This window comes from Clarias gariepinus, chromosome 3 (assembly GCF_024256425.1).
Source record: "Clarias gariepinus isolate MV-2021 ecotype Netherlands chromosome 3, CGAR_prim_01v2, whole genome shotgun sequence".
NCBI classification, from domain to species: Eukaryota; Metazoa; Chordata; class Actinopteri; order Siluriformes; family Clariidae; genus Clarias; species Clarias gariepinus.
Genome location: NC_071102.1, coordinates 29,413,716 through 29,535,611, shown reverse-complemented (window position 1 = coordinate 29,535,611; position 121,896 = coordinate 29,413,716). Strand labels below are relative to the sequence as shown.

Genomic DNA, 121,896 nt, shown 5'->3' with positions numbered 1-121,896 from the left:
AATTACACTACATACTGTATAAATGAGCAATTCAACCACTGGGCAAATTCAGCTAGTTTCTATTAAGTTCCCATCATCAAACAAAAAAGAAAAAACTCTTATTGGTGCCTATAGTAGTAATAGAAATGACATATTTGCACTTACCATCACTAACACCACACAAAGTTATGTTTGTTTGCCATTTTAGATGCCGTAGAAGCATATTATTTTCATCAATAGCATTTTATTTTTATAAAATGACAAACGTACATGCATTATTTAAACTAAGCAAAATGGCAGTCACCTGAAATACATCCTGAATATAACAGATTTAAAAGAATGGCTTGGGTAAATATCAAGTTTTCAACTTTGGATTTTTTGCTACTGAGCCAATATACTGTATTGGGCCAAAATTCTGCACTGGAGTTACAATGCTAATGTCATTAACAAGAACTACACTATTAAATATTAACAACAAAAAGCTAAAATTTTGCAACCTACAGTAGTGTGCAAAAGCCTTGAGCCACACTTTATTTCTTTACATGAAACATAATTATGTATATTAATTTAAAATGCGAACAAATGTTTTACTGTGACAAGCTGAAAAGTGCCTAAAAATACGATTTAAAAACTAGTATGTTACAACCTCAGCAGCAACCTCATTTCCCCTCTCGTCTGTTCCAACCACTCAGCATGACAAGTATACTAATCACCGACCTGATCATCCGCCATCACCGGCATCTGTTTTCCTACCGTAACTGGTTCATGCCTTAAGTTAGATGGTTTTTACGATTGAGTTAAAAAAAAAACTGGAGACCTATCACTGGCTCTGTGGAAGCAAAATATAAAGAAATGAGGGATGGCTCATGTTTGCACAGTACTTTACATTCCACAACAATCACAATTTTCTGAAACTCTGTCAATCAAGGCTAAACTTCCTTGCTATCTCAGTTGAGATAAGTAAGACATACAGTAGTATACTTTCCTGTCCAATCATCTTTAACCACTGAAAGAGGAATGAAGTTAATAAATAATTAGATACAACACAAGACATTATGGTACATGTCCAAAAAAAAAAAAAAAAAACCTGGAGATGTTGAGCAACAGCCATTTAAAAAATATATATATTATTTGTTCCACCCTAATTACATTAATTTTGGATTCATTGAATTAACTTTCTTCACATCTAGACCACGACTAACCAATTTGGCAACACCCTTCTTTGCTTTGCCCTCAAACACTGTATGATTCTGTTATTGTGTTATGCAAAAATGAATAAGTGCACATCCCATTATTAAATAAAAGAAGCCATTATGAACATTAGATAAATTTCCTTTATAGCAAATAAATCATTAAACCCATGCAGTGAACATAAACACTGAATCACAGAAGATAAATCCATGTGGAAACATCAAGCAACAGAAGATAAATCCATGTGGAAACATCAAGCAACATTTCATGTAGTTAAACATTAAGACATTAATTATCGTTCATAAGTGTCTATGACATTAGCTAACAAGTAGCTCCAGTGCAAAAGTAACATTTGGACACCGTTTGCTTACTGAGCTTAAGTTGAAAACAGATACATTTGATTCATTCAAACATCTCATACATCCATTTCATTAATTATTCACCTTAAGGATGAACATATTTTTGGATGTTAAAATGAACAGTCTCTCATTGGTAGCCCTGAAGCCCAGAACAGGATCGTTAGACTCCAGACTGGCTACCTGCTGCTTGGCGATCTGGCCAATCTGGCGGCCTTGTTTGCGATTGAAGAGCACCGTGTCCACATTGGATGGCTGCCGGTAGATGAAAACACGCCTTACACACTCTGACAGAGCTGCATATGAAAAATTGGGGGCGCATGTCGCGAACTTTCTATCCGTCTTTGAAGCCTGAACATAACCTGAGAAGAGCAGAACAAAGGATAGAGGTTGCTAACAATACACATCAGTTAATTATGCTAAACAATGAAGCACAATTTACTGCGCTTAACCATGGTCCTTTTTGACAAACCTGAAGTTGATTTATAAATTAATTACTGTCAATAACGAAGAAAAAATATTTGTTGCTTCACTATATTAAATAATGAGAGAATTATCTTCCCCAACATACATGCTGTTATTTTATGACAGATAGACAAGAGGCATCAAAAACGGTCCTTTCTCCTTGCCATAGTCTGTTATTATATTGCCATCGCAAACACCGCCTTTGAGTGTAAAAGTTTGCACCCCCATAATTTTAAATGGCAACAATAAGGAAATTGTACCACTGTTACAATTTATCTTAAAAAACAAACAAAAAAGACAACATAGTGCACCAAAACACGAGACAATATGAACAGAAAAACAGCTGAAAAATAATTTGAGTGTCTTAAGAACAGAGACACCACCAGAAATGTGGTGCCAAGAGTCCACAAGCTGTTCAGCAACACGAAAGAGGACACAGGCAGTACTAAAAGCAAAGGGTGTGAAAACAAGTTCATTTATTTATTCACGTTTAGTAACTCGTTAATTCTGGTTAGAGGCTACCCCAGCAACACTGAACATTGAACAGTTTAGTCTAATCTATTAGACTGTGATTTCTTTGACTAAGGGTGTGCAAATATCTACACGCATGTTTCATTTGCATGTCTTACAAGCTCTTTATTATTGTTGTGTAATTCGAAGAAGTACTGAGAAAGTAAAGAGAAAAATAAAATTCTAATTAGTTTAAGCTGTACATACTGTATAGTGGAAGAGATCTGATGATTTCTGTAAGTCCATAAAATGAAGCATACTGTATTTGAAATCCGATAAAAATAGGATGTATTAATGATGCGTGAGCGTCACACTGGCATGTAATTTCTCACAGACGGGCCCTGCTGCATTTAGAAAAGTGCCAGATTTCACAGTGGCACAACTCACAAGTACTACAATTCCTGCAGAAGATTAAGCTTAATATACACATTTTATCCACTTCAAATAAATTCTTTTAGGCAATTTCATGATTGGGCTGCTTTTTATCTCTTGCAACTCTTACAACTTAAACTAGTTCAACATACTCAAAAAATCCAAAAAGTTATGTAACTGTTTTTAATTAATGTTTAAAGATCTTTATCTGAAACAGGCTGCTGCAAAGTCTGTTCACCTTAACTAATTTAAAGTTAGGTAAATGTAGTCAGAGGCACACACGCAATTGGTACCTTAGTCATGAAATCACCCTGTTTAGACATTTAGATCAGGCAGCAGATAAGGAAGCAAGAGAAGAAAAAAAAAAAAGGAATGTTTATGTTGGGACTCACCTAGTGCATTGAAGGTGGCGACGTGTTCCCACAAGGCTTCAGGCTGCTCAGGACGTGGCTGCCACAGCAAGGCGTCAACATCATGCCGCAGACAAAAAGCCGGCATATCAGACGGATTTATGTCTACTGTGAAAAGGTACTGGTGGCTTCCAAGGTTTACCTATTGAAACAGAGGTAAGAATTTTGCAATAAAAATTGTTTAATTTTAGAATTTTAGAATTAAAATTATGGAATTTTAAAACAAAAATCACTAATTGTAACCGCTCATTAAGGTCAAAGTATGGATTTGTTGAAAATTCATCCAGACCAAATTTCCTTCTCAACTGGGTGCTTTAGTGATGTTTATTGAGAAACTGTTTTTATAGATTACTGAGATAAACAAATCATTTCAAACTGTAAAGTATGTTTGGCACTGTGAGTGACATTAATTTAAGTCACCTTTGTGCTTTCCTATTCAAACAATATAAAATCTAAATTATTATTTAAAAAAAAAACACTTTTGGGAATTTGATTTCTAACCTGTGTATATAAAAGAGAACATGAAAAATACATTGACATTAATCCACAAATACATCATAGTACTTGTTACAACCTTGCAAATTTTGACAGACATTCATCTTAGAGGATTTACCCAGATCACAATCATGCTCCTCTATACAAAACCTCAAAATTGAGGATCAGCATGCAAATACTCAACCCGGAAAAAAAAGAACAAACATGTTTGGGTTTTTTCCCCTACCAATTACACAGGCAGGTTGATAAGTATTTGGACAAGGACGAAATTTTCACATTCTCTGTACACAACTACAGCGGATGCTTAATGATTAAAGTGTAGATTTCAGGGGATTTACCAAAATCATTAACTATTTTCACAGGTTTAAAAGTGATTATACATATTATCATAATTCATAAATATCAGGATTATTTTTAATACTTGGATGCAAAATACTTGCAGTCAATGACTGCCAAAAGTCTGGAACTCATGGACATCACCAAATGCTGCATTTCCTCCCTTGAGCTGTTGTGCCAGGCCTTTACTCCAACCTCCAACTGCCTTCTGTTGCTGCTTGTTTTGGGTTCTTGTTAAAAGCTGAAAAGTTGAACTTTTTGGAATGTGTGTGTCCTTCCAAAACTAACACTGTGTTTTTTTTAAAAAAAGGGATATCATGATGGTGGTAGTGTGATGGATTGGGGCTGATTAGCAAATCAGGACCAGAACGACTGGCCATAATTGATGAAACCATGAATTCTGCCCTTTACAAGATAATCCTTAAGAAAAATGTCTGGCCATCAGTTCATTACCTCAGGTTAAGCTGCAGGACATTGATCCGGAACACAATAGTAAGTCCACCACTGAACGTCTCAAAAAAACAAAAAACAAAAAAAGGAAGCAATTAAATTGAATTATGTTTTTGGCATGGCCTCGTAAAATCCCAACTGAAATTACCTTTACCAGGCCATTCGTACTACGTAATCTAATGTAGCTTAATTAAACAACTCTGAGAAAGAGAGTGGGCCAGAATTCCTCCACTAAAATATTTACTTAAGTTACCTTTGTGCATTATTAAAATTTGTTTGATGATCTAATTCCTTTAAGTGTGACAAAAAAAATCAGGAAGGTTCAAATGCTTCTTTTTTAACTGCACTATAGATAGTAGAAAACATCTAAATGTTAAGAGAAAATGCTTAAAAAGTGAAGAGGTTACAGGCGTTGGCATGACTTTACTTCTTGCACCATACCATGCCTTTGAAAGGATGTTTTAAATATGTGTATTATACTCTATTATACTCTCTTCAATCATGGTATTAGCAGTAGGGTTGTGGATGTTTTCAGCAGGTTTGGATGTTACTGGTTACTTCCACCAAAGTGGAAATTGACAAATGTTCATCAAATGTAGTTAGCAAGAGATATATGTTATTCCGTAATATTAAAATACCTTGCCGTTTCAAATGAGAACAAAAGGGCAGCTTCTATTCATGGTTTAATTATGTAGATTGGCTGTACAGTAGGTGTGGATGGGACTAACTGTTCTGAAAGCCAGTATCCATGGTGTCAGCTCCAACTTAAAAAAAGCGCTTAAAATAAAAGATCCGTCTACATAAATAAAGTTTTTGATGTTTGTGTCAATAGGTTCTTTTTAACACCTTATAAGTTTTCCTTATTAAGTAGTTATGAAACAGCACTGTTATCATCTACATGCCACCACTTTTTCTCAGTCTTGGAGGCTGTTTTGCTCTAGATAACATTCTAATCACTTCACTAAAAGCTCATTAAATAGAAATAGAAGAGATCGATCCTCTTCCTAACAGACACGCAATCAGCATGTAATGAAACATCCTTCACCTTTATCAAAAACTTTTAATACCTAATTTTACGAAGACTGATGCTAAATGTCAAGCCTTTTACCTAACTTGGAGCTACCTTCTCTACATCCAAGAGGCCAGGTGTAAGTCATAAAGATGACACACTGTTCTCAAAAGGGGTTTAAATGGAGAATATGAAGACCTTTTAGCTATGTACCTGTACTCAGCTGAGGGGTACAAATATGCAATCGGAGCACTTGAGAAAATGCCCCAGCGGCAGCTTTTCTACTGCCACCAAGGATGTTTTTAAGGCTTAATATGTGAGCGAGTGCACTCATGAAAAGGTCAGCATGTTTCCTTCATGCATCAAAGTGCGCAATTTAGTTGGTTAGAGGGATGATAGCTGTGAAAAGAAAAAAAAAACAAAGGGAAAAAAACTACTCCTTCTACAGGAAATGGAATACAAGAGGCTCTGACAGACATGTTGTGCACAAAAGGTGCATTAAGCACATAAAAATAAAATAAAATAAAAAAATTTTGTAACACTGATTTAAAAATAACTTCCAAAAAGCTTAAAAATACACATTTATACATAAATGTATGGATCTTTCATAATGTAATGTTAAAGTGTTTATGTCAAAACACACAATTCTTGCAAGAACTATTATGGCTATTATGGAGTCCATCCCAGGACAACAATATCAAAACTTACCTCTGCTGCAGAGTTCATTTGGAGGTATCAGCCTTAGAAATCACCAACTAACAAATAGGATCTCAAATTAGAACCGTAGCAGACACATCTCAATATCAACCATTCAGAGGAGATATTGCACATCTGGCTGCCTTCAGTAATGTTTTACAGTGTAGAAAGAAATAAAAGACTATGCAATTAGGTTTGTCCAAATTTATACAAATAAATGTATGCATACTGTACATACATACGTACAGCACTAAGTTCAGTTCACCTGTTAGTGGTCATGATAGTTTATGTGTACTGTATACACCGCAAGGTGTTTCATTCCACTGATACCAAAGCTAAAGTGGTTAGGCAATGATAGCATTATGTCATACCATTAACCATTTATATAAATAAACAGCTACAAAACAACACTCTTTAGGCTAGTAAAACTGCAGTTTTCATGTTACTGATATCAGTCATCTATCCTTAAGACTTTCTCATAGGAAAAAAAAAATCCAGCTTCACCTCTCACGGTTACAAAGTGCCGACTGTAATGATCTTGCTAAAATTCATATCAACATGCTTTTCTTTTTTTTTCAACATATGGACATATCCATGTGTGACTATTGTTACTATAGAAACAGCAACTTAGTGAAGACATTATTATAAACCTGTGGTTTGCCTTGGAAATATAGCACAGTAATCAATATCTTCTGACTAAACAGTTTTGCGAATTTATTTTTGCTGAAATGGATGTCAACGTCTACAAACAAAAGGATCTTCTCTTCCTCCATTGACACATTTATTCCCTTATTTTCCACTCCTGGAACTTTTCCACATTTTCTGCGATCCTGGCTCCCTGTTATTACTCGCAGGAGATCTCTATGTGCAACAGAAGTAGCTTTTAGTCAGAAAGTACCCTACTGTTTTCTGACCATGTGAGAGTTTGGACATGAACTTCAATCTCGTTTTAGACAGGAACCACTAATGGAGCCCTTTTTAAAGTCTAGTCACTCAGAGAAAAAATAGTTTTATGAAACCCCAGGATGTAATTGGACAGAGTTAGAAATATCTTATTGTGAGCAACTTAAAGCTAAAAACTTGATACTTAAAAGTTGTTCTTACTCATTTACTGATGGGTTCTAAAGATTCTCTTTAAAAAAAAAACTAAAAACTAACAAACAAAAAACAGGGTGTATCAGTTTTGTGAGTTAATGAACATCTGGGCAGTTATTGCACTTACTCACTTGGTACTGTAGCTACAATGCAATTAATTAGGCTTAGTTTACATATTTCTTTCTTTCCATTTTTTCATGTGATGTAATGCCGGGAATTCTTCTTTTCAAATACCAACATCAAACTTGTTAATGATTTGCGCAATTTATCAAAGTCCACACCCCTTAGTATTAATAGCTATATGGGATCTTAGTAATTCAGAGCCTCTCTGTGCTGATTCATTTCTTCTTGCAATAAAATCTAAAGAATGTCCAACATTCACTGCATTCCATTACCAATGAATGTTGAATTATGAGCATACCCAGCCATGTCACTGAGTTTAATTTTATGTAATGGGTATGATTGTGTTTTAAGTGTAGATGAGTCATAGCAGTTAAAAATCAAAGTGCATCTCTCATAAAAAATCCCACAACTCCTGGTATATGAAAAGTGCAATTATGTTCAAATTGCTGTGATGTTGCCAGTTACACGAGTTGCAATAATAATGTAAATCTCTGACATTAACTTTTAATATTTGTTTTTAGTCACATCATTAACATCTTAATATTTTCTTCTTATTTCTGATCATATAGGCTACAGGCCATTTAAAAATGTGTTAATTATTTTGGGGCAAAATATTTGACTTTAAAAAAATCTAAATAGAAATATTTTTTTAGAGGTTTCAAGCAGTGTAAAGTCATTCTTTTCTTCGAGAAACAGCACATATATGCATATTTCACTAAACAAATTTTCAGCATTAAATGGTATATTATTTGCTTAAGATGTAGTTTTTTTAAAACAAAGCTTATAAATTAATTTTATGCACAAGGCCCACTTGGACCAACACCACTTTTGTGTTTGCTATGGGATCTAAATAGTCCTCATAGTGCTAGAAGTGACTTGGACGAAATGAAATTAAATTCACATATGATTGGTCTAGAGAAAAACATAAATAAAAAAAGTTACACAAACAGGACTAAATTCATCAAAGTGTTCTTGGATTATTACGCCTACTAGTTGTTAAATAGCAGACTTTGACAGCCTGAGAATTAATTTTAAGAGGTGTGGGAAATGTACTTAAATCTGAAAAGAATTTCTGAGTTATAAATAATCCAATTATGTATTCATTTAGATATTGTGTAATTGTGTCCCACAGTAATAAACTGTCCTGAGGAAATAAGAACCCAGTGGTAGTCAGTATGACTATCACACAATTTAGTTCTTAACACACCCAAACGTATACCTACACATTTATACCGATAAGGCATAACATTTAAAAAACTAAATATTAACTCCAATACTATTGGTTCCCCCAATGCCACATGGGCAGCTCTGGGGCACGATTTCACAAGATCCCTGTAAATATACTGTGGTGTCTGACAATGGGATGCCTTCATGGATTGAAATTGTTTGTCCGTTGAATCCCATGTCAACAACCCTGAACTCTTCGAGAACTAAACCCCCTACGTAAAAATTCTGTGATGGCTTTTCTTTTGTTGATAACATTGACCTTTTCTGCAATTTGTGCTACATGGGTTTTTCTGTGGTATCAGACCAGACAGGCTGACCTCTGGCCCCCTCAGGAATAGATGAGCTTCTTCTTCTTTGTCTTTCGGCTGTTCCCTTTTCAGGGGTCGCCACAGCGATCATCTGCCTCCATCTAACCCTATCCTCTGCATCCTCTTCTCTCACACCAACTAACTTCATGTCCTCTCTCACTGCATCCATAAATCTCCTCTTTGGTCTTCCTCTAGACCTCCTGTCTGGCAGTTCCAAACTCAGCATCCTTCTACCGATATATTCACCATCTCTCCTCTGAACAGGTCCAAACCCCCTCAGTCTGGCCTCTCTGACTTTATCTCCAAAACATTTAACATGGGTTGTCACTCTGATGAACTTATTCTTAACCTAAGGAATAGATGAGCCTTAGGTGCATAAGATCCGGTCACCAGTTTACTTTATATAACTGATTATCGATGCTATTTAATTCACCTGTTCATGTTGTGGCTGATTAGTGTAGTGTAAAATTTTTTAATTGTTATAAAAAAAAAAAAAAATACAAGAACAAATAATCGACTAGATGTTCTGATGCATCTCAGCCAGGAGTGAACTTACCAATACCACCCTAAACTCCAATATTTTCAAATTATAGCGCACAAATGTAGTGTTTTATTTCACTTATACAACAAGATTTGCCAAAATTTATAAAACAAATTCATTCCTGTGTTATGAAATTTTCATCGACTCTTAACAATTGTTTTCCCCACAAATCACTTTTTTTACTTATCTCTTCAACTTAATAAGACAAATAATAAATAATCTAATGAAGACTCTTGGTATTATGGTAGTAAAACATACTGATTGTTCAATATCACAGGTACGAAAGACTCCCTCCATACTGTAACATAAAACTTAGGTTCTTCAACAATAAGGTGTTTTTCCATTTTCTATTTCTTTGTTAATCTTAGACCGTGTAGTCTTAAACTGCCATACAAGACCCTGTGAAAGAACTGCTCCTATAAAAAACAATCATGTGTTAATGAGTGCATTGTAGGTACTTGTTTGAAATGCGCTAGGCCAACAAGGATAAGGTATTACCTACGCTAGGAGAACTTGAACCTTGAACTAGAACAAAGGAACAGTATTCTGCAGTTCTCTGAGTGTATATCCATCAGTACAACTCATCAAGTGTAACCTTGAGACTACTTACCTACCATTATGTGAGCTTTGAAATTAAAAAGGTCCCTCTTAAGGCTGTTTTTACTAGTCTTAAAACACAATTGGGTAACTAGGACAACAGGGAACACTTACACAACCAGTAATGAAAGAGACAGTTCTTCCTTTGCTTAAACATTTAAACCAGCAATTCGTTTTTAATGGATTTTATATTAAGCTTTTTATATATATATAATTGCTTTATTTGAGCCACATAAAGCTCAGTTTATCGTGTGTGACGTCCATGTGCTGACTTACCACATGGGTGGGCTTCAAGGTAGCACCATCAAACCGCATTAGTGTCGATCGATCATCCGGAAAACCATCACAGTCCTCCAGTTCCTGAACGTTACATGAAGGCTTAACTTTCTCCGGGTTAGCATCCTGAAAAGATAGTATGGAATATAAGAAGAAGAATGATGGCATGTACAACTTCCAAAAAGAAGTTTTTAGCCCCTTTTAAGTTTTCCACATTTTGTTGTTTCACACCCATGTTAAGTCAACAAAACACTTCAAACACCCGTGTTCACTTCGTCATTGTGGATTATTGTTTTGCAGAACTATGAGGAAAAAAGAATTTAAATCTATTTGAAGTTAAGTGTGAAACATAAAATGTGTAAAACTTAAAAGGGTTTGAAAAATTCCTGTTGGCACTGTGTGTATAAAGAAATAAAATGAGAAAGTGGAAATGTAAAGAAGCAAATAATGAGAGAAAATTCTATGGTATTATATTTGCCTTTTTTTTGAATTATAAAGCAGGGATCAAATTTGTATCGATAATGGGCTGAGGCAGCTTTATTTTAAAACTCCTTTGAGTGGAGGTTTAATGATAAGAGTGGAAAAAAGAAAGAGAACAAGACTGACCATTTCTTCAGCAGTAAGGTAAGCAAGTCTCTGATGGATTTGTGCTGCCTGTTCCTCATCCACAATGTACTGTCCTCTCTTATCACCCAGAACCACCTCAGACCAGAGTGGCCCCTCACTGCGCTTCTGCAGATTTACCTCCAGACTGTATACACACACATACACACAGTGCATGTCACGACGCATAAACAAGCACACATTTGCAGTGCAATTTCTACTACATGTGCATAATTACTCTTCCAGAAGAAGAGAAAATCATTGTATTAATTAGAATGAGATGTGATCATTCACTAAAAATCTTGAACGCTGTGTACGTGTTTTATTTCTTGTAATAAGTTCTTTTGTGATTCAAACTTTGTTCATATTTTTCATACAGACAGCTTTAAAGTTTTCTTTTTTAAAGATTAAAACACACAAGTTTGCTATTATTAAAACCTAAAGTTTTTCACTTGTCTCAGACAGCTTATACCTTTTTTCTATCATTTTGTTGGTCATTTTACACTTTAAACACTGATCCACTTCCAAACGTGTTTAGGTTTAAAACATGACTTTAAAAAACAAGCCATCAAAACTAACTCTAGACACAAAACCTTCTTCGTTTGTCATCCTCTATATAAATAAAAGTAAGGTTTTGCCTGTACATTGGTCAGAACTTACTCTTTTAATGATATCTTTACATTTCTTACATTGGAGGACCTGGAACCAAAATGCCTGCCTGTCTGTATACAGTATTTAATCATTCTTTTTTTTTTCTTTCTTTAGCAGCAGCTTAAATAGTAGTTCTGGCTTTAGAGAAAGTCTCCAACATAACAGCTTTGTAGCAGTACGTTTTTTTTTTCCACCACAGGAAAGTCCTCGAAACAGATGTAAGCTACATTTCTTAATGACTACAGTAGAAAAGACAAATGTAATAAAAGTAACTGCATGTAGATAATAAATACAATGTGTCAGTGGCAGCCCATCGGCACCAGTGCTCAAACCCAGGATCTCCTTAACAGCAGTCCAACACCATAACCACCAAGCCACCCCTGCCCCCCATTACATGGTGTACATGTCAAAATTAACACTAATGGGCTTAACAGCCAGACTCGACAGCTCTGTTTTTTTTTTTTAGATCTTTAATGTCCAACAGAAAATCTCCCACCTCTTGTCATCTTTAATGGTCCAGACACTGGCTTCAGGATCCACAGGAGCAAAAAGCTGACCCTGCAACAGGGGTGCGTATTCTTTCACACCCACATACACACTGTCCACCGACAGCTTGAAGCAGATGTCATCTTTTGTAGTGCCCTCAGGTAAACGGACGCACACTGTAACGTCTTCTTCCGTCTGCTGCCAAAAGTAAATGGGCTCTACAAGAAAAAAATAAAAAAGGTTTATGAAAATGACTTTTGTTAATTTCACTAATCAATGAAAGGGTCATAGACTTAGCAGAGTGCTTCAAGATAAAGAATTAGAAGAAATAAAAAAAACTAAAGATTTCATCATGAAGCTTTACATTGCTGTAGCCTGGTGATATGTCTTTTTTTTAATATATATATATGTATAATATAATATAATATTATAATGAACCTATTTGCATGTTTCTTATTACACAATCAAGCACATACTTCCATTTCATTTTCATGACCACAAAGTGGCCCTGGCAGATCCATGATTTCACATCTGTTTCATTCATTTACAAATTCTCATTCAATGCCAAGGTACAATATGCAATCTTTTTGTTCCACAACACAACAATACAGCATTATTCAGAGAATGAAAATGTTTTAGCGATATATGCACCTATGAGCATTAGTTGTGTACTGTATGAACCAGGTGGAGTAAAAAAAGACATCTCTTGGTTACTGTTCTTTATTTCCTTTCAGAAAACTCTGGTTCTTTCATTTCTACCAAAAACACAGAAGATCTGTGTAATGTTACAGAAAAAGGAGCAAGTAATAAAGAATTGAAAGAAAGAGCCACTGAAGGTTGACTCACAAACACACAGTTTACAATTTCAGACAAAACCATAATACTGAAATTAGAATGAATTTTCCCCATAGAGAACATGATGACTTAGCCTTTCACAGAAATACCGGGCTTCATTATGCTCCTTTGTTGATGAGCTAGTTAACCAAGGCATGATCTCTGTCTCACATTGAATAGGGTGACTAAGAAATAGAAAAGGCTAGTGCTCTTCCTGTACATTAGATATGTGCGTGTAGTAGTGGCTGCACATGTGCACGTGTCCTTTTCTCCCAATACGTTGCTCTCTCTCTCTCTCTCCATGTGCCCTAAATGATCTTCCCCTCTCCAGTGTGTGTGCGAATATGAAAATAAGCAGTCTTTTGTTACTATCGCTGGTTACTCTAACACGAGTTGCCTAATGCATCTCAGAGACATCCTCAGAGACTCCGGAGTCTTTTCATAAAACTAAAAAATAACAAACTCATGCTGCGAATTTTGAATGATCCATTAGTCTCAGCACATCAAAGAACATGTTTACATGTTCAGCAGCAGAACACAGAGACTGGTCTTAGATGGGTTTCTATTCATCATGCAGCAGATTTGGATGGAGCAATGAAAGATGACAGAAAGTAAAGCATTATGTCATGCAACAAATTTCTGCATTTACGTCACTGCACCATTTCCATTCCTAAATTTATTAACGGCGGCTTTGATAAGCATGCATCATCAATGACCCTTTCTACCATAGGAATGATCCAGAAAACCTAAAAATTAATTATGACTAGATTTTTTTTTTTAAAGCTAACAGTATAACAAATAAAATTTACGAGAGTTTACAAAAACTCTCTGAGGCACCTTTATGGTATATAAATACCTTTAAGCCCTTTTCCTATAAAGGAAATCTAAGTCTTGCAAATACACCCTTAGATTAGATTAAGGTAGACTAGATTCTTCTTTTTCTTTGGACAGAGAGTGTTGGCATGTCAACAGTGGGAAGAGAGTTAGAAATACTGTATATTACTGATGTGTCTATTCTACTGTAATGCAAGATATATGATAAAAAACTACTTTAACAGTTGGCTCAGCCAGTGACATACAGTAAAGGCTTGATGCAGTATATACTCAGTAATACCCAAGGAGTGGGGGAGTGTAAGCACCACAACCAAATGGATATACTAGGCTAAAGTGCCCCTATGGCAAAATTAGGTTCTTCCCTTCCTACCTCCAGATTAAAAAAAAAATTTGCAGCCCTAATTTAGTCATAGTTATTGATCACCCCAATCAAGGCTACAACCACCAGATGAGAGGTCACTTTTTTCCTCCAAGACTGAATTGCTTGCTTACGCACCAAAGGGAATGCCCTAACACACTCTAAGAAACGTGCTATCCACTCCTTCCGCTTGCGTGAGCTCACAGATGCTCATGAGGGCCTAGCATCACGATTGATGTGAGAGATCTAGAGTGCCACCCACCCCTACCATCTGAAGAGCCCTCCCTAGGCTCCAAAGCTGCGAGAGGCTACATCATTACCTGTGATTCAAACTTGTGATCACTAGATGATAGGGCAAGCTCGTTACCGCTATGGCGTTGAAAGCAAAATAGGATTCTTGCATAACAGTTCATTTAAATCAGGTGTGGAATCAACCAATGAAGTCCAGAGCCTCCAGGCACCACAAACTCCACATGACAGCGGCAACCCAGAACACCACCAGTCTTATGTGGTTTGCAGCTAACAAGTCGAAAGAGCTGCACCAGTGTGATGAAGATATAAATGAAATACATATGGAGTCCACAGGGGGTAGACTAAAAGCTACACATAAAAACGAACAACACAGAAGAAAAAGTGGAAGGAAGGCCATGAAGCATATAGCATTTATTGGTCATATGGTTTCACCAGGAAACTTTGCAAGCAAAAGACAGTGTTGCTACTTTATATATTTCAGGGAAGAGGTCAACCAGCACCTCTAAGACACATATAGCAACAGGAAAGGAAGAAAAGAGCTGGATGACTGAAAGTGAGGTCTTTAGGACCTTGCTATCTGCCCCAAAAATCACGAAAATTTGCAGAAGATGTGTGGATCCAAAAGGAGAAATCCAGCAACCCTGATATACACAGATCAGCCATAAGATTAAAACCACCAGCACAGTAACGGGTAGGTCCCCCTTGTACCACCAAAACAGCTCTGAACCTTTGACACATGGACTCCATAAGATCTCTGAAGGCGTGCTGTGTTATCCGTCTCCAAGACCTTTTTAGCAGATCCTTTAAATCTTGTACAGTAAGTTGCAAGGTGGGGGCTCTGCGGATTGAACTTTTTAGGCAAGCACATTCCTCAGACACTTGAAGGAAATGCAATCTGCAGAAACTTGCCAAATGAATCTTGGCTCATTGTTTCTGCCCTTGAATTAACATACATTTAGTCCTCCATACTTGTTCCCTCGGTTTTTCAGTGTTCTCCGGCATTAGTATGGGTTATTATATCAAGCCCAGGCACAAAAAGTACATGAATAATCGTTAGATTAAACACAGCTTAGCTGAACATCCGATTGCTCCTACTGAGCAAATTAGTACCTTTTACAGGTGCTAGTGTTATACATATTACACAGTATGATATTAACTACAGTGCTCTGAATACCCGACTGAGTAAAAAAAAAGTGCAGACATGCCTATCCCTTCTTTTTTTTTTGTTACTTTAAAAAGCTCAAAGTTAAAAAGTGCTCCCCAATACTAATATGATACTGTTGTCCTCTTGGTAACTCTTGGATCTCCTTAATCATTACATTACAAGTATGTTAAATCTAACACTGCGTCTCTTTTATAGCATTAATTATAACATTTATGGTAATGATATGGAAGAAATAAAATGTTGTGCAGTATATGGAAAATAATCAGTGATGAGATTAATACTATTTTTAGTTAGTATTAGGAAACATCTGCAAAAATATATATGTTGTATTAGTTATTGATATTCCAATACATTCTTCTGAAGTAAAAAAAAAATATTTGATTCTTTTATTCTTTCTAAACTATCTTGTTACCAAGAAACCATAAACAGCAACATCATCTGTCCATAGACCTAAGCATGACCAAACATTTTACCTCTGACTTTTACAAAATACTGATGCTAATGCCTCCCTTAAATTCTAAACAGTGTTTTTACAAAAAGGTTTTTACAGAAACCGTCACCCAATAAATTAGTAAATACATAGAAATAAATAAATCTATGTGGCAATTTATGTTTTACCACACTGACTATAAAATGTTTGTATATGAATTGTTAATTGATACGTTTGCATTTAAGATGATACAATGATAAAATGAATACAAACCTATTACTCACACCATATTTATTATTATGCTTGGGTTACACAGATCAATAATGTACGAGAACAAGCATATTAATGTAAACGTGTCATTTATATTAAAGCCAGAACTACTTACAAAGGCGCTGTTATAGAAAATGAATAATTTGATTAGAGAAAACACCCATGCTGTGGCATGTTTTAATGACTGTATTTCAACAGTAGTCCTTTCATGCATCAACTTTTCTATTCTAAGCATTAATTTGTTAATTATGTCATATTTCAAAACATTCTGCTTTTAATTACAAATACATAGTGATTGCTCATAAAAAAAAACTATATACACTGAGCTACTTACACATCACACATGAAATTAAATTACTACCTGAAGCAGGAATTTCAAATCACTTTTTCCAACCCCTTAAAAGAAGCCACCAATGCAAAGTGTACTATGGATTATTGTACTATGTTAGATCTGGTCATTATTATCTTTAAGCAAAATCTGCGTTGTTTAATGCATGCTGAAAATGCATGTATTTTAACACACATACACACACACACGTACACACACACACACACACGTACACCCCAACACGTACACACACACACACATATGTACACACACACACACACACACACATATGTACACACACACACACATACGTACACACACACACACATACGTACACACACACACACATACGTACACACACACACACATACGTACACACACACACATACGTACACACACACACACACACATATATGTACACACACACACACACATATGTACACACACATATATGTACACACACATATATGTACACACACATATATGTACACACACATATATGTACACACACATATATGTACACACACATATATGTACACACACACATATATACACACACACATATATACACACACACATATATACACACACACATATATACACACACACATATATACACACACACACACACACACACACACACATACACATACACACACTGTGCTGAAAGTACTGTTACTGCTTCCAGGCTGTAGGTGTTAATTTAAAATTATAGGTGTTCATTTAGCTCTGGGGAATTTATCTTGCTTTACAGAAATAAATTCTCTGTCTAATAATTCCCCTCTGCTCATTTGGGACACATGTACAGTACTATGCAAAAGCCTAAGGCACCCTACGTTTTTTTTGTTTTGTTTTTTAGTACAAACTTTATGTTTAATTAATATGCATCACTTTGATTTTATTAATCAAATAAATAAGGAGTCATGTGTGCAGTCATGTTGGAACAGGAAGGGGACATCCCCAAACTGTTCCCACAAAGTTGGAAGCATGAAATTATCCAAAATGTCTTGGTATGCTGAAGCATTAAGAGTTCCTTTCACTGGAACTTAGGAGCCGAGCCCAACTCCTGAAAAACAACCCCACACCAGTTCCAACATAACTGCACACCAGTGCACAAATTAAGGTCCATAAAAACATGGATGAGCGAGTTTGGTGTAGAAGCACTTGACTGGCCTGCACAGAGTCCTGACTTCAACCTTTGGGTTAAATTACAAGACTGCGAGCCTGGCCTTCTCTTCAAACATCAGTGGCTGACCTTACAAACGTCGTTCGGGAAGAATGGTCAAAAACTATCATAAACACACTCCTAAACCTTGTGGAAAGCCTTCCCAGAAGAGTTGAAGCTGTTCTAGCTGCAAAGGGTAAGCAAACATTATATTAAGAACCGTATGTTACTGAAGTTCATATGCATGTGGCAGGTGAGAGAAACATTTGGCAATACAGTGTGTGTATCTGATAGGAAAATATATCTGTAGATGTATGCTTGTATATCAAAGCACTCATATATCAAAGCAATGCACACACACACACACACACACACACACACACACCAGTTTACCGAATAGAGACTGTTCACCGAATAGAGACACAAGCAAATACACACATACAAAATGTGCTTTAAAAATAAAAAAAAGATGCTTTATGCACACACACATGGTCACAGTGTTATGGTAAACACTGGATGTACCGGATATTGACTATACGAGTGACGCACACGCATTGAGAGAGAGCAGGGGAGACGATTACCCACAATTCTACAGTGTGAGAGAGAGAGCAGGGGAGACGATTACCCACAATTCTACAGTGCAAGAACCATTGGCTTAGTTGACGCTCATGTGACGCTCATTATTCGATACTATGGTTATCAAGTCAAAATTTATTACAAAATTTTACTCGTTTTGTGTAGCGCTCGCAATCCGAGGTTCCACTGTATTTTAAGCAATCACCCAAATGATTGACTTTGTTTTATTAATTATTATCTACTGTTTTTTAAATAGTGGAAACACTGGCCCTGTAGCAGTACCTAAGACTTGCACATCAATATATTTTAATAATGATCTGACATACTGCCTATATATCTTGAACAACTTTATGCTTTATGTTTAATACAGAGGGATGCTTTATACAGAATCCCAAGAAAGAACAAGTAGATGTACCTGGAACCCTAAATGCTTTTTTTTTTTTATTTAGACATGGTCTATAGGGAATGGAGAATGATATTTATAGAAGTTTCATTAGAAGAATGAAGGTTAAATAAAGGTAAAAACCAAACGATCCTCGCACATGCATTTTTTCCTAATTTGTGTAGTGTTTTGTCTTGCATCATGTCATGATTTCATCTCCTGTTTCTATGGAGACCAACTCAAGGGCACTGCACACATCTGTTTTTCCCAAGGTTCGATTTTAGTCTTATAAAATCGAAAAACTGGTCTTAATGGTTCACTCAACTTTTAAAAGAAATAAAGAAATTCAATTTTAGTTTTACCTTAAGTCTCGAGTCATTGTTTGGTGTGCCCAAATAAACAAGTTTGGAAATGCTAATGCAATTTCTCGCTGAACTTGACTGTACACTCAAAAATGGGTTGTCTGATGAAAAAGTGGAGTCTTGATGGTTAAGAGGATCTTGCAAACTGATTTGAGAGCAGCTTTGCATCTTGTCTACCCTTAATTAAAGTCCTTTGATGAATGAGTGCCCAGCTGTAAAAGTACATGAGGGGTAATTAGTGTAAAGTGTAAAGAGGGTAATGCTGTACATAGCAAGCTTTGCTCTACAAAGAGATAAATCTTGGTTTTCAATAAGAACAATACTTTCCTTGGTTTCCAAATATTGCATAAGATATGATTAATCAATTAAACTACTCAATGTCACGACTCAATGTGTTTTTTGTATAGATGAGGAAAGTGCTCAAAATACATGTATAACAAATATCCCCAGAAAGTATTCATCTCCCAGTGATTATTGCGCTTTTGCAGAGCGGTGTTCAGCCACAGCACAGCCACAAGACTGACGGATTTACAGAGATCGCTGGATAAAATAAGAAAATCTACACTGAACCTCAACAAGATCATTATTTTTTCACAGATTTTGCTTCCATAAAAGCATGACCAGCACTTTAGTGAAGGACTATGCTGGAAAATATTAAAGCTTTTGGGGACAGATTTTTGATTGGATGGGACAAAGGTTTAGGTACATCTGACCTTAAGCCAAAACAAAATAATTACTAAGCAAACACAACACAATGGTGGTAGCATCATTCTCTAGGGTTGCTTATGCAAGAGGAATTGAAAATACAGTATAATTGCTATCATAGGAAACATGGCCGGAGGCAATTATAAGCAAATTGTTCAGGAGAAACTGTTCCAGCCAGCTGGACTTCTGCATTCAGTGTGAAAGTATATGTTCTAACAAGACAACGTGTCAAACCGCGGGGCAGAACCTACAAAGAAATGGTCTAAAAAATAAAGGTTTGTGGTTTAAAAGGGATAAATCCAATTTAAAATCTCTAGCATGACCAAAGTTCTTCATCTCATTTAAGAGAAAATTGATGAGAAAGGCAAAATCAAAATGTGCAAAGCTCACAGAGACACATCTAAGACCACTCACATTTGCAACTGCTGCAGAAAACGTTTTTTATTTATTTATTTATTTATTTATTTATTATTTACAGTTGAGGTGAATATTAAAAAAAAAAAAATCCATCCAATTCCAAGGATATCTAAATAAGTAAGTTAGAAAGTAATAGCTCGAGATCACAAGGATCAACACACATTCTACAGTAGGTTATATGTTTAGACAACCTTAACTTATCTATTTCAGTAGCTTTCAAAGAACACCAGCTTTGAGCTGCTGCAATCTACAGTGACCAGGCTGCAGGTCGTAGGTGTTTTCATGCACACCTACACTTTTATGTTTATGTTTTCATTTCTGGACCATTCCACAAGACACTTTAATAAGTCACTTTAATAAGACACCTTTTATGCATATTTGCATAAATGTTTTACTAATTTATTTATTTATTGCTACATTTTGCTATATTGTAAATGTTCTTATTTGTACAGTATATTTCTATTTTGATCCTAGTTAAATTTATTTTCTATCGAATTTCTTTTTATTCATATCTTATCTATATGCTATAATTTAATTTTTTTTTAAGGTCACTGGCAGTCGTATAAGCATTTCACTGCACATCGTTCTGTGTATGACTGTGTATGTGACAAATAAAATTTTAATTTGATTTGAGAAGTGAGCATTTTATTTTATTTATTTATCCCCTTAATATGTACAAGGGGAGTGTGTATAGAAAGTCCCTTTTTTCCCTCTCTCTCCCTGTCTGTCTGTCTATTCATTCACGCACACACACACACAAACACACACACACACTTGCACACACATGCATACAAACACCTCCACTGTTATACTTCTTATTGGTATTTACTACCAATATTATTTTTTATCAAAACACTTATTGTACTTAGATGTTTATTCTTTCTCTTGCACTTGGTTTGTATGTTTGTGATACTTTGCATGCAATATATTAATGTATTTACATAAATATTTCTCCTGGTTAAAATGCCCCCTTATGCTCATTATGTTCTAATCGATAATTTCTACCTCTAAAATTAAAGACTTGGATTTCAATCATATATTTGGGACAATTTATAATGTGCTCGTGAAAACGTACTGTATTTATCAAACTTTAAAATATTGTTACTATGTAATACGTTTTGTTTAAAATATTTATAACAATTAAAATGTATTTAGAGTTATACACAAACCTATTTTTATTCCAAAAAAATAACTTTTTTTTTTTTTTATCAGTATCATGAAGCAAAACAAAATGTGACTGAAGTGCATTGTTATACACTTATTCTGCTCCACAACTATCAAAATGTAAGCCAAAAATAATCCGCACTCTGGCTGCAACTTTTAGAAAAAGAACAAATTATTTTTCTACATAATCTTTTTGCTTTTTAATGCTTATGTTTTTTTTTTTCATTAATCTGTCAATAAGCTTGCATGTTTTAGTCTAAGCTGCAAGCCACTGTCTTCACCTCAGAAGTGACTACTCATCGTTGTAAGGCAGCTTTCAGGGGACCAAACAGGGGAAAATCTGATGGAGCAGGATTAGGACTATAGGGAGGATTCACCTCAAAAAATTTGCAGTGTGCAGACGTGTCACATGTCAACATTACAGTACAAGCACTGTTGATTGTTAAACATTTCTGCTGATAATGTTGAGAATCCCAGAAAACTAAGCATTAATTTTCCAGCTGATGCTTGCCTTTTAGTAACAAATGATCTAATGACACATTCATACCTTCACAGCAGTGACTGGGAGACAAAATGCACTTATAAGACCAACAGAAGTACCCGGAGTGTGGATCATTTTTTTTACTCACCCTCATAGTACGTCATCCATGTTAACTACTCACAGCATCATCATGGTAACACAATACATGTAAAGAATCAAATTTACTATATATACCGGATGGATTTATTTTTACTGACCGGTGTTTTCTACTTCCATGTCTTCAGGTGGTGTGTCCTCCAAAGGAACGCCATCCACCTGTGTAAAGATGAAGGGTTTTTCTGATGCCACCATCACCCCTCTTCCCTGAGGCTCCACAGCAGCATAGTGAGGCACTGACTTGCCCTTCATCAACCGCCTTTTCCTCACTTCATACTTATTTTGTTCACCTGCACAGATCAGGTTGAGTTTTGTTTAAACCTGATTATGAGTTGCTTCGGATTAAAATATAGGCAAACACTTTATGAAGTGAAGTGTGATAGTTTGATAAATATGTGCAGTATTTTTTTGTATAATCATATAATCTATTATTTCTTTATATCTTTCATTACTAACATTATACCAAGTTGTATGTAAACTCCGCCCACCCTGGAACACAGTCATGCTCACCAGCAGAATTGTCAACAGTCACCCACTCCAGCGTGGTGAAAAAGCCGCTGCCTTTAGTATCATCTGGATCTTTTTGCATCCGTAGCAGCAGAAGCTCGGTGGTATGAACCCCTGCTTGAACGTGGGAAACACTGTTCAGGATGGTAAACGGCTCCCCGAGAGACTCGCTGAACAGAGGCTGAAGGGTGAAATCGTCAGATGATTAGAATGACACAATTCCATGTCTAAAGAATTTTTTTCTAAAAATAACACCTGGATTTAAAAAAAATGGACAGGAAATACCATAACTTTTTAACACATCCCATGAGGTTTTAATCACGCACTCATCATCTATACCGCTTTATCCTGTATTCAGGGTTGCCGGGGCCTGGAGCCTATCCCAGGAGGCTTAAGGTATGAGGCTTAAGGTACTACTCTAAGTAAAGACACTCTGGGAGAGGGTACACCCTGGACAGGGTGCCAATCCATTGCAGAGCACACACACACATAAACACATGGGCAATTTGGGAACACCAATTAGTCTGATCTGCATGTCTTTGGACTGTGGGAGAAACCCGGAGTACCCGGAGAAACCCACCAAGCACAGGAAGACCATGCAAACTCCATGCACACCGAGAGGGGACGCTGGAGGCGTTTTTTTTTTTTTTTTTTTAACCACAAGGCCAGGTTTTAATCAAGTGAAACATAAAATGACAAAATACACAATACACTTGTCTCTAGCCTAACATTTAGCTAGGTCACTACTCTAAGAAAAGACACTCTGGGAGAGATAAACATAGGGTTATATCTGTCCCTATTAAATCTCTTTTTATTTCAATTGTATCATTAATCTATTTTTTAAATAATAAGAAATAGTGGAATAAGGAGTGATGCTATTTTAAAAAATATTCATATTGTAGAAGTGTCAGATTTTAGACGGTGGTAGATTACAACAGATACATTTTACCATATAAAACAGATAAACCGTGGTCATTTTCGTTATGTTAATGTATTTTAAAATTCAATTGGGTTCTTGTGAAAGGTTTGAGCTGAGGTCACTAGCAGAGTCATTTTACTGACATATATTTATTTAGATATAATGAAATGTAAACTTCCTATACATTGATTCAGAATAAAAGAAGTCAGATCAGTACTATCCATATTCAATGAGTAAGAAGATGACTGGTCTAAAATCCAATCCATTTTTATTTCATGTTGTTTTGCTGTTTTCTGTTCTGGCACCTAGGTGGTAAAATGAACGTCCTCTATGGCTAAAGACCTATCTGTCTCTTCAATATTTGGGTAAATAAACATTAAATATTAAATCCCAAAATTAAACCTCCCTTCAATTAAACAAAATTAATTCAAAAAATATTCAACATTGTTTGACTGATGGTACTTAGTTAGCAACCTAGTAGTCCAGTGTAAGGATCTATCCAATGATGGACAATTCAAAGCACTTTTGTAAATCTCAATGGATAAGGGCATCTTCCAAATGCCTAAATGTAAATGTTTAGCCAACCAGCTCAAAAGTCTGATATAAGCTGAAAGCTGATTGCAGATTACTAAAATACCTGTTTTAGATATTTCCTAATCCACTCCAGTTCACACTTACAGAAAGTCAATGAGTTAAATGTTAATGCTAAGATTATCATCATTAAAGTTGTTTAATTAGAACCTTTTTACATTAATGAAGTAAGAACCAAAAACAAAGTAATTAAAGATAGGAAATAAACATGAAAGGAATACAAGTCAAACAAGGAATTTTGATTATGCAGAATAGGAGAACACTGTTATCTCTCTATCTCTCTACATGTATATAATTCCCTGCTCCACAAATGCAATTATCCCAGCGTCTCACTAGTGCTTGGATACCATCAACGCAGAAAGTTTTCTCAGTATGCCAGAATCATGATTGGACCACCTGCTGCATTTCTGAAACACAGGTCTCCCAGAAACTACTTTAATGGTTCGCAAACATACTGTATTGATCGAGGCCAGGACTGTATGGGGGTTGCGGCAATCACTCTTAGACGAGTTCCTGTAATATGTAAGGCAGTATGAGGTTGTGCATTGTTCTGCATTTTCTGATCCTGGGAGCCCAGTGTTTCAGCAGAGACAATGACCTGAACAGGCAGTCTGATCATGGCTCTGATGTATTGAGAAAACATTCCTTATGGTAGTCAAGGAAGAGTGCATTACTGCGGGGGAGAATATAGGGAAATAAAGGTAGTTTTTTTACTCTCACAGCTGTGGTCTGTTATTCTGCACAATCAAAAGTCCAAGTTTGACTTGAACACCTCTTACAAAATAGTGGGAATTATGTATAATAATAGCAATGACAGTAAAAGTCAAATAATAACAATATGAAAAAAATAATGCCATGTTTTAAAAATAAATATGAGACAGGATATAGTACATGACACTACAAAAATATTTTCATGGTCAGAGGACCATGTTAGAAATATCATATCTTAAGGTGCTTTTGTCTCTTCTAGAACAAACTATGTTTTAGTAACAGGAAGCAAACTACAGGGGCAGATCCACTGATATATTATCAAAGGTTTCTCTCTTACTTCCCACTTTAGGTGAGAGCCCTCTCCTCTATTGCTGGTGCGTAACAGGGTCAGCGATCCGGCGCCATCTGAAAGGGCGGCCCAGGTAGCAGAGGTCAGACTCAGAGAAGCACAAAGCCTTTCGCCATCAAGTGCGCCAGGGTCAAGGGTCATACGAAACACTTCTCGAGGTTTCCCCAGTGCCGTGTCCTAGGGAGAGAGTTGTTTACATTACCATTCTTTCTCAAGGGATGAGTTTCAGACTGGATGTTAGCTGAGACTTTCTTAAACCACAACTGGAGGAGCGCATAACCTGCACTAATCTCTGTCTACTATGCATCAGACTCCCACTGCTCAGTGTGAGAGAGGATTATAATGGTGTCAGTAACAAACACTACCAGCTCTTCCTCACATGCTTGCAGATTTGAATCTGGAGGAAATCAAGAATTATTTGTTTCATGTTACATAAATTTTGTTTCATGTAGTGCTGTCCTGTTGCTAGGCATCACAACAGCCAATCATGCTTCTAGGCTGCATGACTCACTGTGGTACTCAGTGTGTTCATTTGTATTAAAAAAAATATATATATACACCACACACACACACAAAAAAAGTGCTCCTACAGATTTGAAGCACAGCATCGCAGAACACTGGAGAGGGCAAACAGAGCTTTCACAGTAGTTGTTTACTTTAACCATGGCTGACAATAAAGTGTCAAATATTTCTAGACTACAACTGATTAATTAACTCACAATGAGCAAACATTTCCAGTCTATTCAGTTCAGATTTTTTTTCAAGTCTTTCTTTAATCAACATTAGTACATTTAAATAGAACTTTGTCATTATGAATTTTCCTGCTCTGCAATTTGGCGCATGTAAACCAAATTGCTTCTTCACTGCTTTAAATTCGAATTGTTAAATATGCTTAAAAGATGCGTAAAACTATCTAATAAATTACAAACTGCATGTAGTGTTGTAAAAGATAACAGATTACAATACGGTGACCGGATCATGGACTATTTAAATAGCTAATATTTGCATATTTTTAATGGATTCATTTATGGATAAAAGGTTTACACGTCCGTGATTCTGATTGAGCCGGAGCGGGACACAATGTTTCAATCAAGGTGTATACATGATGCATTTTTTATTCTGATTAGTTTTAGAATGTTCGGTCTATGTAAATGCACCTTGTAAGTGCAAAGTGCCTCCAAGACAGGGAATTTTGCATCAACCATGGCATGAGGTTGTTAGTGTATTGTATAGATAAGTTTTTATATTTCTTTTATATTTTTTTTAAGTTTTTTATATTTTGTTCTTTTTTTTTCTTAACTGTTTTTTTTTTACATTTTTAAGTGCCTATCATACTGTGTATGACTGTGTATATGACAAATAAAATTTATATTTGAATTTAGTGTGACATTGTAAACTTACAATACATGACAGCACATGCATAGTAATATACAAAGATCTGCTCACTGGGTCCCTGGCTGAGGAAGGGGCACTGATTTGCTATACAATATACCATACAATATAAAATATAATACATCTATTCAATCACAGATGAGACTAAATTCTTGTAACCAATAACAAAGCACAAAAAGGTGGAATTTATTAAAGAATATGGGAAGCCTAACCCAACCTCCAAGTTGGAGAACTTAATTTTTACTTCTGTTATGAAGAGATTAAAAACAGAGCAGTTTGTACATTGTCAACCACAGAGCCGTGTGACATTTCCGATTCATTATTGTTTTTTCTTTATTTGAAAAAAATAAGTTTACCTTGGGGGGAAATCGCTGAATTCAACTGATAATCATTAATAACACAGTGATCATAGCATAGTAACCGTTTGAAGAGGTGCCTGAAGGCTGGCATAAAGCTTTAGTCAACAAAAAGTTTCCTACAATATCTAAGCACCACATTTCTCTTTTCACCTTTTTGTTCAGTTTTCTTTAATCAGTGACTGCTCACTGTGTAACTACGACCTGCTTAAAACTTCTGATCCATTCAAAGTGAACACAAACCCAGCTCTAAAGAGATAATTAGTGTATAATTACAGTGTTCACTGCACATGCATGATAATTTCACACTGTGGGCATCATAGCATGAAAAATTCACAGGAAAAAAAATCCATGTTATTAAATATAGAGATTAGCTCTGAACTGGACTGCTGTTTTTAAAGATTTATTCAGCTTGTATTTTAAGAATTACAATAAGCGTAAAATCATCTTAATGGTTGAATAAAAATTATTTTAGTAACTTTTATATGTCAGGATCCCTTTCATTTCCTACTTTTAGAGTTTCAAAGAGTATTTTTCTGTGTTTTAATTTACATATATATGTGAAAATACTTAAAGGTAAAACATTTGTTAAGATAAGTCAAATACATCATTACAAATGGATTATTAATAGTTATAAATGTGTTTGCAAAATACTCAGATGAAACCATACATTATTCTTAAGATGCTGTTCTTATAGCACTAATCTTTCCAACTTACAGGAACAGACAGTTTTATTGACAAAGTAAACAGATGTACAAATATCTGACTGCTCAATTCAGTTCAAATTAATCAACAACTAAATTTAAACTCATCTTGTGCACCTATAAAGTGGTTGCTTTTATGAGAGAAACTGTCCATATGAGCTCAACAGACAAGTGTTTGTGCGCCACCTAGTGACAGCAAGAAATAACAAACATGATTTCAACAATAAATGTTATAAAACAAATATTATTGACAAATATTATTGAAACAATAAATTTCAATGAATAAAATCATTTTTATTTCTCCTAAACAGGAGATGCTCAAGCTATGTACCTATTTAGCAAGTGTACAAAAAGAATGTAAAAAAAATCTACAAAAAGTTTAAAGAGTGCATTTAATTATTAAGCAGGAAACAGCATAAATCAATATTTTTAGTTCTGGCATTTGGCTTTAGAAATGTTAATTACACACATACACACACACACACACACAGTATGTCATAAAGAATTTAAATATTATGAAAAAGCTATTTATAAATTAAATAACATTATTTATTTAAATATGTGAAACTCAATTTATGAAATTATAACATGTAATGTTATGTGAAATATTGACACTAGGAATGCAAAAGTTGTAGTCCGTTTCCTAAAGATGTCTAAACTAGACTGAGAGATACATGGTATTTATACCGTATGAACAAAAATGTACTCAAGCTTGAAATTAAATATTTAACATTTTTAAGGTACTGGATTTTTGATTTTCATAAGCTGTAAGCTGTAATCTTTGAATTAAAACCAAAAATTAGAAAATGTAAATATTACACTTTACATATAATCAACCTACAATATATGAGAGGTTAACTTTTTGACTTAAATTACATTATAGATAGATAGATAGATAGATAGATAGATAGATAGATAGATAGATAGATTTTTATAGTAATTCATATTGACATTACACCACAACATGACTGTCTTAAAAACACCAGTTACACTTTTTTCCCTTTATTCTTTCTCCAAACATCCATCCCATCCATCTATCCATCTATCCATGCACTCATCATTCAATAAACCAAGCAATCATTAAAAACAATGATTTTGTATGACTGGACTATTTGCTGAAGTTACCCACATATTTTAAGCTAAGTATTTTTTATAAACTTCTGGGGGAAAGCCATTAGTAAATAACTTCTGAAATTTTGTTTACTTATCATAATAATTTACAAAGTGTTTAAAAGACTCACCAATGTGACCTTTAAATTGAGCACTCTTCCCTTGCAGTCAATAAAGTAAACACTCTCCTCATACCAGGGATCAGCATGGAGGTAATTGTACATGCCGAATGCCTTCATGTGGTTCAGAGTGTACTGACTGTCTTTCAGTTTCACCTCAGCCACAACTTAAGAAAGACACAGAAAGCATCTTAACATTATAATGACATCTATGATGACACAATGAGCGACATTTTTTTACGCGTCAAAAAAAAGCACGAAAAGAAAATGTGTTGATTCAGACTTAAGAAGCATTTACATGTATGGCATTTGACACCCTTATCCTGAGCGACTGGCATAATCGCTCAAAATAATATAATCCAATCTGTCAGATGTGTTTTTTATTTTAATTTTGAGGATTACAGCTAAAAAATCCAGTATCTCAAAAATATTAGTCTAGTTCAGTACATGCATGGGGAAGAATGCTGACTTAACAGTGGTCCAAAAGATGATCATCGACAGCAGCCACACAAGGTGCTGTATTGATTCAAATTCATGGAAAGTTGACTGGAAGTGACTAATGTGACATGAAAATGTGCACAAGCACAAAAGGGATGATCGCTGAAAATTGCCAAGCAAAGTTGATGCAAGACCTTGGGTGAGATTCATAAGGAGTGGAGTGAGGCTGGAGTTATAAAAAGCTGCCACACACAAACGCTTTCAGGAAAAAGGCTACAGCTGTTGCATACCTAGTATCAAGCTAAACTTTTGAACCAGAAACAACATCCAGCGAGACTTAGCACCTACTCAGAGTGTCAAGACTACTACTAACTGGTTTCCTGACCATGACATTACTGTGCTTGACAGGCCAGCCAAAATGGACTGACCTAAGCCCTATAGAAAACCAATGGGTTATTATCATATTATCAATCCATACAAGCAGAGGGCTGCTATTAAAGCAACCTGGCCTTAAAAAATTTCAAAGCAGTTCCACAGACTGATCGCCTGTAGAAGTCCTGAGTGCATAAATGAACATCATTTTTTAGAATTTGTGTGTTGTAATTCTTTGATTGCTTGATCTGAGGACATATTTAAATATATTGAGATTCTGGATTTTTTTTATTTTCATGAGCTGTAAGCTGCAGTCAGAAATCAACAAAGTAGACGGCTTAAAATATTTCACTTTACATGTGACAAATGTAGAACTTATATAGAATGTACAACATATTTAACATTTTAAATAAAATTCTGAAAGAAAATTAAGTTTTTGCATGGTATTAGAACTTTTTGAGATGCACTTCAATGTAAGCAATGCAATAAAATAGAAGAGGAAAATTAGAAAAAAAATGGTGTGGGATTTTTTTATTTAGACATTGTTGTCAATGCTGTTGGTCAATAATTTTTTGAAATAATGAATAAAAATTCATACCATGATATCAAAATCTGTTGTGTTTTATTAAAACTGCCTGTCCCGTTTCCAAGACCCCAAAGACTCTGCAGTGGTGTAAAACAAAGTTCGGACACTAAAAACTCCTTCCACAATTATTCAGAGCCCACTGTAAGGTTTCATCATTCTGTTTGATGTTATACTCACTCTATTGTTTCAGTTAATGCTCATTAAAACCATGCACAGGCTTGTAATTCCAGGCTGTTCTACCTGGAATAACTTGACAATGTAAATTTAAATAACACGCACAATGTGCACACAATGAAAAAATTAAGCAGCAACAAACACAACAGATGATCTAATGCTAATCACATTATCTATTTGACTCTGATATCTGATTGACGGCAAAAAGATCCATTTCATCTCTCACCTGCATCCAGTTCTACATTATAGCACGGGATCGAGTCTAGGGAGAGTCTGTAACTGTCAAAGTTGGGATCCAGGAGCTCTCGGTTCACTTTTAGAGAACAGTTAGGAAACGCCATGTTCCTTAGAGTGCGCCAATAATGTGGTAACAGAAGAAAAAAATTATTACTGCTCTAACTTAACTGTGGAATGAGGTACTCCTGAAACTCATGCTTCCTGTAGGAGTTTTTTAGACGAACCGCTAGATGAACCGCTGTGAATCCTGGGAAATGATGTAACGCTACTGTCAGTATTCATTAAAACTCGTGTATTTAAAGTTTATTCAATACCAGCTATGTCTGGTAACGATTAAATGTAGTGATAATGATTTTTTAAAATGATAAAATCACGAAAATAATTCTATACTTTATAAAAGACATCGATAGTTTTTATCATGGAAACTCAATTCCCCATAACACTCCAGAACTGAACCGGAACATTAAATCAAGTGTTTCCCTCCGGTTAACATATGACGATGCACTGAATTTAGGCTGCGTTCCATTCCGAAGTGTAGTTCACAGGGTGGTTCCTACTCCCTGCTCTGTTTGCAGGGAATGTCGGTGAGGGGAATTTCCCTCGACAAAACTCCACCATTCGGAACACCCTGCAACGTCACCAGCACAAACGTTAATTCCCCCGTGCGTTACCATGGTAGCATAAGCACCTCGAATACCTGGCGCTGCTGCCGTAAAAATTTAACATTACGGACATTAAATATTGAATATTTACTAAAACAAAACCTGATACCAATATAATATAATATAATATAATATAATATAATATAATATAATATAATATAAACGTGTATAACCGGTGAATAAGTTATTGATAAATAATAATAATTGTTTAAAGATTTACGGAGATTTTTTAAATAACATATAAAAATATATATATATAATACTAATGATTTCTTGAAAATAATATGATGTCGTCCTCTATAATAATGATAATAATTTTTTTTTTTCGAGCTCTATTTTTCACGCTCTAGCGAGCCTCAATGACTTGTGGGAAATATTTCATTCCCTTTCCGGTGAAGTAAAGCCCTGTTGTTCACTCGTTCCCTACACCGTTCATAATTCCCTTTAAACTGAACATTTTTGCTCCCTGCGGTTTGGAATCACGCTTAACATGACTGAAGTATACTTCGCAGGGTAATTCAGGACGTAACGCACCTTTATTTTGACAGCCACGTAAATGAATCGGTATACAAATAAAAATAATTAAAATTAGGTTTAATGTATTTTTAAATGGTAAACGTCAAGTATACAAGTAAACAGTTACACAAAAATCTTAATGCTCAGTGTAGCTCAACTACAGTACACTTGGTGTGTGTGTGTGTGTGTGTGTAACGTGTACAGTTTTATATAGAAACCAGTTTCCATCATTTCAGAAGACATACTTTGTGTCTGCCCCCTCGTGATATAAAAAAGTAATAACACGATTTGGTCAATGAAATAGCAGGTCATGAAAATATACTGCCAGGCCAAAAAAGTCACACACTCCAAGATTTCCTTGATGGCCTTCAGCTGTGATTACAGTGCACAATGTGTTGGCGAATTCATATGTGAAAATGATTCATTATGCCTCCAGAACCACTATTTCACAGTTTAAGTCTTAGAATATGCCTGTGCCAACAGGGAATAAAAACTTCATAGATGTGATCCCCTGGTCATTCAGTACATTCACATTTAGGTCATCAACTGACTTCATTTTATTGTCTCATAACATTGGTGAGCCTAGACCTGACCAACTTTCCTCCTGAGGCTTGTACATTGGGCACTATGCATGATGGGTGCATTGCTTTCTTATGCTGACACACACATCGCTCTGGAATGGGGTCAATCTGGACTCATCCGACCACATGACCCTTCTCTTGCTCCAAAATCCAATTTTTATGATCCCCAGCAAATGTAAGGTTTTTTTTAAAAAAAATGGGAGGGTTGCACCAGGAAGGGCATCCAGCATAAAAAAAAAAAACCTGAGGCAAGCTGTGTGCGGGTAGTCCGCTGTGGCAACCCCCTCGAACCCTTGTTAGTGTTTCGAGCAGCTGAAAAACTACTAACAATCGTTCATTTTTACTGAGTGTTTGTCATCTTTATTCACAATTTTTTTCCTGCCCACATTTTTTTTCACTAAGTTGAAGGTTCAGCACAGTCCTTATAGGGTTTAATAAGGTCCTGAAAAGTTCATAACCCAATTCAAGTAATTTAAATTCTCCTATATAGTTTCATCCAGGCCAATAATTTGACACTTCTGAAATGGTGAATTTTTTTTGTTGATGTTTGTTTTGTTTTTCTTTTTATTATTATTCTTTTTGTCTGTAAAAGGGCCATGGAGGTTGGTTCACTGAAAATAATAATTAAAAAAAAGTAATAATTTACTGTTGTACCACCCAATAAGCTTTTAATAAGTTTTATTACTTCTTAACTCTTAACCACAATGGTAGTGTTAACTAATTATTAAAATAATTATATCTAGATAAAAAAAAAAAAAAAAGTGAACTAGGGCTGCCATCAGGGGTGTAGCAAGCTTTTCAAAAGTGTGGGGGATGAATGTGGTTTGTTTGTTAACAATAAAAAGGAAGAATACAATGACAGAAGGGTACAAAAGGTATTAACATACAATATATAAAAAGCTTTAAATTTAAATGAGTGATAGTGATACTAGAGTGATACTAAAAACACACTCAGAACACACTTGCTAGACTTAGAAGATTTAGAATCAGAAAAGCTTTAATAATCTCAGGGAGAAATTGTTTTGTTACTCCAAATATACAGACAACATTTCATACAAACAACATACTGTATATTCAGAACAAAAATATAAACAACTATGTACATATATAAATGCAACCAACAACAACAACTGACAAAAAAAAAGTCCTCACAAAAAGCTTTTTCTAAATAATAATAATATAAACAAAAGTATAATAATATAAATAATAATATAAATAACAGTATAAATAATTTAAAAAATTCCTGTTTTTAAACATTAAAATAATATACACATTAAAATAATATTCTTCCATAGTCAACAGGTATGCAAACTGACATTATTTCTCACTTTTTTCTCCTCAACAGATGCACTCAAACACAACAGGCAAGTCAGCTAATGAACAAACAATGCTCAAAATATCAAAATCAATTGGACTGGCAATAAATCCATGAATACATTGCTTAACATTGTCAATTTGTCCCTCCTCATCAATTTCCTGCCTTCTTCATCACAGTTACTTTATGCATGCCACACACATAACCGAATTTAGCTAAGTTAGCTACTGAACACTATCCCAATTAGCAATTGCCATTAGTCTAAAAAACGAAATATAATACAGAAAACATTCGACATGTCAACAAAACATAAACAGAACATCTTCCCAAACATATATCAAGCTTATTTAAAAACCTCAAAAGCATAAACATTCAAAGTAGCTGGAAAACGGAGATGTAAATAATCATAACAACCATAAGTTCCCGCCTCCTCTGCACGAGCTGACCGATCTAACACACCACGAGAGGCGGAACTTAAGGCAGAACAGCCAATCATCAGCCGGTGTCATGTTTGAGAGGGAGGGGAGAGGAGAGCTGAAGCGAGTGTAGACACAGAGCGGCCAGAGAAACGGAGAAGCGAATGCCAAGGCGTTTGTTCAAAACTGCAGGAAAACTTTAGAAAAAGTCTGGGTGTTGAACCCTCTCACCGGGAAACGACGACCCTGGCTGCCATACAGACTATTTAAGTTCAGATGGGTGTTTTTTAATCCATTTATAATAATTTATATCCATTTATCCATGATGAATCCGTTCAAAAAAAAAAATAATAATAATAAACTATTAGTTAATAATACGAAGGAAAAAAAAGAAATTTGTCTATTATTTCTGGCCTTTTTCATGAAATAGATATAGCATAACAAATATAAAGATATAGAGATAAAAATATAGAATTATAAGATATAGCATAATAAAAGTTTCTAACCTTACTCTAAAGTAGGATTGGTTGTAGGAGTCTGAGTCACAAAAAAATTCACTAAGGATTTTACTACAACCCAGAAAAAAAAATGCACTGGAAAGTACAATTAAATAAAATAAAAGTTAACACAAATTTAGGTTTTAATATACAAATGTACAAAAGCTACAGAATAGAATTCAACTAAACTGTAAGGTATAACAATGTTAAAATATAGAAGGGTAAAATATTGTCTGTGGATATGACGATTGCAATATAATAACAACATGAAATGTGAAATGAAATGTGTGTCAGTAGACTATTAATAGCAGTTTTTCTTTTTTATAAGACATTGTAATTTATAAAATATGGTTGTGAAAGTTGATTCTGTGTTAGTTTTTTCAGAAGTTGACAGTCAACTCTACATGTTCTTAAAGACAGAAGAAGCAGTTGTTATGCCTTCACATCTTCTCTGTGACAATAAAAAGCCTTTGTTTTTAACAGCGCTCATTGCTTGACCAAGAAACACTTCTAGAGGAAAGTCTAAGGAGCTAGAAAAAGTTGTGGATTATGCTTAAAATTTAACACAACAAATTCTGCCAAGAAGAGTAGTTAAAAACTCCGGATGATCAAAACCAGGCCCGAAACATAACTGAAAACTAAAGGTGTTAACTTTGGTGAGATACCAGTTACACAGCCACTATTGTTTTCTCGTCTTCCCTTAGAAACCTTTCTAAAACTTCATCCTGTAAGCAGTCTGTATTGTTTTAATGCTGATGTGATGGCCCAGGAGCATCTCAGAAATTTTGACAGCCTGTATACTGTACTGTATATTCCCTAGTGGTAATTTGACATTTAAGTATGTATAAACACTATGAGGTGTTAATTCAGCATTAGGAATTTTGCTGTGGATCTTATTACAAACTGAAATAATAGGGCTTAATCCTTTCGGTTTGTGTCCAACTATCCAAAAACTTGATCAAAGCCTTACATTGACCATGTGAGTAAATTACACTCAACTAAAGTTTTATCATCTTTAGACAATCTGACAGGTTTTACCTGTTTAACTGTTTTTATATACTGGTTGAACTCAACTTTGCTTAAATTTTTGTCATCTTTGTTTAGAGGTGACATATTCTAGATTTCTGGAATTCAGTGTGGCAGGTTTTCCTAGACTCATGATGTATTTGTGCTTGGCTTACTTTCATCAGGCTGTCTGACAGGTTTTCACACAAAAATAGATGACTGACAGTGTACGGACCAAATCTGATACAGGTGTACTTAGCATTGTTAAATGTACCCAAACTGACACACGCAATGCTGCTAGGTTTCGGCAATATAAAGGCCCCCTTGTGCACTGTTGGACATGAACAGACAGCGTGGCTGAGAGTGCAACCTGTACAGGTATGTGCCATAAAAAATCATAAAAAAGATATTTAAAAAGTTATAAATATATAAAGATATATAAATATATATAATAAGTGATGTGTTTATACATTTATATAATTTTATTAATTTGTATTTACTTCAGTGCTAACAATCAGAAGAGTCATTATTTGCTTGTACTACAGTACACCTCAAGTAAAATAAAAGCAACTATAAACATTTAATTTTGTGCATTATTATTTTTGCTAATGCACATGTAAAGCCCTGCAAAATTTAGGCAACCTTTCATCCATGAATGAATACCATACTTTCTGGTGAGTGCAATTCATGACTTTAACTTAATAAACAGTGAATGTCACAAAAACCTAAATGTGTTACATATTTTAAAATAGAATTTTAAAGACTAAAGGTCTATCATAAATAGCTAATTCTAATAAAATTCAAATTTAATCTATTCATTTATGCCTAATTGTTTTCATTTTTTAAATAACAATCCAATTACATAGCGAAAAACATTGTTATGAATAATGATTAAATAGTAAATATGTATTTGACAACTGTCTGATCTTCACTTTATTAAACAAATGCACAGCTATAATTAACTCTTTATATGTTTTTCTTAAATAAAGTATTATTATTTTAGTATACAAATGAACAGGCTATAGATTATTCACATATACACAGGATAAAATGCTGACACTTTTTTAAATAAACAATTGTAAAGAAATAATCTTACAACAATCTAGTGATAGGAGGGTTTATTTATAAGCATCTAAAAGAAATGATATTGAGCTGTCAGAGAATATAAACAAAATTGATGCAAGTCAAGGTTTTCTTAATTGTGATGAAACAAAAAGTCCCAATACTGGGAAAAGGAATGTTCGCTATAAACATGATGCCAACCAACAAAAACACAACAGACATGAGACAAAGACATAGAGACAGACAGACTTTGAATGCACAGACAGATTCAGAGAAAACTCTGAAAAGATGGATGTTAGTATTTATAGTTTTCAAAGTAAAAAATGTACCTTGGGTTTTGAAAGGCAAAATTTCATGCTAAATTTAAACATAATAATTATGTACTTATGGTGGCTTAGTGGTTAGCATGGACACTTCACACCTCAAGGGTGTGTTTGATCCCCAGCCAGACTTACTACTTACAAAGCCAACTACTGACCTACTTCCTTCTACCTGTTTACGCTCCTTAATTCCTGCTAACATGATTAATTTCTTTGTTGCTGATTACTTATGTATTACATTACTATTACTTTGATGTTTTTTTTCTTTTATTTTTTAAATGATTTTTCTTTTTTATGTTCTTATTTTTTACTCGTTTTACCTTGTGTGATTTTCTGTTAAATACATTTTATTGTTGTTCATTAGTTATTGCACAGAAATCACAAAAAGGCTTTATTATTATTATTATTATTATTATTATTATTATTATTATTATGAATAATCATCCTAAGAAGAATATTGTCCTGCAAAAATACATGTATGTATAAATGTCTAAAAGTAAATATTAAATGGTTAATAAATAATGGTAAATAAATAAAGGTCATGTACGATAATTTTTCTATTGTGAATGATATAATTAAAAATAAGTAGTGAATGGCCCTTTGGTTAAAAGAAAATGGCTTTTTTACAATACTATAAGCTATTTATATACTTTCTTACTTATTTATTTATTTACTTACTTACTTTTTTTTAAGGAAAGATGTAATATAATGATATTATCACCAGGTAAATGCTGAAATGAATTATTCAGGCTTGGATGAAATGTTTTTGCAAGAGATAGAAAGTAACCACATTTTTACATGACCCAGACATTATTAAAATATGTCTAATTTTTGCCTATTTCACCAATACACACCAATTAGTTGTGATATCACATTAACACCTCATTTAACTCTATGTTGTAAAGTTCACTTACTAGCAATTATTTTGGTTTTTTTAAATACACAGAACCACAGCCTGTTTTATATTGAATGTCCTTCTGCATGTGACCAGAACACCAGAAGTGTGCGTCCCGATCCATCAACATGCAAATCACAGCAGTGCACAAGTACCTGTGCCTTGTGATCTGGGTTCTACAAATACATTTTTTAGGCAAGATATAAAAACATTCTTGATAATCAGTACAGTATTGGTAATAAACATACCATGTACTTACATCAGCCACAACACATTCAGTTAAGAAAATTTTGAATTTTCCAACCATTTTCTAGGAGCCCAAATTGTCCAGAGAGTAACCCCAAAACTTGGTAGTACGAATGGAGCAACACGGCTGACCATTGAGGGAAATGGTAGGTATTGTATTATTACAAACATTAACATTTCTCTTACTTTAAAAGACCACTGAGGATAGATGAACATTACATATATTACAGTACATATACTGAACATTACTGAACCTACATTACATATACTTAAATAAAAATATTTTATAAATATATTTTAACAAAGTATTGGTGCATTTCTTTTTTTTTTAAGGTTTTGCTCAGCAGAGTCAGTTCAGTTTTGATTCCAGCAACCCAGACATCGGCAACACTGTGACTTTGGTGTCCACCACCAGATCATTTCCATGTGATGTAGAGAAAGATGCCACACTTTCTACCAAAATCACATGCTATACTAGGTACCAACAATACAGCTACTGTAACAATTAATTAATAACTGTGAGCTGATATAAATGAGTTACCAGGGCTAAGTCTAGAGCCCATAATGCATTATCTATCTATCTATCTATCTATCTATCTATCTATCTATCTATCTATCTATCTATCTATACTAAAATGATAATTATACCAAAAAGTAAAATAAATAAGTAATTAAAAAAGGTTTTAAAAAAGTAAAAATATGTACATACATTAAAATAACAAAAACAATACAAAAACAAAGTTTTTTTCCATCCCTGTCCAGTTAGATACATGCAATTTGTTGAAGTGCTAAAAGAGCTGGTTGTCTTTTTCAGATCAATGCCACAAGATGACTACATGCTTGTTGTCAAAGTGGATGGTGTTCCTATTCCTACTAAGGGAATGTGCAATGGAAACCCATGGAATTATTGGTGTATGTTTTATGTAAGGTTCTTTTACGCATTTCTTACATTCTTGGTTTCCTTTATAACTGTGGCTTATTGTTTTGTTTTATTATTTATAGCACACCGACCCTAGTGCCATACATATTTGCAACTGTTTGTTGTGCCTTCACAGACTCGTTGGTACAGAACACCTTCTATCCAATACATCACCCCACTAACTGGTCTTCCAGGTGCAACGTTTCTCCTTGCCTTATTTGTAATCATATAAAGGTAAAACTGTTTTTTTTTAATGTTTTTTTTATTTTTTACTCTGTCACATAATCCAGGTTCTGTAGTTACTTTGCGTGGGAGAATTTTTACTGATGTCTACGGCAGCAACACAGCAACAAGCTCCAATGGGCAGAATGTAAGATTTCTAAGGTAAAGAAATATAAATGTACTAATCAAACTCTCTCTCTCTCTCTATCTCTCTCTCTCTCTCTCTTTATATAGTATATGTAATATTTTTATTTGTATTTCTATATCTTTTTAAATGCAGAGCATATATGGGTGGAATGCCATGTAATCTTTTGAGACCTAACTCAGACACGCTGTGAGTACATGTCCTTTAAGTTTAAATTCTAATTATGATATTATTTCAGTACTCATCACACATTCATCATTCTTCTTTAGGTATGGCTTGACTTTGGATTCTAACACCAGTGACTGGGGATACATGAGCTGTAAAGTAACTGGAACATATGTGGGTAGGGGACATATTGCTCATTTTGTATGCACTAAAATATTTCTATTGCAACTTGCTCTAATATTGAAGTGGACTTAAACAATGCTGGTTTCTTTCCTAATAGGACATCACAACCTCAGTTACATTCTTGATAGTGAATATGGAAGGTCAGTGAAATGCAAATAACTTACTGCATATCTTTGATATTGAAAGACAGAAATGTGTATTGTATATTAAAAATCCCAATTGAAATATATGTTTCAGGAGCTTGCCAGACTTTGGGGTCTACCATGTGTCAGCATTGAATAAACTTTCAATGTTTCAAACATATGCAGGTAAATAAGTGACTGTGGTGATATAGGAGAATGAATCTGTGTACAGAGTAAGCAAGAAAAAATAGCCACAGCTTGTTTAATTCAACTTTTATTTGTATAGCATTTTAACAATAGGCATTGTTAAAAAAGACCTGTCCCAAAACAACTGTACAAAAGATGTAGATTTAAATAACTCAATTGCAAGAAGCAGCTGACAGTGGCAAGGAAAAACTTTCCAAGGAGATGTAAGAAAGAAGCTTTGAGAGGAACACTTGTACTGCACATCTGGTTGACACTAGCAAACTACAACTTACTAGCACTATAAAGTCAAACAGTACTAAGTGTTCATTATGACAATATTGTGAATCCTGGCATGAAATCTTCATAATTACATCAGCAGATCCTAAGATACAAATATACAAACCAAATCATTAGTGCTTGGGGAATAATAATAGTAATATTAATAATTTGGTGTTTTGAAAGAACTCCAACCTTCCTATAACAAGTCATACTAATATTCAATCAGATGAGTTCACAGAGCTAGCTTGTTTTCAGTGCATCTGAACAAACACAAATTTAAAAGTCTTAAAGCTTTAATTCAATCTATAATATGGTTGTAATATCACTTACTGTAATAACCAGGATTCTTTCTTGCAGAGGTTACTGGAGTGTACCCTTCCACGGGTAGTATGCTGGGAGGCACTTTGCTCACAATTCAGGGGAACTATTTTGATCAGACAGACAGTCCGGTGATGGTTTTAGTGGGAGGTATTAATTGGCTTTTTTATGCTTTTTTCCCTATAAGACATTGTGGATGCATTAGACTTACAATGAATGTTTGTTTTTCTCAAGGTTCGGAGTGCAGTGTACAGAATGTAACGGATGAGACAATAGTCTGTGCAACACCAAAGTATGAATGGAATAACATGACAGTGTTTCCAGGTAAAAATTTTGCTTAATCACTGTCCTTGCATTCTTGTTGCAGTCTTTGTTTAAGCAGTACAAAATGCAGTTCTTAAGGAACAACTTTTTACAATGGCTCTGCGACAGCAGTGTTGTCTCATGTTTCACCTTGCAGACACTTATGTTTGAAGTTTAATAGCAGTCTGTCAGTCAAGTGATAACAATCATAAGCCTTTCACTTGTCACACACAAGGCACAAGAATACAAAAATTCTTTCATTACTTGTGATCATTTGCCAACAAACCATAGACTATTTGTTTTAATATTAATATAGTTTTAATTTGTTATTAGTAAAAAAAAATAAACAGATTTTAAAATAAAAATAAAAAGATTTATCTCTATTAGAAAAGGTATTTTCTAATTACTGTAACTAATATCTAGGGATTAGTTGTTTTCATGATCCTCCTAGCTAGTCGTTGATTTTAATAATTACTTTTTATATAAGTATTATTTGTATCGGCACATTTACATTTGTATTTGTATTACCAGTTAGTACCATAAGTATAATAATTTATACCACATGTTTGAATTGGTCAGAGGGCTTTGATGAGTTTTCTAGGACAGCAACCCTGACAGTACAGCCTTTTTTGCTGTAATTCAAATCACAGGTTTAGATTAATGTACACCTCGCCCAGGGCACAAAAAGTGACATCACGGAAAAATGCTAAATAAAAAAGCAAATGATTGTTTCATTTTGCATATACCTGTATTTAATTTAATATTGAATAATAAAGTATGCACTTCTTTATGATTCTAATTATATTGCCATCTATTTTACGTATACTATTGCCATACAGTATGTGTTGTATCAATGAAATATATTTCCAAACCTAGCTGAATATAGATCAAGTGTGTGTTTTCCTAACATATACTAAAACATGTAGCTGTTCCAATCTAAAAGCTTTAAGCATTAATTTTGTAAATATACATGTAATTCATATACACCAAATGCTATACACCTTCTGCATTAATGAATGTGGTTATAGGAAGAACAATCTTTAAATTTAGAATGTGCTATGTCTAAATTGTCCTGTTTAAAATTAATTAACCTTTATTAATTTTAATTATTTGTATTTGAGTAAAATTTGAGTAAATTTTGAACTTATTTATAACTTTGTTTATTTGCAGGTGGCAGGGGGTTAAAAATGGAGATGTGGAATAAAAGTATACCCCAGCGTTTAGAAGACGTTCTTTACTATAACTCTAGTCGTCCAGGATACTCGGTCCAGTGGGTGGACTCTTTGTCCTATGTCTGGCCCTTAGAATTGGACTATTTTGTGGCTCGATTCAGTGGCTTTTTTGTTCCCATGGAGACTGACAACTACTATTTTATAGTTAAAGCAGATGACCGAGCTCAGCTGTATTTCAGTAAAACTGGCAAGCCAGAAGATAAGGTACTACAGCAACTTTTTGGTTCTTTATAAGGTGTTTATGTTATTACATCTTATATCATAATGACAATATTGGTTCTGCTGGTTTTGAAGTTGTTTGTATTTTTGATTAATATATAGTAAATCATGATTTATATAAATTATTAAATTCATATTATTATTGAAAATATTGGAGTATTCCAGCTTTTAATTTTATTTAATCCTTTATCATAATTTACATATGGCAGTTTATATGAATAAAGTATTATAAATCATACGATTTCATAATTAAGTTGCTCTTCCATTTCTTCCAAAAGGTCCTGATCGCATATAATGCACAGTGGGCCACTGATTTCTTCCGTAGTCCAACTCAGAGATCTGCGGTCATGAGGCTGGAGAGCGGAAAGCCGTAAGTGAGAGTTAATGTATTTTTCTTACCATTCTTGCATACTGTGTCCATGTACTGTAGATGGATAATTTTGATGTATAATTTGTGTCTAATACTTTTGGGTGTATACAGCAACATTGAAAGCCTATGACTACGTAAAGTATGCAGTAATTTTTGGGTGGAATTTTCATAGGTTGAATTATCTATGCTTAATTTCCCTGACGGTGAATGTGTGTGCATGGTGCGGTGGAGTGAGAATGGTGGGAATGGTAACATCCACATTAACAGTACAAGCAAATCTTTGGGTGGTTGTATGTTGTAAAGACAGCAGTGATACTGAAATAGTGCTCTTAAATCTGGAACAAAACATTCCAGTCTCTTTAATCTGGAATTTTAATCTGTTTAATCTTTAAGCTTTTATGTAAAAGCCTACCTCACTCAAAAAAAATCTTTAAGGACAGAATTTCCAAAGTCTAGTCACGTACTGGTGTGTGCGTCAGCAACAATGCTGGAATTTTAACATTATCTGATAAGCCAAGGAGCATGGTGCCTAAGCATGTACTGTACATTAGCTGAGTACATGCTTTGTGCTTGTTTGTACTTTGGATGTGTCCTTAAGTATAATTACTTCTCTCTTCTCACTGCTTCATTCAAATACATTTATGCAGATATTACATTGAGGTCCTGTGTCAAGAGTATGGAGGTGTTGCCTCTGTTGATGTGGGATTTTACAAAGAGACAAGCCCTTTTACTCCTCAGCAGACAATAGATGCTGTTAATGAGATACAAGTTATAAATGCCAGTTACAATGTGCTAAATGAGATTCAGGTGGGTGGAATATTTAAATAGAAATTAAACTATCTTTTGCTGATTGATTTATTGACTGACAAATTGATTTCTTTTTGTTTTTTGTTTGTTTGGTTATTTATTGTGGTTTCAGATGATTGCTTTTAAGGGCTGGAGTGTGGTTACGCCAGTCCAGGAGGTGCAAATACTGTCTATAAGCAGTGGCTGCTTTTCTTTGAACACCTGTGACTTTACCTACTATAGTCTGGCCTACAGAGAGGACAGAACAGGTTCAGTTGGAAATTTGTGGTAACACTTTAATAGAATTAGTGGCTAGGGAAAAAAAAGCTAAAGAATCTAACTTTGGAACAAGTATCCTATTTCAGCATGATCAGTAATGTCATATTGCAAGTCATATCGCACTGCTGTGCTTGCACGACTGATTCAGTTCTGTCTTGTTACAGGGCCAATCCCTGTCAGTGCACCTGCTCAGGTGTTACAGGATGAACTGAATGCTCTTTGGTCCATTAAACCAGACACAGTAATTGTCACAAAGCAGCAGCTGGACAAACAGTCACAATACACCATCACGTTCAATTCTAGCAGAGGTAAGAAAGTAAATGTAAGCATGGTATAAATCAGCAGTTTCTTTATGTTTGTGCAAACTTAAATATAGTGAAACTTTAGCTTATGTCAACAATGAATACATTTAAAGTGACTTACGGTATATATATATAGTATACAGTATACATATATAGTTATAAACTATAATGTGTGTGTGTGTGTGTGTGTATATATATATATATATATATATATATATATATAGGACATATATAGTATACAGTATACATATATAGTTATATATAGACAATTTTAAGCAAAAATGTAAACAAAAATGTTAAACTTTGTAAGTTTGTCGATTTATGCGAAGACTTGACACCATATCTCCATGTCAGGTGACTTTCAGGACCTTCAATACTGGACAAATGAAGTAGATGTAAATATTACCATTATAGAGAACACTAAAGGAAAAGCAGATTTAAAAAACTTCACTTTGATGTGGGGAGGAATCTCGTCCAGCCCTTTGTCATACAATGCATCTGAGACTGAGGTTTCCATTCTTTCATTTGTTGCTAATATAGAGACAGTAATTTAACCCCTTGACTAAGCAGTTCTAATATATATATATATATATATATATATATATATATATATATATATATATATATATATATATATATATACAGTATATAAGTAATATACAAGAATACAAATAATAAATGAGCACAATTTTTTGTAACCTTAATATTAGACATAAAACTTGCTAGCAAAACCTCAAATTAATTACATTTACATTTACAGCTTAACAAGTTCTGAATTTTCAAGTTATTTTACATACTTTGTATTATTGACATGTTTAAGATAATTATTAAGTATTTCTATTTCAATAGCCAAACAGATATAACTTTATTAAATTGCAAGCTCAAATACTTTTACTATTAATAATTTTACTATTAAGAACTTAGTTTAAAGAACTGAAATAAGAACTTTTAATATTGAGAAGATTGTGAAGCCACATAAAAAAATATATTGCTGTTAAAGTATTTATTTTATTTATTCTCTAAGAGACATCTAAAATGTAACATATATCTCTAAAATCTGAAATTCTTTCCAAACCACAGCCTTTTATATTAAATAAACTATAGAAAAACAATACAAGTTTTGTGATGTTCAAGGCCCAGTTAAAATTTTTAAACCTAATTGCCATATTACCCTAATAGGGTCACACATTATTATTTTTTAAGCTGCAAAATGTTAATTATTATAACTATAAAAAACAACCATGCTTTTATTTATTTTAATAATTCATATCTTTCATTTCAATAAGTATCTTTTAAAAATCACCTCTAGGTGACTGCTGCACTGGTGGCCATGACGTCTGCTGATTGTCCCAGCGAGCTGTTAAATGTGGAAAATTCAGCTGTTAAATATTTTAGAGACTATGAAACAAATATAACAGGGGTAAGCACATTAAAATATCAAAGCAATAAAATCAAGTATATAATATAATAAGCAGTCCTGCAGTTCTGTAGGTTTTAGCATCATCAACAGTGAAGATCATTTATGTCTTTTACAGTGGACAGGTCTTACTTAGCACTTAATTCTCACTACTCTGTTTTATGCGGTGCTGTAACACTGGGTTTTAAAATTATTTCCCACTTTTTCAGTTTACTGGTGATGTAAGTATGCGAGGGACAAGGGTGTCTGACACTGAGGCCTTCTGTGGATCCTGGTCTCTGATGAACCCAACTGTTCTGTTTAAATCGGATGATGTGTCTGTGTCTGGAGCAACGTATGGGCCTGTGTCACTTCAGAAATATCCTACAGTAAGCAACTGTACTAATGTAGTTTTATTGTCATAAACAGAAAATCAGGAAAACAGGTAACTGTAATAAATATTACAGTTAATAGGTAATCGTTTTAATTTGAGATGTAATAAAAGTGTTTATCTTAGATTTTTGTAGATAATAATGAGTAACTCAAATGGTATTTGTTGTAAATGTGTCCTTATGTATTTATTGTAGGTTATTTTATTTATTAATTTATATTTTTTCCCATTGTCTAGCTTTGCTTTGCATACAAAGGTTACCCAAAGAAAGGACTGGAATTGGTGTTTACATACTTAAAGAGTTTAGGAGTTGTCCAAGTTACTACTGTAATTCCAGTATTGTTCGAACAGGGGGATGTGTAAGTTCAAACTGCAGTACATGTAAAAGATCATAATGATCATTTAAATGCATAACAAAATCCTAAATGTAATCACATGTTGTTGTTTTTTTTACAAAAGTTGATTGATTTTGTCATGTTGAATGAGGCACTAGTAATGCAACATACTTTTTTATAGATGGAAATATATGTGTGTGGAGCTTTTATCCAGTCTGCAAATAAACTACCCTGGAAGTAACTATCAACTTCTTGAAGTACATCTATATAAAGACGCAGCAGATTACTATATAGACACAATTCAGCTTGGGAAAACAGCCACCGTGAGTGGCACAAATGGTACGTGAAAAAAAAAGGTTGTCTCCATTTCATTAAAAAAATTATAGAAATTGAAACCTTTTACATGTTTGTGACTTTTTTTTTAAAAAAAGGGTTTTTTTTACATTTTACAGTGTGTGTACTGAAACACTGAAGAAATCATTTCACTGTATAACAGTACCTACTGTATATAATAGTCATTACACTGACTTTGACATTAACATAAAAAATGTGCTTTTTTTTAGCTGTTATTATGAAGAGAAGACCTCCTGCTCTATCCGATTCTGGTCGATTTCTTAAGAGGTTCTCAGTGCAGAAGCTGATTAATTCATCTGATGTCAGCTACAAGATTACTGCCTCTCCTTATAATTGTGCCTTTGACTTTCCACTGCTACAGATTGGCTTCCTGCAGGTATGTGTGCATCAACATACATTGTGTTTGGATGGTGATTAAGCAAGTTAATAATTTTGGTCCTTCCGGATAGGAGTGAAATGGTAGCATCTTACATTACAGTTCCCATCATTTCCGAAGCTCCCAATACCAAAACACATACATTTAAAGAATAAGAGCCATAAAGCAGTGATTTCATGGTCTTTTCATAGTCAAAAAAATTCCACAAAATTGTTTTCAAGGAATTAGAGCTGAATGCTTTTACTGAAATACCTCTTACAGTGTCATCTGATTTTCCCTCCTTTTCAAGGAAATATATACTAGTAAGGACATGCTAGTGCTGGCCCAGGACACTGCCACTGCCACTGTGACACGTTTGCAAAGAGCCAGTCCACCACTGAGTGGAACCTTCAGTGTGGAAATCTTTGGCCAGATAGTGAAAGGTCAATTGTGTTGCCTGCATTTTTCCTTTAATGGGTTTTATTTGTTAGTTTATTATTATTGACTGCACTTTTACTCTATATGGTACATAGCCATACTAAACTGTAATAATCTATACCTTTGATTAAATAATGAATGTTATTTTAACAAATCTTTCACTATTTGAAAAACTAAATTACATGCTGCTTCATCCATGTGTGTTTTAGATCTGCCTGTGAGCATCAGTGCAGATGACCTGAAATATGCTCTGCAAGGCATTCCAGATCTGGGCCTTCTGAGTGTTAATAGTACAGCAGACTGTAAAGGATACCTCTGGGAAATTCAATGGCTTACATTACCAGGAAATCAACCTCTACTGCAGGTGAAATACCATCAGCTCATTTATTATATCAGAATTCTATTATTATTATTATTATTATTATTATTATTATTATTATTATTATAAAACAGGATATAAACCCAGCAGATCATACCAATTGTTCAAGAACTGCTGCACTTTAAATGTTTTCTTTCCTTTTATACAAAAGTTAATTTTAACAAGCAATCTGATTGGATGAGATGCATTCCGCAAGTGGTGATTATCGATGGATACAACACTAGGGTGTTCAACTATATGTATAATTCTGTGCCCTAGGTGTTTTACAATAATTAAGTACACTGTTAATTTAAATCATTAAATTAACTCTTGGTCTCCAGCAAGGAGATAAAAATAGGTCTATAAGTCTGCCATACTAAGGAGAGAGCAACAGGTATGTTATGTCATCTTAAACAACAGTTTGACTAGGGAACTACTAGTTTTTTTAATTTAACACTATTTGGGATTTTACTTCCCAGGCCCCAGAAGTTAACAGAACTGAATTTTTCTTAAGAACAATACAATATGTAGGAATTTAAACAGAAACGTGAGATTTATACTGTAGGACTGTCCATCACCTTCATGGTTTAGTAACTGCCAATTACGTTAAATAGTTCCATCAGCTGTAGAAGGATATGTGTTGGCAGGACAAAATAACTGGTTAAACAAAGCAACAAATCATAATCTGTTGATATGGAAATGGTGTTTGCAGAATGATTGTATAAAATCCATATCACACAAGAGGGAGTGCTGACCTCCTGGATATAGCACGCTGTAATGCAGTTATAGGCACAAGGGTTGCACCATATTACAGTATATTAAGTAGCACAGCGCTCCCTCTCATGTGATATTGCTTAATTATACCCCAACAATTTTCTACTAAATAAATTTTTATTAAGAATGACACATCACACTTTTTAAATCTATTTATGGGACTGAATGGGACAGTTGTGGGCTGAGAACATTAAAGGGTGAACTGTAACTGTTAATACAAAATTAAACATATCAGAAGATACCTCTAGGATATTGCTCAGGAGACAAATGAAAAAATATATAACACCCAGTGCATGCATACAGTAAACCTCAGTTTTTACATATTTATGATGGCTAGTGATTTTGTTGCACTTTTGATATATTCAAATTAAAATAGCCTAAACATATTTTTTAAATATAATGTAAATTCTGTTGAAAAAAATATTACACTACGAACAGCTATTCATGTACAGTGTAATTCACATATAATACATTATATATTTTGCAAAGTCTTAACTAAATCGCTTTTTTATTTTTTTGAAAATGTTTTTCTGTTTAGGGATATTATTTAGGGATAATTCTAAAATGTTAATTGATTTAATAAATGTGTTTTCTGATTTATGATTTGTTTACTAGATCGATGACTCTGGTGTAGTAGGTGTTAACGCTTCTGTGAAAGCACAGGTTAAGCAACAAGGAGGCCTTTTGAAGCAAAGCATCATGGGAGATTTCCTGCGTGTGCCTACAAATAAAACGCAGGTGCTTCTTTTCACAAGTAATTCATATGAAATCCAGCTAAATCACTTGTTAAAATTCTTCAGAATCAATGATGTTTTTCAACAACTGATGTCAAGCATGTGTGTTTGCAGACCAAAATACATGCATAGTCTAAAGGGCATTTCACAGTGTCAGCCCAGTAATAAAACAGAGCCTAACATATATTTAATATCTTTTTAGGTACAAGTTTTTATCAATGGCATCCCATCAATGTGTTCAGGTGATTGTGGGTTTACATGGACTCAATCTGAGACCCCAATTGTAACAAACATCGATCCAGTGCAAGGTAGAACGAATGATCTCATTTTTTAAATGGAAACTTTACTGTCACTTTTGCCATCTATATATTAATGAAAAAAATATTTATCTTGCTTAATCTATTTTAGGAGCTAGTGCTTCAGGAACTGTTCTTACCATCCAAGGATTAGGATTTGCTAAAAATGCTACAGTACAGATCGGAAATACCCAATGCTTAGTTCTTCAAGTTACAAGTGAGTTGAAAAGTACTGTAGCTGTTATAACAAAACACTCATATTGTTAATAACCAAGACAAGGGTTTAACCATTAATGCATTTTGTTTCAGATACATCAGTGACATGTAGTGTAGGCCCTCAAAGTGCTGGATTATACCCAGTCACTGTGAATTTTCCTACATTGGGTAATGCTGGTTATATTGGTGGCAACATCTTCAACTTCACCTACCAAATGGGGGTGACCTCCATAGCACCCACTGCAGGGAGTGTTACTGGTAATGATGGCACAAAAGCATTTCTCCCTGCAGATGTTTGCAGATATGTTTTATCCATTCTATATAAGGTTCTTAATATAGCTTCCTCTACTACGTTTTTTTACAGGGGGCACAATTCTGACTATTTATGGATATGGATTCAGCCAGGACACTACAGCTGCTATTGGGGGTGTAAAGTGTGTCATAATTGATGTGAATCTCTCCCAGCTCTTATGCAGGGTTCCAGCTGTAAGTGAAATTAATTGCTCCTATATTTGACTATGTTGGAGGGATTGTGTGTGGCAAAGTTAAAGAGATGTGTAGACCACATTAGGCATTATAACAGCTTGTGTTGGCCCAACATAATTCAAGTTAATCATTTTAAAATGAGAGGATAAAATTGTTAATTGTTGGATAAAAAGTCAGTTTAAAATTTGCCCCAAACAATTTAGGACTTTTTTGCATCAGAGGAAGTATTCTTAAGGGTTTTATGAAACCTTTACAGTAGAGTGTTTTGTTTTGTTTGTTTTGTTGATTACCACTAATAACTGGCTTATGGTGTTTGATCGAGTAAAAAGCATGTGCACTGAAAGGTCAACAAAATAAAAGTCATTTTGACTGTTGGTTTGTTACTGTATATCTGTGGGTTTGTTTGGTTGCCTGAGAGTTGCCTTTAATTTTAGGGATCAGCAGAAACAAAAGCAGTGACTCTGACAATGGGAAATATTCAGGTCACATCTCCATACTCTTTCACATATGACACCAACCTGATGGCTACAATTACTGGACTGAGCCCACAAACAACAACGGTGTTTGGTAGGATCTCCTTCTCAGAAAAAAAAGTGTTTACTACAGTAAATTAAATAGGATCATATTATGCAGTATTAATTTCTGTCGAAACACTGCTGATTTCCTGCTACATATTAAGCCCTTACAGGTGTTTTTCCTTGACAATCCATCTTTTTACCTTTGACACAACTACTGATGGATGACCTTTGAAATGTTTTTCCTGTAACGTCTAGACAGGATGTTAGTTGTCATTACTCCGCCTTGCATAACCTGAATTGTGCAACATTGGCTTTTTTTTTAAAGCAAAATGTGTTTTAAGATTAAAATTTTTTGTTTAACAATTTCAAAAACACATTAATTTACATAATTTTAAGGATGCCTACTAGATGGAACTAAGTAAATAACTGCTTTTTGTTGCATGGTAAAGGGAACAGGGTTCTTACCATCATTGGTTCAAACTTTGGTGACCAGATCCAAGGCTGCTCAATCCTCGTTGGTGGTGTAGTGTGTGAGTTGCAGCAATGGTCCAGTACTATAATTACCTGCCTGTTACCCACACTTCCCCCTGGGCTGTATGATATCAACATTATAGTGGGGAACCAGGGCTATCCTCTAATCAGGTACCAATCTTCAAACTTTTATCTAAAACTTGTAATGCAATAAATATAAAACAGATCATTATATAAAATACATATATAATTTTATTAAATTTACATTTTCCTTTCTTTTAATCTACATGTTTACCTGAAACACAGTTCTGGTGTGAACACCACCATAGAGTACATCTTACGTGTTACAAGCATCTCTCCACAGTACGGCTCTCTGTACGGAGGAACCACAGTAACCATTACAGGTTCTGGATTCAGCCCTGTTCTCAAAGACAATGAAGTTACACTAGGTACAGTACCTGGGCAAAAAAAAAAAGCACTTGCACATCAGTTGTATAACCATTGGAGGAGGAATTAAGCACAATGTACAGTACATCATTACCTAACTTTGTGTTTTTGGTTAAGCTGATTAATAAGGAATATACCAAGACAGAGTGAAAAATACATTGCAATGTATTATATGTTACAGAGAAACCGGCAAGCACAAGAGGGTTTATTTTAAAGATTAGATTCCAGAATCTAAAAGTGCTGTGGAATATTACTGAGTCATAATTTGGCGGTTTAGCCGGAGTAAGTGTTGTGTATTTTTCACAGGTGACACACTCTGTAGTGTGACTGCTGCTTCAAATAATCAGCTGCAGTGTGTGACCCAAACAAAGAAGCAAACATATACCATCACAAACCAAGGCATTAACCCAAGTATGTCCAACCTCATTTTAAGGCTGAGACTAAAGTATTCGAGTACATGTTCTGTAGAAAAAGTAGAAACAAAAAGTTGTTTTTAAAAGCTATTTTATAAAAACACAATATTTCAGTATTCAATATTAATATTAAAGGTGTATAAAAGGCATTTTCTTTCCATGTATGAGACCCAGAGCCTGACATCTATCATGCATGTGACTGTGTGTGTCTTGTGTATTCAGTCTATGGTCAGGGTTATTCATGGAGCCCAGCTACAGTGATAGTATCTGTTGGGGATACAGTTGTCTGGAGTTGGCAGGCTCCAGCCTTTGTTCAAAGCCTGGGCTACAGAGTGTTCAGCGTCGACAGTCCCAGCAGCACCCAGTTTGATGGAGTGACCTTCAACAGTGGAAATTCCAAAACAGCCACTGGTACTAAGAATATAACCTTATGCAAATAATCTTTTCCAGAATTATTTTAAAATTTGTAAATAATAGGTAAATTGTAAATTTGTAAATAATATGCAATCTATAAACCAGTAAGGTCAACTGTTTAAGACTAACTAATAGTTTATATTACTGCCGCAAGAACAGTATTAAGACTCTAATATTTTTTTTTATAATATTAAAAACATTTTGTAAATGAAAAAAAGACTGCTTCTAGAACTATGCACAAGAATAAAATGCCTGTAGCATACATATAAATACCACTTGTTTTTAACCCACAGTGAAAATACATTTGGATGAAACATTGACCCTTGTGGGACACCACTACTAACTTTAACTATAGTTTAACATACTAATAATCGCCAAGCAGTTTTTTTTTTAAATGGTGGTCAATAAATACTCTTCTAGAAGAATCTTATTTATGTGTGTTAATGACTGATATTACTCACGTTGAGTACATTCCTTAGTCACTAACCCCCATATGTGAAACCACAGAGAACAATAGAAATGCCCTTGGGTAGTGTCATATCCTGACTGAGAAAACAGACTGGGGTAAAGCAAAATATCTAACCTTGTTGTAATGTATGCATGGGTCTCTCTTGTATTTTTTGTCCACAGGATTCTTCAGTTATTGTTTTACAGCTCCTGGGGTGTATTATTACAGCAGTGGCTATATCGACTCAGCAAACCAGAATAGCATGCAAGGAGCAGTGATTGTCAGGCCCCTAGAGGAGAAAAATACTGAGCCAAACATTACCGTAGCAGGGTTTCAGGCTGTATGGTATCAAGGTACAAATGCGTTATGCCCATCTAATTGTCCATGTGTGTTTCATTTGTTACAACTACATCTGTGTATGCTTAATGCAAGTCTTATATGACGCAATGTCGGATTTGTATAAATCAGAATTGTAAAAATCTAAAAGTCAAGAGCTAGGTTTAATTTGCATTCTAAAAACTGTCCATGTAGGTTCAACACGTCAGAGCAGGTCAGCGCTTGACTGTGTGGCCTATCCTGAATGCTCTGACGCTAATGCAACCTTCAACAGCCAGTCCTTCAGCTTCTCCAGCTGTTCCAGCCCAACTGTCAATTATATCTCACCTGATCATGGCACTTATCATGACCCCATCATCATCTATGGGTCTGGCTTTAGCAATATCACCTGTGCCAATAAGGTAAAGACTCAAAGATTTCAGCACCAGTTTAACATTTTATTTTGATTAAATTAAATTTTATTCTGTTAAATTCAGTACAAGCCCTAATAAGACAATCTGATTTTTCTCACAGCTTAACTGCTTTTTGTAATCATTGATCTGATAAGCCTCTTTGGCTCATGAATTTCTACAGGTAATGATTGGAAACACTTCATGTCAAGTTATCAACAGCACATCCACCAGCATTCAGTGCCTCCTCAGCCCTGACACCGGTGCACCCGTGGGCATCCTTTTGCCTGTCCAAGTCTACATCAACAATCTGGGCACTGCCCTGCTCACAATGCCAAGTGAATCTGCTCGACGTTTTGCAGTTATGCCTGTGTTGGACTCAGTCTCACCATCAGTGGGCAGCACAACTGGTTATACACGCCTCCTTCTCTCTGGCTCTGGTCTCACTGCAGGCACAGTCATAGTGGCTGGGTATCCATGTATCACAGTCTTCAGCAATTACACTCACATCATATGTGACACATCTCCATCCCCACCTCAAACAGGAAATGTTGCTGTTCAAGTTGGTGGAATCTCTTCTCTCTGCAGCACTGACTGTTCATTTATTTATTCCACCTCCCTGGTTCCAACAGTTTCTTCAATTTCCCCAAGCTCTGTTAGTGGAAATCAAACAACTGTCTTGGTATCTGGAAGTGGCTTTGGCAGCAATCTTAAAGATCTCATGGTGTATGCAGACAATTTTATTTTGGAGGTTAGCAATGTAACCGACAGTAACCTCACACTGCTGGTCGGCCCTCTGCCCGCAGGACCTCACACCCTGAGGGTGGTTGTCATGAGTAAAGGGCTAGCATCTGGAAATGTCAAACTTACCAGCCTGGCACTGGCCAGCCTACAGCCCAGCTCAGGCAGTCTAGCAGGAGGAACACTGCTAACAATCACAGGCAATGGATTTGTAACAGGAAATACAAGCGTCATGCTGGGGTCATACCCATGCACCATAGTGACTCTAACTCCTGCCATGGTCACTTGTTTGACCCATTCCTTTAAAGAAACACAGGTGCAAGTCAATATTAAGGTGTTTGGAGTAAATTACCCACCACTAAGCTTTAACTATACTCAGAGTCAAACTCCAAATATCACCACTGTTAGCCCTACAACAGGTATGAAGAATTAATGAATCCAATTGAGTTACATTATTTATTAAATTAATAAAATGTAATTAGTAAATTTGAATAAGGTGACTAATTAAAAGAATAAACATGTCTTACCATGTTGGTGGGCCAGCACAAACTGCCAGAACAGCATCAATATTTTTTGGCATTTGGAGTCTATGAAAAAAAGACTTTTGTGTTGATGTGCAGTGACTTAGAAGCCTGTATTCTAGTGGCTTTTACATAAATTACACAGGATGGGGACAACATGCAAACTTTTAAATTTAAAGGTCACGTCTGAACCAGGCCTAGGTGAACTCAAAACATGCTGACCCACAGCATACCAAAGCTGAAATTTTTTTCTTTTGATTTCTCACATCTTTTTTTCTTATCTCTGCATACTGATCCTTTATCTCAATTTACTTTAAATGTCCATCAGAATAATACAATGGTAAAAATAAGATACACAAAATATAGTAAGATAATACAATATCAAGTAATATTCTTTTTGTACATATATTTTTTAAAATATTCTTTAATACATTACAGGTCCCAGTGGAACAACAATCACAGTCTCAGGTTCTGGTTTTGGCTTGGACATTGGTCTGGTTTCTGTGCTAATAGCTGGTGCGGCATGTAATATATCATCAATTACGGACACAACCATACAGTGCACTGTGGGTGAACATGCAGGAGGAACGTTTCCAGTCACACTGTATCATCAGGTTAAAGGTTATGCTCTGACTCAGGCTAACTTCACCTACGAGCTGCAACTGATGCAAATTGTGCCAAATGAAGGTGACCTTAAATTACATATTTCATTGCATTAATTTTTAAAAGAGGCCTAAATAGATATTGTAAGATAGTACTTTGCAGTAACAAACCCATTTTCCTTGCTTGATGCTGCTACAGGAAGCTATGGTGGAGGTGCATTAGTAGAAGTCCAAGGCTCTGGGTTTGACCCTAACTCCTCTAAAGTTCTCATCTGTAATACAGAATGCGGTGTCAACCGAAATTCATCAAGTTCTACAAATTTGTACTGCAATGTTCCAGCCAACAATGGTACATAGGAAAAAACTATACAATACTGCATATCTACTGACACCTTTATGTTCATCACCATAAACAGATATTTGCGTGACAGTAAAATATTTTAAAAATGTCTTAAATACAACTAACAGACAAAAAAGAAAAGGAAGCAAGTGACAAATGACAAATGTAAAGAGTATTCACATGCTTTTGACAGGAACTCAAGCGGAGCTGTCATGCACAGTGATAGTTCTGAATAGCCATGGCTCAGCCAGCATTACAAATGGCTTCACATACAAAACCAGCCTGACACCTGTCATTATGGACGTGTCGCCTCGAAGAGGAGGAACAGCCGGAGGCACTTTGCTTACAGTCACTGGCTACGGTTTTAGGTCTGGAATTTTCCCTGTCAAAATGTATTCAACTTTTAAAAAAAAATAGTTAGAATATAAAAATCTCTATGAAGAATTGGATAAAAGGTTGGAGCGTGCTTATGACAAAAAATGTGTTGTATTGTTTGCATTGTTTTTAGGTTTGTTTTTTCCATTTTGCTGTCATTAAACTATGCTAGATTTTCTTTTTTTTTACTTTTTACAATTCATACACAGATTTTGTGTTACAAATCTTATTACTGGCTCTGTTTCCCACTTTTGCATACACAGTGGAGGAAATGTTAACGTGACAATCGCAGGGTCGGTATGTGATATCAGGTCCACCACTGAAACACAGGTCATCTGTGTGACCAATGCCCAGCCCATATCCCAGCAGACCAAGGTCTTACTGATGATTGGAAACAGAGGAAACGCCAAGACGGTAAAACTCCCTCATAACATAAATTTATGTTACAATTATTAACAAATAAATTAGAGCTTCTAATCAATTTATATTCATGTCCAAATGCAATGCTGGTAATATATAATATATTCATGACTTATGCAATGCTGGTAAACGAATAATAAAACAAGTGTTAAAATCAAGGGACATAAATACAGGCCTCTGTCTCATTTTATTTGGCCCACAAACTTGCAGACAGTTACATAATGTAATTACCCCCCCACCACCCCCCACCCCCCCAATTATGCTATTCTACATGTACATTCAGAACCCAAATTATTGAAGGTAATTAATAGAATAAACATACAGTAGTACAGCAAAGTAAATTCCTTTATTCCATGGCTCTTTATGAGTTCATAGAAATAACCTATGTGGCCCTCTGATCTAGCTGATCATAGCAAGTGTCCTTAAGCCAAATAGTTCAGATACAATGGATATGATATGATATGATATGATATGATATGATATGATATGATATGATATGATATGATATGATATGATATGATATGATATGATATGATATGATATGATATGATACAATACATGATTTTTTTTCAATTAAGCTACCACATAATGATAATATAGTAATTATCGTTACATTTTTACATAGAAATTAATAACATACACCTCTCATTCCAGGATAATGCTGACTTCTTTTACATTGATGTGTGGTCATCTCGGTACACATGGGGAGGAGAGTCACCCCCTGAAGAGGGCACATTTGCAGTGATCACTAAAGGACAGACTATACTCCTGGATGTCAGCACACCAGTGTTGAAGATGCTCCTCATCCAAGGTACTTGTGAGAAGAAATCAAAAACTGTCGACAAAACGAATAAAAATTTAATATACAAGCTCATCAGGATGTAAATAGGTTTTGTTTTTACTAGTTGAATAAATATAATGCATGTCATAATTAGCACATAATTACAGAGCCTGTCCTGGAAACACATCCTGGTTGGGCCAGCAGGCTATTATTGAGCACAACATGCGGAAACACATTTTACACCTAGGGACAGAGTAATCAGGCTAGCGACTTGAATGTTATTTGAGAGATGAGAGGAAATCTGAAAATCAAAAGAAAATTCTTAAACACAGAATTTAATAATTCTTAAACACAGTGATTTACAGAAAATGGGTAAATCACAGACAGTTTCCCAGATAAGGAGTTATGATTTAACATTGCTACCTGCTCTGCTAGTATACCATCTTAAGCCATATATTTTCCCAAAATTTTCACGTCCTAAGGTGGAACGTTGATCTTTGACGAAGCGGACATTGAGCTGCAGGCAGAGAACATTCTCATCACAGATGGTGGAGTTCTTCAGATTGGAACAGAAGACAAACCATTCCAGCACAAGGCCATCATCACACTGCATGGCCACATTCGAGCTCCAGAACTCCCGATGTATGGAGCTAAAACCCTGGGGATCAGAGAGGGAGTGCTGGACTTACATGGTATAGCAGTCAATTATAGTAAAATTCTGACAAAACAGTGACTGGTTAAATTAAGGGTGAACCATTAAATAAACAAGTTAATAAATAAATAATCAAGAGACAATAATAAAAGTGACAGGTACGGGTTCTTAAGAATCTGAAATAAAGCCTTTAGCATCCATAGACAGAACTATGTACAGTACATTCATTCATTTTCTTACATTTTGTTCCTAGTTGTGGTGGTGGTGGACACAAAGGATAAGTCAGTCCAGACTTCTCTAACTTCTAGAACTAAAGGTCTAATCTTGACCTAATGAACAAATTGTTAAGCATGAACTATTGCAGATTATTTAGCTTGAACTGGTCTTAATTAGGCATTTTAAATTGATAAACCAATTAACTGTGAAAAACAGAATCAAAGTTATTGGAGGTAAGTAATCAATAAAATAAACATACAGTAGTACAGCAAAGTACTACATCATTTGAGAGTATAATCCACTTTTATGAATTAAGTAATCTGTATAACTAAAATCCAAACTAATATACTACTATAATAAAACTTAAATCCAAAAATCCATTAAGGTTAATGAGTTAGGGCTATGGTAATTTTATAGTGATTTACAGTCTTTCAGGGAATCTAACTGAGTAACTGAATAACACTGTGCTACTCTGAATTGTCTTATTTATAGAAATAAATTAACAGCGTTTCTTAAGCATCCAATCGCTTCTTATGCACCACTAGGTCATGTTCGTTGCTAATTTGAACCTTTGTTAACATGCAGTTTAAGGAGTACTTTTTTTAATTAATTGATCTATAGAATGAATTTTAAATCTCCTTCTTTAGGTATCCCTATCCCTATCACCTGGACCCGCCTTGCCCAAACTGCTAACAGTGGTTCTAGTACTCTCATTTTGATGGATGCAGTTACCTGGAATGTCGGAGATGAAATTGTCATTGCATCAACAGGTGACAGGTATAGGACCATCATCACAGGCATATACTGTGCACTTCATTTTTCATAAACATAGAATAAATATGGTCACCTCATTGATAATTTTTTTGCAAATGCAAATTGCCTCCATTAACAGCAGAGTATCAGGCAGCTTCTATGTTTATATAATAATATACATTATATGTAATCCAAGAAAATATTTAAATATTTAGCTGACTACATAACTATTGTTCCACCACAAACTAAATGTGGATTGTGGCCAACTTTGCAGGCTTAGCCAGGGACAGAATGAAGTGAAAAAAATTGCATCTGTGTCACCTGATGGCCTAACCTTAACTCTGACCGATCCACTAAACTACAACCACCTTGGACTAAATATCACGTTACCTAATGGCGCTGTGTTTGAGGCAAGGGCTGAAGTTGGCGTTCTAACAAGGAACATAGTTGTTCGTGGAGCTATTAACACAGAATGGAGCGATAAAATCCAGGCATGTCCAAATGGGTTTGACCCAGGTGGGAATTTTATTCTATACTGTATTTATTATTAAAATTTTTGTTAAAAGCTTGTTTGTCTTTCTTTTGGTAAGTGTTTTAAGTAAAAATATTTTATTTCAGGTGAGTTTGCCACCCAGACTTGTTTTCAAGGAAGATTTGGGGAAGAAATTGGAAGTGACCAGTTTGGTGGCTGCATTATGTTCCATGCACCTCAGCCTGGGAAAAATCTGGCTATAGGAAGAATTGAATATGTTGAGGTACTATGCTGCATTAATGATGTACTAGAAATTCATCTTGGACTACTGGAATTATGCCCTCCTAATGCCTTGATTTTTTCATGATGACATTTTGTGTCCTTTGTGGCAGATATTCAATGCTGGACAGGCATATCGTCTTGGTCGCTACCCCATCCACTGGCATCTGATGGGAGACATTAACTTTAAGTCTTACGTTCGTGGCTGTGCCATCCACCAGACCTACAACCGTGCAGTTACCATTCATAACACACACAGATTGCTGGTGGAGCATAATGTTATTTACAATATCATGGGAGGAGCCTTCTTTATTGAGGATGGCATAGAGACTGGTAATGTTTTGCAGTACAATTTGGCTGTGTTCGTTCGTCAGAGCACCAGCCTATTAAATGATGATGTGACACCAGCTGGCTACTGGGTCACAAATCCTAATAATACCATCAGACACAATGCAGCCACTGGAGGAACACACTTTGGCTTTTGGTACCGGATGCATGACCATCCAGATGGCCCGTCTTATGACGGCAATATCTGTCAGAAGATGGTGCGTTTGGGTGAGTTTTATAACAATACAGCCCACTCACAAGGCTGGTTTGGGCTGTGGATATTCCAGGACTTTTTCCCCACAAGGGATGGAACATGTAGCTCGACTATACCACAGCCAGCTGTGTTCCGCAAATTCACATCTTGGAATAACCAGAAAGGAGCAGAGTGGGTGAATGTAGGAGCAGTGCAATTCAATGACTTTCTTATGGTAAATAATGAGGTGGCAGGAGTGGAGACCAAGCGTATCATCCAGCAATATGTGAGTGGATGGGGAGTAGACAAAGGTGCAGGAATTCTGAATAGCACCATAGTGGGTCATGTAGATGAACTTGGCCTGGGTGAAAACTACTGTACCAGCCATGGTATTGTCCTGCCCCTAGACGATGGCATGAGTGTCGTCAATACAACATTTATTAACTTTGACCGACCGAGTTGTGCTGTAATTGGGGTGACCACTATACAAGGAACCAGTGGCAACTTTTCTGGTGGCTGGACTGTCAAATTCAGTGGAATTAATTATTATCAGTCACCCAACAAGGCTACCTTCAGATGGGAACATGAAATCGTTCTGATGGATCTTGATGGATCACTGACAGGTATTTATTATGGGATATTTCTAGACACTACAGAACAGGATATGAACTACAGCAATATGCAGACTTTTCATATAGTCAGTTAAACAACTAACTACTCAAGGCTTTTTTTGATAAATTTTATTTTTTTTCATAAATTAGGTCTTCATAATACAAAATTTCTCTGGTGTATGGCTCTACATGGGGTTTCCCAAAGGGTCTTCCCAAAGAACCCTTTATAGACTGATAAAAATGATTTTTAAAAATACTGTAAATACATTAAAGTTGTAAAATTTTGTCCAGGAGCATGTGTAAGCATATTTTAGTAAAATATACTTGTGTATGTAGCAATGTAACAATATGATAATATTAATTAACATAATATTAATCTTAGTGAAAACAATATTAATCCTAGTGAAAAACAATATTAATCTTAAGTGACAAAAAATAGAAGGAAGCAGAGAGAAGATCAGTATGCAGACGTGAGCAGAGGTAAAAAGGACCCCATGCATATCATAAAAACATAGGGGGGGCCTGGGTAAGCATTAATAGCAAAATAAAATGCATAAAAAAATCACATATCAAACATCAACCTTCTCTGAACCAGAACAACACCCACAGGAAGATCAGTAAGGGGGACAAGAGCAGAAATGCCGCAGTTCAGAATTAGTGCAGGTGCTGGAGCAAAATCCATTTAAGTACTAACGGACACTTTAAAATTGGTCTGAGTGGCAACACTTACAAGACAAATAGACCTTAGAACAGAAGGAGCTGGAGTGCCAGACTCTGGCCATACAGGCCTAAAGGCATTAGGAGAAGGGCTGTTTACCTCCAAACGAAGTCCCTTAGAAGGACTTGAGCACTTGGGGCAATTAGCACTTGGGCAAATATAATCAGCTATAAGATTAAAATAAAATACGTAAGTACAACAAATTGGGGAAACAAGACAAGAAATTGAAATAGTGCGAAAGAGATGCTTACCCATGGTCTTTCTCTTGAGAACTGTGGAATAAACCAGAGAAAACCAGGAATGTATACTGTAGTAAAATTAAGCGCCACCCTAATACTGTATTTTTTTATAAATTAAACAAGAGAAGTGTAAAGATAATGGAAAGTAATCATAAGGTACAGATGACTTAGGGAGTCAGATGACGAGGTATATGACGTGACATAATATGGTTGAAAAACTTAAACATAATGGGAGAATTTCTTGGAAAAGGTTAGACTATGATGGGTTAAAACATTTGGTAAGGAATGAAAAAAAGAAGTACTGAGTAGGAGACAAGGTGTGCACCCCTCCCCTTGAAAACTGTATATAATGAGTGTGCATCCAACTGTCAGACAGTCTGCTCTTTATTATGCTTGGATTTATGACCTAAGTATTACAAGTGCGGTTTACTTGGGTTTTATTGCTGCAATAAATCCTGCTTACTTCATCCAGTTCTGTGCAGAGTCCTGAGTCGTTCTTTGAGCCTTTTTGACTAGAGATACAGCGTTTGTTTAATATTTTTAATTATGGTAACATAAACAAGTAAAAGATAAAAATCTTCCACACATGCATTACTGAGGCAATTTTATATAAAAAAAAATTTAACTTAAAACTTACTTAAGCTATTTTTCCTCAACTTTCTTTTTCTTCTCCTCTATCCTGTTGTCAAAAGGCAATCCTAACTACAAGGTTGTGCCTAAGAGTAATCTGCTTGACCCACTTCACTGTTCTGACAATGCTTCATGGAGCATAGGCTTCCCTGGTACAGTGTGTGATAACACCATAAGCTTCCACCGACTGGGAATTAATTCTTCATTACCCTCCTCACTTTTGTTCAAGGATCTCATACTCACCAATACATATGGTATGGAAAAGAATAAGCTAATATTCACCTACAAATTGTGTTATGTGATACCAAGGCAGTGCTTAATTGTGCGTTTAGCTTCTCATTGTTATATACAGTACATTAAAGATGAATGCATTTAGAAATATTACTAAGTTTTAGAGGCAACTTATATTTTTAAGAATTATTGCATAAATCTTGTTTTGTGTGTATGTTTAAAGAAAACACTGCAGCATTTATATAACACATTCATATTATTTTAGGATCAAGCATTGTTCCTTTTGCTGATAAATTGATTACCCATCGTGCTGGTTGGATGGCTCTGCTACCGTCTAACCAAATGTACAACTGGTACTTTCGCAATGCTTTGCAAATTAGCAACATCTCGTATAGTGCAGTGTTCTATGGATTTCAGGTACAGTCATGATCACGGTGATTAGTTTGCTTACTAATAAGTTCAATTTTAATTAATTTAAAAAAATATTTAAAAATAATTAATTCAGTTTATATTTATAAATTTTATTTTCTTTTTACCAATAACCATTATTATACAAAGCAGCTTTGCAAAAATCTACTATAATCTTTTTACCTAATTAATTACACATTACATCGCATTTTAATATATACAGTATATAAATTAATTTAATTATGTGCTGTTTTCTGTTCTTTCTTTTTTAATTAAATTATAGCCTCAAGATTATGTGATTGTAAATCACAATCTGACTCAGAGTCCTGACTGGGTGTCTGTGGTGGACAACAGAAATCGTTCAGCAAATCCTCTAAATTCTAGTGTGAATATAAATGGAGACTGGTACATGGACAAATCATCCAATAACCTCTACTATATTGGTAAACCTGCTGTTGTACATATCCTCATGAGATGCATATTATATTGCATATTGTATTACTTAAAAAGAAATCAACTCTTCTTTTCTGGATTCTGCTCTGATCTCAACCATGTTGTATGATCTGCCTTCAGTGTCTGGCAAAACAAGTGCTTCTAAAAGAAGGCGAAGAAATAGTGTGGATAGATCGACCACAGACTTTCCAGTAGCATTCAAAGTTTACAATTGCTTCTTCCTGAATTGCGCACCACCATCAGTCAATGCCACTCTCCTGCCTAGCCGCCGACCTGCCAACTACATGTATGTACAATAACATAAAATATAAAGCTCCAATAGAATCTTTATTGTCAAAAGGTTTAAATTCCAATTAAATACTGTCAGTCTCGATACTTCTTCAAATTGAAATTGTGGTCTCCTGCCAGGTAGCACTGGCCTCCACCCCAGCCTTTTTAAAATACTTATGTCTATTAGATATAGCTTATCTATCTCTGTTACCGAGCTAACAACAAGTAATTTGGGGCATATTCTTAATTTAAACTAAAATAATTTAGGACCAGCACAAAACTTAACTGTAGATAAAGCTTCAAGAGATAAGTATCATGAATAGTGATGGATTGCCCCATGGCATACGTACAGATATAAGTACATATTTTTAAGTAAACTTAAAAACTTGTGCATGAACATGAGCACAACAAAAAAAGAAACAGAAGCAAGCCATCGTAGAGAATGAAGAGCATATATAATGATACTAACTAACAGACCAAATTGGACACACCTGTGATGCAACTGCCAAGCATGACAGTAAGGCATGATATCAACATAAAAGTCCCACAAACACAAAAAGTCCAATGGGTGCACCCACGAGGGATAACCCTGACAATTAGTCATTATTTGTTTTTTATTACATTTAAATCTGGTAGAATTTGGCATTTTGGTTAAACCTTTAAAAGGCCAATGTGGTCATTTATTTACCAACCAGTTTTGTCATAATATTTTATTATGCTCTGTCGCAAATTAAATTGTATACTTTTTTTTGAACAATTTATCCAGTGGAGTGTGATAGATTGGCGAGATCTCAAACAGAATGTTTTCGAATGTTGAAAAGAATGTGATAAATATGTCTAACAATTTTCAGTGCTTGGTCCAATCAGTCATTTTGGCAGTCATCTTCAGAGAACAACTTCACAGTACCACAAGCAGGCGCCAATGTTATCATTCCTGCAGGTATTGTACTTATTTCGTAACTGTTATTTTATTTAAAAAAATCTTTTTTATGTATTTTTTTATTACCAATTGTTTCTGGAATTTAAGTAGATTGTAAGTTTTCCCTGTGCTTGGTGGGTTTCCTCAGAGGCACTCCAGTTTTCTCTTATGCTGCCAAAATATGCATTACAGGCTGATTGGAATTTCCAAATTTCTAGTTAGTCTATGATTGCCTGTAGCAGTTGCTATGTGTATGTGCTTGTGCACTGTAATGGGTTGGCACTCCATTTGGGGTGTCCCCTGTGCCCAGTGACCTGAAGCTTCAAGGAAAGGATTCAGGCCCTCTATAACCCTATGCAAAACAGTGATATGGAAATTAGATGAAAGGTTGAACTGTTGTTTCGATGTGCTGATTTTAATCAAACAACAACAATACAAAAGTTCTCTATTCTGTATCCACAGGCAAATGGGTTGTTTTAGACACCCCTATTCCACCCTTAAACAACCTCACTGTAATGGGAGCCTTGGAAATTCCAGACAACATGAACAATACGTCTAACCGCACCAACAGCAGTCTTCCACAGAATAGCATTGTCCTCAATGCTACCTACATTTCTATCCTGGTCAGTCTTTCCATAAATCATCAGACTCGGCTGACGTATTATTTCCATTTGTTTAACCTCAATACCACAATTATCACAAAACGTAGTCAAGGGCAAGCTCTCGGGATTGTTTGGTGAAAGCAGATAGTCTTGAAAAATAAAAGTACCAAATTGTATGTTTCCTTTTTGCTGGCATAGTACCATTAAAGGTGCAGGTTTTGTGTAAATATTATAATATACTTTATGTATCTGAAAATCTATTTCTGACAATCTAGAGCAAAAAAAATCTCAAGGAAATCACTATATGGCATCAAAATGTTATTCTCGTTCTCACATAGGGAGGGCACTTGATTGCTGGATGGCCTGACCAGCCATTTAGTGGACAACTGCAAATCATTCTTAGGGGAAATCAACACACACCTGAATGGCCTCTACCTGACGGACAAAATCAAGGATCTAAAGTGCTGGGTAATCAAATATGAGTAATCAAATATGCTCCTATTTAATGTTTTACTGTATATGTATCATGTGGTTAAGTTACCAGAAATTCACATTGAGTAACAGAAAAAAAGTTTTCTTATTTGACATATTTGAATGAATGGTTTTGTACGTTTGCAGAACACTATGAAAGCTCAAATTTACAATTATTGATGTGAGATTTTCTTCTCTTTTGACACTTTACATTCAGTGTCTTTTTTATTTTGCAAAAACAGATGTGTTAGATTAGATTTTGTTATCGTACTTTAAACACTTTTAAAGCAAAATTTACCAGATAGAGTAAATTTGTTGTTTTTTGGTACAGGATTGATATTAATAAGCTCCCTTTATCACACATCTTACACCCACTTTGTAAGCCATGCTATTAAACAAAGTTATGTTGTTCAGGTGTGTTTGGCTCTCTTGATCTCTATGGGATGCCACACAGAGTTTATCACACAAAACTGGCCACTACTGCTTGGGCTGGTTCCAATGCTCTCTCGCTTCAGGACCCTGTGGACTGGAAGGTGAGGACATAATTTAATAAATAAAAAATATTAAATAAAAAATATTATTTATTTGCATTATACATGATCATTACTAACCAGATAGAGTGGAAAAAAGTTTGTACCCCCTAGTTTTAAAAAAGTGAATGCACCATCTTAAAATTAATTTAAAATGAATCTACATATCTTTAATTTGGAGTATGCTACAAAGAATAATTTAAAATTCAAATGTTTTAATAATAAATGAAATTAATACAAATCTATGATTTTAGTTGCAGCCAGCACACAGCAAAATAAATCAACACCTTTTGACTAATCAGAATAGAAAAAATCAGCAATGCTTTGGTAGAATAAAGAATATCTTTCTATTCAGAAAAGATAAAACCATTTTTTATATTTTAAAACCATTGTACAGTTATCCACTATAAACAAGCAAAAATTTTAGTTTAAAATAAATATCTTCATTGCAAAATTCGCAATTGTCTAAACATCTGCTCATAAATAGCAGGTCCTGTAGCATTACTAAAATATATCATTGTCGCACTAAAATACTGTGTTTGTTATTTTTTTAATCAGGCAGGGGATGAAATCGTGTTGTCCACCACCAGTTATGACCCATGGCAGACAGAGACACGCACTATATTAGCGGTCTCCAACAATGGCTTTACATTGATTTTGGATCAGCCACTCAGTTACTCACACATTGGTTAGTCCAGTATTGTATACAGTAATGCAGTGGGTACAGAAAGTATTCAGACCCCGTTAAATTTTTTACTCTTTTTTTATATTGCATTTATTTGCTAAAATCATTTAAGTAAATTTTTTCCCTTATTAATGTACACACAGCACCCCATATTGACTGAAAATCACGGAATTGTTGACATTTTTGCAGATTTATTAAAAAAATACTGAAATCACATAGTCCTAAGTATTCAGACCCTTTGCTGTGACACTCATATATTTAACTGCAAATGAGAATCAAGAGGTCAAAGGAACTGCCTGAAGAGCTCAGAGACAGACTTGTGGCAAGGCAAAGATCTGGCAAAGGGTCTAAATACCTACTGTAAGACCATGTGATATTTTAGTTTTTCTTTTTTAATAAATCTGCAAAAATGTCAACAATTCTGTGTTTTTCAGTCAATATGGGGTGCATTAATGAGAAAAAAATTAACTTAAATGACTTTAGCAAATGGCTACAATATAACAAAGAGTGAAAAATTTAAGGGGGTCTGAATATTTTCTGTACCCACTGTATATCTACAGTAATTTTCGAGGAAATAATTTGCCTACAATAACGCATGAGCGTACATTCAAAGTGAGTTGTTTGTGCAACTACTGCAGCGGAGAACTACACAGCGCCAGGAACATCCAACAGCTACAGCCTGGCTGGTGATGTAGGTCTGCTGAGCAGGAACATTAAGATCATTGGGGGAGATTACCCAGACCTTTACACAGAGTCATTTGGAGCCAGAGTGTTAGTAGGATCCTTCTCCGCTGGAGGAATCGACTACAAAGGTACTGTCTGCACCTTGAATACCCAATGAACAAAACTCAAATATAAATAGAAAGGAGTACACAAAAACACTTTTTGATCTTGGGATTTTTTAATGCAGATTTTATAACTAATTCAAGACCTTTTTTTATTTCTGTGATTGTATAATTCTTACAGGAAAGGCCCAGATTAGGAATGTGGAGTTTTTCCACACTGGTCAGGATGGATGGCCTGACAACACTGATCCTCGTTACTCAGTGGCTTTCCTCAACCTGGGAATGGTGAGAATCACAAAATTCCTAATTCCCTGATTTTGTTACTTGTTACTATAAGCGGAAGAGTGGCTATGTGGTTAGCACTGTCGCCTTGCACCTCTAGGTGCTGGGTGTGATTCCTGCATGGAGTTTGCATGTCTCTCCCACGGTACCAAAACATGCAGATTAGGCTAATTGGCATTCACAAATATTCCGTAGATGGCCCTCTGAAAAATATAATGTCAACACACTTTAGTATTTATACAAAGAAATCCTAGTGTATTCGCATCTAAGAAGGCCTGGCGTGCTATCGTCCTAAGGTCACGAAGAGTTGGACACAACTTAACGAATCAAATAAAAAATTCCTTACTGGTCACCTTTTGGACTTAATGATCAGTTGTTCCCTTTTGCAGCAGTTTAAAGTTTTTGTGAATGTTTAGGTTCAGTTCACAGTTTCTCAGGAAAGTGACAAGAAGCGTTTTTTCCTTATTTTATTCAGAAAAAAAAAAGAATCATAAGGAAAAGGGTGTTAATACAGTAGCTGATATAATGTAATGATCACAGGAACATTCCACAATAATGATATAATAAAATGAATTTCAATATATTAAAAAAATGAATATGCCATACTCCCTGAAGCCATGTTGTTGTTTTATGTATTATTTTGTATTTTCACAGGTGGGCCAGAACGATTCTTACCTTCAAGGGTGTGCATTTCATCATGGCTTTTCTCCTGCTATTGGAATCTTTGGAACAGATGGACTGAGTGTTGATGACAATGTCATTCATCACACTGTAGGAGAAGGTATCACATCTTCATCTTCATTACAACATTTGAAAAATGATATTAAGTCTCTGATTGGCATTCTTGTAAAGATCTTGAAACTTTGAATTGATATGTAGTGCACAAAAGCTTGCAAAGTAAAGTCATGACAAGTTCTTTCTACAACTGGATAGTTCATGTAACATTTCACTAGAATAGTTTTTCTTAGAATTTTGCAGACTTACTATTAGAAAAATATCATTTTAAAGTTAGTGGCCCTTAAAACCCAGAGCATTTTAGCCTTTTATGATTTACTTTTTTATAATAAACATATATAGGGCTCAGGATAGTGGAGTTTAGAGTGACTTATCCTTTTTTTTAGGCACAACCTAGGGAATATGTTGAACTGGATTTTATTTAATTTTAAACAACTATGCAAACATGACTGAGCAAAAAATAATAATAATTAATTAACTAATTAATTAATTAATTAATTGATTGATTGATTAATAAAATAGGTAGCAATGGCAAAGAAATAGCACAAATACACATGATCATTTGTTTTCTATTTTTGTTTGTGTAGTTTCATTGACTAAAAATATAATAATAATAATATCCATTTTGAACATTCTACTGTACATTTTTGTGTCATCATTCTCATATTCCAGTAATGATGGCATTTAGTCATTAGAAAAGTAATAATAACTTTTATTCTACCTGACATATCCAAAATTCCAAATGCACTTGTTTGATGTCTGAATCCGCTTTTTAACACACACCATCCATATAATCACATATATTGTTTTTTAATCGTCACTGACCTATGCTGTTATGCTGGCATACTAGTTAATGCCTATTTTACTGGCACAAATCTGTGCCGCTTAGGTTGTAAACTCAATTTCCTCTCATGTGATGTGGGCTTCTCTAAATCCAATGCGGCTTTAAATCCATTGTGCAATGTACTTAAAATATCTTTGTTCCGATAGGTATCAGGGTGTGGGGCAATAACATCACTGTCCGGAGGAATTTGGTTATGCTTACCCTCTGGCCAGGATCATACAATGGAAGACAAGAGGCCGCAAATACCAACTGGCCTGCAGCTATTGAGGTGGGTTTTGCAATGGCACTTCTTCTTCAACAAGAATAGATGCTCTATATCAAATGTTTAATGTTCTTTTTTTATTATTATTATTATTTTAAAGGCTAACATGGGAGCTAATGTAGTTCTTCAGGGCAACATTGTTGCTGGTTATGAAAGAGTGGGAATTAGAATCAATGGAGAACCATGTCCAGGTAAAGATACAGGAACATTAGCGTTCTGTTAACTGTTTTAAAGATTATTAAGTATTTTATATGCAGTCAAAAAATAATTGGGTTGTCTATGAAATACATATTTACATTTTTCTACATATCTAGATTAGATAGAACTTCTTACATCACCTTTCTCAGTTGGGAGATAAATTTGCTTATTTCTTAGATGTCGAAAACATCATTCTTCGCACTTTTCTACTGTATATGTAAATATGTACTGTAATCATATAATAATAAATGCCACAGAATGTGAGACAGTGTTATAAAATCGAGTATCCTGTTTAATGCATATAGTAGACCTTAATCTGCAAGTCAGATAAATATAGTAATTAAATTAAAATTGGGTTCATCAATAGGATCTTTGAATCCAGTGGCCTCATGGCAGCAGAACGAGGCTCATGGTGGACTGTTTGGAGTGTACATGAATAAAGATGGACTCTCTGGCTGTTCGCAAATTCAGGGATTTACTGTTTGGAGGAGTTTTGATTATGGCATTTACTTCCAGGTATAATTAAATGACACTATAATCTTTAACCTCTTGCATTATTTGGTATTAGTAAATGGCAATAAGGATCTGATGAAATGGTTTGCTATTTTTATTTTTCATTTCTGCCTACTATGTATTATAAAAAATATACACAGGGTGGCAACAAGTAGGGCTTCTTAGTTTTTCTGTGGATTAGTTTTTGTTTGCGTTATCCAGCTCTCTTGTCTGTTCTTGTTAAGGTGTACATGAGTATCGTGGTTTCTAATGTGACCCTTGTTGACAATGGTATGGGGATTATGCCATTAATTTATGAGCCCCCATCAGTCACTCATGAATATTCAAACAAAACTGTCAAAGTAAAGGTAAGAATCTGAAGATATTCGATATTAATGTATTTTAAATAAATATGTTAAAATTGATTTCCAATTTATGCCATTATAGTTATATGGTGTTTTATTATTATTATTTTATATATATATATATATATATATATATATATATATATATATATATATATATTTTTTTTTTTTTTTTTTTTTTTTTTTTTTAGAATTCTTTAATTGTTGGCAGTAGCCCCAACTTCAACTGCAGTGACACTCTGTCTACGAAGGAACCCAACCTTGCTCTGAGTGCAACACACAGGGCACCTCGACCTCTTAATGGTACTTTAGCCTACATTATTTTTTGTAATAATCTATTTTTGTAATAGAAAATGTCTAGAAATAGATTTAATAATCTTACATTTTAATTGTTTTAATCTTATAACAGCACATACTCATTTAGTACTCATCTTCATTTTTATCTGCAAAGATGATATTTTTTACAGAATAGTATAAAATAAAGGCTACTTTCCTTATCTTGCTATTAGGCCTACTGTAAAAATTATGTCCATGATTTTATGTAAAGTAGATTAACTTCTTTTGGTAATATGTATGAATTGTAACGTGGGTTGATATTGTATTCTGTGTATCTGGCAGGTGGCAGGTCTGGAATATCTTGGCCAACATTTGAATCTCAACACAATAATGCTCCAATGAAACCGCATGGTGGACTCATGAGCTACAACACAATTAGTGGATTCTTGACTGTCACAAGTAACAAGATGCATTTACACTTTTATCAAGTGGTATGTAAACGTTTTTACAGTTTTTGCGAAGGGATCTGAACCTGCCATCATTTCTTCCAGATACCACATTTGTTGGGTTTAGGAACGTGTGCTCTGGTGAAACAAATTACATGTTTATGACTGATCCAGGAAATGAGGACCTGCAACACCCTATCAGTGTTCAGGGGATTGTTAAGAGTAACAGCACAGAGGAGGCTCAAGTCTTCATTCATCATCCAGATCTGGGGTGAGTTGCACGGCCGCAATACATGCTCAAATATTATATTTTTAATTAATCATTACCTGACCCTTTTTTATGCTTTATGGTGCGAAATAATTCAAACAGTACTACAACTACTACTAATAATAATAATAATATTAATAATAATAATAATATCATAAATAATAAATTGAATTGTGTGTGCGTGTGCTTATAAAGTGGCTTTTACCTCCCATATCCACACAAAACAAATACTAAAATAAGTGTTATTCATCAAGCTGGCTATGAATAATTTTTTAAGATGTGAAGTAACACACAAAAGGAGGTCTTCATTTGTATTTTTTTCATTTCTTCAAAAGATTTTAATGTTTTCCTGTATGTTAATTCATTTACATTTTCTTTATGTACAGTAGAAAGGTCTACATTGCTGCTTTTAGTATTTTCGTTTTAACAGACCTTACTCCTGGTATGACATCCATGTACAGTAGTATTGCCTCAAAATATTGATGCACTTTTTTATTTACCTACAATAACACGCATTTCAAACTGTTTTTGCTATTCTTCTGTTGTTTTCCTTATCTTTGATTCTTACAAATTAATTGCAGCAAAGTTAACCCATCTGACTGTGTGGATATGGACTGTGACGCTAAGAAGAAGAGCATGATAAAGGACATGGATGGTAGTTTCCTGGGAGCCGTAGGGACAGTCATTCCCTTTTCTGAGTACCAGTGGAATGGGGATCCCCGACATGGTGTGGGAGACTACCGCATCCCCATAGTCATGCTTACCTACCTCAATGGAAGCCGTATTCCTGTGGCTAACATAGCCCCAAACAAAGGTGAGTCTAGAAGAGGATGATCCATGGGATTAATAGCTCAGAAAATTGTAACGTTAATTGTTTCATGTAAGCAAGACATTTATCAATATACTGTAGAACAGCGATTTTCAACTCCGGTCCTGGAGAACCACCTGCCCTGCCTATACCTGCTCCTACAATTCCTGATCTACTGTAACTAAACAACTAATGAACAGTGTTTCATTAATTAAAATGAATGGGGGTAAATACTAAAATGTGTAGAACAAGTGGCCTTCCAGGACCAGAGCATCCCTGCTGTAGAAGCTTTATAATTTCTTTAGTACACTGGTTATCAGTTGTCTGGCTAGCTGGAGACTATTGCACATTGTTATACATACAGGTGTGATCCGGGACTCAACCTGCACATTTATGAGCACCTGGCAGGCCTACAAGTGCTTTGGGATGAACTACAGGATGCTGGTGATCGAAAGTTTGGATTCAGACACTGAAACCCGACGTCTGTCCCCTGTAGCTGTGCTAGGAGATGGCTATGTAGACCTGCTGAATGGTAAACACATGGGATTGACCTAAATAAATAATGCATTACTAAGAAAAGATTATGTGTTCTGGAGGGTGTGCAATGAATGAGGTTCAGCATTACACATCACCATTTACAGATGTTTGCTAAATTCTCGAAATGTAAAGAGATACAGATAAAGATACAGTCATTTCATTAAATCCTAAATCTGTGCCACTACTCCGGATAGGACGTCATATTACCTGTTTTTCCTTTGTTTAAATAGTTTTTCAGCAAAGTACTGTATATATTGTCTTTTACTTTACAGTATTTGCTTATATTATTTTGAAACTGTTTTAGTTAATACTATTTTGAAAACCTTATATCATTAGACATTTTAAACAGTATGTCTCATTCTGTCTTAATGAACAGGCCCACAGGACCATGGCTGGTGCGCTGGGTACACATGTCAAAAAAGACTGTCTCTTTTCCATACCATTGTAGCCACAAACAAATCCTTTGACATCTATTTCACTGGTGTGTCCCCGCAAAAACTAAGGCTCATGATGCTCAATGCTGCACCTACTGAGGTACAGTACAAGCACTCAATAGTTTTAGGTGGTGTAAAGGGTATATTTGTGATACACTGCAGTGGTCAGTTTGTGGCTTAGGGTCTTGTTCCTGTTTTTGCAGTCTGTCAACTTGGCTATATTTTACTCAAAACCTGAGCGTCTGGATGTCTATGTGAATGATCAGCTGGTTGCACCGAACAACGCTCAGTGGAACACAGACAGAACTGACTACACCTTGCTCAATCCTACCTATCCTGGTATTGTAATTTCCCAAAGTGGAAAATGTTAATGTTGCTCTGGAGGCACTGCATACTGTATAGTACTACAAAACTGTGAAACTGTACTTTATAAATGTTTAGTATTTCATGTGAGCACAAAGGAAATCAGTGCTACATAATTATAGTCATATGTGTTTAGATTTTTTTGTTCGGTTGACATATAATGGTGATGAAAAGATAATGATAAATGAGGCCAAATAAATGATGAATACCTCCCAGTATTTTATTGCCATCCCTTAACTTCTCCACTTTCCATTCTTCAGGACAATACGTCCCCACGCTTAATGGCACGTCTGGCTCCAATTTCTTTGACCCTGATTACAAAATGATGCATGTCCTCCTGCGTGGCTCTACTCCTGTCCAGATCAGCACATCTCCTTTGCTGTTCATCTCCTTTAATCTTCCTGCCATGACAGAAGAACAGTTTTTTGGGGACCAGCTGGTCAACAATTTGGCTGTGTTCTTGAAGATTTCTCCAGGCATGATCCGCATAACCAAGATTTTGCGGGAGAATAGCGGGGCACGAAGGCGGAGAAGCGCCACAGGGTTAACAGTACAGGTGGAGATCAAACAACCTCCCACCAACCAGACAGGCACCAATAGCACAAGCGGTGAGAAGCAGCTAAACAACTATCAGTAAAGGAGCGAATTAAATTGGCTTTGCATTAATTTGTATACTTTTACACACAATTAACATTATTACTTTCAGTTTTAATAAATCGTATTGATCATGAAAAATTGGTCAAAATATATGTCAAAATGTATGCAAAATATATCTCCTGCAGACTCAGATCAGTTCACAGTGTTGAAGAATGTTGCTAACACTCTGGGTCAGGCTGCTGTAAATGGCAGTCTGAGTCAGTCCATTGGCTTCAACGTGTCCACTGTGGGTGTCATTCTTCCATCTCCACCACCTAGTGACCCAGCCTGGAGCGAGGTAAAATAGAAGCAAGCTGTATTAAATCTTTATTTTAATGTAATGTTTAATTATAATATAATAACACAAATATGAACTTTTGGTTTTGTCTGACTGCTAAGGCAATTAACCCTAAATTCATGTAAAATGACATAATACAATTTTGGGGCGAACAGTAGTGCGACATAACTTTGTTTTTGAAGAAAGCATTGCCATTGTCATTATTTATTAATAATGTGTGTGTCCTGCGGACTTAGTGTTGAGCATTTTTAAATTTACCATTAAAAAACTGGGCAAGCATTGTTTAAAAAAAAATCTGTACCATGTGCTGCACCCACCCACTCTCTGTCTTTCAAAAATAATATTAATAATAATGATAATAATATTATTATTATTATTATTATTATTATTTCTATTATTATTATTTCTATTATAAAAGTTATTAGTCTAAATGTTTGTTTTTGGCAGGAGAGCCACATTTAAATATATTGAGGCCAGTGGCGACTGCAACAACTGTATAGATTCATCAGTAAGTTTTGTCGGTTGACTGCACAGGCAAAATGTACCAGGATTTGACTTATATTTTTCAACCTACTTTGTTGACACATCTGAAAACCAATAGAGAGGACATGTTAATGCAGAACTGACATAGGCTACGTTTACACTGCAGGTCTCGATGCCCAATTCTGATTTGTTGCCTATATCTGATTTTTTTTTTTTTTTGTTGACCGTCTGTTTACACGTTCTTTTAACTATGACTCATATCTGATACACGTATTCACACTTCATTCACCAAATACTGATTTCTTAATTTTATTTAGCCCTAATAAGCATAAAAAGGCGAGGCTTTTCCTTTTCCATGTCACCTGCGATGTTATAATTCCACACGCGCTTCCACCAGAGAATAACATTACGTCATTAAACCGCGAAGAAACTGCAGTTCTTAATGGCGTACAGAACGTAATGCCTCAGGAAATCCGATCTGTCTGTTTACACGACAATCACATTAGCACATATCTGATTTATATCTGATTTATTTCCACATATGAAGGAGGCCTGAAACCGATCTCGAAATATCGGAATGCATGCGTTTTTTTTTTTTTCCTGTTTACACGGACATAGAACATATCGGATATGTGTCACATATGAGCAAATAATCGGAATTGGGTCACATTTACCTGACAGTGTAAACGTAGCCAGTGTAAACGTCCGTTACATAGTGTAGTAGACACCCTCATCCAGTGCATTGATTTGATTTAATGCCAGTTAATCACTTATTCACTTTAATGGCACACAGACGTTTGAGACATTTCTAGAAATTCTCTGTGTGGACAGGTGGCGAGTCAGGTGGTGACACGTGAGGATCCGCCTGTGCAGACTGTGAGCAGTGTGTCTACTCTAAAGGTGGTGGTGGAGCCAGTGGCAGGGTTTTACCCTGGTCTCCTCAGTGTACAGCCTGGAATTATGGCCTTGGACCAGCAGGTGAGACTCTCAAAATCATGCTAAAGCCAAAAAATGCCTGCAGTTGTTGCAAAATTAATTGTCCAGTGCCCACTGTCATGCACTGCAGCATTGTATATACACAATAAACATTCAGTTACTTTACTGCATATAGGGATTTTCAAGCATGTTACTGTAGGTTTGTATATCAGCTTGATATTATGGATAGTCTTGATCTACTTTATAAAGCTATTTATAAATTGCTATGTTTTTGAGCCATGACAGCCATGATTATGCAAACATTACAAGTCTGTACACTGCACTGTCTCTGGTATTTTTTGATCTCTTTCTTCAGGGTGACTGTGTATCAGTTGGGGTGACATCTCTAACGATTTCAGCCATGCTTAAAGATGTTCAGGGAAACGCAGTAGGCGGCTTGTCGGGAAACACAACCATCCCCTTCCAGGACTGCTGGGCAAATTACACTGACCTGGCCATTAATACCACTGGTAGGGAAGTTTAAAGATTGCCTTTATTGTTAAAAGTACACGATTTTAGGATAATGTTAGATTTTTTTTTATATTTTCGTTTGCTATTCGTTACGAATCAACAATTGATTTCTATGATTTTACTCATGAATTGTTATCTTTATAATGTTTTTTCAACATAAAGTGTATTTATTCTCTCTGTAGCACATTTACAATAGAAAAAAAAACAAATGTACTAAAATGCACTGCAGGTTAACATGCGCTTTCTATCAAACATACTTGTGAATGTCTGATTACAATACAATTACCTATGTATAGCTTTGGCAGTGTAAAACATTTGTTTCCTCCTTTAAATAATATGGCTTTAACTACAACATACAGTCCGTTCTGTGTCTTTTTTTTTTTTACAGGGATGAACATGACACTGGTTTTTACATTGAATGAATGGAAAACACAATCCAGATCCTTCACAGTCAACTCTCCAAGTAAGTTTGTTTTGCTCATTGATAACATTACATAAGTTCTATACAGATGCTTTAAATTGTCTTAAATTCATATATTACCACAAAACCATCTGCTCGAACTTTAAGTTCATGCACTGTCACATCATCTATTGTGTCTGTTTATTTTCCACCAGCCACACCATTTACCACTCGATCTACCACACAATCCACTACAGTGAGGACCACCAAAGAAAATCATAACAGCATCTTTGACTCCAGTATCATCTTCACAGCACACACTGTGTATATAATAATGCTACTGAGCGTTCTGCAACTTATCTACATTGTGGTTTTAGAGAACTAGTGAAGAAAATACTAACCTCGTTGATAAATGTCTAGAAGACGACTATTCTTCAGCAAAATCTCAAGAAATTTCTCTTTTTTTTTTTTATTTTCCTACATTGCTAAAATACTAAAATTGCATCAATCTCTTGTTGTATTGCTTTAATACCATTCATGGATAATTATGCTGAATATATGTAACCAATTAATGATTTATTAATTTTCATTGGACTATAGAAAATGGTAATAAATATATAATGATTTAATTAGACCAGTTTAGGCTCTTTTTTTATTTTTAAAGTACTAAATTATTACATCATGGCATACAGTACTTCATTTATAATTTGCATTACCAATATAATTGTAAGACTTAAAAACATGGACACCACTTTAATCTAAATGTGTGCCTGTAATAGTAGAACAAGTCTAATGGGTTTGTGAATTTACAACAATTGACCACTAGAGGTCCTCAGAAACCTTAAAGAGAACCCCCTGAAGCCTGGGTCACTATTGGATAGATCCAGGGGTGAAAGCAGTTTTACTTTCTTGCTGGTACTATGTAGCCAAAAGGCAAAGACAATAAAGCACGAAGGTGTTGGACAGTCCTGTAAATCTCTAAGTTTCTCGATCACCACAAATTCAGTTTTAGCTAACTAAATATTGTAAAATAGAAAGCTAGGATGCTATATAGATAGATATAGGTGTAGATTTCCATGTTATACACACCAGAGACGAATTTGGGATTCACACTTGGCTTAAACGCTAATTATCACTGCAGCTGACGTTAGCTATGAACAGGGCTGAGAGGAACATTGGCAGAAGCTCATGCTACTGTAACTGGCAGTAATGAACGATTAAAACATGGACAGTTCAGGGGCAATTCAGAATGACTTGATGCAATTACTATGGAAAGAATGTGTTGCTTAAGATGATATAAAGTTAGCAGATATGTTTTCTTGCTATTGTGATAAGTGTTATTGTGTATTAGTGTTATTGTGACTGATTTGAATGTGGGTTTGGGAGTCAGCTGCTCTCTCCTCTTTTTTGTGGTATGCAGTATCCGACAATACTGGCCTACTTTCACCCACAAATACCTTAGATCCTATATTGTATTCATGCCACACTTCCGATATGTCTTGCATATACTTTAAACCCACAGCAACCCTCATTAGGTTAATGTGGTTACTGAAGATGGATAAATGGGTGACGATATTATCCTCATAAGCACTGTGGATCCAACATGGTGCATAAGGCAGGGATCCACATGCCATGATATGACAGTTTACATTTACATTTACATTTAGGCATTTGGCAGACGCTCTTATCCAGAGCGACTTACAAAATGTGCTTTAATGTTTACAACATTGGATACATTACTGCAGGACATCATTCATGTGCCGTCTTAATCACATGTATGGGCATTTAAAATCTGCGTAGAATTGAGACATAGGAAGAAAATGCAGAATCCTGAGGACTTACCCTGTACATACAGTGACCCAAGTTCAAACTGAGGACCCTGAAGCTGTGAGAAGGCAGTGACACCTGCTGCACCCCAACAGAATTGTAGGAGTTTTTTTTTTTTTTTTCATACCTCATTATAATATTTGGCATGGGAGAATGGTATATAGGAAGGTCTAAATAAATAAACTTTTTACATTACAAAAAACTATAAGATAAATAGAAAGATTTAACACAGAGTGATATTCAGGATGTGCAGACTGTGCTTTGAACAGACTTTTAAACAGCCTATTTATTAGTTAAATTTGTGATGAACAATAATAAACTCTGTTTACTGTTTTCTTTTGGCTAACATAAAAAAAACAAACCACATCATTAAATCCCGTTAGCAATTGTTACATTTAACTGAGTTTAACAGATGTAGTCCTCCACATCTACAAAGAGAAGCTCCAGATTAAGATAGCACAGCAGGTCACAGTGTGTGTTGAGCAGTGCGACAGGAGCAACAGCAGTAGTTTGTGTGTATTTGTGTGTGTGGGTGGGTAAGTGGGTGTTCAGGTGCAGTACAGAGTACAGCACACTCACATTTTCAAAGCGCTCTTGTTTGTTTCACTCTTAAACACCGTATAGACATAACTGTGGTTTTGTTTTTACATTTACGGCGTACTGTGAACTGAAACATTGGTGTGGGAGTCAGTTTGTGACCGGGGGCAGCTGACCCCCTTTGCCCCCATGTAGACAGACCATATTTACTTCAATTAATTAGCTTTTTATGTCACATTATATCTACTTCTATTCTCCGATGCTTGCCCTAATTTGGTCTATTACAATTTTTCACTATTGGTTTGGCTCATTCCTTGAAACAGAAATTACATTCTCAAAATTCTAAGATCATTTGGCAAAACAGTGTTACAGTTTAGCACAACACTATATCTGACTTGCAAAAGCTACTATCTCTCCAAAAACAGTTCATTCATGCATCAAAACTAAATTCCTTTCCCATATAAAAAGTCAGTGCCACAAAAATGGCAAATATCCTTCTCAATTGCTTTGGCTCATTTCTTGAAACAGACTGGACATTCTCAACACATTCTCTGGTGCTTTTGCCAAAATAATGTGGATGGTTTGGCACAACACCATGGTTCACCTGCAACAGCTCATACCTTTCCCAAAACAGTTCACTCATGTGTCAAAACTAAATTTCCTTTTCATTTAAACAGTCAGTGCCCCCAAAATGCTTTGTCCCTTTGGCATAGTGTAAGCACTGCAAGTTAAAAGGTTTAGATGTTTTGTCACTATGGCAAAGGATCACTAAAATATCCCTCATTGTCACCTTACAGTCCTTCATTGACAATGGTTACTGTACTGTTTTTGTCTAGCTAACAGAATACAATTGTGTAGAAAACACAATTTATTTATTTATTTATTTATTTATTTATTTATAAAAAAAATAAATAGGATTTTAGGGTAAGAGTAGCCTCCAGGGTTTGACGTCACACATTGCACTCATACTGCCAAGGAAATGGTAACTCCTTTTTTTATTGTAATGATCAACCACACACAAAGTAACTTCCATATATCAGAGCAAAAGGAAACTGTATACAGCATAATAAACTGTAATATAAACACACAAACAAAAAACTAGAGTGCTATAAATAAAGCTGGAGTTACGTAACAGTTCTTCACTGCCCCGCCGTCCTCACCCTCCTGACCATCCACACGCTGCAGTCTGTGTGGCCACAGATTCTCGTCCACATCACAGCGTATATTCTCCCTTGCAATGCAACGAGGGAAAAAACGGCGTAAATGTCGCAACCATCCCCTACAATGATCTCCTGTTATACCTTCACATGCAGCATCCTCCAAGCGGAGAAAAACTCCTCAATAGGATTGAGGAAAGAGAGTAAGGTGGTAGGAACACCATGACCATCCTTGGATGGGTAGTAAACTAGGCCCTGATGAGCGGGCCACGGTGGAAATTCACATTGTCCCATACAATGACATATTGTGGTAGGTGAGGCCCTACGAGACCTCTCTCATTTTCAGGGATCAAATCAAAATGAAGGCGGTCCAAGAAGATGAGGAGCTTCTGTGTATTGTATGGGCCAAGACTGGGGATGTGAGTGGCCACACCATTCTCAGATATGGCAGCACACATAGTTATATTGCCCCCTCTCTTTCCTGAAACATCCACTGTGGCCCGGGGGCCAATAATATTACGGCCACGTCTTCGGCCCTTGGCCAGTTTGAAGCCAGCTTCATCCACAAACACAAGGATGTAAGGGGTCTCGTTTGGTTCCAATGGCACAATAGTAAAAAAAAAAAAAAACTTCAAAACAGTCATACAGAAGAGTCATACACTACAATTACAGACAATTACATAGGAATGTTCTATGTTCTCCAAATGTTCAGTATACTACAGGCCACTACTCCAGTGGTTCCAAACCTGGGGTACATGTACCCCTGTGCAGAGGTAGTATATGGGGTATTTGACAGAAAGGGCAGGGGGGAAATTATCAATGACAGACTTACTGAAATGTTACAGTAAAACCCACAGTATTAGATTTAAATGGGAGGCCCTAATTGCAGCTCTTTAACCCTTTTTCTTATTTTATGTTATATTCCTCAAAATAAGGATTATACTGATAATCGCATCATATAGTAAGCTGCAGTTTTTAGGCAAAATGTTGAAGTCAGATAAATCAAATACTTTCATCCTGGATGACCTGGATACACAAATCAGGTAAAGTGGGTACTGAAGCCAAAAAAGTTTGGGAACCACTGCTTAATTGTATAAAAAGGTTGATGCCAGGTTGATGATTATTTGCCATCACCATGTTACAGATCTCTTGTTCTTGTTGTTCATTGAGAAGTTGTCCTCTGCCACCCAGGCAAGGTTGCCGTCCAATCCTAGATATAGAATTCAATGGACACTTCATTCGTACTGTTTACCTTATGTATTTCTCACAGAATGAGTTACCTATGTAATTGTATTGTTGTTTTACACACAAGCACACACACAGTGTGCAGTGTCATGTCCTATACAACATATAATTCCATCATTCACTGACTACATACCTGTTTTCCCTGCGAAAGGTTTGGATGATGGAGGAGATTGTAGAGCAAGCACATTAGGCTGCACTCGGCGATCTGCCTCCGCCATTGCGTTGTGCATGGTTGATGACATGGTCTATGACTGTGGCCCGAATTTCATCCCGGACAGCACAGTGTCTTCGTGCACCACAGCCTCTTCCACCTATTCCACCACCATGCACCCTTACTCCTCCTCTTCCTCCTCTTCCTCGAGCAGACAGCTGCCCTTGTTCATTTACTTAGCCAGGTGCCTCCATGTTCAGAAATAGTACTGGTCCTGCATTGTCAAGCACTTTACATACATGTTTGGCAGCATTCACAGTCATGGGCAGCACCTGTCAGGTAACTAAACATACTGTTTGATTGGTCATCTGAGATGTGTAAAACTCCACCTTCATTAGTCAAGTTCTAGTTTCACCTGATTGTTGCACCAATTGCCGTACAGTAATAAATTGTAATCAAATGTTCCAACGATTCAGCTACTGTATGGTAGTCATGGTAGTATGGTCTTGACTAATTTTGACAATTGAACAGACTATTGTGCATGTAATGACTTATACAATGAAATGATGCTGACACATTTTGGAGAGAACAACCATTAGACTGAGAATTAACAATCAGTTTAGATCAACAAGATTTATTCACTTGGAAATTGTGCTAAATGTAGGCTATCTGTAGTTAATCATTTGCAAAGATGTACTTAGACAATTGCAATTTGATGAAATAAATGAGAAATTCAATTCTGTTGTGAACAATTGCCAAGTGGTTTGGAGGTTTGTCCATGTTGTTTTAAAAATGTAATTTTTGTTTCAAGGAATGAGCCAAACCAATGGAGAAAAACTGTAAACTAAAGTAAGCAAATTAGTAATTGGCTATGAGTTAACAGGCATTATTGATTAGACTATATTTAATATATTTTGTTAGATTATCATTCATTCATTCATCTTCTATACCGCTTATCCTGGGTACAGGGGCCTGGAGCCTATCCCAGAAGACCTTTGGCAAAGCCCAGATGCCAAGCCATCACAGGGCAACCACACACACAGCCTAGATGATGATGATGTTGACGACGTTGATAAGATAAGATAAGATAAGATAAGATAAGATATACCTTTATTAACCCCACAGTGGGGAGATTTCTATGTTACAGCAGCAAAGAACAACGTGCACACATAAAGTAGTGACAGTTCTATGTATAAACACAAAAAAGAGAAAAATAGACATTATTTAAAATAAATATTTATACACAGTATAAATACAAAAGAAGAAAAAAAAAGCATACAGTATTTACACTTTTAATCACATCAAATTGCACTAGGTCTTACAATATTGCACAGTTAAAAGATGGTGTTGCACAGTTACTATTGCACAAAAAAAATCAATATATTGTAACTATATCATGAGATAATATAGCTATATTTAGGATATTGTAAAAAAAATAAAGTATTGCACTAACAGTATATCACAGTAATAATGACAGTATGTGGTGAGTGGTTCACTGGCAGCAGCTTTGATTGTACAGTCTAATAGCAATAAAATAGAGAAAAGACCTTCGATATCGCTTCTTCAGACACTTACAGTATATAGGACATAACAGTCTGTCACTAAAGGAGCTGCCCAGAGATGAAACTGTTTTATACAGGGGGTGAGAGTCCTTCCCCAGTAGTGATGACGATGATGATGATGTCTTTAAACTGTGGGGGACACTGACCTGGAGGTGGAATAATAATAATAATAATAATAATAATAATCTTGTTTGTTTGTTATATACCGGTAATGTGTATGTATAAGCTGAAATGCACTAATGATAGATAGATAGATAGATAGATAGATAGATAGATTGACTTGTGGACACTCAGGGAACCAATAGGGGTATGTGTCTCAGTTGCAGGCTTTTGACAATGGAACAGTCGCTATGCTGCTGCACCTCTCGCTCTCTCTCTCTTTCTTTCTCTCTCTCTCCTCAGCTGCGTACACGTCCTCCAGTCTCTCTTATGAACGATAGCCGTTAACTCCTCTGCGTTTCCACCATGCCCGGCCGCCCGGGTTTATTCTCGACCCTGCTCTTCCTCCTGCAGCACTGTACGTGTGTTTACACGGCAGCCGTGGAGTTGCGCTCCGATGCCAGTCTCCTCACATCACCAGCCTCGTTTTCTCACACACTCGCCTCATCCAGCCCCAAGCGCTTCTCAAGACCAAGCAAAGGCTCCGTGGAGCCCCACGAGTACATGCTTTCCATCTACAAGACTTTTTCGGCTGCCGAGAAACTGGGACTGAACGCGAGTTTTTTTCGTTCTTCTAAAGCCGCAAACACTATCACGAGTTTTGTGGATCATGGACAAGGTAAGTCTGTCTGGCTGAAATGTTTTTGCTTTTAGCATCTTTTTAAATAATAGGGTAATATCTTGTTTTGTCAATTATCAGCAGCATGAAGAAGACGTTTTTTAGTGGCTCTTTGGATAAATTTTTATAACTAAAAAACCTTTGGGCAAGCCATAGAGAACTCCTTAGGGTTCTAGAATAATCCTTAGAGTGTACAGGTGCACATGAATGTTGGACCAAGATGTAAGCATTACTTTGGATATATTTTTAACGGAGTAAGTAGTTTATAATGCAGTTGATGTGTTTAATTGTTCTAGAATTATTTATTACCGTTAGTGCAGAATTGTCAAAGATTAATTGTTTTCTGAAGGGTTTTTACCTCATGCCTTATCATGAGTTGTTGTTTTTTTCCCAACTCTGTCACATCTCCTTATACTTTTATATGGACACATTTAGAGGAAAAATGTATATTCTCTTAAGCATCCCTCTAGTTGAATCCATAGAAATTCTATAAAGAATTCTACAGTAAAGTGTTTCTCCATCACAAAACTTTGTAAGAAGCTAAACACAGTCTATTATACATAGAACATCTGGAGCATCTGTCAAAGAATATTTTTACTAGACCCGGATTTCTGGAAATCTGCTCATGGACCAGATCTGCTGCTTAAAGCTTTACGCAAATAAAAATGCAAATAAAACATAATTGAATGGGTTTTATTTGAGTTGTTTATCTCTGCTTTCTCTTTTAGATGACTCTCTGAACTCTCCACTGTGGGCACAGAAGTATCTGTTTGATATTTCAACCCTTTCTGATAAAGTTGAGCTGCTGGGTGCTGAACTAAGAATTTACACGAAAATCTCTGGGCACTTCCCGACATCTGATGCAGGTCCCATGGAGATTCAGCTTCTGTCCTGCCAGACTCACAGACTTCTGGATTCCAAAATCTTAGATTTACAGAACTTTCGAAAAGCAAGATGGGAGGTTCTAGATGTGTGGAAACTTTTTGCAGAACGTGGTTTGCATACACAAGGGAACTTCTTCTGTCTGGAACTCAAGGTTTCCCTTGACAATCCTGAGAGGGAAATCGACTTACGGCGTCTTGGATTTCACAGATATGGGCGTCCACAGCAGAAGAAAGCCATATTGGTGGTGTTCACTAAGTCAAAAAAGAGGCATAGCTTATACTATGAGAAAAAAAAAAAGATTAAATTGGGCCCTGACCATGGTGTAAAAGAGAAGGTAAAACCCCAGCGGAAGCGACGGACAACATTAAATAACCGTCATGGCAAACGGCAGGGTAGAAAGTCTAAGTCTAGATGCAGCAAGAGGCCACTTCATGTCAATTTTAAAGAACTGGGATGGGATGACTGGATCATCGCTCCTCTGGATTATGAGGCATACCATTGTGAGGGTATCTGTGACTTTCCACTTCGATCTCACTTGGAGCCTACTAATCATGCCATCATACAGACTTTGATAAACTCTATGAACCCCAGCAACATGCCACCTAGCTGCTGTGTGCCTTCCAAACTTAGCCCTATTAGCATCTTGTACATTGATGCTGGCAATAATGTAGTGTACAAACAATATGAGGACATGGTGGTAGAGTCATGTGGTTGCAGGTGACTAGAGATGTTCCTCAAAAGAGTAAAAATTGCTGGTCAAGTCTTTATGATAAATTATTGGAGGATTTAAACATTGGAGCTGAGAGAGATTTCGTAGAACAGTCATCATAAGCCAGAATTCCTTAATAAAAGTTAATGATGAAAATGTGAGATTTAGCCTGAAGACATTATTATATCGTATTTTGGGTTGTAGTCTTTTCATTTTTAAGGTAATTCCATTTCCTCATACATAAAAATCCAATTCAAGATAATATACTTATTAAAATGCCTTAATATAGCTATAGCATTTCCCATGGCTATATCGATAAAGCATATTGTAAGTAATTTGTACAGTTTGATTTTACATTTTAATTTATACTCTATTCCATTAAATTATTTTAACCAATTTTATATATGTACTTTTGTAGATTGAAGTTATATATCTACCTCATTAAAGAACTTGGATTTTTAACTCTTCTTAGTTATATGAATGTGAGGAAGATTTATTTTAATGTCTCTGTAAATACTAATGCCAAATGTCCACAGCTTTATTCTTCTAATAAAACACTGTTTAAAACATGTTTATTAATACAGCCAGTTTGGTTTATTATTTGGTTTATTTTTATATGTGATAAATATAATAGCTCCATATCTAACATAATAACAAAACATAATGGATTGTGCTGTTAGGGAAATATTCCAAAACATAGTGGCATGATGTGTTACCACTCTAAAAGGGATTTTCTTTTTGTCTATAACTCCATGTGCTTAATTAATCTTATAAAACCAAAATTAACTAATAATTACCATAATCTTAATTTATTAATAAATGTCATTAAATGTACATGATTATTATTACCTTTACTGTTACAGAACCATCCCTACTACCAGTTTGGTTCTGTTAAAACTTATGCTACAGCACCTATTAAAAAGAAGCTGTTTCCTTTTAGTCTTTTCCTTGAAGCTTGGTTGAATGACATTTGACTTTTTTGCTGTCAAAATGTTCTGGCAAAGTTAATTTGGCAACATAATGAATGTTGGAACACTTTTATTTTATTGTTTTGAAACTTAAAAATACTTTTTGAACAAATGTTGAGAACATGTTAACCCAATGACCTCTAATACAATGTTCTAAATATGGCTTTAAATCAAGTCTTGCTTAGAGCACCTAAAGCAACTAAAATGCTCATCCTGCTGATAGTGTTTCCCCCCCTTTCATTTGACAACAAAGCTGATGGCCAAAGCAAGACTCAAACCCCACTCTTAGTGTTGACTACACTGAAAGCTTATCACATATCATGCATATCACACAACATGCATCTGCTGCTGAGGGTAGTGAATGCAAATATATTGCTTTATCAAACAAGGAGCTCCACAAAATAACTTATCCAAGTAAAAAAAAAAAAAATACTAGGCAACTGCACTTTAACAAATTATTAAATCAGATCACAGCCAAAAGAAAAACTAATATGGGCAGTTTGAGTATGTCAAAGATTTAAAGGTATGCACCGTTCTGTGAAAAAGGATGTTTTGTAGCCTGGATGTTGCGCAAACACCATATTACATAAGAATTTTTGTTGGATACTGCAATGTACATTCAACGTATAAGTGTGGCATACCAACTGTAAATCCTGTGCAATCTCAGTCACTGATAAACCTTCATGTGGTTTTAATAACTTTTGCTTCACTTTTATTTTAGAGGCTCTTTTGCCTCTTGCTGTTGTTATCCCTAGCACAGGTTTTGTTGCATTTGGTGTGATGTGCTTCATCGTTTTAAAAACGTTAGGCACCATAAACGTACAGTGCTAGCCAAAAGAATTGAGACAAAACCTAATGTTTTAATGACATTTACTTTATATAATGACAATCAAAATACTAAAAAAAATAATTATGGTATGCAGTGAAATTGCTATACAATTAATATTTAGTATCAAGTCTTTTATTATTTAAAACCTGCTGGATCCTGCTGGGAATTGAGTCAAAAAGATTCTGCAGTACTCTGATGTCACTCGCTCAATCCATGCCTGCTTGCTTGCTTCCCGAAGATTACTGTATTTACAGAAGACAATTTATTGCCTGCTACTACCTTCTTCACTATTGTCCAACAGTTTTCTGTTGGGTTTAGGCCTGGAGAGGACCCAGGCCATGGTTTATGAAGCTGAATACTATTGTCTCGTAGCCAGTTTACACTAGTTTTCAGTTAATTACTGTATCACAACTCTTTTGCCAGATAGGTTGGAACTAATTAGTGACATCACCTGTTTTGTATATAAGGAGAATATCTACATGGCATATGTTGTCTTAATACTTTTGGCAACCACTGTATATGTGATTGGATATTGTGTGAACATACAATTAGCTGGATGAATCCGAAGTATTCAAGAAGTAAAAGTTGGCATTCTATTTTTGTTAAGCTTGCATTTGCAACAGCATGTTAAGGTCATCTGTTTTATGTAATCCCAATGCAATTTTATTGAAGTAATTTTATCTTTGAAAAACAGCGATAAAACTATATAATAACATTATTCAAAGTTAAGGTTTATTTCTGCTGGGTAATAAAATGGAAAAATGCCACTTGTCATCTTACCAAGGAACCAGAAAGCACAAAGTCTTTATCCTAAATGATGAAACTGATGCCACCTTCTATAAATATATAAATGCTTCCTTGCAGAAAACCTCACTATGAAAACAATGTTATTTTCCCTTCTCTTTTTCAGCAAAGTTTTTCCATTGTATTTCTATCATTAGATTTGGTAGATCATCCTCTAGTTCCTGTGAACAAATTGTTACTATAGAAACTAAAAATAACACTTTAAAATAAACCAGACTTGTTAATCAACTTCTTCTAACCAATCAATTTGAAATTCAGTGTTACAACTGGTGAGGACAGTAGATACAATAGTAAACGTATTGGTTGCATCTACAGTAGCAACTCCTTTAAATATTCTACAACTAGATCCATTTACCATACAAAGAATTATTGAGAAACCATGTCTATTTATCTAATTTATAATCAAGTATTGATAGTTGATGTTGTAATCTGACTTCTCCTAAAGATGAGTTGATTAGTTGATAAGTTGCCTCTGTAGAACTCCATTAATCACTGTGATAAGATCAATACTAAGATATGCAACTCATTACTATTGATATACTTTTTTGGTCAACTGACTAACTGTAAAAAGGATGAGGAAACTTAATCAGAAAGTAGGCAGAAGATTTTCTTGTACTAGGATAAAAGTACGAGATGTAATACGAAAGGCAAATTTCAGTGTTTAGGAAAGGTGAAAAAGGGGTCAACGGATACTTAGTGCCACGTTCCTTGGGTGGCCTGGGTGTGTGAATGACCAATGGTGTGTAAATTCTCTCTCTCTCTCTCTCGCTCTCTTTCTATGTATGTACCTTTCTGTCCCTCAGACACACACAGATTGGCAAAGAGTGGACAGATGCACAGGGGTTGACCCCCAATGCCCAAGGTTTTATTCATTCTCTGTCTGGGATAAGACAAAGCAAGCAAACGATGCTACTTTCAGATTAGGCTTGCCTAAGGTCAGAGGTCGAGTGTCCCTTTGTGCCTAGCCTCTGTGAGAATTTCAAAGGTACACATACGGTAAAGAAAGAGGAAGCAATACACACAGCTAGAGATAAAGAAAAGGAATGTGTGTGACATTGCTGGAATGGCCCTGGTCGTTCTGATACTATGTTACTCCATGCACTACCTAAGAAGATAAGAAAATACAAGCAACTGTACAATAATGCTGATTCACAACAATAGATTTAAGTTTGCCTCTATGGCACATCCAGACCAGTAAATTCAATTTCTACATTGTTAAAGATTTTTTAGTTTGCAGGTTGTGATCTAAGATTGCATATTGCAACATGCTCCTTAGTGGTCAATGTAGTGCCGTTGCAACAATTCTATATTACAGGAACAGTTACAAATATGATACTAAAAATTGGAAATGGTCAAAGAAACCGTAAAAATATGTTAATTACCAAAAGCTCACTTTGAATAATGTTTCAGTTTCTAAGCAGTTTACAATTTACAAGATGATCCCATTAGAAACTTGGATACATTTTAAAACATACTATGTGACAGCATGCTCTTTGTGTCAGAATATACAGGTACAACAGTTTATTTACTGCATTTATTAAGTTTTTATATTTCCTATAAATGAAGAGATGTCTGTGTTTTTCATGTAAAATTCCTCTTACGGTGAGATATTGAGCAATAAAACAATTTTAAAAAATGTAAACTTACATCAGCTATTGTTTCTCAGTTGTTTTTAAAAATTAAGTTACGATCAATCTTTTGGATTCACACATTTCCTACATGAAAAAAGTCAATAGCTTTTATGACAACAGTGCTGTTTGCTCAGATATCGCCACTTTTGTTCACTGCCCTGAAGATGTCTCTTTTTTGTCAGAGCGTCAAACATTAGTGACCCAGAAAACAAGCGATAAAATAGAGGGGTGAAAGGAGATTTGCAGAGTCAATACATGAGAGGAAAGTGTGCTGGTATGTTTATATAGCTGTAGGCCATAGTAGGACAGAGGCCCACTTAACTCCTGCTCACTAACTGCTGATTTAAGGTTAGCGGAAGGTGCACCGTAAAACTGTTTCAAATGAGACCAAAGTTATTCTGTTCCAGCTGGCATGGCCACCATTTAAAACACAGCAAAAGTCTTTACTGTAAATATACATACCGGGGGTTTCCACCCATAGTCCAAAGACATGCAAATTAGACTAATTCCCCGAATTGCCCATAGTGTGTGAATGGGTGTGTGAGTGTGTGTGTGTGTGTGTGTGTGTGTGTGTGTGTGTGTGTATGTGCCCTGCAGTGGATTGGCATTCTATCCAGGGTGTACCACGTTTCATGCCCTATGTCTCCAGCTCCAGGCTCCACACGACTCTGTACAGTACGTGGTATAGATGATGAAATTGAGTGAGGGAACAATGTTTATCAATGTTTGCCTTCATGACTTTCTTTATTAAAATTGCTTTAAATAAGAAAATTAACCAAATTGACTTGATATAAAGCTTGAAAAAAAATTTGTGTACTGTATGCATTACAGGAGTAACAATCCAATATAGTGTAGTGTATTAACAAACGTACTGCATTGTGTACACCAAAATTTAGAATAGTGATGCCTACAGTACAGTACTGTATGTCTTAGAGATGACGAACCAGAATTCAATATATTGACATGTAAGCTTTTTGGAGTTTGTCATTTTTTATAAAGAAACCACTGCAAATTTGGAGGAATTGGAATAAAATAACAATGGCTTTTGTTTTTTAAATGTTTTACAACATTTTACAAACAAATTGTCACACTTTTTTTAAGGGAAATTTTCAGGGGGAAAGATTCTTGTAGATCTTACTACATCTCTGTACCCTGGACAAAGCACATTTCAAAAACTCGCTCAAAGAACTAAAGACCTTGTCGCTTGCTGATCCTAATATTCACTGACTCAAATCAAAGAGACAGAAAAGGTGCTCTGCTGCAAAGTTGTTCAGGTCACAGCCATGCCAGCAGCTTTGCACTGTCTGTCAAGGGATAAAGCGATGTGGTGGTACGCAGATGTTCACGATAGTTAGCGCTGAGGAACATCTGGGTCTGGTTGTGGCAGGAGCAGCTCTGCTTGTTCTGGGTTTAACTAACTGTAGATTAGGTTCCTTAGCAGAGGACTGAACGTTGCTGCTAGACAGGTCTGACCTTTTTGCATGAGTTTTGACTGAATGTTAATAAGAGTTCTGGACTTCTTTCATACATTCGAGGTGAAGTTTGGATGACAGCAACCGTAGTCTTGCTTTATAGTCAGTTGGTGGTGGAAATGTAAAACATATGGGCAAGGTCTAGATTAAGTATGTTCTATTTTTGTAATTATAAGTGCATGGAAATAACCTTTTGATAGGGTGCATCAGTGTATTTGTACATCAAAAAGCAATGATAGTAGGTAACTCAGTAGATATTTTTCAAAGATCACGGGTTTGGATTTTAGGATTAATGACACACATGATGTCTGTCTGCTTGCAGGTTGGCCATCGTCAGAAACACAGAAATACTGTACTTACATATTGCCTGCATTTTTTTTTGGGGGGGGGGGCGTTGGGGGGTTGGGTGTTAATAAACTGTAAGCCATGATGATCAAAATAAAAAAATATAAACTTAAAATATATCAGTTTGTGTGTAATGATAACATATGAGTTTCACTTTTTGAATTAAATTTTTAAAAAATTAACTTTTCAATGATATTCTAATTTATTGAGATGCACCTGTATTTATTTGTGATAGTCTAAGATTAGACAATAGAATAGCATTTAAGATAGCAATGGTTTGTCCTATGTGATTGATTGATGTACAATTTACCACATATTCAGATCCAGCATGACATGACAAAGATAAAGCACTTTAATTACTTTAATAACATCACTTGCAACTTATAAAAACTTAGTGGGAGTTATTGCTGCATCTCCTATACGGTCCTGTCTTGCTTGATCCTATTCCCACATTAAAAAACTTCCTGGGAGGCCAGCATTTAGAACGTGAAGCAGGCAGTCTGATTATGGCTCTATGGAAATTTTCTACCTTAATGTAATAAAGCACTAATGAAACGCTGGGATAAGTGGCATTAGGGTAGCCGGGGATTATATAGAGAAATAAAGGTAGTTTTTACTCTCATAACTATGTGATATTATTCTGCGCAATCAAAAGTCCTGACCCTCGTAGAATGTTGCATACAAAATTTATCCAGTTACACACACACTATTATTATGGGAACATGGGGAAAATAAGAGGCTATATCGGAATGTTCTCAGAACACTCAGATTACAGAAAGCATTAATTGATTTATTCATTGATTTATTCATTCTCAGTTGTGGCTTCAACCTGGTCAGGGTTGATCTAGAGATGCAGGAATACACCCTGGATGTATGTTTTTAGCACCAGACAATCTAGTAGTAGGGCAATTTTGTGTAGCTTATCCAGTGCTTTTTTTTTTTTTTTTTTGGTTAGTAGAAATCCTAACAACCTGCAATAAATCTACTCTGTGTGGGAGAACATATGAGCTATGTGGTGGAAACAATAACTTTCGTGCCACTGTGCTACCACTGAAAACATTTTTGTTTATTTGATAAAATTAACTGAGAAAGTCTGCACTATAAATGAGAAGATTCTTTACACAACCACCATGAATGACCCAACTGTCCTCTGTGTAATGGATAAAAAATATCAGTGGTGCTACTTAGTAGTGTATCTTGTTTCTTAATTACACCAGTCATGAAAAATCGTATATGGTCCCTCAATGATAGTTTCTTACTCTAGGGACCACTTTATTGACCAGAGTGTTTCTTTGACATTAGCAATAGCCCTAAAGTATTTCTAATATTTATTATTAGGTCAAAAAGTCCACAAACAGATTTAAAGCATTAAAATGACAGAGAACTCTTTTTCTAACACGCCATTTTTCTGCCAACATATCAAGATCTTAATGGATCAGCATTTAAAAAGACCAAAAAGTATGAAATATATCCAATCAAATAAATACAGTCATGCCTTTTCAAGCCCCATTAACCATTCACGTTCCAACTATTTCCCAAGGTTGCATGGTTCTCTGCCTCCTAACAATATCATGCTTTTAAGATTAGTTTCAAATGTGCTCACTAACACTACCACCCTCCAGCATACTCTGCTCACTGTTAAAACTTTTACATGCAATATATATAACCTGTTACAGAGGTGACATAGGGCGTTATGGCCAATAAAAATCAGCAGAGTGTTTATTGATTGTGAAGCCCCTGGTCTTTTGAGGGAAACTGAAAACCTGTCTTGCTCTTAAGAGACAGGCATGATTTGAATCCCGTGTGAGAAAGACGGAAATGTGCTTTGACACTAACAGGCTGGAAAAGGAAGTTTCTCCAGCTACGTTAAAGATGAAAAGCAAGGTTGGGAATATAATTATTGGAGTCATATTTACTGCAAGCAATATCAGATCCCACTTCCCCCATTTTCCAAAGGCCCCATCAAATTCATGGCTTCATATAAGTTTCCACTTTGGTCACACTGTATAAATAAGAACATATTTTTATAACCCTAAGCATGAAGTCTCTTAACCTAATACAAATTAAAATATATTAAGGTACTGTATATATATGATGCTAAATTAGAAAAACTAGTCATGTCAGTGAGTATTTTTCTTTAAATTGTGTTTAGCTGGAAAAAAAGAAGCAAACAGATTTAAAGAGTATTTTTGCTATTATTTATTATTAGTAGTATTTGCAAATATACTAGTCAGACAAATAAATTAAAATAAAGTTTTTTGTCACTAAATACATTTTATGTAAAATTGTTTGCCTTAGAGTTAGCAATAATGATTAAAACATATGGTCTTAGTTACTGTGGAATATTTTTACTTATTTTTCAATTATTTAAAATTTCCAGATATCTCTTTCTATTATGAAGCTTCAAAAATAAAAAATTTAGGTTACAGGTTACAGTTTGAGACTTTTGGGTTCTGAACTTATTAAATCTCAAAACAACAACCTGACATTAAAAATTTTAGAGGAAAAGCATAATGTATAATAAATACATCACACCAAAGATAAGATTTTTGTTTCCTTTGACAAAAAATAAATAAATAAATAAATAAATAATAAACAAAAATAGGACTTTTGTCTAAAGTGACATGTATATATAAGACAATATACATTCATTAATTTTTAAAAACTATTATGTTTTATAATACTGTATGTGTAAAACTATTTTTCCAAAAGGCTAAATTCATGATGTAATTGTAGATTCACACACACCTGCACACAGACTGAAGGTATTTAGCATTGCTAGACTGAGAGCAACCTTTAAGCTAACCTTTCTAACCCCTAGGTGTTGATTGCTCTGGGATCTGATCCTGGATTTGGGAGCACATTCACATGGAGATTTAAACATCCATCTAAAAGCCACTCTAACAGGTCACTTGTAGGAGTCAGAAGGTCAATTGCCAAGCAGTGCCTAATGGTAGTAAATATCATCAGTCATCTTAACCATGGCCACAGTGGGACTCATGGCTCACGTTCAAAGGAATCTGAGGAATTTACAGGGTTAAAGCGGTGCTGTGAGGTTGCAGACACAGACGTTGCATTCTTGAAGTTGGAGACCATGTCACCTCTGAGTGTCAGTCACCATTAGTGAAAAGCCCTTTCATCACTGTGGCTATTAGCATATTAACTTTGTGAGAAATGGAAAGCTTTATAAATGTTTATTTTACCACTTCTGACAAGGGTTAAGCAAACTTTAGATAACTAGTTGATAAGTTTACCCTGGACAGCTATTAGGATGATAAAGTCCACACTACTTTTTAAAAACATGAGTCAAATGCTATTATTAAGTAAAGCGGGCACTTACTAACTTTACCTCATTTTGGAAGCTTTTTTTGTTGATATTTCTAAAGCTGTAAAGCAACTGAAGAAACAGCTGGTTTTCAGTTCTTCAATCATGTTCTCTATGTAACCACAACTTCTTCCATAAATGTCAAATCAAATTTAAATTGTATTTGTCACATACACAGGCATACACAGTACAATATGCAGTGAAATGCTTATACGACCGCCAGTGACCTTAAAAAATAAAAGCTTATCTAGTATGAAAATCTTTACCTCATAGTTACTCATGTTAGCAAGCTTAGCATGTCCTAATATGTCACTTGCTGGCCCCTAATATAATAGATAATAGAGACTGGTACCCAAGGGGATTTTGTCTTTTAAGGAACTTAACTGAACTCTTCCAGTGAGACTACAACACAACTTTGAACAGTTGATATTGAGACATGTCTGTTACTTATGCTCTGTAAAGCCTTCATAATGGCTCTAATTCGAGTTTTTAGTGATTTCTGAGGCTGGAGGCTTGCAGCGAGGTAAGTTTTGGTCCTGCTATCGTTGTTGTTGGTCTTTCAGCTGCTCCCAGCAAGGGGTCGCCACAGTGGAATAGCCAGTCCGCACTACAACTTGGCACAAGTTTTATACCGGATGCCCTTCCTGACGCAACCCCCCATTTTCTGGGCTTGTTGGGACCGGCACTGCATCCAGTGGCTGGGGTTTGGGCACTGGCTGGGAATCGAACCCGGACCTTCCGCATGGCAGACGAAACACCTACCGCTGAGCCACCAGTGCCCTTAAGTTTTGGTCTTGCTGTCCTGTGATGGATTTTGCAGGGGGAAAAAACTGTTGACTGTTTTTGTTGTTGTTGTTAAGTAATTACATATTTTAATATGTGTTATTTCATTTCCAGTATTCTTCAAGTATGTAGGAAATAAATTAGAGGACAAAAAATATTGCATGTGACAATTTAGCCTTTGCTCTCTTACACACTTTAAATCTCTCTCTCTCTCTCTCTCTCTCTTACTCTCTCTCCTCTCTATGCAAATCAAAATATAGACAGACAATTAGACAGACAGACAGACAGACAGACAGACAGATAGATAGATAGATAGATAGATAGATAGATAGATAGATAGATAGATAGATAGATAGATAGATGATCATGGAGTTTGCATGTTCTCCTTGTGCTTGGTAGGTTTCCTGCAGATTCTCTGGTGTCTTCCCACAGTCCAAGCATATGAAGGGTAGGCTAACTGGCATTTCAGAATTTCCCATAGGAGTTAGTGTCTAAGTGTATGTGTGCATGTGCCCTATGATGGATTGGCACCCCATTTTGTGCTCTGAGTCCCCTGGGATAGGCCTGAGGCCTCCCATGAACATGTACAGCATAAGCTGTATACAGAATGAGTGACTGAGTGAAAGTGATTTTATGATTCTGATGGTTTATTTGGACATTCCACAACCTTTCAATTTTAAGTGAAACTAACATTTTTATAATGTTTGTATAATCAGAATAAAACACTATGCTAAATATATATGAGAAAATAATCTGCAGCACACCACCCCAGCATGGATTAAATTAGCATTATAATAATACTTCCCAATATTTAATTCCCTCGACACATATCAAACAGATATTTTATGTATTTTTGTTGAATGTTCTAGTTAAGACCATTTAAAGCTGCATTCTACAGATTGATCCAGAAAAATAGTTCCATATTCCAAGATACAAGAGGTGTTTAATTTGTTGCACATAAGTCTGCGCTTGCTTACAACACATTTTCATTGGATGTTCTATGATCACCATCTGCAAGCAGGTCTTCTAACACTTACCTGGCTTCCTATCATTGCCAACAAGTTTTAAGAGCATACTGAGTGATGTAATCGTTTACCCTGAGTCCAAAGTCAACATTCAGCCCAACCTGTCAATCACCCGATCCACTCCATTGGCACTGAGGCCTGATTGGGCACAATTAACTCTTAGGAACAAATGACATCAATCCACCCTTGGATATCCATTGAGAGGGGACTGATTATTTACTTTAGCTGGACATGCTGATTTCATTTTTACTCCTTGAACTTCTCTGGGGAATTGGAAAGCAGAGGAAAGTATTTAGTATCAAACCAGAGCCTTCTGGCCTTTAATGGAGAAATATTCAGATAAAACATGGTCAGTGCAAGTACACAATCACAAACCTGTGCTCTGGTTTTAGCAGACATTACATACATTGTTGTTTTTCATTTAGGAACAAATATAGCCATGGGCCATGTAGGATTATGGTCTCAAGTCTGTTAACATCACAATACAATGAAGTCCAAGCAGCATGTTTAAATTATTATAGTCTGAGTCTTTACAGACTGTTTTGAGGATGAGGTGTCAGCTAATGTCCTATACGGCAAATATTACGTACTGTTCCCAATGAGGCACGTCAGGCACAAGAACTGGACAGCATCAGTATGTCATTTTAAATGAGGCTGCAAAACCAAGAGCTAGATCTTGCCAGTATCCAGGTCTAATAACTCACGTGTTAAATGTTTATATACCTAGAACTACAAATGGACTGTGAATGGGAAATACCTGAGATCTGTTCCCAGCCGAGCCCTTAGTCCGTGAATATCGTAGCAGGGACTATGAGACTATGCACTAGTGTGTCTCAGTTCAAGTCATGGCACCTAATCTGTCAGACTTTGAAAAAAGAGGATATATGATCTTTACACTAACAAGCTCTGGTCCTTGTCTCTACACTGGGCACCGAAGGGTAAAGAGGGTGTGGGTAGCCTAAAACATTAGCATTCACATAAAAGTATTACTGTTAAAGGGTATTTTACTGTTCAAACACATGAATGTCCCTGGTGACCAGCTGAAACAGAATTTGTTTTTTTTTTGTTTTTTTAAGTTTTTTTAATTATTTTTTGCTACAGAGAGATCCATAAAAACTGTTTGCAGTGTGTTTATAAATTCATAACTTAAGAATAAACAACCCAAAGCAACTTACTGTAAGTAACATTATTCATAAAGCCTATTACAGCATTTAGTAACTATTATGAAATTATTAATAAAGGAAGTATGATGTATCCTATAGTACTGTGTGTGCTCACGTGTATTGTACAAAAGGCAGATCCACCTTAAGCTTAAGATCAAACTCATTCACTTAAGCAACAGAGCTACCCTCTACACCACCATAAAATAACTCTCTAATATAGTACTACTAGCATTATACAAAGCAAAAAGGTATAGATGTAAATATCTTAATTTGAGATATTATAGTAACATACAACAAACAAATATAATCAACTGTAGCCATACTTTTTCTTCTATTTACATATTTCTGGTATTAATCATTGATTGACAGAGGCTTTGCTCTTTTGTTTTGCACAGATTGCCCTCCTCCTGGGCCACTGTGTCTTCAAAACAGACAACTGATGTGAGCTGTTCTTTTATTGTCTGCTTAACTTGCTCTTGGGTAATAATGCCCTGTTGTGTTATTCTGCCTGCTCGAATCTGAACCTGAGAGCACATCAAAGTGGCACACAGGAGCTGATGACAACGGGCCTCATGGGCATCGCTTTTATCATGTATGAAATGCCAAGATTGAGTTTCGCTAGGACAGGTGTCCCGCCAACACAGATAACACCTCTTAAGCACAGAGTCCCCAGAATCCTGTTGGCATTAATTCAGTAGTGTCTCAGGTGTAAAGAGAGAAGCTGTGATAAGCATACGAAGGGCCTGGGAGCTGGCTGAGCATTGCATAAGTACATACTTTAGAGGTTTGTTGGTTGTTGAACAACCATTACACCAACACAAGAACAAAAAAGACAATAATAAGGTAAAATGAAAGGCAAAATAATACATAAAGTAAGTAAGTGAACTAAAATCATGTATCTTTGGTCACATATATACAGTGATAAATGGTGAAAAAGTTGATTTCTTGAATTCGCACTGTTATTTAAGAGTTCCACAGTTACTATAGTAGACATTCTTTCCTAATTTTGTTCATTGGTCCAACTTCAAATGCATTTAAAAACTTGTACAAGATTAGTAACACTAGAAAGTCTAACTGCTTCTCTCTGCCTTTTTAGACACAAATGATTCTAAAAAGTTAATCATTACTTTAATGTAATTACTGGCTCATTTGGATTCTATAGAAATTAACATAGATACCAGATAGGTAATCTTCTCATCACAGCACCCCTAAACCTACCTGGATTATAACAATGACTGCACTTTCTTACACAGATTATTATTAGAGATTATATTATATACTGTATTATAGATTACACTATGAGATTAACACAATATCTCATGGTCTGTATTATTCCTCAAGGTTACTATGCTATTGTGGGACATTTCTTCCTACCACAACTTCATCCAACTTTTTTCTAATTTCATGTCGATTTTGGTATGACCTGTCCCATGTATTTTATCATATATTTGTTGGAACTCATTATACACTGTTATGTATCAGCACTTTGCCATTTCTATGCCTGTATTTCCTTGAAAAGTATAAAAGTTATATGATGGAACACCAATAAGACCTACATGACTTCACACTCACAGTACATCCAGTAGCATACCAATGTACTTTATCAAGACAAATGACATCGAACAAAGATCTCGTGAGCAAGTGGAATTTTTACTTCAAACATTTGTCCAAGCTAACTGAAAAATCCTGTGTGATCACCTCATCGAACATTCCTAAGGAGTAAGATAATAAGCCAGTTAGTCAAACAGTCTTAGATAAAGCAGAAGACTAGACTCTTGATTGTGGATGATTAAATATGTGAGTCATTTTAAAACATTTCAACCTTTTCTCAAGGGGAAAACACCAGGTTCTTGGACACTCTGGTTGTGCATGTGAGGGTGACAAGCTTTTTTTTTTGATTTATGGTGCTTATCTGAGGCTGCCAGTTCTCTCTGAAAGTACCCCTAACGAAAGGTTTGTTATAAAGGAATAGTGAGATATTTTTTTAAGAAATCTTAGAATATTGTTTTTACATTTAAAATAAATACAAATACAAGCCTCTCCTTTTAGTGCTCCAAAGCATGCCCCAAAAACAAATACATGTGCACATCTAAGACTTTTTAATTACATAAGATATGATTGACAGGCAGATAAAAACACTTTAAATACTGTTGGTCCATATTTCCTGTGTAAGAGAAATTGTTTCAAGGTCAAGTTTTTACTTAGATACACTGCAGCCTAAAAATATGCCATTTCAGAGTGATAATAATTTTGCAAAGAAAGCAACTAAGAAAATTTGAAATTACTGAAACTCTGTTAAAAAATCCTTTAACACATTATCCTTCAATACTAAACCATCAACTTTGTGGAAGAAACGTAGTCTGAGAAAAAACAACACTTGAATGCTTGGTGAAGTTTCATGGTAAAAAAGCAACAGTAAAAACAATAGCTATGTTTAATAGTGAAAGTAAGAGCATTTCCATACACACACAATGTAATGAGAAGTCACAGGACTGGGACTAAACACTTGTTTAGAAAACCACTTGTTATGAGGCTAATCTGAGAAAAGGCATTAATTCGTTAGTGAGAATAAATATTAGACAATGGAGCAACGGTGAAAGGTCATGATTTACCCTTTCAGAGCAATGGGGACATCAAGGTAAAAAGGGAAGTATAGATACCCAAACATTTAAAAATTTCTTTCAGGATCAATAAAGTATCTATCTATCTATCTATCTATCTATCTATCTATCTATCTATCTATCTATCTATCTATCTACAGAATCTATCTATCTATCTATCTATCTATCTATCTATCTATCTATCTACAGTATCTATCTATCTGTCTGTCTGTCTGTCTGTCTGTCTGAAAGCCATCACAGACTCACATACGTAGATGACAATACACTGAAGACAGTTAATTTAGACTGCCTAAAAACATGAACAAAATAATTCAAAACCATAATTTCTGATTTCATCTGCTGAAATTCTGTGAACAAGAACCTGATATCAATGTTTTCATTTTGTCACGTGTAAAAGTCAATTTTATGTTTTTTTTTGTGTAAAAACACAATAAATAATAAATATAATTTTATTATAATGGGTTTTAGTATTAGCAAGCAGTACTTCAGACAAATAACAACATATAACTTTTCTCCCATGCCATTAATTATTTATTGAAGCCAGAAATGTAAAAAAAAAAAAAAGAAAGAAATTAATTAGCAATGCTAAGTACCCCCTTAGTGCTTTAACAGGATTTAAGGGGGTAAGTTGCAGCCAGGCACTGCTAAACATCAGCCCTTGATTAACTGATCATCAACAAATGTGCAGACCTCTACAAAAGCAGACGTTTTGGCAGTCTGCTGGTCTGGAGCGTTCAGGTGTGTTTATCACAATGCCAAGAAGGAAATACATAAGCAATGGTCTTAGAGAAGCACTTGTTGCTGAACATCTGTCTGGAAAGGGTTATAAAATCATTTCCAAATAATTTGGAGTTTAACATTCTACAGTGAGAAAGATAATTCAAAAGTGAAAGGCATTCAAGACGGTTGGCAATCTCCCAGGATTAGACGTCCCAGCACATTCACCCCAAGGTCAGACAGTGCAATGTTCAGAAGAAATACACAAAAACAAGAACTACATCTCAGACATTACAGGCCATACTGAGCATATTAAGTGTAAAAGTCAATGACAGCACAATTAGAAGAAGATTGAACAAGTACAGTTTGCTTGAAAGAGTTGCAAGGAGAACACTCTTCTGTCTAAAAACAACGTAGAAGCATGACTGAGGTTCTCGAAACTGCATCTGAACTCATCACGGGGCTTCTGGAACAATGTCGTCCTCACAGATAAGACCAAAGTGGAGTTGTTTGATCTTAATGCACGATGCACAAAACAGTGGTGAAAACCAACAGGATTTCAGCAGAAACACCTCATAACTACTGTGATTTGGGCTTATTTTGAACCGACAGGAACTGGGCACCTTGCAGTCATTGATTCAATCATGAATTCCTCTGTATTCCAGATTTTTCTAGAGGCAATTGTGAGGCCATCTGTCTGACTGCTAAAACTTAGTCTAAATTTAGTAATGCAACAGGACAATTATCTGAAGTAAACCCGTAATCTTCTTCAGAATGACTGCAAAAATAAAAGAATCAAGGTTTTGGCCTAGTCAAAGTCCAGACCCCAGTCCAACTAAAACTTTATGGCAGGATCAAAACAGAGCTGTGCATAAGCAAATGGCCAAAAACTAAATATGAATTAAATGAGGCAATCTTTTAAACAAGAATGGACCAAACAAATGTGAGTCATACAGGAAACGATTACTTCATTGAAGCTGTTGAATCATTGAGGGTACTTACTACTGCCCACTCTATCTTTTTTTACCTTTTCGGCTTTGTTTTGGTTAAATAAATAATGGTACGATTAAAAAAATTATATTTTGTTTGTCTGAGGTTGTATTTGGCTAATACTAAGACCCACTATAATCAGATGATTTTGTTTTTACCAAAAAAACAAAATGTGTAACTTTTACAAATGATGTTAAATGATTTCATATTCATAAGGATTTTTTAAATTACTACACATTGTAAAGCTTCCGATTCTGTTGCTTTCTATTCACCCCAGAGTATGTCCACTTGCAACTTTGCTGCACTTTATGCTTTTATATTTTATTGAAAAACTATGCCTCATTTGTGTTGTAAAATATGAGTCCAAAGCAAATCAGACAAGGGCTTCAGTAAGATAAAAGGCTTGCCATATTTGCCATAACCAAATACATCCAATTTGAAAGAGGCAAAGGAGTAGCATGATGCCACCAAATGAACAATAAAAGGTGTGGTAGCCTCAGTAAAAATCCAAGGCTACCATCAAAGTATGGCACTAAAGATATACATCAACCAGCCATGACACTGACACCATCAACAGGTGAATTGAAAAACCTTGATTATCAATTATATACGAGTAAACTTGTGGCAGGATCATGGGCATTCGAGGCTCATCTATAGCTTAAGAGTAGCCTGTCTGGTTTGATCCCACAGAAAAGCCAATGCAGCACAAATTGCTGAAATAAGTCAATGCTGGCCATAAAAGAAAGATATCAGAACCTCCAGTTAAGCAAGTGGAGCTTGGTTGTTGATTTGGCCGAGGACTTCCCAGACCTCATTGCAACCGAGCATCCATGGTATGCGCCAGAGAAACAAGTCTGTTCCATGGAGGCCCCACCCTCACCTAACAGCACACAAAGAATCTATCGCTAATTGCCCAGTGCCGTTGGGAACCTGCACAATATTGGGCTTAATGTTTGGGTTTTAATGTAATGGCTGATCGGGTTATCAGGGAACAAAAATGTAACCTCATTTCCTGTATCAAGTGCTTTTTGGCTAGAAACTTTGTGCCAGCTTTCTGGGTGATAACATTTCTCTCTCTCACACACCCCCCCCCCCCCCCTTTTTCTCACCTTCAAATCACTGTGACTTCAGTCACTCATGGACATCTGCGAGATGATAAATGCATAAGAGTGTAGATTCTGCTGCTTTCCTCTGAGTGTGTTACACTGCTGCGTGAGCAGCATTTGACGAAGCTGTTGCTGGCTTGCTGGCTACTATTGTCTCAGAGGATGGATTTTCAGGATTTTTAAGTAAGCAAACTCTGAAACCATTTACTGAAAGATTTACCTTTTTGTAATGTATATGGTGACACAGTGTGGTCAATTCAAAGAACTGCACTTCATAAATATTCTCAAACTCTATAAAATTATTTTATTTAAAGTAACATGCTGAGACAATATAAAATGGATTTTAGACAATTTTAGACAACATTTCCAACTTTTCACATTTTTTAAATAAAAGATAAACTGGCCAACATTTTATGTAACTTTTTTTTTTTATATGAGTCTATTTCTTACTATTGTTCTGGTCTTCCAGATGTAAGTATACATACATATTAACATGCTCAGACTGAAACTGCTGTTGTTTTCGTTTTAGTGCAAATAGACAGACAGACAGACAGACAGACACACACACACAAAACCTATTTTAGATCAGTACTCTAAATACATGGCCACTGTGTCTTTACATTATCACACACTATTCATAACACAGAAGTGAAACATACTGTAATTGCAGAAGGTACAAGAAAATGGGATTCTCAGGAATTTTAAATTCAGAATGAATTTTAAAAAAGGAACTCAATACATCAGTGGTGTCTGTGGGTAACCAACAACATCATCATAGTCATCACTTTCGCCATGGTCATCAGTGTCATGTGAGATGAAATCTACATCAGCGGATACAGGAGAGTAAATAGGGGAATCTTCTCCACCACTCGGGTTGATACTCTCTCCAGACACTAAACGGGACCACACAACATTACTTTTAAATCAAGTTATTATAAAGCAAAACATTGTTTAAACAACAAGAGGGACAATAGTTTGTCCTTCATTATAATTTAATCTTTTATTTTCATCTATCCATCTAAGAACCTCTGTAGTCAAACTAGGGCCCATGGAGGCCAATAGTGACCAGCATTCACACAATACGAGCAATTTGGGAACACCATATAATAAACTAATAATTTTAATGTTTCGATTTAAATATATAATTAAACAAAGTGTACCTCCAAGTGGCAGGTCACTTATGATTTCTCCAGGATGTTCATAATTCTCCATGTACAGATCTGCTGTGTTGTGACCTGTATTTTCATAAACCTCCCCAGATGAGGTGCTGGATGTGTCAAATGAGTCCGCTAGAAAGAGATAAGGAAACAGGTGTGTTCCTAATGTCAGAGGATTTCATATTTCAAAAGATGCATATTTTACAAATGCATTAACATATTTGTGTCTGGCGTTTTGTGTTTCACAACCACATCCGTAGCAAATGTGTGAATGTCTGTTTTCTCAACTCTAAACCCAATTTTTATTGGTTAGAAGATGTTGATTAATTTGCTGTAACAGTAGCTCTGACAATAGTTCTGTCTGCCAGATTTTTATGAAAAGGAATGATATTTAGTATATGCTTAATATTACCAATGATATTTATGCAGTTTGTAACAGTGTACAGTCGCTTATTAACTTCAAATAAGGGATTCTGCTGCTACAAGAACATATGAGACAGCTATAAACAGAACTATGATATTTAGTTCTTTACTAAATAAAATTGTTAACTTTTTTATAAAATTATCACCAATGCTAAATTGCATGAATCTAAATAAAAACTTGATGAGGTGCTGTCATATAAATAATCAAGTAAACAAAAGTTCTATTGCTCCAGTGTAGGAAAATTGTATTATATAATTATTTGTTTTAAACATATATTAACATAGTTCAGCAATTCCTATTGGCCTACTATTTTAAGATACAAGAAAAGTAAAATAAAAGTTAAAAATAAAGCTTTGAAAAAAAAATGCACTGGACTACTCCTAATATCTAGAAGTTAGTAGTACAGGCAAGTATTACGTAATACTCAAGCAATAAAAGAGTCACCAAAAACACTCACTTACCACTAGGTGTTGCAGAGAGACGCTGAAATGTATCGAAGGGGGCTTGTAGGTATCCTTGCACTCCAGCACTTGTGTCTAAAATGAATAGTTATAACTGTTTCCTTGAAATATTTGAACAATATTGGTAGTTAAACAATATTTACTTAATTTAAAATATATATTTCTGCATTTAGCTACTTGATTTTATACAATATGTAGAAGAAAACATACACGAATCAGCCATAACTGTAGCAGTAAACAGTAAACTGGTGACAGGATAATGGGCACCCAAAGCTCACCCATGCCAGAACACCCAATGAACCACAACCCAACCCGCATGGGCTCAGCAAAGAGCCCAAGGCTGTTGACCTGGCCTCTGATCTCCCTAGATTCCCATCCAATTAAGTACCCATGGGATAGCCCAAACAAACAAGCCCAATCCCTGGAGGCCCCACACCACAACTCACAGTGCCCAAAGGATCCACTGCCAATGTGTGTATGGTTTTACTGTTAATGTTTTTAATGGTATAGCTGATAAATATATGTTTATTTAACAAATGATTTGGTAAGAAGGTACTCTGCCCAAAGATCTCTTAAGCTGATTTTTCAAGCAAATTTAAATTAAGCATGCTTGTGGTTTGCCTGAAAATGTTTTTTTTCTTTTTTGTTTACTTGCATAATTTAATTCTTAAGAACTTAAATGACTACCTAGGAAAGAGACAGAGAAAATCAAGTTTCAAAAGATACAATCAAGTCATCAGGTAGTAGGTGCTTTCCACTGAGTAATAGTACATTTTACACCCAAAAAAACAAAGACAGGAAGAAGCAGCAAGAACCAAACAGGTTTCAGTTTTGGCAAAGAATTACAGTACTTTATTCCATTCCAATAATGTCATTTCAATCTATGTATTATCAGTTACACTAGTAGTGCATAAATAATAACACTAAATTAGAAACATTTGCACCAAACAAACTGTAAAAAGGAAATGTGCAACACAAGTCATCTTATCATAACGACAGTAAGCATACACTGTAGTTTACAGTGAGGTATGTTTTATATACAAAGTACAGATCTTGACTCACCCTCTTCAGTAACCATCTGCAGATGTGGGCCCTTCACAGCAGGAGGTCGACCATCTGCATTATGCCGCATAGAGTCTGCATGGGAGAATATAACATAAGAATCTTTACAAAGCCATACAGTAGTTAACCTGCGCATAGTTAACCTACGCAAACAAACTTTAGAGATGTGAACCAGTAACACTTAGTCCTTAACTTCCTCACTAGATTTCATTATGTTTTAAAATGCAAGAGTAAAAATACACTGCATGACCAAACGTTTCTGCATATGTTTCACAACCTCTTTCTAAAACTGTTGGAAGTTTTTAAAACTATTGCCACAAAATTTGCAAGACATCTTTGTGTAGGACAGTTTAGTGATTCTTCTGCTCAAAAATGGCTGACTTAATTAACCTGTTAATTACTATGCCCAGTGGATGTGTTTAGGTTGTGGTGAAATTACATACTGGCCCTCCAGGACTGGAGTTAAAGATCCCTGGTCTAGCATGTTTTAGTTTGCTGTGGTATTACAATTTCCCTGAACTGGAATTAAGGCTGCTTTCACATTAGTCATGACTGATTTGTACTGTCCCCATTGCTCTTCCTCCCCCCGTACACTGCTACCTAGCTTTCTCAATAGTAATACTGATTTATACCAGGGTACACTTATAGATTTAAACTCTCTGACACAGTAAGTGGCAGTATGCACTTCTTTGGTTTAAGAACCACCATTTAACACAAAGAGAAGAATTGCGTTGTGAACAGCATCCCACTCTCATTTTTAGGCAATGTTGGCTTTCATATTCAATTTGATCTTTGCCCAAGTGAGCAGAACTGTGCTCCAGAACATACTGGTACTGTACACTAAGCTGCAAGTGTTCACTATGCAAATGTCTGGTACATTGGGGGGCAAGTGTATTGTTATCCGTGCCTGGGCCTGTAATGTAAAAGCACCCTAAGAGGCTCAAACCAGGGAGGGCAAAGTCTGTCACATGCTTCCTCCGAGATACATGAAGCCAACCAACCCCATTACTGAAGAACTCTCTATACGTGTTTGTTCATGATTATCTAGTTCTGCTATGAGAGGTAAGTATGCAGAATTCTTTAGTAGCAAAGATGGGCCAAGGATCACCAGTATTACGAAGGATGAGCCAGGATTTGGGTATTTACCCTTACACACGTGAGCCAATTTGTTGGCACCCATCCATTAATGTAAGAAAAACTCACACAGATCACTGAAAAAACTACCAAAATTAATAATAAATAATAATTCTATGACTATTAACTAATTCAAATCAGGCCCCTCACAGCAGGAGGTCGACCGTCTGCATTATGCCACATAACGTCTGCTATGGAGAGTATAACTTGAGAATCTTCAGACAGGCAGAAACCTACGGGAATTTTAAACTTGTGAACCAGTAACACTTTGCCTTTTCAATATTTTTTTTGCTCTGAATGGGCATTTACCACACCTATGCTCCAAAATATAGAGGAAGGACTTCCCGTACCTTCTTCATAAAAACAATTTAGGGGTAAATCTAAAATCTAAAGTTTTCAAGAAGCACACACAGGGTGAGGGTCATGTACTTAAACTTTTGCCCATTTAGTGTAACTGCACTAACCTAAATAAATCAACAACATTAACTATAATTAGTTACATCAACGTCATTTACTATACTAATTTAAATTAACATTTAAAGAGTAGTAATAATGAGATGATGTTCAAATCTTAATTACTAATTTAATTAATTACTCTTGTTAACCGTGCCTGGGCCTGTAATGTAAAAACACCCTAAGAGGCTCAAACCAGGGACAACTGATTGTGCACTAACACAATAGTATATAATAATTGACTGACTGATTTATACAAAGCCCCCCAAGGTTGTGTTCTAAGCCCCCTGCTGTACTCTTTATACACCTATGACTGCGTGGCCACTACCAACTCCACCACCATCATCAAGTTTGCTGACGACACTGGCGTGGTCGGTCTGATCACAAACAACGATGAGTCGGCCTACCTGGAGGAGATTGGAAATCTGAAGAACTGGTGCCAGAGGAACAATCTCCTCCTGAACGTCAGCAAGACAAAGGAGCTGATAGTGGACTTCAGTACAAAGCAGGAGAGGAACTACCAGAACCCAGTCATCAACAGGAGCCCAGTGGAGAGAGTGGACAGCTTCAGATACCTTGGTGTTCACATCACAAAGGACCTGTCATGGTCCTGTCACATCAACACCATGGTGAAAAAGGCCCGGTAGCGTCTGTACCACCTTAAACGCTTGAGAGACTTCAGATTGCCCTCCAAGGTGCTCAGGATTTTCTACTCCTGCACCATAGAGAGCATCCTGACGGGAAACATCACAACCTGGTTTGGGAACAGCACCATGCAGGACAGATGAGCTCTATAGAGCTGCGATCAGCTGAGCACATTATCCGCACCGAGCTCCCTGACCTGCACTCAATCTACACCAAGCGGTGCTGGACCAAGGCCAGGAAGATCGTGAAGGACCTCAGCCATCCCAACAATGGACTGTTCTTTCCGTGGCGGTCAGGAAAGCGCTTCCGCTTCCTGAAGGCCAACACAGAGAGACTGAGGAGGAGCTTCTTCCCTTCTAAACCATACCACCATGCAGAACTAATACAATCTTTTAACATCAATGGACACTATGGACACATTCACGCACATCTACACTTACATGTTTATGTTTACATTCTGGACCATTGCACAAAGACACTTTAATAAAGCACCTTAATAAGACACTTTTTATGCATATTTGCACACCATATTTTTTCCACCAAATTTCAATTTTTTTTATTTTTTTTAAATGCTCTATTGTACAGTATATTTCTATTTCTAATTTCATTTCTATTTTATGTACAGTATACGTCTATTTTTATCCTAGTTAAATGTAATTTTTCTATCATATTTCTTTTATTCATATTTATTTCTTATTATAAGCTTTAATTCTCTTTTTAAGGTCACTGGCGGTCATGTAAGCATTTCACTGCATATCGTACTGTGTATGACTGTGTATGTGACAAATAAAATTTGAATTTGATTTAATTTTAAAATACACAAGATACCATGGTGTTATTTAATGGTCTACCTGCAACTTTACATCAATCATTTTTGTTTATTATTCAACAAATTTTTTATCTTTAGTCTTTACCGTCAAATGTATGCTGCAAATCATTTTTTTCACAATCCAATAAGAAATTTCTGACTTGTCTCTGAGTTTATGGGGATGAATTATGTCTACTGATGGTATTAATAGCAATAGGAATCATCTAAAAGCTATAACGGTATATACAGTAAGAGGGGCAGGATGTGAGAAATTGAAGTAAGTGAGGCGGGAACTGGGAGAAATCAGTTGTTAAATGTTTTCCCTATTTTTCTACTAGATTTGTATATTAGTTATATTAAAGGGGATTGTTTTACATTATTAGACGTTGTAGGACTGCTTCATGCTATTCTGTTATCTTCGTATAAACTCACTGCGGAAGGTGGACAGGGTGAAATCACCACTTGGAGCGCTGTCATTGGCTTCGTAGTCTGTATCATAGGAAGTACTTTCTACACTACTCTGAGTCCATATTTGTGGTGGGATGGGTGGAGCTGTAGAAAAAAAAACACAACATTCACTTAACACAATTTAGTAGAAAAAAATTGATAAATCTGCATTTCAGGAGGTGTGTACACTGACCGGCATCCGTGTCATTGTTGGTGACTTTAACAAGGTGGATTGAATCTCTATAGTTGTTCTCTTCAGCTGCAGCATTGGTTTGTAAACTGGCAAATCTCTGCTGAACCTCAAGAGCTGTGGAAGATAGTAAACTTGTCATGACAATAGTCTACTCTTTACCGCAGGATAAAGTCACTACATACTAATAGTGTTTAAACTTATCTTTCAAATACTTACTTTACAAGCTGTTTGAACTAATACCTACCTTTTCTTTTCTTTTTTGAACAGCAACACATGATTATATTCGAGAGAATTGCAATTAAAAGAATGCAGGATAGTATGATGCAGCCCAGTAATTCAGGAGTCCAAATCATTGTGAGAGCATCTGGGTTGGGTTGCACTTAAAAGAGGGAAAAAATGTGCACTGTATGTAACATAGACCAAAGAACCTTCACTCTAATTACAAAACATATCTAATGTGTTACATGTTGATCCAGCTTTCAATTAAATGTAAATATGTATATGTAATGTAATTACAAAAACAGAGTCCATTCAATCCAGAAACTGTATATTACTTATTATGCCTGACTTTGTTTTATGTGTTTAACTAGAAATGTCAAAATGGCTAAAAAGTATACTTACTTGTTGTTACTGTTGTCGTACTTACAACTGGAGTGGTTGGTACAGGCAGGCCAAGAGAGTCTGAAAGAGACAGCATATGCACACACACTTAAAGTCGAATGTTTACATACACCTTACCCTAAACATTTACTGTAAACTGCTTGGTTTTTCACAATTCGAAATGTCTAGTCCTAGTAAACATTTTATGTACAGGCAGGATTACTACTTTATTTTAAGAATGTGAAATGTCATAACAATAGTGCAGAGAAATATTTAATTCAGCTTTTATTTATTTCATTATATTCCCAGTGGGTCAGAAGTTTATATACACTTAGTATTTAGTAGATTTCTTTAGTTTTTTCCTTTATGTCAAACAAAGAGGCATGGAGCTTGAAGTTAGGCCTTATAATACATCCACAGATATACCTCCAGTTGACTAAAATGATATCAATTAGTCTATCAGACGCTTTTAAAGCCACTATTTTCTGAAAATTTTCCAACCTATTTAAAGGCACTGTGACAACATGACATCATGTGCAGGGGTTTTAAAAAAACAGTTTTAATAACTTTAGGCTAAGTGCATGTAAACTTACTTCAACTGCATTTACACAAAAAGGAACTAGTCCTTGATTAATTTTACTTACTATTACAAATCACTCCTGCAGCCATTGAGTTTCTGCAGGTCTGTTGTAAATGTGAGACTTTACTTGTTTCTATCTCCAGACACTCCCAAAGGGTTTTATGGCCACCCTTACAAAAGTAATACCACAGTGATCCATTTGTGTGGGTAAAATGTGTCTCAAAGGCTTCAAATTTTTTTGCTGTCCCACAGCCCAACATGGAACAAGCCATGGATGCCTCTTGCTTATCCCAGCATTCATTACACACTGTACCCCATGAACCGTTCCGATGGATTTCCACTCTGCCTGAGCAACGGTCCAGTCCACCAGTGAGTCTCAGAGCCTTATATTCTTTAAAATGTTGACAGGAAAAAAAGAAAGAATTATATTAATATAATAAAGAAAATTACTAGTTGTAATGTTTGATTAGTAAACAGGAGATTTAAAAAAAAAACTAAAACTAATAACAATAAATGCTTCAACATAATTAATGCAAATTTCTAGGAGGGTTGTACAAAGATAAAACCATCTTATATCAGATGTCACACACAAGTGTTCCAGTGCTGCAGGTGGCGCTTTTAAAATTTAATCACAATTTCAACAACTACAAGAGGAAGGCTGCCTCTCCTATAGTCATCTTGAAATGAATCAGCTTGAGCAGCTTGACCTAGTTTGTATGACCAGTCACAAGTTTAGCATGTTTACATGTGAAGCATACTTATGCTATGTTTTTAGTGGAAGCCTGTCAAACCTATTATCCACAGGGGCCTTGAGGTATACCTGAACACACCACTCCAGCATCTTCCTTATGTCCACAGTCATGACCTTCCCTGACTGCAGGACACTCCCACAGGCTCCTCTCCTTCCCTGTGCAGTTCAGCTCATCCATGAGAATACGACCTTTACCCTGTGTATAGGGGCCGTCCTGCCCATTAACAGAGATTGCATATCCACAGTTCAGCTGAGCACAGACCACATCTGCATCCTGCTTATCCCACTCATCATCACACACTGTTCCCCACTGTCCAGCGTTCCACAGCTCCACCCGTCCAGCACATTTATGGCTACCTCCAGACAATCTGACTTCGTGTTTACCTGAAGTAACATATAAAAGTACTTTAACACATAAACTGTCATTTCTTTCTGAACTGTTTATTTTATTTTAATAGAATACCATAAACCTACATACATCATGTCCACATTTTATAACTTACCACAGATGACTTCAGACATATTTGTGCAGTCATTTCTGACCACAGTGGAACAGTTCCTTAAATAGGAGTTGTGATAGATGCAATCAGTGAGACAGGAACTGTTGTCTGGTGCTTTTGTGTTATTCTGTGGAAACGCTTCTCCACAGTTGAAGTTCTGACATATTTCATTGGACAGTCTGAGCAGGGACTCTGGGGTTAAAATGACTGCGGATTCAGGTGCTGGAGATGTTATTTTCCAGACACAATGGTTATTTGCTGGGATTATGTAGGGAGCATCTGGTGAAAATAATGATAATAATAAAAGTTTAACAGCAAACTATACAACTCCTCCTTAACATTAGTTTTTTTCAAAAAAGCTAATATTAATACAACCTGATATTTTGAATATTATGCATTTGTTTGAGTTACAACAGTGTTTAAAAGCACCATTGGAAAAATTGTGTTTTGTGTTTGTATTAGTGTTAATTTAAATGCAAATTAGTTTTAATATATGTTGGTTGAATTTTAAAAACACAGAAAACTCATGCTGGCAGCAATTTGGATCCTGCGAAAACGATTTGAGGTTGTAAACGATCTTGTACAGAAAAAGTCTGTGTATCTCTTGAGTGTTGTAGTATTATCTCTCTGAAAAGTTTTCTTTCCAATAAAGCATGGCCTACAAATGAAGCACTACCAGTATTTAAAAAATATATATATGGTAAAGTTTTATAATAGGCAAGCTTTAGTGCCTAAGGAAAGTAGTTTGCTGAAATAATTGGAAGCCTGAAAATGACGTTTTGACGTCACTCTTTATGGACACAGATCAACTATTAACACCAGATAACAGTAAAACATAAACATTGTTTAGCAATTATATGCAAGTAAACTAGAATTATGGGTACCCTAGACTCATTTATGGTTATGGGGAGCAAAGGTCATTCCAGCCAATTGGGTCCAATCCCACAAAAAAAGCCAATGTAGCACAACTCTTCAAAAAAGTCAGTGCTGGCCACAACAGAAAGGCAAAAAAAAACACTCAGTGCTTTAAACCCTGCTGTGTATGTGGCTTAACAGGTAAACGCAGACTCGGGCCCCAAGTTCTCTAGATTCCAATCTGATCTGATTGAGCACCCTTGGGACGCCCCAGACAAGCAAGTCCGATTCATGAAGGATACACCCCGCAACTCACAGCACTCAAAGGATCTGCTGACAACATCCTGGTACCAGACTTGACAAACAAAACCCCAGAGTTTTGTGGAGCTACTGCACAAGGGGCCAGAGTTGCCTAGGCACTGAAACTTGGTGAAATCAGAAGCTATCATAATCAGCTTCTACATAACACTTTATGTGTCTTTATGTTATTTTTTTTTAAAGCAATTTCAAATGTTTATAATGTTAATAAATATTTTTAATTTATAATTATTTACATTAATAGTTATTAATAACATAAATTTTTAATTACGCTATATGTTTTTAAAAAATGTTGGTGCTTAGTTTAAATAATAAATTCCAGCATTAAAAGATACATCAAGTCTTACCACAAACAGCCCCAGAGAGAATGCTGCAGTCGATGCTATGAACCTTTGAGCAGTTGATCAGCTGGTTGTTGTGGTAGCTGCAGCCTGTGAGACAGCTCGCATTTCCATGTGCAGTGTTCTCATTTAGCTTGTAGACTTTACCACAGCCGAGGCCCTGACAGATCCGAGTAGCAAGTGGTAAAAGGGATTGCTTAGTGAAAATAGCCACATCCAAACTCTGATTTTCTTCTGCAGAGGTTATAGCCCAGGAGCACGGTGTGGAGGCCTGGTTTATGTACAGTTTAGCTGGGAAAACAACATGGTAGAACATGAAATGTCGTGAAAAATTATTTGCCCCCTTTGTAATTTTTTTTGCATATCTGTCACACCTAAATGATTGAGTTCATTAAACAAATGTTAATATTGCACACTGATAACCCAAGTAAACAATGATAACCCAAGTACCCATGGTAAGAGCCATTATCCAAAAATGGAGAAAACTTAAAGCAGTGGAGGCTGAGGAGTGGTCGGCCGACCAAAATTACTCCAAGAGCACAACGACGACTTATCCAGGAGCTCATAAAAGCACCCAGAGCAACATCTAAAGAACTGCAGGTCTCACTTGCCTCAGTTAAATGTTCATAATTCAACAATAAGAAAGAGACTGGGCAAAAATAGCATTTATGAGAGATTTGGTGAACCAAAAACAACAAAAAGGCTCATCTCACATTTGGCAAAAAGAAATATCTTAATTATCCCCAAAACTTTTGGGCAAATATTCTGTGAACTGATTAGACAAAAGTTAAAATTTCTGGAAAGTTTTACCACTTCAGTAGCTGACGTCAGCACCTTTTTACAGAAGTCTATGGCTACTGCAGTGGCAGTCAACAGACCATAAACGTGCTTTTTCTACCCATCCCAGTATTCCCAGTATTCTCCAAATGCCCACTGAACACATTTAGCATTTGCACATAAAATACTATTTTACCCACCCTGTAGTTTTGCTTTACTTCAGTTTAAGTTTTAGTTTTGCTGATCACGTAAAGAAAGAATTGATGTGGAACTAGGTTACAAGGACAGAAAACCACCAAGACTATAATTGTATATGCTTCATTGTTAGTTACTGGATAGGAAAAAGTTAACACGTAAAAAAAAAAAATGGAACTCAAGCATTAAATATAAATACTAGCATTATTTCTTAAAATATTAAAATGATTTATTGTACTACTTTTATTATATCATAAAAGTTAAATCTTATCTATAGTATTAAAAGGGCTTGGAGTAGAAGTACCTATTAAAACATTACCAAAGATAGTTAGAAATGTTTTTGCAAAATTATAATAATATTATGCAAGGACTCTCTTACACAGAGTACCCTTAAATCAATTTATATATATTTGAAAATGGATGTATGTTTTAAATAACAATTATGTTTAACACATAACATTCTCATTTATCAAACTAAGTCAGTAAGCAGTTTTGCTGGTCCTCTTTAAAAGTCTTTTGTGGTGATAAATTGAAATTTGATTACATCTGGAGATTTGATTTATTGAACAAACAGGTTGACTAATTATCAGATTCAGAACACACTTTATTTGTCAATACACTACACGACCAGAGATGCACATAGATCTATAAGAATCTTGGTAAGATTGCTGCTGTGGGCGTCTAACAAACAATATAAGTGTCAAACATTAACATAAAAAATAGTGCTACAAATGAACATACAGATACAGGAACAGATAAGGCATGAAATAAAATATAATATATTTCTAATCTACCTAGGTAGTGTGCAATCACCTTTACTCGAATTGCATTTTCACTTGTCAACATCCCAAAACTATTCCAAATAGTTGCTACTCTCAATACAATGTGGAGCTGATGATGTCTAGGGCTTGTGTTGCTGCTTTTAACAAAAAGGTTACAGGGGAAGTGTAATTGCACCTGCAGCTCATCAGAAAATGCATCTCCACACCACAACAACATACCACATCCTGTCACATCTCGCCATACTTATCCCTCTTTAAAAACACAATATTCACAGCAACAATGCACTTAAATGCAATGAACATGCATTATATAGGCTAAAGTCATGTCTAGCCATGCACAATAATCCCTAAATACCATGCATATTACTCTTTGATCTGCATTGAACTAGGAGCATACTTCTGGTGTTTGTATGCTTAAGGCATGATGATGATGATGATGATGATGATGATGATTGGTGATGGTTTTGAGGTGTGATTGTGACTTAAAAGTAGGAAATATGAAATGTTCAAAGTATAATTTTAATATGATTTTAATGTGTCAGTTTTGTAATATTAAACTAGGTCATAGTTATGACATTACTCAGAGGTGAGTCTTGATAATAACCACATCAAATCAGCCTTGTATGCAAGACCACATGTACACCACCTTACTAACCACCGGACTAAATGTTGGTCTTGAATAGGACATATATTTTACTAAAAAAAAATATTCAGAAACATGTTATTAATATACATTTTGTGACTGTACTTCTTTGTAAAAAAACAAAAAACAAAAAAAAAGACTTAAAAAATCTACCTGGGTTAAGAACGATTAGAAATAGAAATCTTAATAATTCTAATACCGTATTTTTTTTAAAAGAAAGACTGCTTACATTCTGTACAAAATATACATTAACCTTATCTGTTATGATACTGTAAGTATACCATACTCTCCAGCGATCCCTACCTTTCGGACCTGTCTGAAACACATCTTGGTGCCCTGCTTCTGATTAGAGGTCTCTCTTGCAGTTTTTCTCTGATCTCTCATGAGTCGCTCAGTAGTTTAGGACTAAAAATTTTTTTGTTTTGTACCTGAGTTTCTGACAGTGAAAGTGGATGTCATGTTAACTTAAATACCTTTCCTATTATTCCAAACGTTTAGCAATATAGCATAGAATATGACTGCAAATCAATCTTTTGCCGTGTAAACTCCAATGTATTCAAATTTTTCTTACCAACATCGCCCATGGCGTACTCATCAGGGAAAAACTGATAATTATAATTTATACATATTTCCTCACATTTTTCATAATTTCTTTATTCTGTAAAACGGCTTTGTGACAATTATCGTTGTTCAAATCACTATATAAGTAAAACTGAACTGAAATGAAACAAAAAGTAAAGGCCTGTCTCTCTTCGCCAAGCACTTAAATTACTGATCAGCTATTGATTTAAGAAAAAAAATTGTTTAATGTACTTCACTCTTCAACAAGGCATTTAAACTGACTGCACGCTAGTTTACAAAGCATGTCTGTGAGTGGCTCTGGATAGGGACATCTTACAAATGGCAAAATAAAAGTAAACGAGTCTTTAACTGCATATGAGAAACTCAAATAATAAAATGAAACAAATCATAAGGAAATGAAATACACCCATGAGGATGGGTTCCTTGTTGAATCTGGGCCCTTTCAAAGTTTCTTCCTATTGTCATTTCAGTTTTTCCTTGCCTGTGTCACCCCTGACTTACTCATCAGGGACAAATTGATAATCATAGTCTATACATATTTCCTCACACTTTTCAAACATTTTTCCATAATTTTTGATTCTGTAAAGCTGTCTTGTGGCAATGACCATTGTTAAAAACACTTAATAAATAAAATTGATTTTAATTGAATCATCAGTTATCCAATACAATTAAGACACAGATAAATCATTTAAATGACTGTGAAATAATATTCCTCACAAATGTATGTCGGTCATTATAGTGCAAATACAAATACTTCACACCACTAGCCTCATAAAAACAGAATGAACTTTTAAAAACCTTTAGAAATTAGATTTTTAATACCCCAAAACTAAAAGCAAAAAAAATTATTTAAATCCCCATATTAAAGATAGATACAGAATGGCTTTACATGTAGGAAATGACAAACAAAGGCATGAACAATGGAGACATAAGAACAATTAAACTTGACTGATTAACTGCTTGTTATAAAATTATTTCAAGAAAAACTATGAAAATATTTCATTTAATTACACATACAATACATTTTATGAAATAAATAATGAGTAATGCACTAACCTTGACAGAGAACAAGAGCCTGAAGCAGTACAAGAATCTTAAAAACCTCCATTTCCATTAAATGTAGTAGTTACTCCTTTAAACAGAAGGCATACTGACTGAGAATAGAAAAAGCTAAAATGAAAGGCAAAGATAACAATCACCTCTCATATGTTTCAGCAAAATGCTGCCTCCTTTGCCTCCATGTAAATGTCATGTGAGGACACATTACTGTGTAAATAGTTTAAACATTGTAATGTGATCTTATTTTCTTTATAATTATTATTATTATTTTACACCACACTGCATAAAAAAGGTATCTATGGCTATACAATATTGATTAAAGGTAATGAAATTACTGAATTATTGAAATTAGTGTTTTACTTCGTTACATAAGATAATTCAATTTGTAACTTTAAAATAAAAGATGATTGTCCTAAAATAGTCATCCAAACACTAATAAGAGATGCTTTATAAGAGAGTGTTTTCCTGTTTAAACGTCTTTAACAATGTAACAAGGTATTAAAAGAAAAATATGCTCAGACTTTATTACGACTCTATTAACCGCCTATACACAGTAGAATTCAATATTGTTTTGTTAAGTAGCAAATTTAATGGGCCTTTGACAACAGTGTGCTGTAATACAACAATAAAACAATAAGACATTATTGAGTAATTTTATCATAAATATGAATATACAGTAAATATTTTAGTGATATGCCAAATATTGTATTGAAGAATACTGTCAAAGGGTATTCAAACTGAGTATTATAATAATTACTTGTAATAGTAATATACAGTGGATATAGAAAAGAATCACCCCTTTGAAATAATCAAATTAGGTTGAACACAGTTTTGGTTTTATCTAGCTGTATTTATTCAATGTAACTTTTACCACCCAAATGAAAGATATAACATTTACATTTAGTCATTTGGCAGACGCTCTTACCCAGAGCGACTTACATTTTTATCTCATTACACATCTGAGCAGTTGAGGGTTAAGGGCCTTGCTCAAGGGCCCAACAGTGGCAACTTGGTGGTTGTGGGGTTTGAACCTGGGATCTTCCGAACTGTAGTCCAATGCCTTAACCACTGAGCTACCCCTGACACTGAAATAACACCAACTTGTCAGAAAAAAAATAGAAAAAAAAAATCACAGATTTGGAAAAGTATCACCCCCCTCAAATGACCTATAAACTCAGTCAGGAGAAGCTAATCACCTTCCCAATGGCACACAAAGGCGTTGAACGTTCAACTGTGATTATTTAACAATACTAAAGCATTTCAGTGCCTGGTAGCGCAAGTGAAGCAAACAATCAACTATTCAAATATATAAAGTTGTGCACATGCAGAAGGAGATGGATAAAAATTCTAGAGTCTTTATCACTGTCTAGAAGCACCGTGAACTCTATTATTAAAAAGTGGAAGGTATTTGGTCCAATACGGTCCCTCGCTAGATTAGGACGTCGCTCCTAAATGGAAGAAAGACCCACAGCAACTCTGAAGCAGTTGCAGGAATTTATGACAAAGAGTTATACTTGTGTGCATGTGAAAACAATATCACAAGTTCTCCACAAATGTGGCTTCTATAAGAGGGTTGCAAAAAAAAAAAGCCACTTCTCAAAAAAGGCCACATGCAGTCACAACTAAGCTTTGCAAAAACACAGGACATCAGATGAGGAAAAAAACATAATTGGCTACAACATCAAACAATATATCAATTTAATACAGCTCACAATCTATATAGAAACATTCCTACAGTAAAGCATGAAGGTAGTAATATCCTGTTATGGGGTTGTTTCTCTGCAGATGGGGCAGGAGCATTTGTGAGAATATAAAGAAAATGGATGGAGCAAAATACCATTAAGTTGTCGATTGGAAGAAGGTTTAACCAACATGATAATGACCAAAAGCACACAACCAAACTGACCACACAGTGGTTAAAGAAGAAAAAGATGAATGTCTTTGCATTACCTAGTCAAAATCCAGACTTAAACCCCATTGAAAATCTGTGGAATTATTGAAGACTATAGTCTGAAAATAGTAACCATCAAATTTAACTCAACTTAAGCAGTTCTGCAAATGGAGTGGGCAAATATTGCAAAGTCTAGATGTGGAAAGCTCCATGTGCCATTAGGAAAGTGATTAGCTTTACCTGACCAAGTTTACAAATAATTTTTAGAAGCGGGTGATCCTTTTCCAAATCAGCGATTACATTGTTTTTTTTCTGACATGTTCGTGTTATCTTTGTGGATGTTTAAGGTTGCACTGAGTAAATACAGCTAGATAAAACAAAAACTGTGTCCATCTTTATTTTATGCTGCAAAGCAAAGATATATGATTTTTTTAATGTATTGTAATGATTCTTTTCTTTGCCCACTGTAAATGTAGATGTAATTTTGCAGTTTGATTTTTCACATAATGCAGTTAAAGGGTAGGGTTTGAAGTGTATGTGTTCATTTTTTTGACAGCTGTAAAGCAAGCAGTGAAAATGGCACAAAATGGCTGATGCTGAGCGTGTGTGTGTGTGTGTGTGTGTGTGTGTTGCACTTCCACTATTTTAAAAAGGCCAGTGTTGTCTTTTTAGAAAAAAAAGGATTAAGTGGGCACAACTGGAACAAGGATCATGATATCTTCATCGTATCACATCATATCTTCATACAATACAAATTAGATAGACGGCATTAAACTTACAGTTTTCAGTGTCAGTACTTGTTAAAAGGACTTGTGCTTTTTGTGATGTTCAGTACAGGTTCTATGGACAAACAGAAAATTTGTAAAATACTACATTGTAAACAGCATATTGAAACTGTATTATTATTATTATTATTAGCATTAGCATTAGCATTTTAAACATCAGAATATCAGATGACACAAGTCACTCTAACCCATGGCTCTGATGGGAAAAATGGTCTAATGTAAGACAATTACTTGCAATCTGTTTAAACCATGGTAGCCTAATTTTGCAGATTTTTTCACATACTGCAGTTAT

The 121,896-nt window shown here is 35.5% G+C and overlaps 4 protein-coding genes across 8 annotated transcripts in view; 2 read left to right on the top strand and 2 right to left on the bottom strand.

Annotated features, from left to right (window-relative positions):
* Window positions 1-203: 203 nt before the first annotated feature.
* nudcd1 (NudC domain containing 1) lies at window positions 204-30,830 on the bottom strand. Its single transcript, XM_053493492.1, has 10 exons — window positions 30,610-30,830; window positions 28,826-28,980; window positions 25,121-25,309; window positions 22,566-22,743; window positions 22,157-22,345; window positions 12,187-12,394; window positions 11,043-11,187; window positions 10,437-10,562; window positions 3,266-3,425; window positions 204-1,888 (listed from the first exon to the last, which is right to left on the bottom strand). The coding sequence occupies exons 1-10, from the start codon at window positions 30,722-30,724 to the stop codon at window positions 1,602-1,604; spliced, it is 1,752 nt and encodes a 583-aa protein (XP_053349467.1). The 5' UTR covers window positions 30,725-30,830; the 3' UTR covers window positions 204-1,601.
* Window positions 30,831-38,017: 7,187 nt separating this feature from the next.
* Window positions 38,018-78,115, top strand: pkhd1l1.1 (PKHD1 like 1, tandem duplicate 1). Its single transcript, XM_053493491.1, has 77 exons — window positions 38,018-38,084; window positions 38,204-38,281; window positions 38,469-38,613; window positions 38,950-39,058; window positions 39,191-39,248; window positions 39,345-39,438; window positions 39,557-39,610; window positions 39,691-39,764; window positions 39,867-39,909; window positions 40,007-40,077; window positions 40,714-40,824; window positions 40,909-40,998; window positions 42,148-42,413; window positions 42,707-42,798; window positions 43,446-43,605; window positions 43,718-43,853; window positions 44,028-44,171; window positions 44,520-44,674; window positions 45,475-45,585; window positions 45,792-45,950; window positions 46,190-46,311; window positions 46,469-46,626; window positions 46,851-47,017; window positions 47,307-47,439; window positions 47,644-47,798; window positions 49,182-49,304; window positions 49,503-49,608; window positions 49,709-49,813; window positions 49,906-50,070; window positions 50,177-50,298; window positions 50,733-50,865; window positions 51,266-51,458; window positions 51,594-51,736; window positions 52,041-52,145; window positions 52,370-52,558; window positions 53,192-53,362; window positions 53,541-53,746; window positions 53,919-54,894; window positions 55,435-55,683; window positions 55,798-55,947; window positions 56,132-56,306; window positions 56,577-56,727; window positions 57,388-57,544; window positions 57,997-58,206; window positions 59,030-59,159; window positions 59,410-59,651; window positions 59,754-59,890; window positions 60,000-61,029; window positions 62,667-62,858; window positions 63,101-63,252; window positions 63,527-63,686; window positions 63,817-63,982; window positions 64,818-64,906; window positions 65,348-65,508; window positions 65,826-65,955; window positions 66,373-66,491; window positions 67,047-67,176; window positions 67,812-67,985; window positions 68,140-68,243; window positions 68,895-69,021; window positions 69,966-70,087; window positions 70,182-70,272; window positions 70,647-70,795; window positions 71,017-71,139; window positions 71,328-71,439; window positions 71,755-71,871; window positions 71,964-72,129; window positions 72,708-72,940; window positions 73,299-73,466; window positions 73,848-74,005; window positions 74,109-74,244; window positions 74,529-74,876; window positions 75,051-75,202; window positions 76,517-76,663; window positions 76,977-77,130; window positions 77,520-77,594; window positions 77,747-78,115. The coding sequence occupies exons 1-77, from the start codon at window positions 38,018-38,020 to the stop codon at window positions 77,914-77,916; spliced, it is 12,645 nt and encodes a 4,214-aa protein (XP_053349466.1). The 3' UTR covers window positions 77,917-78,115.
* Window positions 78,116-84,475: 6,360 nt separating this feature from the next.
* Window positions 84,476-86,481, top strand: gdf6b (growth differentiation factor 6b). Its single transcript, XM_053493143.1, has 2 exons — window positions 84,476-84,788; window positions 85,517-86,481. Exons 1-2 carry the CDS (start codon window positions 84,476-84,478, stop codon window positions 86,392-86,394), a joined length of 1,191 nt encoding a protein of 396 aa, XP_053349118.1. The 3' UTR covers window positions 86,395-86,481.
* Window positions 86,482-104,527: 18,046 nt separating this feature from the next.
* The window catches only part of LOC128519386 (deleted in malignant brain tumors 1 protein-like), an 18,562-nt gene continuing 1,193 nt past the window's right edge, over window positions 104,528-121,896 (bottom strand). For 2 of the 5 annotated variants that reach the window (XM_053493102.1, XM_053493105.1), the window contains exons 2-15: window positions 121,599-121,659; window positions 118,926-119,023; window positions 114,897-115,181; window positions 113,380-113,655; window positions 112,946-113,260; window positions 112,190-112,516; window positions 111,567-111,626; window positions 111,190-111,324; window positions 110,946-111,059; window positions 110,738-110,857; window positions 107,266-107,340; window positions 106,204-106,278; window positions 105,322-105,450; window positions 104,528-105,054 (exon numbers count right to left, since the gene is read on the bottom strand). In XM_053493102.1, coding sequence (XP_053349077.1) covers window positions 104,894-105,054; window positions 105,322-105,450; window positions 106,204-106,278; window positions 107,266-107,340; window positions 110,738-110,857; window positions 110,946-111,059; window positions 111,190-111,324; window positions 111,567-111,626; window positions 112,190-112,516; window positions 112,946-113,260; window positions 113,380-113,655; window positions 114,897-115,181; window positions 118,926-118,983 — 2,130 coding nt within the window. In that variant the 5' untranslated portion in view covers window positions 118,984-119,023; window positions 121,599-121,659 and the 3' untranslated portion in view covers window positions 104,528-104,893. Of the gene's footprint in view, window positions 105,055-105,321; window positions 105,451-106,203; window positions 106,279-107,265; window positions 107,341-110,737; window positions 110,858-110,945; window positions 111,060-111,189; window positions 111,325-111,566; window positions 111,627-112,189; window positions 112,517-112,945; window positions 113,261-113,379; window positions 113,656-114,896; window positions 115,182-118,925; window positions 119,040-121,598; window positions 121,660-121,896 lie in introns of all 5 variants that reach the window. The other 3 variants (XM_053493101.1, XM_053493104.1, XM_053493103.1) reach the window with 2 other exon arrangements.

Coding starts and splice junctions, on each gene's coding strand:
- nudcd1 (XM_053493492.1), bottom strand. CDS start 30,724: ATGGCGTTTCCTAACTGTTCTCTAAAAGTGAACCGAGAGCTCCTGGAT. Junction 22,744..25,120: donor GCTCTCACCTAAAGTGGGAA/GTAAGAGAGAAA, acceptor TTCACCCTTCAG/CCTCTGTTCAGCGAGTCTCT. Junction 22,346..22,565: donor GACTGTTGACAATTCTGCTG/GTGAGCATGACT, acceptor TGATCTGTGCAG/GTGAACAAAATAAGTATGAA.
- pkhd1l1.1 (XM_053493491.1), top strand. CDS start 38,018: ATGCAAATCACAGCAGTGCACAAGTACCTGTGCCTTGTGATCTGGGTT. Junction 40,825..40,908: donor GGTGATGGTTTTAGTGGGAG/GTATTAATTGGC, acceptor GTTTTTCTCAAG/GTTCGGAGTGCAGTGTACAG. Junction 54,895..55,434: donor CACTGTTAGCCCTACAACAG/GTATGAAGAATT, acceptor AATACATTACAG/GTCCCAGTGGAACAACAATC.
- gdf6b (XM_053493143.1), top strand. CDS start 84,476: ATGCCCGGCCGCCCGGGTTTATTCTCGACCCTGCTCTTCCTCCTGCAG. Junction 84,789..85,516: donor TTTTGTGGATCATGGACAAG/GTAAGTCTGTCT, acceptor TTTCTCTTTTAG/ATGACTCTCTGAACTCTCCA.